General features: G+C 27.4%; 5 protein-coding genes across 8 annotated transcripts; 3 read left to right on the top strand and 2 right to left on the bottom strand.

Annotated features, from left to right (window-relative positions):
• The first annotated feature begins 20929 nt into the window (after positions 1-20929).
• On the top strand, positions 20930-24886 carry LOC113558536 (zinc transporter ZIP1-like). The gene is made up of 2 exons (XM_026964022.1): positions 20930-21806; positions 24794-24886. Exons 1-2 carry the CDS (start codon positions 20930-20932, stop codon positions 24808-24810), a joined length of 894 nt encoding a protein of 297 aa, XP_026819823.1. The 3' UTR covers positions 24811-24886.
• A 2231-nt stretch (positions 24887-27117) lies between these two features.
• On the bottom strand, positions 27118-27648 carry LOC113557853 (receptor expression-enhancing protein 5-like). Its single transcript, XM_026963394.1, has one exon. The coding sequence runs from the start codon at positions 27646-27648 to the stop codon at positions 27118-27120; it is 531 nt and encodes a 176-aa protein (XP_026819195.1).
• Positions 27649-53361: 25713 nt separating this feature from the next.
• Positions 53362-69583, top strand: LOC113558419 (E3 ubiquitin-protein ligase XIAP-like). 3 transcript variants are annotated; one of them, XM_026963875.1, is made up of 8 exons: positions 53362-53533; positions 63130-63246; positions 67013-67163; positions 67343-67439; positions 67560-67790; positions 68314-68507; positions 68593-68675; positions 68987-69583. In XM_026963875.1, the coding sequence occupies exons 2-8, from the start codon at positions 63161-63163 to the stop codon at positions 69486-69488; spliced, it is 1344 nt and encodes a 447-aa protein (XP_026819676.1). In that variant the 5' UTR covers positions 53362-53533; positions 63130-63160; the 3' UTR covers positions 69489-69583. The 3 variants fall into 3 exon arrangements, with proteins under 3 accessions (XP_026819676.1, XP_026819673.1, XP_026819674.1); XM_026963872.1 differs by having other exon boundaries at positions 66611-67163; XM_026963873.1 differs by lacking the exon at positions 53362-53533 and adding an exon at positions 60677-60782 and having other exon boundaries at positions 66611-67163.
• A 16364-nt stretch (positions 69584-85947) lies between these two features.
• On the top strand, positions 85948-107453 carry LOC113557299. Of its 2 annotated transcripts, none has more exons than XM_026962750.1 (19): positions 85948-86371; positions 93010-93095; positions 94865-95126; positions 100033-100314; positions 100417-100549; positions 100630-100772; positions 100882-101181; positions 101381-101488; positions 101553-102007; positions 102080-102204; positions 102424-102584; positions 102685-102863; positions 103309-103448; positions 103534-103770; positions 103886-104036; positions 104106-104264; positions 104348-104514; positions 105067-105228; positions 105799-107453. In XM_026962750.1, exons 1-19 carry the CDS (start codon positions 86296-86298, stop codon positions 106028-106030), a joined length of 3558 nt encoding a protein of 1185 aa, XP_026818551.1. In that variant the 5' UTR covers positions 85948-86295; the 3' UTR covers positions 106031-107453. The 2 variants fall into 2 exon arrangements, with proteins under 2 accessions (XP_026818551.1, XP_026818550.1); XM_026962749.1 differs by having other exon boundaries at positions 86296-86371; positions 100864-101181; positions 105799-107452.
• Positions 107454-109315: 1862 nt separating this feature from the next.
• Positions 109316-115120, bottom strand: LOC113557852. Its single transcript, XM_026963393.1, has 5 exons — positions 115079-115120; positions 112973-113101; positions 112732-112859; positions 110488-110775; positions 109316-109748 (listed from the first exon to the last, which is right to left on the bottom strand). Exons 1-5 carry the CDS (start codon positions 115118-115120, stop codon positions 109517-109519), a joined length of 819 nt encoding a protein of 272 aa, XP_026819194.1. The 3' UTR covers positions 109316-109516.
• Between the last annotated feature and the right edge of the window lie 6630 nt (positions 115121-121750).

The following is a 121750-nucleotide window of genomic DNA, read 5'->3' as shown; positions in this document are numbered from 1 at the left end:
AATTGACATAAATAAAGGTGTGAAGTATTTAAGGAAATATGACAGGTGTCTGAGTTAGTTATGACATAATCGAATAAAATATTATTTTTATTTAAAACATTATTCATTTGATTAAAATTTAAAAAGGATAAATTGTTAAAAAAAAAAGATTTTGCATTAGAAAAATTAAGTTAATTAGTAAATTAAAATCACCAAATAATAAAAATTCAGCATTCTGGTAATTATTTAACATATCACCTATGATATCAAAATAAGAAGTATACAAATCTACTGATGAGCTAATAGGAAAATATACGGAATTAATAATACATATTCTATCATCTAATTTTATTAAAACAATAACAATTTCTAATGTATAAGATGATGTATTTAATAATTATGAATAAAATATATTATCAATAGCAATAAGAACACCACCTTCTCTAGAGAGGCCACTAGTATTTATATTACGGGCACATCAACATGGTAATTATTAAAACTTAATTCAGAGGAACTAATATTTTTAGAAAGCAAAGTTTCAGTAAACGCAAATACATTGAAATTAGAATGAGGGATTTGAGCATTTAGGTAATATAATTTAGTATTTAAACCTCGGACACTTTAGTAGTAAATATCTAGCGTATTATATGCTGAAACAGTAAATATGGATATAGAACAGTTTTTTTATTGAATAAATGATTAAAAATGGTTAATACACTTTTAAAAAATAAAAAATTTAATTTATCTGATTCAAATTTACTTAGATTATTGATCATTAGTTAAACCTCTTATTCAATTTGAATAATCTTAAAATATCTTAGCATGTTAAAATTAAGTTACCTACACATATTGGGTAAAATTTTAAAGAGAATATAATGTTATTATATGTTATCGAAACTTTTTGTAGTTGATATACATCTTTGGATACAAATTTCATAGTTGCTATGTTACAGAACATAATTTTTTCATATGCTAAATTTAATTTGAAATTTTTTGTTTTGGCAATATTAAAGAAAAATAATTTATGGCTATAAATTATACTTTTATATTTTTGCATATTACCAACCAACTTTGTACTATTTTGTGTAAGACTTAAAAGACTACCCCAAATAAATATATCCCAGTTTCAATCAATAAAAATTAAAACTAAAAACATTAAAAATGTTCAGAAGTAGAAGACATTTAATGGCTTAAATAAGTTAATTTGAATTTGAATTCAGTGTATGAGCTATTAACTTTTTTTATGTATGTGTTTTTATTTTTGTCAAAACTAGCTTTTAATAATATAAGTTCATCATTACTTAGGAACATGGTCGAGTTCTTATACAACACTTCAAATGAATATTTAATAGCACGACTACACTTATTAGGCATTTAATATTGAAAAATATCATCTATGTATTAGGGTGTGAAAAGTCGTTTATAATAACAATTCATTGTTATAATTATAACATATTGTGTATATCATAGACAATTAGAAACAAATGAATTTATGATTTGTTTACATTACTTTCATTACAGCTTCCGGCGATCAATGACGGTGCTATCAATTGACGGTGTTATATAATTATTTACAAACTGGTTACCACGACACACATTTTTTGTATATGACCGCAAAGAAAAAGCAATTTTTGAAATACTCAAAATACCCGATTCGAATTACACACCGATCGGTGGCTACGGTCATTACATTTGCTCAACTGAAAACATAATACAAGAGACAGGAATAAAAGTTGAAAATAAATGCATCGCAAATTTGACATCGGTCGTCATAGAATTACAGACATGGCGTTGAGTGCGTGTACGTATCGACAGATACGAGAATAATATTGGGCGCGAAGACCGGTAGTAGACATCAAAATAGTGCCGAACCGAATGTTATCACTAGGGCTAGGAATTTGCAGTATTTGCATTTTTTTTCATAGCATTCCAGAATATAGCTCATCAAATACAAAATCCAATTCATACGTCATAGAGTGCAAATATACAATTTTTTTTTGCATTTTCTTGTGATATTCGTAAATAATTGCATTTTTTGTTCTTTTGCGCCAGTTTTTAAGCATTTTTATTTAATTTTTGTTAATTTAAAGCATATTCGACATTTTTGGTACATTTACGTAAAAATTACTACAAATATTTATGGTGTTTACGTATCTAGTGAAATGTTTTCGTCTTATCGGCAAATATTTCTTAAAATAGATTCTTAGAATTTGTCAAAGTACTGCGCAGGAAGTAGTGGTTACGTTGACTGTTTGGACATCAGTCTATAAATAATTATAATTCAAATATAATATTATGGAACGATATTTGTTGACTTGTTATGATAAGAATTTCGGTGGTAGGTTCAAATATAATATTGGAGTGTTACCGAAAGGCCCGTATTTTCACTACTCAATAATCGTTATAAAGTCGTGTTGACAAGTGTATTGCGTATATTAAATTGTTTTATTTTAATCCCGTGTTGTGTTGGAATTTCATTTAAAATGGCTAAACATAAAAAGTCATTGGCTTGCCGTTTACGCACATATGTGTCCGAATTTGGCGATAATATTTTTACCACTGACGGTACAGTACTTTATTGCACAATTTGCAATATAAAAGTTTCGGCTGAGAAAAAATTTACTGTTAATCAACAAAAAATATTTACAACTCAGACTCTATTAACCACTTCTTCGACAGCATCAACTTTCAATTACGATCTTTGTAAGGCTCTATTATGCTCAAATATACCACTTTTTAAATTATCACAACCGTCTTTTCGATCATTTTTGGAGAAGTATACAAATAAAATCATACCAGATCAATCAACATTGCGCAAAAAATACGTTAACGAATGCTACGAAGAAACAATAAATAACATAAGAGCATATGCTTCAGAAAAGAAAATATGGGTGTCTATCGATGAGACGACAGATGTAGCTGGTCGTTATGTGGCAAACGTAATAATAGGCACCTTAGAAATCGATAACCCGGGTAAAATATTTCTTTTAAACTAGGAAGTTTTAGATAAAGCTAACTACGCTACAATAAGTCGATTATTTGATAAGTCACTATTAATTTTATGGCCTGAAGGAATTAGGCGTGAAAATATTTTGTTATTTTTATCTGATGCAGCGCCACATATGGTAAAAGCTGGTAAATCTCTTAAAATATTTAATCCCAAAATGGAACACATTACTTGTTTAGCTCACGCATTACATTGAGTATGTGAAGAAATTAGATTACAGTTTCCAAAAGTTGATAAGTTGATTTCAAATAAGAAAAAAATATTTTTAAAAGCCCCTTCCCGAATACAAATTTTTCGAAATATTGCACCAAATATTCCTTTACCTCCGGAGCCCATACTTACAAGGTGGGGTACATGGATTAACGCGGCGATTTATTATTGTGAACATTTTTCATTAATTAAACGTGTTGTCATGGAGTTAGATGAAGATGATGCTATTTCAATAAAAAAAAGTCCGTGATTTGATAAAAGATACTAATCTGGAGTGTAATTTAACGTTTATAAAATCAAATTTCAGTGGATTAACTAATGCTATTTTGCGTCTTGAAAAATCAGGTTGTCCTCTGTCTGAGTCAATAAAAATTGTTTTGGACGTACAAAATAAAATAGAAGAAGCGCAAAACAAAATTGGTAAGGCCGTACAACTGAAGATGAAAACAGTTTTAGAAAAAAATATTGGATTTAAATCAATATGTACAATCTCAAAAATTTTGAACGGTGAAGAAGTGTCAAAATTGGAACTGCCAGAAGATTTAAATCTCGATGATATGACTTATTTAAAATTTGCTCCTATAACATCGGTTGACGTCGAGAGATCATTTTCTACATACAAAACATTATTAGCTGATAATCGCAGATCATTTCTGTATGAAAACTTGAGAGAGACCTTAATAGTGCAGTGCAACAATAGAGATGCTAGTGAATGGTATGTATCTAATTAAATAATTATTAAATGTTTAAGTTTTTCTAATTAAAAATTGATTTTTGTTTTAGAATTATTCTGTTTAATACAAAAAATATAACTGCAAAATGAAAGAACACATACAAACTACACATTGTGCATAATATATTATTTAAGTATTTATATTAATTTTAAATTTGTATAATAAACAAGTACCTACATAAAATTTAATAAAATCGTTTTTAATTTAATGTTTTATATAGATATTAAATTGTATTTAGGTGTTCTAAGAATTAATTTATTAGAACATATAAAAATGTGTTCATGGATAAATTATTTTTCTATTCAAAAAATTATTATCAGTTAATCTTTTACATTTAAAAGTCATTTTTTAGTAGTATTTTTATGGTTAAAATGCATTTTTTTGTAGCATTATTGGTAATTTTTTAATGACTATACTACAGATTTTTAATGCATCATTTTCCTATCCCTAGTTATCACTTAATATACTTATCAGCGGTCGATTTTAATAAACCGACTAGTTGAATTCAAATCGTATTCGCGATAGAGGTTGTTCGCCGTAGCTCGTCGTGGCGAGGTAAACTACGATTTAAGCTATTATAATGTGAATATATACACCAGTAGCGGTGCGTGAATAAAATTTACGGGGAGACTTAACTTTTGTTTAACTATTAGCTATTTATATACATTTTTACTTAAAATATTAGTATTTTAGTCAATGCTGTAACTGATTAAATTTGTTAAATAATTCCGAATATAGTTATCTATATTTTTGATAGATAATTTATTCAACTTCGTTATAAATTATTAATTTGAACTACTGAAAAAATATAGATAAATTGCATTGTTTGTTGCGTTTATCACAGCCAATAAGCCATGTAAATTTATTATACTAACTGGTTTGAAATGTACGGGTAAATGTTTCGTATTTATAATCAATGGCTAAATATGGAGTATACTTTTTGTTTTTTAATTTACATTTTTCATCATAAGTCAATAAATGAAAATCTTTGTCCAATAACTCATCTAAAGGACAATGTTTTAATTCCATATTTTTAAATTTATTAAAAACGCGGTAAGCTTACGACGCACTTACAAATATACACACCGATTACGTATATACTAATGGGCAATGGCAAATATTACTAATGAGACTTGACTCACGGACTCTATACAAAAACCATTATCGCTGTGATTCCCCCTCCGAACTTTTATATGCCATCTACAATATTAGACTGGTGACTGTTGATCGACTGTCTCATTCGTATTACGACCTCATTGCCCGTCGTTAATCATTATCGTTAATTCCAAGGAATTGTGTACCTAGTGCTATTTTCTTTGAACGTAGCGTATACCGTATACACACACACACACACACACACACACACACATATATATAGTGAATATAGTTGACTAAAGTGGTATTATACGTACACGGATTACACACATACCTATAAGAAAATATTTAAAAATAAATTCAAAATTAGTTTTATCGCAATGTTATAATTATTGGGGAGACGCAGTCTCAAAGTCTCCCCTGACGCGCCGCCCCTGATATACACAATGTCTTAGTCCGTGATATTAATATATAGTATGCATCATAATACATTACGAGATATATAGCTCATGTATAGATATTATACCTCAAATCCCGGTTCGTCAGACATCGAATAACTCAATTATTTTATATAACAATACGTGTACGTGTACAGCCGGTTACGCACCACACGCGCAAAAACGTTTTCTACCGTGTTCGACGTTGCGCGCGCCGCGCGGGTGAACGTTTGATGCGGACCCGCCGCGCGGCTAATATGAATTTAATTAGCGGGCGGGCGTGCGTCGGACGTCTTTCGGTTACTACACAGCCAGCCGCACTCGCCTATCAATGACTGCGACCTCGGACCACAGCGCGCGTACTGTTGACTCGATGTCGGCCCCGTCGGTGCACCGTGACTGCGCGTGCATCGTGGCCGTATTACAACGCATCACCTAAACTCCGCATAAAAGGATTCTACCGGAAACAGCGTACCTATTAATCCACAAACGATGTGTCACTAACATTTATACATCAATTATTTTAAATCTAATAAAAATAATAACAACCAATACATACAACAAACATCGTTGTCGGTATAAAATTAAATGTAACCTAAATAGATAAAATGTACATTAAAATTAAATATTGTTAAATGAAGCTAAACTTATTACAAAATTATATCTATATCAATTCGGTTGTCGTTTTTTTTTTTTTTTTTTTGTTGTTTATAAATTGCATATTAGTTTTTGTTGAGTTCTAATAATCTTACTTTCGTTATTATTAGCTGAATTCATTCGTATGTAAAAATCCGTCTGCGAAGCCAATACATTTTTAATAAAAACTGCATTATTTGGATTGGCTGAAGTAAATAAATCGTAAATAGCAATATCTTAATTTATTTTATGGCATGCGAACATTTGATTTTTATAATGCGGAGCTACGGTGCGCCCCGCGTGTAGGCTAGTAGGACAGTAGGTACCCCATTTCAACGAATGACGAACTAAACAGTACCTATGTATGATCGTATAATTGATATTTGAATTTCAGAAATAGTAGTTAACAGAAAAAAATAATAGGATTCACAAAGGTTATACATTAATAACGTCAGATGATATTAAGGAATGTAATGATTAATACTATATAATACATCATTATTAATTTATTAATTAGATTTGATTAATATTAACATTTAGCAATTTAAGTGTAGGTGCACATATTATATATAATTTAATATAACTTATTTATAATTAATTTTAACAGTAATATTAACTTATTATCAAATGTCATATTCACAACATATTCTATAAAGGCACAAGAAATACTCAGTAGCGCTCAGTCGCTCCGCCATTCAGGGGCCTATAGCTGCTCAGTCGCAGACCTGATCAATATCCTGCCACTGCTCATGTATCATGTTATTACTTATTAGTTTTCAAAAAAAAAGTTTCGAAAGAGTTAAAGTAATATACCTATATTCGACAAATACCTGACGCATTGTCATATATACACATTTTTTACATAAAAGGAAAACTCTTACTTAAAAACCGAATTAAGATTAAGAATAAATATATATATAAGGAAATGAGCTAGGAATATCAATTTAAATATTATTTATTAATTTTTATACTAATATTAAATCAGAACATTACACCAAATTTTTAACTCATTACGGGTACAAAAAAAGTTTATACAATACATTTATTGCAACATTGAAATAACTACGAAAACTTTATAGTTTAATTACTTGAAAAAGTTAAAAAAAATTGATATGTGCTGGCGTGCTACATCATTAAAATCAGATAAAATCATTAAAATTAATATAAAAAATATGAAGATTAAAATGTGAAGTTACACGACTTGTTTCCAAATGAACAATACCTATAGAGTTTCGTCGTTCATATAAATCTAGTGTTATACAGCAGTAGTTTAAAATATCAATTTAATATGATATTATAATGAAAGTCATTTTGAGTGACCGTAGCAAAAAACTAATTTTATATAAAAATTATTTAATAGTAAAAATATATGTAATTGGTGGTGCATAGAAAACAATTGTAACGCTAAATTCTATGCCGACGAGGGTAATACTACTAATATTATAATATAAAAAAAAAGAAACTGAACACAATAATTAGAGAGTGAATCTAAAAACTGTAAACGAAAAATATTATCATAACAAGTAAAAACAAAAGCGGATAATCATTATTAGTAAGTTAAAAAAATCATAAGCAATCATTTGAAAACAACAATGTTACAAGATCGACTTTCTGATCTAATAACCGTGGTTTATGTAACAATTTAAACTATAACTATTATTTAAAAGTTTTGAGAAATAAAACCACAAAAAATTAATTGTTGATGAATGAGATGCAATTTTACAGTATGTTTAATTCAATATATTACAATTATTTTATTTATAAAGCACCAATTTAAAGTTATTTTTAAATTATTTAACCAATAATCAGAATTCAGTGGTTCTATCTATTTGTTCTTATTTTATTAAATTTAAACAAATTCGTAGGTATATAAATTATTGATATATAATGGTTGATAAATATATAAGTAAATAAAAAACCTTAATTTTAAATTTGAATTAATTACGTACCTACCTAATTCTTTGTGTGACAAGAATTATTGATGTCCTTATATGGTAAATATAATAGCAAAAAGGTATAACCGGTATTTTGGCACTGACTCTCGCATATCCTATGGATGACTAGGGTAGCCTCACACATAAATTTGGTTTTAATTAACGAAAACCGAATATTTTTTTATTTATTTAAATAGTTGATACTAATTTATTGTAATTATGTTTTTATTATATATTTTAATTAAAACAAAACGGAAAACGAAAGAAAGATATATTAATTTAAACCGAGGTTAGGCGTCCAGTAATATAACTAGTAGTTTATAATGTAGGTACCTAATGATCTAAAAAATATACCTAAGATTTTGGGTTTTTATTTATTTTAATGTACCTAAAACTAACTACATGTTTATGACTTAGTTTGTAAATTAATTGACCAATTTCTTATTTAACTAAGTAACTAAATTTCGTAAACTTTTAAGTACCTAACTTAAAAATAATATACCTAACTAATTCAATATTCTAAGTTAAACATTCTCACTAACCTCACTAGTTTAATAATATTTACAAATTATAAAGGACCTAACAAACTTTTACACATATAAATTAAGTGACTCATTATGACGTAAAATTTTTAACTGGTATCTTTAATACCATAAATATTATTAATTGTGTAAAAAATGTGGGTAAATCTGGGTATGCACCTAACAAGTTAAGGTATATCTTACCACACCGCTAATTTATTTTATTTTATTTTACAAAAATATAGCTATTATTTTTAAAACTGTACCTGTGTATAGGTCATATATAACCTTTAGAACACACGAACTCAGGTGCAAATTACATTTGTGATTTTTTGTTTACCTGTACGTTGGGCGCAATTTACACTTGCCAAAATCTACATTTAAAAGCTACCTACCTATACAGTAGGGGAATGAATATCTGGACAAAAGTAAATTCCTATATGAAACAAGATTAACCCTTTTACCTTACAAATAAAAGATAGTCACTGTAATTTCCTATACAGTTATTTTTACCTGAAAAAAATCGGGTAATATTCTACACTCCAATATTTTTATTTCAGTACATGATAAAGCTGAAAATATATTTTTTAGAAGTGCGCTAGGAACATAATTAAATATAAATAGCTCACTCAATAATTATATACAATTATGTATGTAGAGTATTTAGATAATTATATCATCATTAATATTTAAAAAATCAATTTCCATATCAACTATCCAGTATTATCTGTCTTTATGTTTAAACAATACAAGGTTTATTATAAGTTATACTTATCGAAGTAAAAAAAAAAAAAATCGTTCGTCACAAGTTTTGTTGATAATCATTTAAAGTTCAAATATTTACAAAATAAATTAAATCACGAAAATTTGCAAGGAAATTTGAAGTTGAAAATTAATAAAATTTTTGTGATTTATATCTAAGGTTAAACCCTTAATACAAGGTTCTTCATAAGTTTTCCTTCAAGTAACTATAAAAAAAAATTCTATCCTCAATATAGAAATTATTTTTATGAGCGTATGAAATTTAATTTTTTACGAAATCGCGTAAAATAACTATATATTACAATTTAAATATAGGTTATAGTATAATATATCCTACCTACTTATTGGGTGTTCAGGTATTTAGGTTATGTAAAAATAACACATAGTTTATAATATATGTAAAAATACTCAATGTTATTCTGGTAAATAGTAAAGTAAATTTATTTTTAACTTAATTTTTGTTCTTTAATTATTTTTTTAACACGAGATTAATGTATTTTACTAGGTAACAAAGTAAGAAATTACTTAAAAAATTTTCAAAAAACAGTAGTCTCAAAAATCAAATATTAAAATTATTTCAAATGTTATATTTTTATATTAGTTGTATACAATATTTAAATCAAATAATAGACAATAAAGAACATTTGGCACAAGATACAACGCACTTTAAAAACTAAATTAATGTCATATTAATAAGAAAAAAATCACATTAAATAAGATTTGTTAGAACAAATAATTCATCTTCATACCTAGTTATAATTAAAATTATATTTCAATTGTCCATTCATAAGAAAAAAATAATCATATAAGCAAAATACAAATACAAAAATCCAATAATACAATACAAAACAATAGTTAAGGGTACATTGAAGCACAGGCGAGGATCAACTGAGATGCTACAGCATCCCTTGTTCTAAAATATGTTTACTGTTATCGGAATAAATATGCCTTAATAATTACCCTACTTGTAAATTCATTTTTTAAAGTTTTTTTTATCAATTAAATTAGTTATTAATTTTTTTTCTAACAATTTTAACAATATCTTTCAACATTAATATGGTCCAACGACCAACGGGAATGCCTCTAGTTGTTATTTAAACGAAAGCCCCTTAATAGCTACAATCCCCTGAGAAAAGTCCCGTTATCCTGCCGGCATGATGGTCCGCCACTGTGCTTACCACCCACGCGGAGGTACAATTTTAACGACAACCCGAATACATTCATTTCGTATTCCCTATGTGAAGGTAATGTGAACCAGTGAGTCTGTGTGTTCGGTACTATCACCGCGGTCCGCATTTAACATCTAGCCGATGTCAACGCTCATAGCCTTTATAACACATGCACTCTAATTTTCGCTTTTCGCTACGCCATCGCGTCGGTCGTCTTCCTTTTTCATTATATCGTAATTATTTTTTCTCTAATTAAAATGTTAACAACGCAGACTAAAATATAATAGACTGGAAATAAATAAGTAGGTGGGAGACTAGGGTCTGGCCGTTTAAGGCTTGTGCAGGAGGATCAACAACGCGTATCAGAGTTAATACTCTATACCGGCTATACCACGTATCCCGAGAGAACGCATATGGCGGCCGTAAACAGTCTCAAACCGAAACAAGTTCGCTATCGGAACTAGTCGGTTAGATCCGTTCTCTCGTGGTGGGTGGGAGAAATGTGGCCTCGAAACAACGGAGCGCGATCATTCGGTTGAGTTTTTTCGTGGTTATGGTAAAAAGCATAAAAAATATCACAGAATATAATAATCAGAATGGAAACTGATAAAAATGTATACAGGCAACATATTAGGACGACGACTAACTTTCTAACTTTTTATAAATTAATAATTTCGTAATACGCCAGGCAGATGACAAAGATACAACTACAACCCTTTTCCATCTATATTACTTTATAGTATAAGCTGGTGTAGTGTGGCGGGTTATTACTCCATCTCCCGGTTATCCCCATTGGAATAAACATTGCATTCAAAATGCCTGTACTAAATTCGCATGCTAAATATTTTATTTAGATTTGTAATGATTTTAAAGTTTTGTATACCTAGTACTTTAAAGTTAAAAAAATAAAATATTTTTCTAAGCAATACAAAACCATTTATTCATTTTAAATAAGATGTATAAACATTTTTTTCAATTCTAAATAATTATTTAACCACAGTATATTTAATAAATATTATGTTTTTAACTCCATTAATATTTTTGATATAAGTTGAAAATCAAACATCGAATTTATTCATAGTAGTATGAACTCCAGAAAGAAAGATCAAACAATTTCACTAAATCAACTCTAGCAATACAATTGAAACTGGCTTGATGCTAAAAGGTACATAACTAATAATAAAAAATTAAAAAGTATTAAAGCCTAGTTCAATTCTTTAAAAAAATGTTAGAAAGTTAGTAAATTTATTTAGTTTTTAAAATAAGTGATTATATTGTTTTCTGTTAATTATTTATTATTACCAACAATGTCTTATAAAAAATGTTCAAAAAGTAGGTAAAGTTTTTACTAAAACATATTTGACAAATTGGAAATCTTTATTCAACAATATTAACAATTTAACAATATTATTTGATCCAAACATCTATAATATTATAATATAATAAAATAAAATTCTATCATAGGTTGTTTCAACCTAATTTGTCAATTCAATCTGAAATTTGACAATCCACTATCATCAAAAATATTCCAAAACAAAGAGCCACTTGATGAATATGAACAAAACAAATACTTTTATAATTATAATTTTAAATATATATATCTAAAAAACATTTTTTGAATTATTAATTAACACAGTTAAAATCTTAAAAATGATACAATGATATTATAAATTGTCGAATTTGTCTGTATTGCACTGTTGATACGTATACCTTTGTATACAGTTTTCTCAGTTGAGGCATTTCTGACACCATCAACTTTTTATGTCACTAATAAAACTTGAACTGATAACACAATATAGCTGTATCAACAAGCTTACAGTAGTATTTGTATTCGTCTGTACATTATCTTGTCGACAAATATGCAACGGAAAAATTAAAATTAATTAAAACAGAAAAAATAAAAAGATTTGAAATTGAATCGATAAATTAGAAATATTGTAGCTTTTGTTCTGAAACTACCTCAATAAAAATAAAAAAATCAATAAAAGTCACACCAATGATTTTAAAGTATTGGAACTTGAAGAAAAGATATAAGGTTTATGTTAAATAAATTATGAACTGTATATTGAATATAATAGATATTAGGAACTTATACAGGAATTAAACATGGACTAGAATTATATTATTATTGTTGCAGCAGCATTAAATATTTCAGTATTCTTTGATTATCTGCAGAATCTTTCGATATAGAAGCACAACAGTTCTATGATAAAATATAATTAATTACATTTTTTTAATTGTCAGAGCAAAATTCAAAATCTGTTTGGATGCTTGTTATTAACATTATTTCCAAGACATGCATTGAGAAAAGAATGATTTCACTCATATCATATCAATATGAGTAATTAAAATGAAAAATTTCTAAAAGTATATAAAAATTATAAGTTAAAAATATTCTTACTGGATAGAAATGTACTAAGAACGTCAATCATTAGCTGTACCAATTTATGAATTTAGATAGTCTTTGAATGTGTTTGCAACTTAGAATTAAGTTACACAGATTAAAATATAATAAAAATTTAAAAAAAAAAAAAAAAAAACAATTATATCATAAGTTATCAATTCTGTGTATATTTTATTGTTCATACACACATCTTTGTATATAATTTTATCAGTTGAGACATTTCTGACACCATAAACTATTTATCTGTCCGATATAACTTGAATTTATAACACTATATAGCTGTGTCAACAAAATTACAGTAGTATTTGTATTCATCTGTATATTATCTTGTCGTCAGAAATATTAAAGGAAAATATTAAATTTCTTAAAACAAAGAAATAAAGAATTTTTAAATTTGAATCGATAAATAAGAATTTATGTAGCTTTTGTTCAGAAACCATTTCCACAAGAAACAAAAAAATCAATAAAAAAAAATATGGAAACATGATTATTTTAAATTTTGTTTTTGAAGTGGAGAATCTAAATATAAGTTATTATTGTGATTTAAAAGTATTGGAACATGGATCTCCATGTTGTTGTTATCTAACAACTTAATGATAAATTAATTAATTGCATATTGAACATAATAGATTCTTAAGCACCTAAATGTACACTGGAGTTAAACATAGACTGCATGTTATTATTTTACCAGCAGTATTAAATAATTCAGTGTTCTCAGACTACAAGCTGAATCATTAGATATGGATGCAGTTCAATTCTATGATAAAATATAATTACATATTTTTTTTATAGACTAAGCAAAACTTAAAATTTGTTTGGAAGTTTGGCATTAACATTACTTTCAAGTTATGCATTGAGAAAAGAATGATTTCTTTCATATTTATAAAGTAATAAAAAAAGATTAATTAAAATGAAAAATTTCTAAAAGTATATACAAAATATATGTTAAAAATATTCTTATTGGATAGAAATGTACTTAGAACATCGATCATTGGCCATACTAATTAATAAATTTAATTTAAATAGTCTGAATGTGTTTACAACTTGGAATTAATTTACACAAATCAAAATATAGTTATAATCTATTAATTTACTTTTTGTTTGATTTTGCAAAAATATAGTTATTATTTTTTAAATTTTACCTGGTACAGGTCATATACTCATGTATAACCTTTTTAGATTTGATATGAACTCAGCACGAGTATACGAAATATGTTAAATCACGAAAATTTGCAAGGAAATTTAAAGTTGAAAATTCATAAACATTTTTGTGATTTATATCTAAGGTTAACACCCCTAATACAAGGTTCTTAATTAATTACAATTATCTTAATTAAATATTATCTGCACCCGAAGACAACAATTTGATGAATCGATTTTTTTTTTAAATGATAAAATTATCGAATATAAATAAAATTACAATTATTTATCAAATAAGAGTTTTTATTTCAAATGCAAAGAAAATTGTTTAATATCAAGGTTATCCAAATTATTATTAATTTAAAATATCATGTCATATATATATACAATATATACATTATGTATACAAATTATAATAGTATAGTGTTCATATACTGAAATGAACATTTTAACCCAACCGTACAATAAGATATGTTTATTGTAGTGTACACCAGGTCTGTTTAGTACACAGGTAATATACTCGCCAGAATGTCAAAAATTATACTATTAGGTAAGTATTGTTTACTTATTATATACCTATTACTATAAAACTATATTAATAGGTAATATATTAGTAATTCATCACTAATATTATAAAATGGTGAAATACAAAGTTAACAATTGAATTTGGGAAAAATTCAAGTGCAACCAAATTACAATAAATTAAATGATTAGTGTTTATATTAGTATTCAAGAATATCAATGCATACGATAGCGCTAGTTACTTTACGTCTAAAGTAACAATATTAGAGTGACCTAATCACACTTTCCCGCGTAACCATTATCATTTATCAGTATCTATATCATCACGGTATATAGGTAAACGCAATAATATTAAATAGTATCTGAACCACCGTCTGCGGAAGAATATTGTTACATCAATCAGAATTAATCAAATTCAAACTTTATGTAAGTTTTACACACTAGTATATATTTTGGTTTTACGATTTCTAAGATAATATAAAATATTATAACTTTAGATATCTAGTAACTATTAGTAAGTAGAAGGTACTTGCCAGACTTTAAAGTAATAAATATTCAATTATATTATAATTATTATGTACATAAATTGCTGCTATAATTTTTACTACACATGACTATATTATTATGGTATCATATTTATTATTTTAACACATTACCTACAAAATATTTTGTAATTTTTTTATAGATAATCTTGATTAAATATTATATTTCTAGATGGTACAATGGTACGTAATTAACAATTTTTATTGCATTTTCTAAAAATAATGTACTGGTGTACATAAATTATAAGAACAATATGCTTCGTTGAGCTAAGAACCTAAAATATTAGGTATATCCAAATTAAATATTTAGATAGAGACCTACGTGTATTAGTACCAAATTGTAATTTGTTCTTAAATTTAATTCATAATTTTATATTATTACAAGCAAGGGGGACAGGGGGTCAATCCCCCTAGCTTTCCTGCTAGTCAAAATAATTATATCCAAATTAAATATTCTAAAATCACAAAAATCATTATTGGTTCCAAAGTGTATTGATATTTGATATAATAATATAGTCGGTAGATATACTTCGTGATAATACAATTCCGCTAATTTATTATCACAAAATACGACGATCTATGCCCTATGATTTGAAGTTAGTGCCAACTACTACAGTCGATCATTTTTATGGACTTCGGTTATCTAATCATAGTATTGGGTAGTGTGAATGTGTGATACTGTGAGTCGATGATAAAAATTCAAAATAAACAGATTCGGTAATCGAAAATCGTAATAGCATTAATAGCAATTAGTATTTAGTAATCGTAACAGAACTTTATCCAACTTTGAAGAGACGTATTATTATTTATATGACTATTCTACCAACATCTTATAGTATAGAAAGGACATTCAGTACATTATGCCGCGTTAAAACATGGCTACGTTCAACAATGTGTGAGAACCGTTCATCTGGATTATGTATGTTAAGTTTACATAATCGATGAACTTAATTCATCTGAAAAAGTTATTGAGGAATTCGGAAAAAATAAAACAACATTACAATTTGTGTTCAATTAGTTAATAGTTACCGTAAAGGTAAAATATAATAGGCATCCATTATTATATTACCATTAAACATTTTTTTTTTAATAAACATAATACTTTTTTAAATAAACATAATACATTATACATTAATGTAAAAAAATACAACCAAAAATTAAGGCTGTATCCTTTAAATTTCACCTGCCTCGATTACAAGTACTTTATAGACGGTAATTTAAGCAATAAAAGCATACAATTTATTTTTATATTTGTGTAAATAGGCTTCGCGCGCAGCCCGTGTTCATTATTTAAAATTAAATTAAAACATTCAATATACTAACAAAAATATCCATGTTCATTAGCTATTAATCATATTATAATCAAATGATAGAAAATGAATCGATTATTAACATTAAATGGGTATATATTTTATTGTACCTACCTAGTTTATCACTTGACCTTATTTTTAGTATAAATTTATACATCCGATTTTTTATTTATTAATTATTATATTTTATCGAATGTTGTTATGATTTTTTTAAATACTCGAATAATATTTCGATTATTTTATTTGAATTTTTTCTAAGATTTAAAATATAGCTATATACTATAATATAAAATATAATAAATCTATGTAATAGAGTTTATAATACCAATACATTAAGCCACACATTTTGTATATTTTTAAAAATTATACTTAGAAAATGTAAATTACCCTTTAAAAATTATTGTTTTATATTACAATAAAAATATCTTTAACTATGTAAAATACAAAATTAAATAATTTTAATTTAAAATCTAATATTTAATAAAAGCAATTTAATTTTAGGTTCTATACTTCAAACAAAAATATCAAATTTGTTATTAAAAATATTTCAAGTGACAATAAGAATCCGTTTTAAAATCAAACGTCTTGAAATACCAACTACTAAAACGTAATGATTTTTTTTGTGTGTATGTAATTTTGAAGTTAAATCATAACAAATATTATACCACTCATTCTCCTTTTTCACACCGTTATTACCACGAGACACATATAATTAATCCTTATATAAAGGAAGTAGCGAAGTGCTTAATCCTTAATCCCTATCCAATATTATTTTTTACTCTCTTCAGCTCATGCTCGAAATGTAAAATTTATGATCTAACTATGGCCTATACATTTTAATAATATTTTATGTAATTATACCGATTGATTCATCTATCATAAAATATTCATTATTTCAAAAATATTAAAGTTTTAAAATACATATTTGTTATCTTTTTTAATGATGAAGTTCATTTTCAATTCCTTATTCTAGTAGAATTTTTTTAAGAAGAATATTTTTTGAAATACTCCGATGTAATAAAATATTGGACGAATATAATTTATGAGATATAAGTAATTAAAAGCTAGATGAACGGAATGAAGTGCAACTAGGAATATCTTGCAAAATGTTGGACTAAAACGCCCATCTAAACTTATTCAAGTTTTTAATACATTACCGAAGTATTCTAAAAAAAAATTCTGTTTATTTATTTGAAATTTTAATATTAAATATTAATATTCATTAGAAGAATATTAATTATTAATAATTTAAATATAAATATTTGTTACTCATAAAGTTGTCTAAGTGTTTTTGCGTGAAGGCGGTGTTGCAAAAAATCATATGTTTACCCCTCCCCTATTATTACATGGAAAAAAGCCCCCGTATCCCACCCTGTTTTGGTATTACTATTACAGGTACAAACTATTTTACATAATATAATCAAATGCTACTGCAAGATATTAAATAGGTTTTTTTTTCAGTTATCATTGTTATTATGGCTGCACAAAAAATGTGGACCTTTATGATGGCGGGACTCTTAATGATGACGTGTGTGACAGAAGCAGGCCCTTTCAATCGTCTCATATCCAATGTTTGTTATTTAGGATGTTTGGCTGAAAGGGTTGCTTGTTTTTCATCAAGTGGAGCCATTTTCGGCACAGTGCCTTATGGAATTATCGCTGTAACGCCTGCATTAAATACGTGCAACGCTATATTTAAAATTTGCAAAGTCGGTTGCATTGCAATTTTAATATCACCCCGCACAGAATAGAGAAACGCTTAATAACTAAACAATTTCATTTATTTGTATATCATAAAGACGACCTTAAATCATGTTGGTTATGATGTTTTGTATTACTTATTGTAGTCTTGTAGGAATAAAAAGTAGGTACGATTTATGTTAACAACTAAATTAGATTATAACATTCAATAGTTCATGATGTATAACCTTTATTATACATGTAATACATTTATAAATATTAGTTATTAGTAAATAAACTCGGCTCTTTGAATTTATATTATTTAAAATGTGTTATGAATATTACCTATATAATGTTATATTTTAAAACAGAGCAGTATAATCGATTTCCAGGCATCTAAGTAGTCAATAGTTTACCCTTAAAAGTTATATTATTAAATTGGTTTCCAAATTGTGACTACCTATCTAATAAGCTTAAATAAATGTATTAAAAAGTACACTTAAACCAGGTATACAGAATTAAGAGTAATACAGTGATAAAAATTATCCATCAGCATATTAAATTAAATCTCATTTTTGTTTTAGGATAATAATTTAAAATTTTGATTTTTATGATTTTGAATAGATGGAAAATAAAAAAATAATGTATTTTAATCGTAAAAAAAATAAAAACAATACCTATTCTTTATTATTATTTATGTTTTTACAACAATAAATTATGTGTGTGTGTGTGTGTGTGTGTGTGTGTGTGTGTGTGTGTGTGTGCGCGTGCGTGTGTGTATGCGTGTGTATAAAACTTAAATTGCTTTAAATAAATAAAGGTAGAAGTAATTTGTAAAGGTTTTTTTAGTTTAAATTAATAAAGATTATTAAAAATAAAATAAATTACGTTATAATAATTTAATGACACCTTATTTTAGAATATAATAAAAAAAAAAAAACAGCAACAAATAATTATTTTACAAATTCATTATTACGTAAAAGGTACTTTTAAATTATTTAATAATTTATTTTTATTCTTTATCACATAACATAATTGTTATTAATTTGTGAATGAAAAAAAGTTTACCGAGTTTACCGATAGTTTTTAAGTCCAAAACTTTTGTAGACAGTGGCGTATTTATGGGGGATGCTAGGGGTTTCCCCTTAGAGATTAATGATTAAGCAAATAAAGACAGAAAGCTTGATTTCAATTTATAATTTTACTACATTTATACATATAAATATTTAATGCAATAAACTTTTCAAAATAAAAAACTCGTAATATTGAAGTAAAATGGTTTACACGTATGATTTCTTATTTCTTATTAAATACATTGATTGCATTTTAAATTACAACTTCAATATATATTAAATTTATACATAATAATGCATCAATTTAATATTTTTTAGTCATAACTTGTGATGATAATAATAATAATAATAATAATAATTAATAATATTATAACAACGTAATATTTTAAAATCATGTAAATCCGAAGACGGAGTAGAGCAGTGTTACCAATAAAATATAAATTGCCGATTGCAATTGCATTAGTATATCTACGACACCGTATATAATATTTTCGACGCTTTATTGTAAGCATTTGGATCCGGCAACATTGAGTGTGCGGCATTATCGTTCGAAAAAAGCTATTCGTGCGCGCGTCTACACTAGTGGCATCAGTCACGGCAGTGACACTATAGTTTCGTAACTAGACCTGGACACGTTCGCGTTCTACACGACAACTGAGAGACGCCGAGTCTAGACTTCCGTTTCGCATAAAGTTTCATTCGTAAACGCATAGGTAAGTATTGACAACCTTATAAGTTATTGCATTTTTATATCAATTGTTCTCATTATGATCGTAGAAATATCAATACAAAACTTTATAATGTTTACTGTTTATACGGTATTCCTATATTGCAAAGGTAGCCGCTAACTCTAAATTTGCAATATTGGTTGTAGCCACCAACTTATGTATCTAATTCAAAGCGAGCCACATTGTTAAGAGATTTTTATAAAAATTGTACTCCGAGTTTTATGTCGAGACTGACATAAAAACGAGACTGACTCGCGAGCCACATTAAAAAAAAAAATTATATAATTTCACGAAATATTTATAAAAATAAAATTTAAAGCGGCTGAAATGTAATAAAATTGAAAATAAATTTAATTAACTAAATAGTCATCTTAAGATGACTATTTAATTCGTGCATTTCGCATCAATTGAAAAACAAAGTCCAGCTCGTATTGTAATATTATGGTATCTACCCAAAATGTTACTTCCCATAAAATAACATATACCAAAACCACTGTATCCTATCTACTAATTAATTATAATATTTATTTAATTTTATACTAAGACTTACTTAATGTATCTCTCGTGAATATCCTGTTCAAGTATGTTATAATTGTATATATTGTTATACGTCATAATATATTGTTTTTACGTCATTCTAGAATAAAGTAATTATCATCGTCTGTGCGGATGTTTATTAGTTATCACAATAGGTACCTAAATGTATTAAAGTATTGCATTAATTTTGTTTATTTTCGTAACTCAAGTCACGGGTACTTTCAAGTAACAAAATAAAATAATAATACACCTAACACGTCAAGTAAGAATATGACAGCCGACAGATACTTTGGTCACATTTTCTGGTACGTGGCACAGGTACTGCGCACGAGTGCCGACAAATAACTATTCGAATAAAAGATTTTAAAATTAAATCGACTATTGAACATAGCTTTTGCCAATGTCTACTACTATGTCTTTGCATTATAATAACCAAGCACGCGTAATATAATGCCATTTATATTTAATCGATTTAAATCGTGTCGCAGCGCTTCTATTTCGTCCCCGACATGGACAGCAACGTAGCGATGAGTCTCTCGGGCCGCATAGTGGCGGCCAAGGCGTGCGTCGCGCTCGTTCTGGGCATGTGCTCGTTCGCCATCGCGCTGTTGCCGCTGAAGTTCACCGACCGCTGGCGTTCGTCCGCCGAGTACACTACCAATCGCATCTCCCGGAAACCGACGGCCACGTCGCTGCTGCTGTGCTTCGGCGGCGGTGTGCTGCTGTTCACCGCGCTGCTCCACCTGCAGCCGGACGTCCGGCAGTCGTTGCGCGCGCTCCAGGCGGCCGGCCGGCTGCCCGACACCGAACACCTCGGCGATCTGATATTCTGCATCGGGTTCTTCGCGGTGTTCGGCGTCCACGAGGCCACGAGCCGGGCGCGCGTCGTCTTCGAGCGCAGAACGGGCGCCGTTCGCCCGCCGCAGAAATCGTTCCACTGCCTGTACGTGACGGTGGTGGCGCTGTCGTTACACGAGACGTTCCTGGGCCTGTCCGCCGGGCTGCAGTCGGTGGCCACCGCCGGCGGCGTGTGGGGCGCGTACGCCGCGGCGGCCGCGAACAAGCTGATCGTCGCGTACTGCCTGGGCCAAGAACTGGCCTGGTCCCAAGTCCGGAAGCCCGCGATCGTCACGTGCGCAGCGATGTTCGCCGCGGTCACGCCCGTCGGAGTGGCGGTCGGCATGGCGCTGGCCCAGTGCTGTATCGGCGGCGCCGCCGCCGCCAAGACACCCGGCGTCGCGGAGGTGGTCACGCAAGGGCTGGCCGCCGGCTCGCTGGCGTTCGTCGTGTTCTCCGAAGTGTTGATCAGGCAGAAGCGGTCCGGGTTAACGCACGTGTTGGCCACCGCCATCGGGTTCGGTGTCATGCTACTGCTACAGACTTTCAGTGAGTATCCCACACATATACAACGTATGTATTATAGGCGTCTGACGATATTTTTTTCACGGTCTGAGCAATAACCGTTCGTGTAAAGTTTTTGTTGCGTAGTCGTATCTCGAACGAACGAACGATTCTAAATAGTATTATTAACTATATTCAATTTACAATACAAAGACCAAGCGTTTGCTGCAATTCTATTCAAATCATTAGGTTTACTACCCACTTCACATTATCATTAGACGTTTAAATGGTTCTAGAGCCGATCGTTACATTTCTTTTTAATAATAAAAAGGGAAAAAAGAAAAGGTAAACAGAGTTTACTGTTTAAAATACGAAACGTGGACATTTTCTTATACGATCTGGAATATTGATTGGTAGTTAATATTAATATTAAGTAATATTTACCTAGTGCAGTATCAAAATTAATCAATTTCAAATGCTTGTGAAACGCAATGTAAAATACATTGTTCAAATTAATTTACTAGAATGGATACAATTTTCATTTTTATCCGTTCATCTGTACTCCGTACGAGTGTCAACATTATACAATCAAAAGAGTTTTACGCGTGTTTACTTGAACGAAAAAAAATCACCAATAGAATTTTAAAGAATATAATATGTATCTAATGGCTATTCTATAATAATTTATTACTTTATTAGTAAAATTATTTGTTAAGATTAGTATGGCTTATTAAATCAAATAATTACTATTACTATAATATCAGTATATTAATGATAACATAATTCAATTTAGAATAACGACGCACTAATTCTTGAATAATATATATATTAGCCACGGACTGCCTCAACTCTTCATTCTCACGCCTCAAGTCAATAATATTTGCTGTACACTGTGCAGAATATAACATGGTTTCCCTGAAAAGAGTACTTATATGAGCAACTAATTAATTTTGTACAGGTTTCTATATTTATTATTAAATGTTTTTAAATAATAAGTTAGTAAAACACTAGTGTAAGTGGGAAAATTAACTATCATCTATAATATACAAATATAGATACTATATTACATTATAATATCAAATAGATTTTTTTGAATGTTATTTATGTGGCGTATTTAAGGGAAAGGTTCTATGTTTTGATTGTTAAACCCGCATCACCGTTTTTTTAATACTTTTATTTTCAGAAGCATGTTATACCTACTCTTGATGATTAATGAAAAATGTATTTTTATCGTATATCAGTTAATAAGAATTAGTCAATCAATATAAAATTTAGTTAAACTTCCAGTAAACGACAAACCACGGAATTCTTAGAATAGTTCCTATCGTTTCCTCGTAGATTAAGTAAAATAAGATAGTGCTCTTTTGAAAATCGTAAAACTATGTATAAATGTTTATACTTTTCGAATTAATATGGCTATAAGAAAAAAATCAAATTCATTATGTACCAAAATAAAATTATAGTATATTAAAAATCACTTATTGACTTATCTTTTCGTCGAATACAGCAATTATTATTATTGTCGACAGCAAACATTTAATAATATGTATAGTAAATTCTTATTGGTATTATTATTGTTATTAATGCTATTATAGATAAAACTATTTTAGCTTGGACCATAATGGTCCACAGTTTTACGTCTAATGATTTAATTTAATTTTTAACTGCTCTCGACTGTTGTGACTCGTTAAGATATCAAAATTACGCAAATAATTAAAACATTAGAGTAATGGTTAATTCATTTTTCTAGTCTTATATGACTCGTACGAATTATAGCATTATAAAAGATAATTCGAATTTGTCTATTTTATATTTTTATAAATATAACTATACAAGTAACGCACCAAATAAAAACAAATATAACTAATGTAAATAATATATTATAAAAGATATTGGAAACATACGTCTTATTACAATTTCCCATACCAAATTTAATAATGCTAATGTGGCACCATCACATCATTATTACTCTGCTAAGAATTAACTGTATTTTAAAACTAACACGATTAAATTTATGTGTTATTTATGTATACCTATTCCTTTAAAAATATACTATTTACTGTCCTTAGTTTGTTTTAGTCTGAATTTATCTTGATTTGGTAGTAGGTACTAGATACACCAATTAACTACTTCATAATATTTCAATAATCTAATAAAAAGACTTGACGACATTAAATATTGTTACTTGTTTGTAAATGATATAACATACCATAATATACCATACTTTCCACACAGAAAAATAATTGTACAAAATTATTAAAAAAATATATTTTAATAAAATGCCAGTTTTTCATAACGTCGAGACATTCTACACAAAAACGTAGAAATATTAAAGGAACCAAAAAAAAAAAAAAATTAAGTTTGACAGCTAAACTTACAACATCTGTGAACCTTGTCTGTTAGATAAAACAAATTACATATTATATTAATCGCAGTTCAAATACCGAAACGGAAACTATCATTATTAATATCCCTATTAAATTGAGCTTATCTAAAAGCAATTAATTATTTAACAAATATGGTACATTGGCGTTGCTCATATAGGATAACTACTATAATTTACAATATACATTATTATTATTATGGTAGGAAAATATTAACTCGACTCAACAACGACTGCTGATAAAATACATGTATAATACGTGTATAATACGCTTGACATGATTTAATTTTATAGAACTATAAATAATGTACCCATATCTTATTTTGTATTTAATGTGTATTTACGGGCGAGCCGCCTTTTTTACAAATAAGAAATAATCAAATATACATATTGTGTTAACTATGCCTAATGTGGGTACTGGGTAGATAGTAGTTTAAGTCCATCGTTTACTAATCATGAAAAAATGAACCTTGCCCGCATAAACGAAAATAACATGTTTGCAATCGCTTTTCCGAATATTAAAAAATAATTATTAATTATTATATTATTGTAATATTATTATTTCTAAACTCTTTATTATTAGTCATTACATTTTGTATATACTTTTGTAATTGTTTTAATACATAAAAAATGTCAACATATTTTTCAGCTCATCGCCAACAATAGACCCAAGCATGAAAGATTTTTATGACAATCTACATGCTGATGTATCTCGGAAATACGTTTTTTTTTAGAATTCTTCAAATCTATATGATATAATATAATGTTATATGAATATTATGTAAAACGTTTATTGAATACTATATCGAATTAAATATTTTATTATGCACTATTTATTTATCCAGTTATAAAATATTATTATTTATTATCATTTTTACGAATTTTATAAACATTTTTTTGTTATAATTAAATAAAATACATAATTAAGAAATATACTTGATAACTATAACAGTAATACTCATAGACAACAGCATGTTCATAATTATTTTGTCATACTTTACAAAAATGTCTATTTTTTAATTAATTATATAAATAGATATTATACTCTACTTTTTATACAAATTACTAATTATTTTAAAATGTATTGCCTATTATATTTGTAAGATTAATATCGTCTATTGTAATTTTAATTTAAAAATATGTTTAAAAGCGTTATTAATATTTTCCTGATCTAAATCTGGTATTTTTTAAAAGTTAATATATATATATGTAAACAATGTTTTATACTTCTGCAGTGTATGGGTCTAATAATCTATTATTATTGTTGTTTATTTTTTTTTTTATGGGTTTTTAGATAATTAATTTGTTTTGTTTTAAGTTAATGTATTGTGGTGTTTACTTTTTTCTCTCAAAATAAACTTACTTAAAAGGGTACAATAAAATTTTATTTTCAAAAAACAGATAAAAGAGACTCATTCAAATTCAAATTATTGTTGAAAATTAAATCTGGACTGCGAAATACCTATTATATTATATAGTATTACATGTTTATTTCGGCGATTGTTAACTTCTCCCAAAATACAGGTTACCACAAAATCACACATGTTAACTGTGTCCGAATTTTTATCAAGTGTAAAAAGGTGACATGTTAACTACGCAAGGGTAAAATTTTAAAAATCAATAGCTAAATTATTTTTGTAAAATTATCTTTAATGTATAATTAATTCGTTACAGCCATATAATATGAACAATTAAAATTAAAATTAAATTAAGAATTTAAAAAAATATATGATTTTACAAGTAATAACATAATAAAGTTGATAAATATTCATAAACTAGAGTTAGGCCACTGTTATATTTATAACTTTTCGCGGTTTTTTTTTTTTTTGTTTTAGAATACTACTTTTCTACTTTTCTATGAACATGAAAATATTTGGATGAGTTGTATAAAAGCTAGAATTAAAAGACTTTCATGCAATAGTGGTTTAAGTTGGTTCTGCTAATACTTGAGCCCATACTTCAGGTGGATATTGAGCTTCAAGTTGTCGAGCGCAGTCTACATTATACCTTTTTAACACGGATACAATTTCGGGTGCAATTAACGTATATTAACCATTTATTTTTCGTTCACTGATGATCATCAAAGTGCATTAAAAAACAAATGGCTTACAAAAACACTTTGAAGTGGTCCATGGTCCCGTACGCCGTGAAATCAAACGGTAAGAAACTGAGAAATGATAACTGTTTCATCAGTTCACATTCACATTCTCCATAATATATACTCGCTCGCTACACGTAGCAACGTCGGGTGATGGGTAGTGGTAGAGAAGCACTAAAAGCAACTCATCTACTACTCAGACCCTGATCATCGGAAATCATATTATACGCTATTTTTTGTCAAACGTAAAGAAAATTACACGATTTTGCAAACTGTCTCCGCCTTGTGATCACATTTTAAGGTCAAGAAAAGGCAAAAACGTGTGGCGTCTGTACCAGGGTCCCATGCACTATACGTGATGCTACCCTTGTCGGACACCCCAGTGCCGCCGTGTCTTATTAGGTGGTTAAAAGCGAAGGTTTTCGGTATTTAATTAATATGATTAATATTATACCTGTATCAAACACGTAATACTTAGGCGTTTTATTCCAACGATGATAAGTATGATAAATAAATCAGAATTTTGAAAATAATTATGAATTTTTCGTCATGTCTATTTGAGATCGTCTCTCCATATATTATTAAACTGCATTTTTTTTTTTTTGAACTGTGATATCAAAATTTAATAAATTTATCTCAACTAGACATAACTCATTAAATAAATTACTACGTTGGAAGTATAAGTTTATAACACACCTAAATGTCTATAATTTATACATGCACCTCCAACGAACATGTTTTTTTTTTAAATGTATTACTTTTTTGTGGATAAATAAAACACTTGTTAGCAAGTACACCGTGTATATAAATCATAATTCGTGTACACTTATGATTATATGATTAAAAAATGCTTTAGACCTCGTCCGTCGGGCGGGTCAGTCGAAAAATCGCTTTAAATGATCGCACACGACGTATCTGTACACGAACGCAGCGCCGTTGGCATCCATTGGTAACGCGCACCACGCGAAAAACACGATTTTGGTGAGGAAATAAAACGGTATGAACTGCAACACGTCGCCGCACAACTGCTGCACCATGAGCATAACCGCGAACGTTATCCAATACGTGAGCCACCGCGTGGCCGGCGAGACGGGCGCGTGGCGTCCGGTCTGGCCGTCGACGGGAACAGCCGGCGGCGGCGGCGGCGACGTCTCGCGTTGCACGGCGTCCTTTACCATCCACTCGACGCTGGCGTACGCGGGGTACGCGAACCCCAAAAGGTTACTGAAGAGCATCACCATTCGGCCGGACGCGACGGTGAACACCATCGCGGCCAACAGACAGCCCACGGTGAGTTTCGTGTGGTCGATGCCGGTCTTGCTCTCCAGCCAGACGAACGGCACCGCCCACGGCCGGGTCCTGTCCCGTAACGCCGAGTCCATAGCGTTGAAGACATGTACGTACATGATGCCGCCGCGTACCTCGCCTCTCTAAATCCGTTTGGTGCCGACAACGGTAGAAAATGCTTTATCGTATAACGCAGTAAATAATATTGTGTGGGACGTGTCTGCGGCGTTTACTTACCGCCCGAACGGTGTACAGCAGTACGTACCCTTTAACGCAGTTGTCCGACCGAATATGAAATGTTTTCGATATTAACGATATTATAATAATATAACGATCTACCGTGTAATATATTGTTTGCAATAACACCGATCGTGAGCAAGTGTTGACTGTATACCGTTTCCATAGTGAAATTGCGTCGAATAAAAATAATGCGCCAAATCGTCTGGCCGTGGCCGCCGGACCGTGGGCATATTATTTAGGAACCTACCTAGTAAAGACCTGCATGGGCTGGGCTAAGCCCGGACCGGTCCAGAATTGGCCTGGCGCGGGTAGCTTTAGGGCCAGGTCTGACCAGACTTCTATGAAAAATAGAGAATTGTTCTTTAAATTTAGTTATAATATATATTATTTAATTTTTTATTCAAAGGATTTACTGTATGAATAATAAAATGATATTTGATATTGAAGAATTTTTATATATCAATTATATTAAATGTTTTTACTATAAATATGTTGTTATAACTTATAAGTAAATTATAGTTATTGTTTATGAATACAATATAAAAAAAAAAAAAAAACCATAAAAAATTGATTTATCCGGGCCGGGCTTACTTAAAAATTATCGGACCGTGCAGACTCTCTATCTACTGACTTGTTGGTATTTTATTTTATCCACATAGGAGCCATATAGTTATTAATTCTCGAGATTACATTTTATGTTATTATATATTTTAATTTCAGTAATAATTTAAAATAATTTAATAACTATGCATAATAAATACTAATTTATTGTCCATATCATTTTATATTACAAAATTATGATCCTCCATTCTCTTTTTAATCAAAATTCAGATACGTCACTGCACAGATATACATATACTACGTTGCAAACTATGATAATGAAATGAGACGTATAATATTGTAAGAACTACAACCTAACATAGTCACGTCGAGCTTTTTCTAATGATAAAAACTCAACATACATATTACGTCATACTTTTTCAGCAGAGTTGACACGTATACAATAACAAAACCAAACTAAAGAACGTAACCTCAAGTAAGAACAAATATACCATAGTAATAATAATAATATCACAATATAAATATTAAATATATAATAACATGACATCTCATTCTGTTTTCTATGTTGTAACTCTGTAAGTGTTACATAGCTGTCCTTTTTAAAAATGGCGGTCCCCGGCATCAAATTTCTCTATTTAATTAGGTATATTACTAATAAAAACAATTAGTAATTTATTTTATAATCACTGATATATGCATCTAATAAGTAATTTTGTTTAGTGGTATTCATAGATAATTTTTAATAATATGTGAAATATACATTTTGTTACATCATTTTATTATATTTATTTAGATTTATACCAAAAATTAATCAGTTGAATAAAATACTATATGGTTAGGTATATAGGTAATGAAAAAATCATAAAATACAAATTATTTGACTGTAGTCGATTTGCACCAAAATTGACCCAAAATATTTACATGTGTAATTTACACCCAAATAAGGATATGTAATTTGCACCATCCTCAGGTAGTAAGAAATAGGAATTGTAATTTGCACCAAAATTAAAATCAATTATTTTTTTGATAATATCTCGATAGTACCAACTTACAAGTTTCTATATTCTAATATAAATGTAGGTTAGTTAGTTTTTATTTATAAAATAGCTGAGCTTATACATATTGTTGCAAGTTAATATACAATCGTATAATAAATTATGAATATAAAAAAAGTTTGCTAATTAAAAAAATTATACGTAAAATTAAAAAAAAACAAATGTAAAAGTATACAATATAGATTTCGATAAAGACGTCTATAATCCTAATATATATATATAAAACTTTAGCTTAGTTTTTATTTATAAAATAGCTGAGCTTATACACCTAATGTTGTAACTTTTTACAAAATCGTTTAATAATTATGAATATAAAAAAAAAATCATTCGTGTGCATCTAGTCTTGACGTCAACGAGGACATCGAGGAATAATCGAATATTTCAAAATTGAATATTCAATAATTGAACAAATAAATAGTCATTTTGGTGCAAATTACAAATTCTATTTTTCACTACCTGTAGGTGGTGTAAATTACATATCCTTTTTTTGGTGCAAATTACATACACTACTTACAACTACCTGCAGTGGTGCATATTACATATATTTAATTTGGTGAAATTACAAACTCCCAATTATTTATTTACATAGGTTCTAATTATTTTTATGATTATAATTATTATTATTATTATTTGCGTATTAATAGTCCATTGTGTTTGCGTATTATTACCATGTTAAATTTATGTTTTTATCTCTTTGTATTTTTTCATGCGACCAACGCTTTTATTATTGCCACTGTATTTTTTTTATCATAAAAATGTTTTTCATTCATATTCAAAAATCTCGGCTTTGCAACGATATTAATTATTTTTATATTATAGGATGTTTGTTATAATTGTGAACTTTTTTTCAGTAATTATTCTAAATATTGCATATTAGTTACTAAACAACGTTGGTTATCAGCAAAAACTCCGTAAATTTTTATTTTATTTATAATCTGTATGTATATTAATTCAAACATGTAAACAACTCTGTGTGTCACCGATGAAGGTTGACCTTCTGTTACCTGACTTTGGGATAAGGGCTATACGGGGAATTGCCTAAATCTGTTTTAAAGTTAACTACATTTAACTTTTTTGTCGTGTCGTATACTTTCGATATGATATTATCTATATAATTTATTTTATTATTATTTATTTATTTAAATGTATATTTATTTATAAAATGTCGTTTTTTTCCTAGATTCGTATGTAATTTACTAATAAGTATGTTTGAATGCCTACCCACCACATTTCGGGTTCCGGCATATATTTTACTAAATCACATTAAGGTACTCGAATTGAATTCCGAATGGTACTTTATTCTTCTTATGCGCAAATAACAGTATAATAATTGTTTACAAAGTATAAGTTTAGTCAAGTTGTAGACAACAAAATATAGAATATAACAACCATTTGTCGAATGAATATTTGAATAATACTCAGACGACAAAATTAATAAATAAGTCTATATCAGCTATAGGGTCTACTCGAGATCCAAGACAATATACATCAATATAATAATTAACCTAACAAAACTGTAGTCTTTAAACACTGTATATAATATATAAACACGTGTAATTAGCATAAAATAATTATTAAATAATTTACAATTTTGATTTCCTATTAATTATTATAATGGATGATACGACATCATAACAATATTGTTTTTGATAAAAACAAAATGATAACGACGGTGGTGGTCTAATCGACCGCGTATTGACCACGGGCTACGATATACAGAACTGGTCACGACACTGTTGGAGGGTGTGGGGGGTTGACCGTTTCGTGGTCAGGTTGTCCAGTCCTGTATATCTTGGTCCATGGTATAGACAGACCGCCAAGGACCAATGATATTGCTATGTATCAATAATCTTTATCATAATCTAAAAGATCCATGTTTACAGCACTGTAATGGTCCATATACACATGAACACTGTGAACAATCGATTTTGAAAATCAATAACAATATTGTCAGGTTACCTTAGTAAGGTTATTTTATTTGATACATTTGAATCAAAGGCATGATATATTAGCGGTACACACGACTATTTCACGTGGTCTGCATTCAAGCGAATACATGGTTTAAATTCAATTATTAATTATTTCTCCGATATTTATATTTTGAAGTCATTATAAGTGACAAACAAACCCATTTAACTACCAACATCGAGACATCGAGAGTAAACATGGAGAATAACTGTCAATTTGGTGAGTATTCTGCTGATTCAACTATAATATTATTTTAATTTTAATAACCAAAAAAAGATTTATTATTTTATTATAATTCTATTGATCATTCGTTATAATATAAATTGATCAGCACAGATCACAAAATGTATATTCTATTTAGCTGTTCCGAATGTGTTTGGAAAAACTCGCGTAACCGCGCTCGATCGGAGCGCTGTGATTAGTCAGCATGTATCGTTATCGTTATGAATCGCGCGCGTAACCACATTTACTCTAACTAGACGCGTTTTCGTCTTTAATGTTTATTTGGAATAGGTACGACGTACAGACAATTAGTGTGACGTCACATACGTTATTAATCCTTATCAACATTTCATTTAGGATCCAAACAAAACAAAATACTAATTTAAAATGTATATAAAATAAAATATGTTCGTAAGTTATAGTCTTTTAAAACAGCGAAATCTATTAAATACGATTATATTCACAAAATAAAAATGCAAAATAAAAAAATCCTCTAAACTGTTTTAAATTGTTATTACAAACAAAATTATTTTAATAATTTATTTTGTATACATTTTAAATGGGCATCTTAATTTGTTTGGATCCAAATGATCCAATTGAAACAATTTAAAAGATTTGATAAAGAGTATGATGCAGGCACTAATCAAGCGTATAGAGTATAGTAATTGACATTTTTAATTTTTAAAACCGGTACAACATGGGTAGCTAAAGCTAAACAAGAAAGATTTATTTAGTTACTTCTTGGACATTTGGAAAAAATTATCTATATTTTATAACTTTTTTACAAGGTTATTTAAGAAAAATACCTAATGTTTTAAAACTATATGTACATTAAAATAATTATCACTTTCAATAAATAATGTGTCCTTAGGTCTTATAACTCATAAATTATACTATTATACTATGCAGTATATTTGTGTACACTGTGTCACTGTGTATAGTATATTATTATTTAAACTCATCGAGAAATTGGGCTACTATTATTATTTATATTTAGTAATTTATATCAAAACTATGAGAGTACCTCATTTGATAGCAGAAATATTTTGTAACAGAGATAATAATTCAATATTTTAATTATAAGAGATGATGATTTTATGACTGATCCTGAGAAGTATTATCGAGTATCTATGTGTCTTTTATATATTAATTTTGTTATAAATCAATAGGAAAAAAAATTTTTGGCTCAATATAATATTTAAGGAGGTTTATTTCATATTTAAACTTATAATAGTTGAATATTTGAATAATACTATTTAAAAATCAGAAAATTAAATAAAAATACATTATTTAATTTTATGTTATTTCTAAATTAAAATATTTATTGTAATTTTAGTTTAATATTATACTTAACAATAACTTTTCAAGGCTTTTAATGTTTATTTCAAATAATTATGAATCATAACTAGGGCTCAGATTTATATGTATTTATGAAACCAAAATATGTATTTACGTTAGCAAAATATGTACATAAATATATGCTAAAAAATCAAAATATGTATTTTACTAATATGATTTATTTATTAATTTTTAATTATATAATATATCCATATGAATTTTCTAATGAAACAAATTATATTTTAAATAGTAAAATTATTTTTTAAAAAAAAGTGTTACAAATTATTAAATATAAATAAAAAAGCTGAAAAAATTAACAGCCATTTTTAAATTTTTAAATTCAAAAGATCTTTGATTTGATCGTAATATTGCCTTATACCGACTAAATGATCTTTCGGCTTCCACTGATGTTATTGGATAGTATTGCATTTTGACTATATGTTTGAAGGAGTAAGTTATATCTACCATAGATTAAGTTCAATAATTGGTATTATTTTGTTACTATTTTTTACTTTTGGAAATATGAGAAATTGTCTGTATTGAAAAATACAATTGTATATAATTAATAATTATTAAAAAATCGTTAATGAACAAATTGCCAAAATATGTAGGAAAAAATGGAGTAATTGAGAAATACGTAAAAACATGTATTTATGGCAAAATATGTAAAAATATGTAAGATAAAATATAGTTAATTTCATTGGAAATCCCTTAAAACAAATTTATCACTCACCTAAATTAATTTATCAAGTCACAGTAAAAATAAGTATTTACATATAAATCTGAGCCCTAATCATAACATTTTGATGAGCTAGTAAATTTTTATCTTTCTACTGTTATTCTAACTATAAAAATGAAATTTAATTTATGGAAAACAAAACTTTCACATGTAAGAAAATACAGAACTTGATGCTATAAAGTTATGTAATTTTGAAATTATTTCCTAATGTGTATACTATATCACAAATATTTTATACACTTCCGATATCAACGACAACACCAGAAAGAATGTTTCTATGCTGAACAGCTGAAAACATATTATATATAATACTATGGTAGAAGTAAACATGCTATACATATAATTATTACAGATGCTTTAGGCTGAAAGAAAATATTTGTATAATTATTATAAGTATTAAATTAACAGTTCAAAAATATTATAATACTATATTTGAAACTAACTTTTATGTTTTGTTTGTTGTTTTATGGTTAAATTTTAAGTATGATTAAAATTTCAATGCAATGCTTATAATATGTTAATATTATATATTTTGTAAATTGTAATTATATTATTATAGAGTAGTCTCAATGCCCAATGGCAAAAAACTAGATTTAATAATATAATAATAATATTGATAATATTATATTTTTAAATGCAGTTTATGATTATATAGTGCTGTTAAAAAAATCAAAAACCCCTCCCCCAACCCATGACAAAATTATTTGACTGCCACTGTAAGTAGTATAACTATCTATTGAAACTTAGGTATATTTATAATGTTTTGATTATTGTAAATCTTTCATATTTTTAATTACATGAAATATACATATATTATATTATATATATAATGTAAAATATTTGACGGTAGTACAAATATAAATGATAATAAAAAATAGTCGTTAATAGTAAGCTATATTTTACATCTTTGCAAAACTTAAATTATTATACATACATTGATTTACAGTTGTATACTTCAATAATATTATTTTTTATGATCATATTCAGAATAAAATTGGATATGCTTTACTATACTTCAATAACAATTTTGATGTCTATGATTATCTGCATTAGTATACATCTTGTAATTTATAACTTTATATGATAGGTACATTAGACATGATTATACAAAGAATATTCCGATTAAGAACCTAACTAATTATTTTACGAAAATAGTCATGCATTATTTTACTTCTGTGTATTTATTTATTCATTTATTTATAAATGCCTGGTAGGTATAAAGTATAAATTTTTAAAGTTGTTTAAGAATACATATTAAAAAACAGACAACAAAAACATTTTTGATAATATTTAGAGCTAAAAACTATATAACTTATAAGATACAATTATTTTTTTTACAATATTTAAGTTCAAGAGAGAATGAAAAAAAAAATTAAAATTATTAAAATAATACTAATAATAATAATAATAAAATCTTACATGAATCGTTAAATGATCATAAATGACTTAGATTTTTTTTAAAACATACTTTTTTTTCTAAATGTTTATGGATATATTTATAAGATAGTGAGTTAAAATTAATGAAGTAGATTTTTTGGTTAAGGAAGTCAAATATATAGCGATTACTAATTAACAATACATCAATTTGTACGACGTAATGGATTAGAAATAGGACTTTTACTACCTGCTTGTACATTCAGCTAATTTGATATCCCTTCCCACCTTTCCAATGATCTAATAATAGGAGAAAATTGTCTTAGTTTCCATAGACTGTATTCTGAAATAGTGGATTGAGCATCAATGGTACTTACACTTTGTACTTGAAAGTAGTAATATTATAAACCACATGGTCCAATAATACATTTTAAAAATAACCCAATTGTTTTCTTCTAAGTTTTAATCAAAGTACTTAATATGTTGGAATTATAATGAACGTTGTACAATTAAAAACAAAAACCAATAAAATAATTTAAAAATATAAGACATTATTAATAATTTGTTTATTGTTTTCAGGATTACTAAATATTGTTTGCGAGGACAATGACGGACCCATGCAAAATGAGGTTGTAGTAGTCAAAGAAATCCATTGTAGAGACTATAGTACACTTTGGAAATGTTGTTATTGTCAAACATATATACTCAAAAACGACCATATTGAAACTCATCTTAAAAATTGTACTAAAAGACAAAACTATTTAGCTTATCTAGCTTCAAATAATTAAAATATTTAGATCACATTTTTAATGATAATCGCTTATATAAAATTGTTTTTGTATTTTTATAAGTAATTTGTCCATTTTTTTTACTTAAGAAATAAACATGAAATGTTGAGATATTTTAAACATTTTTAAGAGGTGTTTTTTTTAAACAAGTTTAAAATATTGAATTATTTTGAATTTATATTACTGGGACATATAATTTACCATAATAATCTACAGTGAAGAAATAATACCACAGAATACTTTAAGTCATTCAGTAATAATTATCAATACTCCGATATTAATGCTGAATAGAAGAGTATATGATATACTTAATTGATCTATAATTTTAAATTAAAAAATAGTCTTAAAACAGTTATTTAATTATGAATATCTGATACCACAAACAATGGTAAGAGTGAAAAAAAATTTAAAAATATTTTTTCTTTTCCTTCTTGAATATTCTTAACATATTTAATGTAAAAACTGTACTACAAAATATGTTGGTACAATTATAATAAATATACTGTTTAACAATTAGAAAATTATAGATCTATTCACACATTTATAGTAAGTTTCCAATAAAATAAATCCTTGATATACTTTTAAACGCTTAATAATTATTAGTTTAAGACTCTATATTTAAACAATTGAATTATTAAGCACATTTTATTATAATCGTAATGACTTTATCCCAAATTAGGAAATATGATTTCTATGATCTGAAGAATGCTAACCGCATGGCTTAAAATAGTGTGCAGTACAACACTGTTAGTGTAAAACGAAATCGGAATAGTGCAGTACAAAATCAAAACGTGTGTTGATTAATTTAGTATTATATTTAGACTTCGATAATGCCGTCAACTTACAATTAAGTTATCTTTTATTATTCTTTTGCTATAAGCCATAAAGGTTTATAATATTGTAATTTTATTCATTATTGTTGTATGGTACCATGAACTAAGATATGATACTCACTGGTGTATTAGGAGGGTAACAGGGGTATACAGCGTATACTTCTCTAGTTTTTTGTTTAGTGTATACTCTCTAAATAAACGACGATACGCGGGTATAGCACTGTATACCTGATAGGATTTTCAAAAATAAAATAAAATGCACTAAAAATACAAAATAAAAACTGTACCATTAAATTCTATATTTCATGAATTAAATTTCTGTAAAGACGAGCCTCGAATGTAATCGTTAGAAAAAAAGATGCAAATGAATCAAGTTCCGGGCCCTAGCAATCGTGATTAGTGCACTAATCACTAAGTTATTGGTAGTTAGTAACCATTCTTATTTCTTAGACTGTACTATTTTTTAAAAGTTAATCTTTGGTTAAAGTGATAATTATAATTATAATAAAGGTTGTTAGTGAATTTGAGCGAAGCAAGAAAAAATTTTTTTTGATTCAATGTTATAAGTATATCATTGACACCTAAGATACCCACAAATATTTTTAGCAATGCACCACTGATTATACTAATGTATCTCATAGATACACTTAGTAAAACTTCTTTTGTGATTAATGATAATAACTAAAGACGAGATTATACAAAAAATGCATGCTGCTATTTTCAACATCATATACATGCAGTCAATGACTGTCCATAAATTATTAATTGATTAAATATCAAAATTTTATACCGCATATTTTTGCACATACTGATGTACTGCATATTCTGAATATTTTTGCATATTTATCCAAAAAGGTGTTGAGCCAAAAAAAAACAGATTATAGGTATGTTTATATAATAATAAATGTTGTACATCTCAAAGAATATTTGGGTGCCAAAAATAAGTTACTAAACTTCCATACAAGTTGGTTGTACGAGTTTTATAGCGAAGACGTGGCTTTACCTATTTTATCTAATCTTGTTGATAAAATACTCAAAATAACATACATAGATACATTATTACAACCACTGCTATACATTAATACAAGACCATTTTTGTTAGTAAGAATTACGTTGTAGCCAAGTTAAGTGTAGTTTGAGTGCACATGTTCTTTTGCTAAAAATTATGTTTATATTTACCAATTCATTTTTAAACAATTAAAACTGTTTACCTAACTATTTAACTTTTTTTAGTGCATGTTTGCATGCATATTTTACAATTTAAAATGCATATAAATCTAGTCTTTAATGGTAACTAATAAGCTAGACAAAACTCTGATAACAGTTGCATTATCAGAAAAATAAAAACTTGAAGTTAACTAATGATTTCTGATTTTGATCCACTCGGCTATTATAGGTACTAGGTATCTTATATTATTTTAATTTTTAAGTTTATTGTAACTTCACGTCTTTACCTTTGTAGTTTGTCTTTTAACTCTTTGGCTATTAAACAAGAAAACTATAGGTACTATAACCGAAAAATATAATATATTGTTTAGTATAATAGTACTATTAGTACTGCACTACTACGGTACTAAGGATCTTTTAGTTGTTAGAAAAATAATTGTTTTCATTTATAAAGAGGTGACTCGAAGGTAGTGAGAATACCTATGGAAATGAATGTTGAAGGAAAGAGTGAAGAGGAAGGCCGATGAATAGACAAATAGACAAAATAGAGAATGATATGAAAATAGCTGGTGTGAAAAAGAAGAAGTACAAGACAGTTAGACTGAGAGGAGACAAGGGTAGCCGATCTATTAGTACGGAGTAAATGTGAGATGAAAGAAGAAGATTAATTAATTTGTACATTTTTTCATAGGCACGCATTTGCTAAACCACATTCCGTAGATATTTAAAAATTAATTTCATACTACAACTTATAAAAAACTGTAACAAGATTTTTTCTATCTCCTATAGTGACAAAAGATTTTCAGTATATGAAAATAAACATGTTGGCATTAGACAATTTTTATCATCAACCAGCTGTCTTTAATTAGTTGATCAAAAAAAAAAGACATTCTAAAATTCACCCACATCTACTTTAGTAAAACCATCTTTTTTTAATGCTAAATGAATATGACATATGTTATTTTAATGATTGATGTATTTGTATACTCCTGGATACATTTTTAAATCATAATACCTGACAATATTCCAAACAGATTTAATTTGACCTTCTATCAAACACGGTCAACAAAACAATTTTTGTATAATAAAGATTGATTTACACATAATCTAGAGTATTGTTGATATAAATTTGACTTGGGTAAATTAACTATAGAATAGGTACCTACCTTAGTTTTTTAGTCAGGAACCAAAACTAACAAAATCGGAATAGGTCTACCTTCTTTTAGTAAACCATTTTTACTTCCAGATTTCCAACGTTGAAACGGCGTTTCCAACTACATGACAGCCATGTCTGTTACTGGATTCATAAATCTGATTTTTGACAAATAACATTTATCAGTGACCAGTGTAAATGTTGAACAAAAAGCACGGCGGCACGCGTGAACGAATTTAAACGAACCAACAAGGGCGACGATTCGAAGTTCGTAAAAACAGAAATATAAATTAATTAATTAACTTATTACAACATATTATTAATATAAACAAAACGGTTCCACTAAGCGCTGTAAAAATAATTAATTAACAACTTAACTGATTACACTCGACGGCAACGAAGACAGACGACAGACTGGATAATCCATATTATATAGTACGTCTTGTTATTGAACGTGCTATACCTAGCTGTGGTTGCGGGCTGGCCCATAATCCAAATCTATTTTTAGTTGACATTGGCGATGAAAAACGACGAACCTTTTATTAGTTATTACGATAATCGATTCCACTTATTCGACAGTCGCATACATACGTATCTATGTGTGTGTATGTGTGTGTGTGTGTGTGTGTGTGTGTGTGTGTGTGTGTGTGTGTGTACTGTGTGTACTGTGTATTTCTTTTGTACAAAAGTACAAACACGGTGGCGAAGTCGAACGAAGGTGCCTCTAACGTCTTCGGAACATCGTCGCCGGCTGAACGCTAAAATACTATTATTTGTTTACGTATAAGTATAATAATAAATTATATTTTACATTTCGGTTTATCGCTATTTTTATTTTGTTAATACGCACGGAATGATTTACAATGTTCAGATAATTCATATTATTAAGCTTTGTAAAGAAGAATTTTTTCTCGAATAAAATTATAAACAAGTACATTAAAAATTATTAGCGAAAGAATTTAATACAATTTAATTAAGCTAACAAGCATTTCAGTAGTATAGTTTGAAAAACTAATAAACAACTTCATACTAAATTTTTAAATCTTGAGTATAAAAATAAAGTTTTTATAATTTTCCAATTACAAAATAATTTAATAATTTTTGCGATTTTAATGAATTTTTTCAACATTTTAACTTTAAACACTTAAAAAATGTATTGAGTTGTGACATTTTCGGTATATTTTATTTGAGAAACTAACAACTTATGAAGAGTTTTGTATTAAATTATCAAGCATTTTTACTCAACGAATAATTTTTAATCGATATTTAGTGAAAAAAAACTAAACAAGTTTAAAATTGGTTATGCCTATATTAATAGCTAAAAAATAGTCGAAATATTTTGAAAAATTTATCGTAAATAAAAAAACAATATAAACATTTGGTGAAAATTTCAAGTATGTGTCAAAGGATTTTTGTTTTTGAATAAAAAAAAATAAAACCAACTGTTGAAAATTGGATTTGCGTAAAAATTCCAATACCGGATTTTGGACAAAACCACACGTAAGCACATTTTACATAGAATCCCTTCTACCGGAAACAATCGATTCAAGATTCAATAGAGGATTATCCATAAGGCATAAGGAATAGTAATTCGTAAAAAGCAACTTGTAAATGATTTAAATGTTGATCTGTTTTCCTGTGTTTCAAATTATTACCTAAATAAACTTTTGGCTGTATAAATATTATGTATTTTATTGTTATTATTATATTTTTTATTATTATTTAATATTATTTCGTCAATAGTTTAAATATAGCTAATTTGAAATTGCCATCTAAGAACCAAATATCGGCGTCAACAAGTAATTTTAATTCATTCTCTGAACTAAAAACTAAAATTCTTTCTTCTGCGTCATTACCATTATCATGTAATAATAAATTTTCATTTTAAAACATTGCCCATTCACCATGGGCGTAGGTTTTGGGTGTTCAAACACCCCCAGAAATTAAATAAAACAATTGTATTATTTAATACATACAAATAAATTTTTCACAATTTTATAATATTAATATAAATTTAGACAAAAACCTCCTCTGAAAATATTTCTTATCTACACCCATGCCATTCACCAATTAATATAAATATATTATATTATATTTTGTTTATTAATTTGTTAAAATATTAAAATGTTTATTTATTAAATAAAAATATAAGTAAGTATACCTATGCCTAATATATTTATTTAAACCTATTTAATTTATAAATTGTATAACTCATCTTCAACTTTAAGGGTTTCCAAATCATTAGTTTCCGTCGTTTGGATGATTTTGTCGATTTTGACGTATATAAGGTATAAACTGTAAATCTATAAATGTATAATATTAAGTGAATAGTAAAGATTTTATCATTTTATTTTTGGTGTTTCACACATAACTAACATATTATACAGAGTGATTATATAAGTTTATATCATAAAAGATCATACAGAGTGTTTATATAAGTTTTATTTAAAATATTCTAATTTATACTTTTTTTTCGCCCGAGAGTTTTTTCCTACCATTTTATACTATAGGTATATAGAGTTTTAAAAAATAGATTACCCAGTAATTCGATACAAGTCATAATAGTGTACATAACAGTATAATATAACGATATTATAAAAATATATTGATGTACGTAAATGTACATGATGTCATCGTATAAATAATGGTTTTTATGCAACAGACAAAAAGTTGTCCGGGACAAGCTGGAACCGCACGTGAACAACAACTCATTTAAAATAATTATTATGACATACTCGTACGACGCAAATTAAACCGAAAATAATTTAATGCCTTTGAACCGTCGTCACCGAGCTCGTGAAATCCAATTTTGAGATAATTCCGACTGATAATCATCTACGGTGATCATCATCATAGGCGTAATTATGGGGGGTAGCTTGGGTGGGCTTCAGCCACCCAGAATTTTTGGGTAAATGTATGTACATATAAACATATAAGTATTAATTTTATTTATGCCTACAATAAAAGAAAATTTAATAATGTTTCATTTAAACGAATAATTATTCAAATCAGTTGTTAACATTACCAATAGAAACAATAAATAATAATCAAATTAAAAAAAAAATTGCTATAAAACATTTTTAGAAATTAAGCCCCCCCTAACTTAAAGGACTAGTTACGCCTATGATCATCGTACTATAATTACAGGTTTATTATATTCGACCAAGAATGATATTATCATTATCGATTATTGTCGTCGGATTACTCGGAGAACCCTCTTTTCACTTATAACCCGTTAATACATAACTGTTGTAGTTATCTCTAACCTTTAGTGGCGAGCGTATTTAGCCAGACCAGTGACCATCACATAATAATATTATAGTTGTACATTTGATTTACATCTTCAAATTATCTTATCTCAGCTTAGACTACTCGACACTATTGTCCTAAACAAAAATCATATAATATATTTTCCAAATAACTGCAATTACGTACGATTCTTAATGACACCGCCCGACTTCAAAATCTACATTATGTTAAATTGATTTTAGTTTTATGTTTTAAATTAAATGTCATATAATTTGTTATTTTTTTTTGTAAATATATTTTATTATAACAATACGATACAATATAATATGAACTGTGCAGATAATCAATGGACGAGTTAATGATAAAATAATTATGTAGACATAACAGCACATTAATTATTATTATAATAATGTATTAATTGGTTATCATGTCTTTCAACCCATTATAATATTGATATTGTTGCTTTACAATTTTTGGAAATAATGATTGTAATAATGTGGTGATTGATTATTTTCTAATTGGGTATATCTCTGAATGTTGTCAATAACGTAAAATTTAAGTTGAGCGCACCAAACGATGATTATGCGTATATTATAATATTAAAAAGAATAAATTTAAATTTTTAGTTAGTGGTCTTCAATTTTATAAGACTCAATACTGAGGTCCATTTTAGTTATACTAATTATTTGTAGTAATCTATATAGGTACAAATTTGTATATATAAAAACTTAAAAAAAATCGATTAATTTAGTATAATATTATGTTGATTTTATTTGCTTGGTAAAATTGAATATAATGCATGTTTACTTCATAATATATTTTTACATTCTATACGGAGGGCTGATCAGTATAAGTATGTGTATTATTATTATTATTTTTTTTTTTTTGTGACGACTGCTCTAAAAACACCAAAAATGTATTTATTAACTTAGAGGATAGTTTCTGATAGAAAAATAAATGAAGAAAAAAAACAACTAGGGAATTTAATTATGTCAATTTTGTTTTATTTTTAGTAATTAAAAAAATGACAACTTGTAGAAACTTGAATGTTTCAACAAACATTTATACCAATGAAATAATTTTGAAAACTGTTTAGACTATTTATAAACATGTTTTACTTTTTAATGCAGTTGATTAGCGTATGAAAAAATTTTTGTTCGTAAAAAATGTTGAAAATTGAATTCAAGGTTCTTCGTCATAAGTTGTTATCACAGAAACCTAAAAATTTCAAAATTATAAGCACCAAATTAAAGTCATTACTCGTTACATACATTTAAATTTAAAAATTCGATATTAAAACAAAAAAGAATCATTTTTATTATTTTGAATTGACGCCAAAATTATTATTCTCAGAGATTTGAAGCATTTTGTTACTGGATATTATTAATATTTATATTTACGTCCATATTATGTTTAAATTAATTTAAAGTGATTATATTATACCAGGAACATATTAACGTCGTTCTAAATGGTACGCCGAAATTAACTTATAAGTTAATAATAACAGCTATATGAGTATATAGTATAACATTCTACGAAATAAATATCTGCATCGTTTCACACAACTTTTTACGTATAGTCCAAACTCAAAATGATTCATTGTACCTACTTTTAGGTAAAGTTCAATCAATTCCTATACTTGAGATGGCGTATTGAATTATTATTATTATTATATTGATGCTGAACAATGTTTATTTTGATTTTTCGGCGGACACATCTTTTTGACAGTGAAAAAGGTCCGTACGTGCTTCTATACATAAAAGCCACGCTGCATAGTGTACAATGTCTATTGATTGAACGTCAAACCTTACGTATCGTATAGTCTGTGCGTCGGAATAACTTTGTTTTTCGATATATTATATAGTCACGCAAGAGAGTATAAACAGACAAACAAACTACCTACACATAATTTGCGAAAAATATTGTAGTTAACAATAAAAAAAAAAATGTTCATTCTAGTGAACTCGATTCAAGAATCGTTTTTTGTATTCGACAGTATTATCATCGTAGTAGCAATATAAGAAAAAAATACGATATGTATAAATAGTGACGATAATAATAATATTACACTTTCATTCTGACTCGCGTGGCGGGTGGAACTCTTTTCACCCAACGAATTTTTTGTCAGTTACAAATTTAAATAGTTATAATGAAAAAGACGTGCGAGTGGTTACTGTTCTGTTGTATTTAGGTTTAAAATAATATCAAATATAGAAAGTTATAATTAAATACTTGGTAAAAATGTAAAATTTCTATGATTATTCATTTTAATTTATAACAAAATAACAAAAATCACTTTAGGATAAATACATAGTTATTTTACGAATATATGTAATGTACAGTCAGTTCATTTTTTTACGGTCGTCTGTTTGTATCGTGTGGGTTTTCGTCTTACATTAATATAGTCAGTACAATATTCTAGTCTCTAGACTAGGTAGAGTTTTGTTTTTATGAAAATTCAATTTAAAAAGTCTAAACAAAAATACAAGGTATTTAATAGTTAATAAATTTGTATTTTTTAGTTTTGAGAAATAAAACAATTTTAAGAGCATATTTTAGCATTTTTACATGTATGATAATTTATAAGGGTATAAATGTATGCATATTTTAAGGGTTTTAGAGCTTGAAATCCCTAGCCCTAATAATAAATTACCACAAAAAAAAATATTATAAGCATATTATATATACTTAATATTATAATATTTATAAACTGTTCACACACGCCATATAGTTATAGCAATGTATTTATAATCAATGGTTATAGCTAAGGCCTAAAAACTACCAAAACCTCTAAAATTTCTTTTCAATGCAAAACTGTCCATGGAAAATTAGTAACAATTTTATTTGTTAGAAATGCAATTATGCAAGCAATAAGTTGATTTCGACGGTTTAATTTTCGGCATTATAATCACTTATTTATCTTAACTAAACAATACATTTTACAAAAACAAAATACCAAACTTAAGCACGCACAATGAATAAATAATGCCTATACTCAAAATAATTGCAATCTCGATGACGCGATATAACCTTAACTGACCAAATAGTTGTTATTAGTTTAAAGTAATACATTTTATACATTCATAATAAATTTGAACGATTGACATTTAGTACGGATAAAAAGTACCTAAACACTATTAATTCAAATATTATGAAACAATATTTCTTAATATAATATTTTGAATTTCCTAATTAATACTTAAAGCTTGTACAATGTATTAATAGATGTACTAAAAATGAATACAAAGACCTAAAAATACTAAAAAAAATAAAAACAATCGATGAATGCAAAACAGTAAGTTTCACCTTTGAAATATCTGTTGCATTATGCAACGAATTATGTAAGAATTCGAAATACATTGTCCTAGAGAACTCGAAAAATAATGCACTTTGCATTGAAATTCTGGCCTTAGTTATATGGCTTTTATGCATTTATGCATATTATGTAATCTCATTTGCAAACATTATTTATATGCATTTGTTTCATTTTATATATTTTATGCATTTGTGTCAATTATCTTCATCAATCAAACATACAATCCGTGTTTATGGCAATATACGCATATTGATAATATCTAGACCGAGGTTTTTATGACATAATAAAAATAATTATTAGACAATTCCACAGCATAACATATAATACTACATAAACCACAGAATTTAATCATTTCTACAATAACGACAAATATCTTAAAACATATAGTATATGCCTAGTATTACAGAATATTATGTTAAAACAAACTTAGGATAAAATATTTCGTTTTATTTTACGACCGAAAAACGGTTTAAAACCAAATTGGTTTCTAATCTTATAATGTTGTTTTAATTATATAATTATACTATATTTTTTATGATAAATAAATGTTAGTTTTATTAATTTAATTTAAATGATTTAGCTAATGAGAAACTGAAAAAAATATTAAACATAATTACCAATTATATATCATTCTCGAGCATTATTATGACAAAGATATCTTGCTGTTTTATATCATGCTATTTATGTGCGCAGACGACCAATAAAATATGCAATATTTATTTTTAATTCGATGTATATATTTTTTTTATCACTCACCACCGCTGTGTTAAGTATTCAATTTCCTATTTAAATGTATAAAATAGGAGGGCAAGTGGGTACCACACTGCTGTACAGTAGATTTTGAGTGGGTCACTGTTAATAGATATGTTAAATTTGAATTCAATTATATAATATATAATTGTACACAAAAAAAACGATACTGAACGGAGACGGTCTGCCAACTTATAACCATTAAGACGTATATTTAAAAATATGTTTTTTATAATGCTTAAATACTGTTTAATATGTATTTTTTTTAATATATTTATTTATTTTATTATAAGTATTTAATACTATGGTAGGTTTATTTAATTTTTGACGAAAACGTTGTATTTATAAATATTATAAATTTTTAGTTATTTTAATGATGTATATTTATATTACATTATATTATTGTTAATAATTGATGAGTCAATCGCACTACAAAACAGTGTGAAAATTTCCATGGTAGAAGTAAGTATTATCTAACAATTAATTTATATATTTGGAGAATTGTATCGCTTATAATAAAATTCATAATATACATATAAAGTTGTATAAGTCCCGGTGAATATTATTGTTAAATTATAAAAATATAATTGTCATTGTTACCTATTCATCATTTAAATGTGTAATTTCATTCAAATTAGTTATTCAAATACCTATAAAAAAAAAAATCATGCATGTATATTTTTAAATTTTTTGGTTTCAGTTTATAAATTAGTTAAGAATAATCTTTATTAAATTTACAAGTATTTTGACTCGGTGAAAAAAAATGTTAACATTTAGAGAAATAAAACTAAAAAAAAAGATTGATTAAATAAAATATTTTAACATATATAAAGATAAAAAGATCATAATTTAAAAATTTGGTGAAAATTGCAAATATCTACGATTATTCGTTTTCGAATAACAATAAATTAACAAAATATCAAAAATCATTTGAATATAGAAATTATTATTTTATATAAGTGAGTATCCAATGTCGTAAAAATGTGAACTTCATTCTATTTTACTTCAGAATATTAAATTAAAAACGTATATAAAAATTCGTTCATAAAAATGTAAAAACTTAAAAATGATAATTATACAAAATACTAGGATTAATTTTTTTTCATTAAATATATGTAAAATGGTTTCAAATTATCTGAAAAAAAGTATTTCTAAGAAAATTCAAACTTTTTGAATTAAAAACAACAACGAATTTTACTGTTAAAAAAAACAACCACGTACGGTTTCTATATTAGGTTATCTAATACTGGCGTATTTTCAAAAGATTTCAGCGATTGTCTCGTGGGACCGAGCCAGTGAGTATAATATCGTTACAGCTAACATCGGCGTGACACTCTCCATTCTCAGTTAAAAGCCTTTTTGCCTACGTGTATTGCGGCATTGCAGTATTTACCTATATAAAGTGACTGTGACTGGTGTGTTGGTAGAACGCCGAACACGTTATTATTCTACTCGAATATGGACGGAATCGACACGGAATCCTACCGTAACGAAGACACATATATATGTAGTACACCTAATAGGTAATAGTGTAATACCGAACTGAAAAGTATAATAATAAAATAATCGTCACATGGTAATAAATTCGTCGATCGCACAATTTCGATCATTTGTACATAATATTATATGGGTGTTCAAAGTACAAATATTGACATTTATGTACATTTCACAGATCACTGATTATGTGAAGCAAATACAGAAGAAAACGATTTATCTTTCAGTAGATTATGAAACGTCATTCAACAAAGTCCAACACATTCGAGATACAATTCAATCAAAATAAAATAATCGTTTACCCGTGTTCGATGCATAAATAAAACACATAAAATAAAGTAATATACAAATACGACGAATTTAGAGCACTGTTATTGATATAATGATAATATTACGACCAGTAACTAACGCGATAGATTACACGGAGAGAAATGGATTTAGGTTTTTGGAAAAAAACCTGATTTTTTACCTATGTACGAAAAAAAGAGTATATAAACGAATCTCTCAAAGGTTAGGTAAGATATTCGAGGAAACGCCTTCCCCACTGTAGTTATGCCTACGACTGCTTGTTAAGATTCATATAAAAATAAGTATTAAAAACTTTTGTACACTGAATCATGGTGTTAAATTATAAAACCTTAATAAATATATAATATATAACATGTATTTAATACATATCATTTCAAAATATTTATAGTACAAGTATACATAGATATATAGTTTTACAATATAAAATTAAATTTCTTTTTCTTTTTGGAAAATCCGTCTGTAATTTTCTTAAATAGAAATACCTATACTTATTTTATGTACTACTATTAAGGATTAAATTATTGCTATTAGTAAATTAAACGCGTATAAATGAATTTTAATTTTTAGTCGCTTGTGATAGAAAATAAATCGGACAGTGTTTATCTGTACAAGAGTGCTCGGTGGATCAATATAGATAGTACGCATAGCTCATAGTCAAGAGGTGCACCTTGGTCTACATCCATAATAGTTGTAATTTTATGAATAAAATATTCAAAGTATTTACTTATATACTGACACGATTGAAGACAGACGATAGATGATAGTATACTATACGCATGAAAGATACTTACTGAGATTACTGATAAACGTGTTTTTTATAGTTCCGTAAAAAAAAAAAGGCCATAGCCCCCCCTCGTATACGCCCTTGTCTGTATATAATATATCGTAGACGAGGTGCGTATGTCAAACAAAATGGTCATCGATCATGACCGAGCGATGATTGCAATCGTTATTGTCGTTATTATAATAATAATTAAAATTATTATTAGTATCATTGTTTTGTTACAAAATTCAATAATATTATGTACATCACGTAATATTATACACAGCAATACAGCATATGTTTATGTATAATTATATGTCGTTTATACAACGAGTTCTAATAATTATTATGCCCGACCATCGGCAAACTAGATAATAAATTGAACAATAAATTGTGCGATGTACAATAAACTGACTACTGAGAGATGGTTGTGGAGGAGTATACGCATACACTTGTACGACTCGCACATACAAACTTAATATAACCTATACTGAACTCCCTAAAAATTGTTCGTTTGCAATCCCCTTAATTCTTCATGATTTAAAAATAAGAAGTGGAGACTTTTTATGTTTGACTTCTTCCAAGTATGAACAAGACCAACAAACCCGTCCCCATTTTTGAAAAATAATACATTACATCGACAACTAAAGGTGTACTCTTCTAAAAAAAAAAAACACATCTTTATAATTATGAAATCAAAACATTTATTGCTCCAATCAGAATCTAAAATTATGAAAAAATTAGATTTTTACGCAAATTGATTATCTTTTATTGGTTTTAATTCAAAAACAAATTATTGTAATTACATGATTAATAATTTTAATTATTTTGTTATTGTTTTTAAAATATGGTTTGTAGATACATAAGTAAGTACATAATACTATTTTGAAGTATTTTGTCATATTTTGTAGACACAATGACACTTTCAAAATATTTAGATTTATTTTAAGCTATAACTTATTTATACTAGTACGATAAAGGTAAGGCAGTATTGATTTATAAGCTTATTGCAATAATAAATAATATAAATATAAAGATGCTAGTGTACTACTGGGTATTATAATTAAATAATAATATAATAAATTCAATGTTTTCGGTAAAAATAATTATAATAAAAATATTATAAAATGTCAAGGTTTTTCATGAAACGTGAATTTATTAAATAATCACTTTGATGTATCGATATCAGTATGTAGGTATTTATATAATATGTTCAATGTCTACGATTGAGATTATGGTCATAATCACATTATTAGAAAAACAGAAAAATATTGATATTGACAAAGTACCTAAACCCTAATGTATCCGATTAATATTATAATTTATGCTATGATTTTGTTTATTTTTATTGTTTTTTTTTTTATATTTACAAATATTTGATAAATACTATACAAATAAAACAGCATATTATTATGATAAAAATGTTAGTACTTATTTATTTCTAAATTAAAAAGAAATTTTATAATATTTAATTTATTTTCTTAAGTTTAAATGTCAACTAATAAATGTGTACAATAAAATATAATTTATACTTAATGATATATCATGTATATGGTATATCATATTATCATTACAGTAGATACATTATACAGAATATAAAATGTACCTATTAATTATTTTCATGATCTTGAAAAAAATGTCCTATTTTATTGTCTACCATAAATGGTAACCCTAGTCTTTGCTCAGAATATTTTTTGAATGCAATGACTAACTCTTCAGACAAGATACAGACAGCCGAGTCTGTAATCAATAATCAATACAAAACAAATTTAATATTTTAATTATGATGACTATTATAATAAATATTGTCTCCAAGCGATAAACACGCATTGAGTCATATACTCATAATAATTATGCACAAAGTATAATCTATAGCGGAAGTGGTTGTCGAAATCGAAGATAACAATAATTGGGGCTGGGATTGATATGTAATAAAAAACAAAAAATATGAATATATATATATGTAGTTAAAATGGTCAAAATATGTAGTATAAAATAGAAAATATGTAATAAGAAAAATTTTAAATTATGTTGACGTGTAAAATTAAATAATTTTTGAATAATATCCAATTAATTGTTTTTAATTTCTAATCAATTAATTTAAAAAATATAAAATATTAAGATATTTTCACAACCATGCGAACGCAAGTATTGACATTGACACTGTTGAAAATTCGTAAATATATTTTGTCTAATAATTGTTGACTATAAAGTATAATCTAAGATCATTAATATATGATTATCGAACAGAAACAAATAAGATAAACAATAATCAAGTTATTAATATTTAACTAATACTTATTTCACATATGCATACACTTACAATTTTTACGAGTACTATAAAAATATTTAAAATAAAATATGTTTTATTTTATTGCAAATCACGTGAAATGAATTTATCATTTACAATACTTAATTTTTGATGTTTTAGTAAAAATATGTATTTACATATAAATCTCAGCCCTAATAATAATAATTTAAAACTTAGCATATAAATCATTTTTTTAAACTATTGTTAAATACCTAGGTATTGTAATTTTTTTTTGCCAACAGTTTAGAAAAGAATATTATTCTAATTACTTTTGGTTTCTATTCGTACAATTGTAAAACTTATTTCAAATACATAAAAAATAACAATGCTGCATAAATCAATCAAAATTGTTTCTTAAAAGTTGTTTATAAACATTTGCAGTATAGTCGTTTTAATTATCTTATATAGTAGGTATCTTACAGCGGATAATATCTACATTTGACGTAACTACGTAAGTCATAAGACAATTATTATTTCAAAAACTATTAAAGATTATGAAAATATATTTCTACATAATTCTAAACCATTAAAAAAATAAATAAATATTTTTACAATGTTTTATAATTAATTTTTTTGAATTTATTCGCTGTTTATTTATTAAGTTAACTACATTCGTCATATTTGCACACCATTTACTACGTTGTTTTTCTAGTTTTGTCAAGCGAACCTAATTACTTCTAGCTAAGCTTATACGTCCTTTAGATAATCGGCGAAGTCACAAAGGTTATATGGTTTGAATAGTATTGATATATAGTTTAGTTCACTTCGAGTCAAGGTTAGTTAGCTACTGCGGGCTTGCCTTCGAATAGATCATCACTTATTTAAACAATTATAGAGAATAATATTTTTGAATGTTAGACATGATTAGGTTATCGAATTTAGAATTAAAAGCATTAACTCTGTTCTAATAATTATTTATTATACATTTAATAATGTAAAAGTTAAAAATTAAAAAATGTTAGTATCTTGTTTATAAAAATTAAAATATCATAAAAAATCTAACGTAAAAACCACTGTAAGGTTTTTTTTATTCGTTGAAAACTATAGGTATTTCAATCACTATATATTATTATACACTGCATTCGTTACTGTCACGTATAAGTAAACTGTAGTGTAGTAAAATCACCAATCTCGGGTTGGAATTCCTTTAGTACACAACAAGATGGACTTCATTTACATTTTATACATAAAGCCATTACGCTTCGGCGAGGGTTGTTTGTAATAAATTATAATGGATGACCGTATGATCTTGAGTATTCTTACTTCTTTGTATCACATGTTTTATAAATAATTGAATATATATGTACTGAATCAGGCACAGGTTATCTTTTCTCATCTGGAATTCAAATGGTTATTTTATGGCTTTTAGGTACCAGCAGCTGCAAGTGACGCCCTTCTCAAAAATCGTTTAGTTTACCGCCGCTTTCAGCTGTAGTCCCGACTGTGTGCGTGCGTCGTACATTATTGTGTCATTGTAACTACGCCGCAGAATACACAACGGACCATGAATATTTTCATGAATTTCTACCCATTCGAATAATAACTAAAAACATTACTATTATTATTTGACCATTATTCTGAAACTTAAAGAATTTTGTTTGAGGTTGTTATAAAAACGTATATATTAGTACCCAGTTCCCCTTTAATATATTGTGTATTTAATACTTTTTTATTCGTTTAAAATAATAAATTATAAAAATAACCTTTATACTTAACATAATTAAATAATCATTATTCGGTATTACAATTTATTGCAATATAATTAAACATTTTAAAGTAAAAATGATTATTATATTATTGGATTTTATTTGTTTTTTTAAAACAAAAATAAAGCGTTTATGTGTAATGTACAAAATTTACATATTGGATTGCTTGGATTGATAATGTTTATTTTTAATTGTTTACTACTTTTACATTTATATTATATACCAATATAGATATTTTATTTTTGCGTGTATGAAACGCATAGCCATATGGTTATGGGGTATGCGGGCATGAACGAGGAACGGCTATAATAATGATTACCACAAACGATCGGGTTTCCCGACTATTTAACTAATAATATGACGGCAGATACCCAACTTTATTTATAATGTCTACACAGAATAGAGATTAAACTAAAGTTTATCTTTATATTAGTATTTAGTACATATACACTATACCTACGTTTCTTGGTAGTCGCCAGTCGGTTTCCGTATTTCATATAGGTAAGACCTATATGAAAGGACCTATATATAGGTCTTACCTATATAAACTATGGAAACCGATTGGCGACTACCAAAAAAAGTACACCCAAGTGTAATTTTTCAGAAATAGTGTTTTTCGATACAGGGCCCAGTGCTGTACTGTTGAACTACGGTGTATCAACTATCAAGTATGTTTTTTTAAATTAAATTTATTACATATTGCAAATAAATTATATACACATAATATGTAAATTAAAGACATTTTTTATCAAACTTATTTTATTTATTTTTAATCTTAATTAAAATCTTAATTTAAAATTTTAAAGTAATAATATTATATCATTGAACTTAAATTTAACACATCCATTACAACGACCTCTTAGTGACACAGTGAACTTGAGATTTTTCAGAAGCTATAGTCTTCATGCAATATTGCAAAATCTATACTTAGAATTTTACGGTATCTACCAAGCTACTTAGTACTTGGCCGTGTTTATTTGTATATGAAATATGAATAACATAAAATATTATAGTATTAAAATATATCTTATACACATCTTATATAGTTACATAAATATTATAATATTGTATCCCTATGCTATATAAATAGGTATAATATTATAATGTTTATATCATCTATAGTATAAAAAACAATATTTAGATATTTCTAAACCACAAAATATTCATGTTGTCGAAATTATATATTTTTTTAATATAGTTGATGCAAGTTAGTAAAAAATAATATTTTCAATCTTATAATTAGATATAAAATGGTATGTTAATATATTTTATGTTATTTATTGTAGCTATGTAAAATCGATGTCTACCCTAATTTCCAGAGAGTCTAAAGATGGAAAAACAGGTTACTGTTGACATCAGTTAAAAATAAAATATATTTAATACCATTAGATTGGAAATTACTTTTAAATTACAAACACACAGAAAAAGATTTTAAAAAAATATGTAGGTACTAGGTAGGTTGGTAGGTAGGAATGTAGGATATATATTTATAGAAACATTTAGATACATTTATAGGTATTTTCTTATTTATGATCGTTCAACAAAAACTTAAATACTAATTAAAAACTATTATATACTACTTATAACTTATTTTATACTGATTTTTTTTAATTTTCGCTTTTTAACTTTTACTTTAATAGTGTTTTCTTTAAGTTGCTTAAATAATCATAAATTTAATTGAAAATTGTTATGTTTAAAAAGTTCGTTATTGGTGGAATGAATAATGATGGACTATCGACTTCCATGGACATCTGTAAAAAATAAAAACGAAGACAAAACAGTTAAAATACATAAAACTATCTCTGCATAAAAATGATATTATTTATGTCATTTCTAGGGACTTGTTAATCGGCTAATTCGGTCGAGATATTTTAGAGGTTTTATCGACTCCGCCGTTTTCATTTCAATTCCGCCAGCTATGGATTCCGCTCGATATTTTTCTGTAATGATTCCGCCTGAATGCCTGATGTTCTATCTAAATTTTGTAGATAAATCTTTTTTTTGTGTTTGGGAAATAAAATGTTTTTTTAGTTAATTTAAAAAAGCGTTATTTTTTGGACACCATGTAATACTATTTAATTAAATCCATGCAATGAGAAATTCTCCAAAATATTAGTCTATTTTAATATATTATACAAAAGATATCAAATGTTTTTATCGTTAATTTGAATTTATCAGTATGCTTCTGAAAACTGAACGTCAACATTTATTATTACTATCCAACATGTATTATTTTTATTCTATTTTATGTATAATGTATACAATACATACATATACATTTTAATAAAAATAAAATATTTTTTCAATTAAATTGAATTATTATTATTATTGTTAATTAAAAGTAAATCCGTTTTTATTCCTTTCTGTATAACAAAAATTAATAAACCAGAACATACATAAATTAAACTACACACGTCTAAGGCCGGGCTATAGACGGCGTATTTCGCGGCGTTTTCTGTCGAATTCAAGATTCATTGTCTTCGGAATAGCTATACACGATGTATGTAATACCTACGTGGCGTTTTCGTCCACGGCGGAAAACGCCGGTCGGCTTGCGTTTTGGCGAACGAACGCGGGAATAATAAAAATGCAAACTCCTAATTTTACATTGTTTTAAATTAGGATGGGCTATACCGGTGACGGAAAACGTCGCGTTTATACCACAATTTATATAGATATATTGTATACTATGCGCGTCGGAATACGCTCGTCGGGCACGCCTTGTATATAGCTAGTCCGTCGGAAAACGACGCGGAATACGCGGCGGAATTGCACCGGCCTAAAACAGTATGCCATTTATATTATTGTATGAATGATATTATTAGAGTATCTAATTAGGAGTAGTATTCGATAGCACATAAATATATGTTAATAGTGCGATTAAGGAAATATTTTTACATTTTTAAATAGTTTACAAATATTTCAGATATTTTGTATTAGTTTAATCTGTACTAACATATTTTGGTATTACTATTAACTACATGGATTTTTGCTTATAAAAATGCAACGATTAATGATAACTCATCGAATTTTAATTAGAGTAATATGAAAAATGACTATTTAGATAATGAAAAAACTGAAACCTCAATTTTAATACTTAAAATAATATTTATAAATTAATTATAATATGATTACCCAAGCGTCGATATAAAAATACTTATAGATAAAACAGACTAAGAAGCATTTAATATATATTATAATGCAAGACATGAATGCGTAATAATAATCTTAAACTCATTAAATAGAATACTATAACTTTATGAAACAGTTTTATTTAAATAAAGGAATTAAATTATTCAATGTTTTACCCAATAATATTATTACAATTAATAAAAACTTTTTACATTTGGAATAAAAACTATATATACATATACTATATACTATATATATATATATTACGCGACGAGTCTCGATTATAACATTATGTATACTAAATATTATAGAATATAGATTTATGATTGTATTCCTACTTTTTAGATTTTAGATAATTAAACAAATAAAGTTTAATTAAATATAATGAATTAATAAATAAACAAACTATTGGACATTTTGTAGACTCCATTTATTCGTGAACCCTATAGATACAGTGGCAACAGTGCTAATTTGACGATTGAGTTATTAAAAATACAATAATAATACAGAAAAATACTCAACTATGAACATAAAATATAACAATAGAGTTTAGGTGTTTAGAGAAATCTACCAGTTGCCAAGTATAAACAAAATTTAATTTAGTATAAAAGTAAAAATTTATAAATATACCTATATTAGTTTATTATTTAATGAATACAAATAAGACATTTTTTATTCTGAATCATCTAAATAAAAACATGTAGAAACAACATGTATACCTAGTTTGGAGTTTTCTAATTTAAAATTACGGCGATTTAATCTTAACTTTGCTTTATATCGACTTTATAATGACCTCTCTACACCAACGGAAGTTAATGATGGTTTCAAACACATTAATTGTGTCTGATTGTATTCGATTTTTAAATTATTTTTTGTGGGTTTGTTTCATAGTAGTTTTATATTCCTTATCGACATTACAGCGTTCAATACTGGATTTTTGATCTTTGAACTCCAATATCTCTTGAAACACGATTCATTTGTTTTGTGGCATTATCAACTATATTTTAGAAAGAATTTAATTGTTAATAATATTATAATATTCAACTAACGAATACAATCAAAACAGACACAACACGAGATTAATGTGGTCGAAAAGCGAACGCGTATAATAAGTAATACTACCAGCAACTCAAAATTGAAATTTGTGTTCAGATAAGATATCGAACCGTAATCGTTTGATGTCAAAAGGACAATTGTTTTTTTTTATCTAATATTTTAAATACTCACACTTCACTTAAAAATTAAAATACTGTAAAAAGTCGACGAGAGAACACAGATGTTTTCACAATTTAAGTATGCCATTGATATAGGTATTTGTACTTTGTACACCTCGTATATCCGGCAGTCGTTGTCTGTCTACTTTTTCGTTAAAAAAATAGGGGAAAACGTTATTCAAATATACTCGTTTTATTTGGTTATAAACTGGTCGGATTTTAATCTATAAAAGCATGGTTTATAAAAAAGTCTCATAAAGATTAGGAACACTGTTATTTATATCGTTTTTACTCCATAGGTGTTAATTATTATTATAGTCACTGGTATCATCACGTATTATAATTTAAACTCGTAACATTCCGATTTATTATACGTGTTTTCTCCATTATTATGTCTACAGCAGGATATGTACAATGTATATTATAACATTAAATATACACGACTCATCCAGTGAATGGACTGGACGGATCCAAAATAATACATCCCTCTATTGAATATAAAGATTATATTTTTAAATTGGCGTTTTTCATAAAAATATATTGTAAGAATTCATACGCTATGTACAAAAGTGTATTATAAACTCGACCCCACCCCACCCCACCCCCACCACCGCTCGTGTATTTAAGCATAATATTAGAAGTATGACGGTATAGGTGAAATGTATATAATACCATATTATTATATAACTTCGCTGTAAGCAAGCACCTATACGGGATAGTTATTTATTGTCGTGTGTAATATAATTATATATATATATCGATATTATACGTGATTACGATTATTATTGTAATTATAGCCATTATAGGTGTATCCATCCTATTAACGTGTAAGCTATGTATGCGTTATAAAACGTATCTTAGTATAACCATATGTCTATATAGTATGCGAGTTACTGAAAACGAAAAAAAAGGCGTACCAACGTTACAGCCACCGCCACGTTACACCGGAGCAGCTGCATAAAGCAGATTATAAAATACCAACTACGACGTTGTTTCTTTATCGGTTTCATCGAATATAAAATGGTTTCACCCGCGGACGGCTTGTGTGTACATCGAACGGCGATGAGTCATGTGCGCCAGACTGACGCCGTACCCCGCCGTCGTATGATCGTGTTTCGGTACACGGTGCACACGAACAAACACACGCCCGTCACGACGTCGCCGCCGCTATCATCCTGACAGCCGGGTGTGAACGCAATAGGGTCGGCGGGGGCGCCGAGGCGTACACGAGGGGTGGGATGTGGACAAGTGATCGATCCCAAAATCTGTGTAATAATATATTATGCGGCGGACAACATGCCGGCCTACGCTGACGCTCTGCGGGTTCGAAATACAAAGACCGCTTTCGATGCCGCCCTAACGACCTTCCTCCATATTATGTTCGAAATGCGATTATAAACACGTTTTTGATATTTTTCGGCCTGTACAGAACGAAATATTAAATACAGATGGTTATCCGCTGCGGCACTCGGGCGCGCGTCTCTGTCACTGTTCATCACGCGCGTACACTATATCGCCTTTTTTCCATCTATTAGGTGCATATTATATTATTAATATAATGTATTATTGACTATAGGATGGCGCGGCTTGACGATGCCTAAAACTGGTTAATTGCGATTTCCTGTAAACCAAGTCAATTGTAACATAAAATAGGGAAACGCCATTTAGGATTCAATATTCCCCGGTAGGAGTTAGTGAAATATAAGTAGGCAGGTACTTAGAACTTAGATCTTTGTATCAGTTTTTATAGTTTATTTCCATTTCTGTCGAACATGGACGTGTCCTTGAGAAAGAAATGGGTTACTGAAATATATGTTGTGCGCCATAATAATAATTGTTCACCGCGCCACTGATTATGTGTGGGGGATTGCAATTCAAACGGTTCTAGGTCACTTTGTACGGTCGTGCATCAAAAGTGCACAACGCGGACACATTGTACTATTATATACATATGTATATATTATATACAATTTTATTAAAATTGTTATTAAGTTTAAATATTATTTGGTAAATCTAAGTATCTTATACATTTTCCGAGTTTTTGGACAGTATTGTGGGCAATACAATTGGACGAATGTGTCAATAGGCTACATAATAAAGAAACAAAAATCTAATTCCGGTGAAAATAATAAGCTTTTATCTTTATGTAACCAGCATCGAAACAGATAAATAATTTTGAATTTTCAAATTCCATATATTATATATGTTGGTTTTAATATTATTTCTCGTTTTTGACATATGTTTATATTGTACACGTTTTTAATAAATTTACTTTTCATATTTAATTTTTACATTTTAATAATTTAAATTATATACACATAACGCTTAGCTATATTACTATATACATTAATATGTACTTTATGTGTATAATAGTACAAAGTGTCCGCGTTCTGTGATCCGAAATTTTATCTGACCGTACAAAGTGTCCGTGTTATGAAATTTAAACAATGGAGTATGGACCGTACAAAGTGACCGCTTATTGTGCGATTTCTTTTGAAAAATATCGACGCTGTAGGTCTGTATTGTTGTGATGTTTGTTAAAAAGATATAATATTGTTGTTGGAAATATTTATACCAGTTATACCGAACACATTATTATCTTTAAGTATTTTTTAAAAACCCAAAAAAATAAATATTGTCTGATAAAAAAGACCACAGAAAAATATAAAGCAAATATGACGCATTTTATTATCCAACTATCGATAAAAAGTTTGACTGGATCGAGCAAAATACATAGTTCATCTTATTTATTATGTTAGGTACATTATATAATTTATACCTATATCTAAACCGTTTTATAAATTATATTTATATATTTATAAGTAAAAGAAACAAAATAAGAACAAATAAGGATAACGTAAAACTTAATGCTTTTATAGTTTATATTTTTGGTCTTATAGAGAATTATTATTATATATATTTATATTATTAGATTATATTTTTAATATTATATATTGTTATTATACAAAATGTAATTTAGTATAAAAGTAAAAATTTATAAATATACCTTTATTTGTTTATTATCTAATAAATACAAATAAGACATTTTTTATTCTGAATCATCTAAATAAAAACAGTTAGAAATAACATGTTTACCTAATTTGAAGTTTTCTAATTTAAAATGACGGCGATTTAATCTTAACATTACTTTATATCGACTTTATAATGACCTATCTACATCAACGGAAATTAATGATGCATATTTCAAACACATTAGTCGTGTCTGATTGTAGTCGATTTCTAAATTATTTTTTGTAGGTTTGTTTAATTATAGTAGTTTTATATTCCTTATCGACATTACAGCATTCAATACCGGATTTTTCAATTATGTTTTTTTTTTAAATTTTAATTGAGTTAAAACTCCAATATCTCTAGAAACACGATTCATTTGTTTTGTGGCATTATCAACTATATTTTGATTTGAAAATTCTTAAAACTAAAGACGAAATTTTGATGTTTTTTTAGAGTGAATTTAATAATTAATAATATTTTATTATTCAACTAACGAATACATTGAACTCAAACAGCCAACACGAAAGTAATGTAGTCGAAAAGCGAACGCGTATAATAGGTAATATTATCGACAACTCAAAATTGAAATTTGTACTTAGATAAGATATCGAACCGTAATTCTTTGATGTCAAAAGGTGTATGTAATAAATATTTTAAATACTCACTCTTCAATTAAAAATTAAAATACCGTAAAAAGTCGACGAGAGAACACAGATGTTTTCAAAATTGAAGTTTGACTATAAGAACATTTCACTCAAATATTTAAGCTTATTTACGTTTGTAAGACGAAGATAACACAATATGGGGGTATGTCATGACGTCTTCTTAAATGTGGTATATTAGTTTTATGAAACTATTTTTGTTTTTAACTTAATTATTCTACCTACTTTATTCACAAACCGTCGTGCTAACAAAGAAAGATACATTTTATTAAAGAAATACAGAATAGGTAAAAAGGTCGTTCATGTAGCCTGGTGTGGCCCCTATGTGTCCTAGATTTATGGTGTATGATACAATCCGAAGCCACTGGATATTACTTTATTAGTTTTTTGAATACATCCTATACCGGAAAAAAATAACATTATGATAATATAATAATTTATTAATATAGGTATTTTAGATAAAGGTGTTTTCCCAATTCGCTGACACTCAATATAATATGAACACGCAATATTTATATATATAAAAAAAAATTACCATTTTATATATACTTTATAATTCAATAATAATATTAGATATAATTATAAAAATTATAAGCGGATATGGTATTTTATTGTATGGACTATACTCAATCAAAATAATTTCGTTTTATCTGAACCTGAAAAATGTATGTACTCATTTTCTTCATTATTTCGGTCTCTCACATGTGTATAATTATTAATTGTTCACTACAAGTACTAATTTTTCTTAATTTTGAACCATTTCATAACGATGGAAAAAATTAAATAAAAAATATAAATGTAATATATATATATATTATATGTATGTTGTATATTTGTATGTTATATAATTATGTATAATGTTGTACTGTATGTTCTTACGCAAGTGTATGTAGTATTGTAATGAAATATTACTACAAACTAAAATCATAATTTTTATTTTAACTATACAGTGGCCAATGGACTTTTACGTTAATTATATTCTGTATATATATACCTATATATTATGTCTAAAATAGGTATTGTTCGATGTCAATAATCGTGTGACAGGCGTGACCTAACCCTAATGATAATATAGTAGAGAGTAAAGACTACTAGATAGTAAATGGTACCTTATGGCTTATATAGCTGGATAAGTATTACTATACTAAAAAGCATGTAGCTAATATTTTCTATCAAAAACCGGATATCAGTGAACTGGGGACAAACCTAAATAATATAATATAATTTCTGTTTAATCAAAGAATAATAGGTTGAATTAATATTTGCCAAAAACGTTTCATTTGAAATTGTCTTTATGTTTATAAAATATGGACGCACCATAGCTCCACAAGAATAAAAATATTTTGTGAATCTGTAGCTCCGTATGCACCATATTTCCGCACGGTTGAAAAAATTAACGTGCCGCATTCTAAAAATATTTTCAACACCAAAAGTCCGCATGCCATAAAATTAATAAAGCGCTGCACATGCCCGTATCTGTGAGGGGTCCAAGCGGTCCAGACTCCCCTCGAAATTTTTAAAAGTATCCACATATTACTGGTAAATATAGTTTATTGACTATAAAATGTCAGTATTTACTATTTATATTAAAAAAAAATGTTGGACTCTCAGTTATGGCCTTGGCGCTATACATTTTATACCGCGACAATGACGATTTTTGTTGTACCTATGCATTAATTATTAATTTATTATTATTATTAATATTAGATAATCAGCTGTATTTAACTTAAATAAAATATATTGTATTTTGTATTTTGTATTTAAACAATAAAAATAAAATATGTGCGGAGACGCGGGGTAACAGCGTTAAAAACAAAAGCTTGTATGCGGAGTTAATATGATAATTTACAAAATGGCCACGATGCATGAGCAGTTACAGCCGGCCTACTGAGAAGATACCCGATTTCCCAATAGAATAACCTGCCTCTCATTAACTACATATTTTCTATACCGAATTAAAATATTAATCAATAAATTTAAAAATAATAATATATTTAATAATCATGATATAATTATAATAAAAAAATATATAATATATATCTGTAATAAATCGTTAGCAGTGTCACACAGGTCTTTATTCATAGTTATTATTTTTTTTGAGGATTTTTCTTTTAGTTTAATTTAGTAATTTGATTATAGGGTAATATTATATAATATAATATAATATTATATTATAGGTACAAATTCTTGTATAAGTCGTTTCTTTTTTTTTATTAGAAACTCATCTTGTGTGTAATTTAATAGGAGTATAATGAATTATCTTGAAGTCACATGAATGTTACACTTACAATATGGTACTGTGAAGGTCAACCAGCAGTGTAGAATACTTGTTCACATGTATATATATATATGGCTATATGGGTAAGTAAAACCACCACTTTATAATATTCTAGCTAGTAGCTTCTGTAATATAGTATATATATATATGATATTTAGATATTCTAAGTATATTATAAAAAGTTTTAAAATCATTTAAACTATAGAAAAATAATATTTATTATAAGAATTTATAAGTACAGTGTATTCATATTTAATATAAATATCTTTAATGTAAACTATAAAGTACATAAACTATGTGTGAAGAAAAAAAATTATACCACGTTTATAAATTAATCAGGTTACCTGCCTCAGGTGGTTACCGATATTTTTCCGAATCAAAATCCCCGAATGAACTTTTTCCCGAACACCTTTTACCCGAATCAATATTAAAATCGATAAATTATAATGCATACATAGCTAACCATTATAATATAGCCCCTACTTATAACATTTTTATTTCGGGAACAATATCGGCATTAAAATTAATTGGCGGTCATAAATTTATTTTTCATATTTCAAAAAAAAAAATGATATTGAATTTTGGTGTTGCATCGTAAAAACGTGTAGGTAGGGGCTTTCCAAAATTAAATAGTCTTAATTCTATAATTAAAAGTACGAAATTTCAAATTTTTAATTAAATACGTAAGGTGGAGTAATGAATTTTGTATGGTGAGATGATTCGAATATGCGATGATGGTTTGATCTATTAATAAATAAATACCAATATTTCTAAAAACTTAATACCGATTGATAATATTATATAACTATAAGTAACTATATAATATGTACTTAGTACCTATTTAGGTAAATATAAATATTCTTTTAATAAGATATTAATTTTATTACCCATGCTACTTACTAGGTATAAATTTATATAGATACTTATATTGATAATATGTTTTCTACCTACCACATAGAACAATTGTGTTTTTACAAAATTTTATATCATTGTAACTTTTAATAGTAGATATTGGTCACAACACTTTGGGACGCGCGCATGTACATTGTCATATGTTTTTCGCTTTTATATATATTAAATGAGTGCAGCTGTATTAATAAAAGAGGAAAACGTGACCTTCAGTTAAATCTGGTATTTGAACAAAATTCTTTGTTAAAGACTACCATTATATATAAAGGGTGCGTTTGCTTTGTATTTTTTCAAATGGAATTGGTTTTATGGGAGGGTAAGTTATTTAAAAGGGACCGCTATACAACTCTAAAACAGAGATCGGTCGCCGCGTTGTTGCGTACCTTAGGTAGTGATCGTTGGAAGATACGTGAATGGATATGAATTATATATAATTATTATGAAGGGATGCCCATCTATCAAATCATAAGGGTTGACAATCATGAAACTACAAAAAACTTTTTTCATTACACATTAATATATTTATATACATCATACATGTATTATGTATATAATATGTAGCTGATTGATCGACTGATCGACATAGTATTACGACGTACAACCATAATCGATTAACAAAGTACGAGTATGAGTATGTACATAATGTAATATTATTATCATTAAAAATAAATAATAATAATTTTCCTTACACTCCTTAAAGGAACCATTATATCTATGTCTTGTACAATAGCATTTGTGACTATTACCAACTTTTTAAATTCTAAGCAGTTATATATAACTTAAAATCAGTTAAATTAAAAGAAGCGATAAGTTATTTTATAATTTATATTTTATATGTTATCTCTTAATACAATCCTATATTTTATCCTAATAGCTAGATATCCATTTAGATTTTATACTGATTATTTTAATAACTACATTTTATTTACTCATTTTTGGATATAAATAACTTAAAAACATAGGTATTTATTTATACTTAGAAGTTGAGTATTAGTGCAATAACTTAAAAAATAAAAAAGTTGTACACACGCGGGGGTTGATTATTAACAATACTAAAATAAAAAAACGCTTATAAATTAATATATTATAAAAAAATCGATGATAGATAACAGATAATTTTCTCGTTTTAAAGTTTGATAATAAGTAAATTTGGTTATGTTGTATGTTCATAAGATACAAACAATACATGCGCGTAAACATGCTCTTATAATTCACAGTGTGTGAATATATCATTGTATCGTCAGCACACAGTAGTTAATCGTATTGTGTCTGTAATGTAGATCACATAACCTTATTTTATATAATATGCAATATACATATATGTTACATAATTGTTATATATATATGTTAAACATATTTTGAACTTATGGTTATGGTATGGTATTACTCTCGTAAGTCAAATACTAAAATACCGTTATAAGTAAAAGTAACCCCAATTTTTTTTCTTTTTAATAAATAAAAAAATTAACTTTGAAATCATTTTCTCGTGGCTATTTTACTTTAATCTAAATATTTCATACTGAAATATATTGTCACTTTAAATTTAGAAAAACCTGTATATCTAATTTATATGAAAATAATAAAATTACTTAAAGTCCAAAATAAAATTTTAAAGTTCGCGGCTGGTGTGAATGTGCTTAGCTCTGATAGGATGTCATGTCTAAATTATTAATTTAAATTAAAATGATTGGGGTCTGGGGTTTTAATGATATAATTATAATAATGAATAGTAAAATCAGGAATATAATGGTTTGATACATTCAAAGCAGTGTAATCGTACAATATTTTAACACTCCTAACTGCTAGCACAGAGTATACGTGTGGCAGCACTTGTTAATATTTATCCACGCTATAGTAAATCAGCCAGCGTGTCGTAAACAACCCGACAACAAAAATCCGGCATTCCAACGTTCCCAGACCCCAGATATTACCACCCCATATAACAGATGCCAGAGGCCGGGTGCATATCATAAATGACTATATAATAATACAGGGTGCTTCACCAAATAACTCAGAAACTATTCGAACGAATTTCAACTTTAAAAATAAAAAACTGCTAAATAATTTAAAGTAAACAATTATAAATTTAAACAACAACAGTCTAAATAGTTTAAAAAAATCTTAAGTATTTGAAAATTAGATCTTTCAGTATATACAAAAATTAAATTTTAAATAACTGCATCAAGACCTATCAAGGAATGAAAATTGAGTGAGCATGTTTAATGAATCACTCTGTATCATGTTGAAAATAATGGTGAACATATAATGGTCACGCGCCTGCGTGTGCGTCCGACATCAGGCTCCGATTCGTGTGACCTCGGTCATATTCGTCCCCTCTCTAGTTTTCACCGCTTGTTGAATCGATCGTTTGCCGTCGTCGGCCCATAGCATCACTCACCGTCCTTAGTTCGTCTGTCCACCACACGCTTGCTTCCACTCCCGTAGTGCCGACTGACATCTCGTTGTTCATACTTTCATTCGCCCGCCGCCGAACGTAATTCAATCATATTTTACTGTTATAGACTCTATTTCTTTTAGATACAGTTTAGTAGCTCGTGTTAGTGATAATACTATGTCGATCCGCCGGAAGATGTTAAAAGTAGGATTAATAAAAAAACCATCAAACTCGGAACAATTGCTCGAATCCGACTTGTTGCCAAATTCCGATCTTTCCTTTGTCCAAAACTCCGATACTCCCTCGGTCCAAAACTCCGATACTCCTTCGGTCCAAAACTCCGATACTTCCTCGGTCCAAAACTCCGATACTCCCTTGGTCCAAAACTCCGATACTTCCTTGGCTCAAAACTCCGATACTCCCTCGGCTCAAAACTCCGATACTCCCTCGACTCAAAACTCCAATCCTCCCTTGGCTCAAAACCTTGATTTTTCTTTGGCTCCGTTCCCGAACATATCGGTCTATCGTAAATATTCGGCATTTAGGTCTTCAAGATTTAAAGCAGTTCCACGTACCGAGAGGAATCAGCGGCCGGTCTTGCCGGTCAAAAAAATAATAGAGGAAAACATAGCGATAAGACGATTGGTATACCTGCACACGGGGCGGTGTACCGAGAGGCTACCAAATCAAGACAGCGTAAGTCGGTTTCTCATTTGTTATCATTTTTATCGACGTCCATGACTTGCAAGATAATATGGTTGAAAGTACCACATGTAGGCTTATAATAGTATTTAAACTATAGCAGTCGAGAAAATAAATTTTTTTTTATGGTAACTCGTACCTAAAATAAATTACTTAAAAATTGTTTTTTACAGCCAATTACGGATTTATGCGTTGTCCCTGCAATTCATGTATCTAAAGACATGTCAGATCCTGATCATCCAGTCAGTAAATTCATTAAATATAACAGAGGTATAGTTTAACAAATATTATAGTATATATAATATAAAACAAAATATTGTTTTTAATTTTTTTATTAAGTATTATTTTTATTTATTATAATTTTAATAATATTAACATATTTAATTACAGTAATTAATGTATGTGGACTTACTAACTGTGGAAGTGATTCTACTAGTAAAGAAAAAAATAAATTTATGAAATTTATACGTTCTACCGGTATTTACCTTCGTGAAACAGAATGGATATATGGCGGCCAAGAATTGAATTCCGTTGAAAAACGTAGAAAAACATTTGAAAGATGTAATGTAATGTCACCAGAAAATATCAATAAGTTGTGTGAAGCTGGATTTTATTATATAGGTATAAGCTTTGTTGTTAGAAATATTTTTTATTTATAATTAAGAGGACATCATATTTGAAAATATTATCTTTGTCTTATTAATAATTTAGGTACCAAAATGTACCTTTAATAATTACAATTCTATGTGATTAGCTTCTCTAATAGAGTAAATTGACAAACTTCAAAAATTAAAGTTGAGAGCATTAAATATGTATGTTCTTTCATTAATTTTTTAATGAATTATGGCTCATAACTTTTAATTATTTATAAATATTAATAATATTTAATTTAAAAATTAAAATTATTATAAAAATCAAACAAAAGAACATAACTAATGCTTTTACATTATTAAGTTTCATATATTAGGCCAAATAAGTCGATTCACTCTAATATTTAAGGTACTAATACAACATTGCAATAGTTGAACGTACATTTTGATATGCTTATTGCTTTGTATTAGTAAGACGTAGATAACACAAGTATGTGTTCGTATAATCTTAAATTAATCTTAATGTTTTTCTTTAAATTATTGTTCCAAATTAGGTGATGGAAAAACAGAGGAAACAATGTGTTTTTGCTGTGGAAAACGTGTATTATACTGGGGAAAATCAGTCAAACCCTGGACTACACATGCAATCATCACAAAGGATTGCTACTATATGGCCTTATGCAAGGGCAAATATTATGTTCACCAAGTGTATAATGATTATCAACATATTCAAAGTTACTGTAAAACGGTAACAATTTATTTTTGGATAAATATTTCTTTAATAACTTTTAAGATGATTTGAAAATTTTCTTGATGTATCTATGATTTTACAGAATTTTTTTGAACAATTGATCAATATTAAGTATGATGAAAATTCGTTCAATGAAATACTTTCTGCACCCAATTATTCAGATAGGTTTGTATTTTTTCTTTAAAATTTAAATAATTAATAAGCTTATACTAAATAGTAAATATTTTACAGATTTTTAATACTTAATTTCATTACATATAAATTTTTAATCAGCCTTATTATTATTATTGCAATTCTTTTGTGAAGGATTTTATTTTTTAGTTCTTCTATTCTTTCTGTTTAGTGTTTACATGTTAAGACTGTAATAATAAACATTTATGATTTTAATATTATATCACACTGGTGTTATAATTTGCCCACTTTTAATGAAAAAAAAATAATTATTTTTCCTTAATACTTTATATTTTATTTTTTAGTGAAGACGAATCTTTTTCTGAAGTTCAATCCTCTAAAAAGATAAGGAGACAACCATTGACTGAGCGATTGTTAACTACAGTAACAATTAACAATACAACTGAGCCAATTTTACTTTGCAAAATTTGTGCTAAAGATATAATTAGTGTGCTTATCATTCCTTGTGGTCACGTAATTGCCTGTATTCAATGTGCTCTAACACTTAAAGATTGCCCCGCATGTACCCTGCTTTTTGATAATGAAACTGTTTTTTTGAGGGTGTTCATAGTAAAAACAGATAAAAATATCAAAAGAGTAAATGATTACCTGAAAACTGACACTAATTATGTTGAAAATCCTGAAATAGATCAATCACTTTGTAAGGTGTGTCAAAAAAATGATTTGGTAGCCTATGTACCATGTAGACATATATACTCTTGTAGTGAATGCACACTCACACTAAACAATTCGTGTCCTATATGTAACGTTGGATTAATAGGTATGATACAAATATCATTAACATAATACTTTTTTTTTTTACATAATTTACAATTTCGAAATATCAACTAGTTTATAATTTCCATGTACAATATATTTGAGTAGAAATCTTATGGCCTAAAATACAGGTACAGGGTTATTTCTTCTTATTATATAATTTTACAATAATAAACAATTATAATATTTTTTTTTACTAGAATAATGATTACAGATTAAGTATTGTATTTTAAGAAAATTTAGGGTTAAAAATATATTTGAATTTTATATAGATTAAGTTTTATAATTTTTATATTACTCTTTACTATATATTTTAATAAAAATCTTTTGGTTTAAAATATACATAACAGAGTAATTTCTTACTTTTATATAATTTCTTAATAATATACAATTGTAATTTTTTTTTTATTATTATTGATTAGAGATTAGGTATTACATTTAAGTAAATTAAATTATACATTATACAAATTTAAAGCTACTTTTAATTTTTCTCTAAAGATGTAAATAAATTTTAAATTTTTTATTTTCTGTTAAAAATAAATATATACTTTAAGTTTGAATGTCAGTAAATTATACAATTTAAATTTAAAAATATTGATTATAATAAAAATTACTTAATTTGTAAGTCACAAATTTAGTTAATTTGTTGTTACATTATATAGGTATCATAAATATTCATAACTAACCTATTCAGTAATTTTCGATCAAACATAATATGCAAATAGTTAACACGTCATGTTAGTGGCCTCAGAAATATTATACAAATATTTAAAAAATGATATACCTTATTAGAACAAGTTGGATCATTTAAATTCAACATGTTGTAGTGGAAAATAGTTAAGTATTGAGATATAACTTGTGCAACAATGTTATATATTTACTAACATAATTATGTTATCTAAGTTATCTAAGTATTTTACAGATCCTAGAAACTTTTTACAGTGGATCATCAATTATTCGTAAGTAATTAATTTGGCTTATCAATTATCCGCATTACATATTATTTGAAAAAAAATATATGTTTGTCTTTTGTTTTATATTTTTAAATTTAAATAATAATAATAATAATAATTTATTTTCAAAATAATATTTTACATACATAAAGATAACAATAAATAAGAATAAAACAATTAATGACGCCGCCCCAAAAGCATAGCTTTGGTGGGTGCAGCAAATTCAATACAATACTAACATATTACAATTTATTATTTATAATATACATACCTATTATATTTATATTATTATTAAGGTATTACATTTTATAAAAAAAAACATATTTCATTTAGATAAATGTAATAGAAGGAAAATACAATTACAAGTTTTTGTTTATAATATAATATGATTTAGATTTAGATGTTTTAAATATTTTTATATGATTTTAAATTAATATTAAGCATAATACAAAAAACGAATACCGACATTAATAACCATTTTTCTACCAAATTCTTTATGGGTTACTGGCATATTCAGATTTACTGATAGCTATGGTAATTATTTTTTGAATCTAAATTAAAAATATAATCAAGGATATTCCATGTATATAAGCCATTGAGGTTTCTTACATTAAATGTACTGTAAAGGTCGTCTAAATGAATATCATACAATTTCAATAGTATAAATTTCAACAGTGAGTTTAATGTAATAGTAAGCAGATTTAAAGTAAACTTTGATGCAGTTCCCCAAACAATAATGGTATAGCTAATAATAGGTTGTATAAGTGTTAAATAGACTGTACGCAAGGTTTTGGAGTTGAGGATATCTTTTAACAATTTAAATTTATAAAACAATTTTTGTACTGTACTAACTACATGATTAATATGTAAAATCCACCTCAAATTTCTATCAAAAATCACCCCAAGGTATTTAATTGATTCAACATGTTCAAGCTTATCACATTCACAAGAATCTAAGGAGTAAGAACCTATTACAATTTGAATTGTGTAACACTAATGGATTGTATATTAAACTTTTATTTTTATAAATTTCAAAAAACATATTATACTTTTATTTTTTAATATTGAGTTCAAGTAAATTATTTACAAACCAGTTATTAATAGTTTCTAACGTGAGTGTAGCTAATATATTATTATATTAACTATATTCTTTGAGGCACCACTGACCAAAATTAAGGTATCATCAGCAAAACTTATTATTTTAGCATTTAAATTTAAGCCAAATAAACCATTTGTATAGATTATAAAAAAATAGAGGTCCTAAATCTGTATCTTGTGAGACTCCATAGTTAATTGATAAAAAATTACTCCAAACATTAACAACTCTAATAACCTGATATCTTCCAACTAAAAACGAAGAGAATAGATCAAGTGCTTTACCACAGACACCAGCGTATTCAATCTTATTGATTAGAATATTATGGTTTACCGAATCAAATACTTTTTTCAGACCAAGAAAGATACCCATTACTTTATTACTATTATCTAAATTTTCTCTTATATATTTATCTTCTCGGACTAAAGCATCAATTGTTGATTTACCTGATTGAAAACCATATTGATGTTTTGGAAAAAAATTATTTTTATTAAAAAGTTATACAAACGTTTTTTTAAAAATTTCTCAAAATTTTCACTACCTAATAGATAATGAAAGTGAAATTGGTCTATAGTTGCCACAATCGTTCTTATCACCTGCTTTTAATAAAGGAATAATAATACATTTTTTAAAATAATCAGGATAAACCCCACATTCGATAGCCTTATTAAATATTAAAGAGGAGAGGTAATGATATTAGTTTGGATGATCTTTTAAAAAAATAATTTGTCATTCTATATTCATAATATTGTTATCAATAATGAAATATGATTGTCATGGTAGAAGGACAGTTAGTCTACATTGTGCGAACGACTCGGGTGGTCTATTGTTTAACACTGTGTCGCTGGTTTTTTTTTTTTTATGAGTAATTAATGTGTTAATAAATATCCATCAAATTAAACCTATGAGTTACTTTTATTATAACAATATGAACATTCATCTTTTAATAAGTTCAAATAGCTGGTTCATTCATGTGACATTTATTAATTAAAAACTCCCAATCTGATTTATGAAAAACATTTTTTTAAATTTTTTTTTACATATTCTCACCAACATTGGTAAAATAATCATTAAGAATATTACAAATTTCAAATTTATCGTCAACTATTTTATGATCTTTACTATAAAGCGAGGCAATAGGAATTTTGGGTTTATTTTTATTTTCAGTAATATCATTAATAATACGCCAAGTAGATTTTGTATTTGAATTTACTCGCAAAATTTTGATATTGTAGAATACATGCTTTTTTGATTATAGTTTGAAGTAGATTTTTGTATTTTGAGAATTTAGTAGCAAAGTTTAAAGTTTAATAAATTTTCAACAATTTTGAATTTTAATATCCGTGGTACAAGTATTTATGGCTGTAATTGTTTATATTATGTATTAACAATACATATAAATTTATTTAATGATATTGTACTTATGTGATATACATATTACATACAGTAATTAAGTTTTAATCATATAAAACATTTAAATTATGTTCATTGTATATTTGTAATCATTATTTGGTTATCTATATAAATCTTTTATCCATACTCCTTCGGTCTCAATTAGTGAGGATAATCAACACCACTGTACCTGCATTTAATGTAATACGATGAAGCAACATATGCACAGGATTCAATAGCTAAAATGGTAATAAAATAATACAGTATTCAATCACCTGAGTAACAATGTTGTTAGGGTGATATTAAAAATCATAGGAGTAGCAGAGTATAAGTTTAACAATTAGAGCTTACTGTTGTAAGTTTTTACTTCACATTTTAAACTACACAACTATTTGTATACTATATACAGTGTGATTAGGATTTAAGGTACCACTAAATATCTCAGCTGGATTACCTTGTATTGAGAAGTAAATATTTTTGAGGACCTAGGGGGTACTTGAATACACATTTATTGTGATTTTCAAATTTTCAACACTTATACACCATAAGTACAATAAGTATAAGTACTTATACACTTATTACAAATAATAATAATTTAATAATATCGTAATTAGAGTTTCATATGATAATGTCCAAAAAAATTCTAAAAAATACAGAATGCACCCATATAAAATCAATTTTGTCTAACATTTGAACACAGGAGATTCTATATGTAGGTTGGAATTTATAGCGTGGTTCAATATTCAATTACACAATAATCCTTTAATTATCTTATCGTTATTGAAACTACTGAAAAATAAAATCAATTTTCACTTTTAAATTAATTAAAATTGTAATTGTATTATAGCAGTCAACTAAACAAAAATTATCACTTATTCAAGATATCCATCTAGACTTACGTACAATATTATTAAATTATTTGTAAACAGATAAGGTCGTAAATTAAACATTTATTTGGCACTTATTTTATTATTTCCAGTAGTTATAAGTGAAAATTTTGTTAAACACAAATTATGCATTAACTCAAATGTTTATTTCTCCAACTTGGTCAGTTTTGTAAATAGAAAATAACTTTATATACAAAACACGTTTAACAAAAATATAACTTATCCGAATATGTAGGTAAAAAGTAATGTTTCCATTTGAAAAAATGTATGTTGTATTGCGCATGTGCACATCAAAAATGTTAAAAATATGAAAATTATAAAAAGAAGTGTTTTTAAGTACTTCCAAGACCTTCTAAAATATTCACTTCAATACAAATTCACTGACATAGTTACTTGACGGTAGATAATTTTTTCCGCTATACTGGTAATTGTTACCTTATTAGAATATTCTTCTTTAATTTTCAAACTAAAAAATAAATTTTAAGTCAATGATAAAATAAAATAATATTTTATTTATAAAAATCAAATTAGTTTTATTTATGAACAATACTAAATCTATAAAAGAAATTGTTTATTTTATTTTATATTGATAATGTTACTTATAATAACCAAATATAATGTATTGTTAAGTATTAAAAATTTACCAACTAAAAATAATAATAATAATAAGAAGAAATTGTATTAATAACTTAAAGATAACACTGTTAAAGGCATGTATTATATGCCTAGATACCTGGTGGAATTATTTTATAACAATGTAATTTATTGTGAGCATTATACTGTTTATACAATTTATTTTAAAGTGATTCATTATATGGTTGTTCAGAAAGGACTAATTTTTACAACTTTTGTAATACTCTGTTTCAAAATTGAATACCCTGACCCTTACCGTGAATCTATTTTTTTTTGGTATTGTACATCCACTACCAGATTTACACATCTGGTGTTGCCCAGCATAAGTAGGTAAAATCGTACAGTTGTCTTTGGAAAGCTTACCTTTATAATTAGAACGAAGTAGGGAAAATTAGACTTTGGTACTCCCCTACAGCAGTTACAATGTTGTTAAATAGGAGATTCTCTTTACAGAGTATAATTAATTTAAAAAACTAGTGTGATAAATAGTTTCAGTTAAGAAATAAAAATAATTACTTACAACTTAATACAATTAAATAAAACAAACAAAAAAATAATATTTTAAATGAATATTAAGAGAATGTTAAACCCACATTATTTGTCTCTGTCTCACAAATGTATAACTTAGTAAATTGACAAATTGTATGTTTTGAATAATTAATTTAAATCTTTTATGCTTAATATTTCAGTGAATTTACCTATAAACTAATTCAAACATATTAGTATATGACAATTTTATGATGCATATATAATTTAGAATTTTAACATTTAAATTCACTTCAAAATTAGATATAAAAATAACTTATAATAAAAACTCAATAGGGTTCACCAGATAATATTCTTATTTTAAATTTGGTAATAAGTAAATTTACAGTAGTTTTAAATATAAAAGAGTTAAATATATTCTTCAGAACATAATATTTGCTATGTTTTACATTTGTAGGACAGGCAATGCATGCGAGTGTTGCATCCTCTTATATATAATTTATACTTCACTTTAGTTTTAATTTCACTTCAAAGTCTTTTTTTGTTTTTTTAAAATATTTTTAATTAATTTTATTAGTTCCGTCCAAAAAAAAAAAAACAACAAATATGTCATACTTTATTTTATTTGTTCTAACCCAATTTATTAAAGATTCAAAGTAAAGATTTGGAATATATTTTTTTGTTATGTAACACATAACATTTTCATTATTCTGTAAAATGAACTGATGGTAATTTTGGGTACTTAATTCATACAAAAACTTAGCCTAGGAAAATAATTGTTAATTCAAATTTTTAAAATGTAAAGACTGGATAATCAATAGGAATTAATTTAAATGGTTTTCCGGATTCAAGTAACCTCCATAAAGTTTGGTTGTTTTTAATTTTATGCTCTGAGTATATTATTTAATAACGAATGTGATATAAGTGTAATAGTTTCAAATATTGTAATTATTTTGTGATACATATATTTACCATATTTGGTTTTCATAACCTAACCTAACCTTGATTAAAAAGGAAATCATAATACACCTGACAGTTGGTTTTAACATCTAAAAAAATATTATTAATTATAATAGTTCTGTAATTAAGCGCTAAGATTAAAATAAAATATATATATTACGAGTATATCTAAATTTTTTTACAAAAGTTCTTCAGATAATTTTTTTAGTGGCTGAAAGCTTGCATAAATATCTAAAAAATACTTTCTCTTATTTTTAGAAATCGCATTTTCAATAGTTGATTGAAATATATAAATTTCTTTATTTGCCAAAATTTTACAAATACGTATTAGTTATTAATGCAGATAGTAATAAATTCTGCAAGGGATTCTTTTGAGAAGACCCTAAATTTATAAATATAGAGAAGATAGAAACAAAATATGTTTTTATATTGTGCAAGACATTGCTTACTTTTGTACTTTTAAACATTTTCTGAGGTACAACTTTGAATTCCTTTCCCCATGTTTTCAATAGAAATTCATTTTGTAACTAATTTACATCTATTGTATACAGACTATTTAATCATAAATTTATTTTAATTCTATTCTTGTAAAATTATCTAAATTATCATTTTCAGACCAATTATATAAATAAAGAGTTTTAACTTTTATTATACCATGATATAAATTTGATGATCTATTGATTTAAACTTATAAATAATAAAATAACATTATATTTAATAGTATATTTTTATTACTTGAATTATTTGAATGAAGATGAATTAAATTCACAATTTTTTTATGAGTATAACCACCATAAATTATATATGCCTTATAATTTGTTTTGTAGTTTCAATAGGATCACAGTTTTAATACCATTTTTCATAGTTTTTTAAAAACCAGAACCAAAACCTGAGATCTTACGAAATAACCTAAAACCATTAACCAAATCATCATTAAGTATTTTATCAGCTAAATGGTGAAATTTAACAAACATTAAAAATGTTAATACATATATAGTATATATACTAACTAAGAAAACAGCTGCATATGTGACCACAGTAATTTTTTCATATTGCTTTAAATTAAATTGTGTACATACAGCCAATACATAAATAAGATTCTTTTTTTTTTATCTAAAACTAAATGATAATCTTTAAAAAATTCTTATAATTTAGTTTAATTTATGTTAACAATCCTTTAAAATTATAGAGAAAATAGAATAAACATTTTTATTTGCAATTTTTGCAATTATTTGTACGCCTGCAACATCATGATTTATTAATTATTTCTATGCAAAAATCATTTCGGAATAAGATTATAAGAAAGGTATATAAATTATAAAAAATATTATGTCTCAAGTAAATATACTTATTGGCGCAGTATAGATTAGATTAATGAACAATTAGGTAACTTGAAGAAAGAATATTAAGCAGGTGGATAAGCTTAAAAAAACATAAAAAAAACTTTATAATTAAAAATTTATAATTATTATCTAATAAAGTGTCAAATAGATACTATTCAATAATACAGCTAAATATACCATTGTATATTATCATTGATTATAAATACTAGTATTTATAACCAATGATATAACCTATCTATATACATAAAATCATCGAAAGGTCATTTACTAAGAATTTTAAAAATTCTTAAACTATAAAGCTAAAATTTGGCAGTTAGGTATTTTAAAGGTAGAGACGTTAACTAAGAACAGATTTTGCAAAAAGCTATTCCTACGCTTTTGCTGCTAGAGACATAAAGATAAGTTATTCTGATTTAAAATGTAAAATAAATATAATGTGATATGAAACTTAAAAGGAATAGATATGATAGGCATATAGTTTTTTTTTAGTTTAGGTTCATACCCTTTTTACTTCTTAGAATAGTAAGTATTAAGTACCTATATAATATCCAATATTAAAGTGATTGATTTCTTTAAGAATAGAAACATTTCAGATTAAAAATGTAAGTTATTACAGTAGTAACTGGGAAATTTGTTGTAAAATATCTATAACATTACTGTATTTACTCAAAACTAAGTTAAGTTCTATACGAGAAATAATATTATTTTTAACTCGATATTATAAATATATACATAAACGTTAAGATAATTTGAATCCAAAATTTGATGATGATACGTGGACTACATAATGTCTTACAGCTGTTTTACAATGCTATCAAATCAAAAAACTCGTTTTTTCCAAACATGGTTTTTTGAGTTGCAACACGTTCTGATAGTGCGAATTATTCTCCACACATTCAATTCTTTTACATCTTAAATATTTGAAAACAATGGTTTTTTTATCATACACAATTTTTATGTCACTTTTTGTATACTCCAAAATTACTATTTAGTATTTTATACTTAACCAAATATGCTACTGTGGACCAATTTTAGATGCATAGATAGGAAGGATATTTTTTAAATTAAAAAGTAGATTTGACCTTAGTAACTTGTTAATATTTCAAAAGAATTTGTTTCTATATAAGTACCATTTTTAATCCTTTTGTTTATTTTTTTATGCATGTTATAGCTAATCTATTTTATATTAATAACAAAGTACCTATTTGAATGTATTTATTTTTAAATAAATAAGTTTTCTGGATAGTACCATACATTTATTGTTTTCGTCATTTATGTATAATTCTATGTTTTTCTAATTTTCTAAAATTATTTTATCATGTACAAACATTAATACAGTTTACTTACTAGTTACCTCCATTATTTGACTATCATAAAAATATTGTCTAACTTTTTTAATAATTAAACATTATCACACAAAAATCTATACATTTTAGTTATAATGGTAGGTAATAATGTTCCTATTTGATAAATGATTTGTATGGCTATAATAGTGTACTCTGTTAACAAAATTAAATTTGTTTTTTGATTAAAGTTTACAGGTATCTGAATGAAAATATTTGTCGAGGAATACATATTTATCTATCACCTTTAATCATGAAACATACATGAACAAAATGAAATTACAAATAAGACACGTTTGTAAACAACTTAAGACTTCAGACTACAGAAACAGAATACAGATTACAGAACTATATAATGTTTCTGCTTGCCCCGTAAATTTTCCATTTATCGTTTCTGATAAGGCGATAACCCGTAATACTGCATATTCTATTGCCTATACATATATTAAAGGGAGTTTAATAAACATATTATATTATTTTTCTGATATAATATCTTACATCTTACAAATTACAATCTATCAATAATATACTTAATAAAATATTATTTATATATTAGTAATTTAAGAAAAATTTTTTTAAGTTTACAGATATATATATATTTAAAGAGATTTTTAAATGAAGATCGTTATTAATATAATATACAAGACCTCAGACCTCCTCATTAGTATTATTTTTATTTATATATATATATATTATTACATTATTATAACTTTCACTAATAATCCAGGTATGTCATTAATAAATTCATAAATTTAAATCTATAACTTACATAATTGTAAAAAACTATAATAGTTGTAGATTTAGTTTAGATTTTTTGGTTTCAGTATGGACCATTTTTGAGAAATATTGTATTTATATAATATTATTATTTCCCATGCCCTCTCCACTGGGATTGATAACTCAAATATGTTTTTGTATATATATTTATGTACATCATTAAAATATTATATTGTTGAAGATCATTGATGGTTATAATAAAAAAGCCTTTGATGGGTTTTATTTAAAAAAAAGTATGATATTATAATATCTAGACAATACAAATATGAATAAAAGTCTCCATCAATAAGTAGTAATTTGTTTTTAAATTATTTCAACAATAAAACAAACCCAATTTTGTTGAAATCAGGGTTTGCTTGAAAATTTCCGTTTTTCCTTTATTGTTTTTTTGTTTTGTTTTTGATTATTATGAAAATTGAAAAGTGATCGTAATTTTTTAACCTATTCAAATATCAATAAGATTCTATTTACTATAGCAGAACCAAAATCAAAGGTTATTACCGAACTATTTTTTCTGATATAATTATCGTGTTTAGACAAAAAAAAAACAACACATTTTTATAAAACTAATACATTTACCTTTCTGCACAGATTAATAAGTGTAGGTAAAATAGGTACTTAATATTATTATTAATAATATAACAATTTATTATACAAGGTGACCCATTTAAGATTCTTTGCTCATTTTTTCGATTTTGTAAATTTTTGAAATACTTTTTTTTATATAATCTGATATTAATTTTTATACATTAAAGAACGCCAAAAAATATTCTACTTAGAACTATGAAATTAAAATTTGTGTTGTTAATCAAAAAAATTGAATTTTAGAAAATGATCAAAATTTAAAAAAATATTTTCTTTAAACAACGTTATTTTACAATGACGTAAAATAATGAGTGTAGACATAGACATTTAAATGGATTACCTTGTATATAGTACTATAATAATATTCAGTTAAACTATATTGTTTGTGTATTTGTTTCTACATATTTTGTTATTATAGTATTTTAATATTCAGTTATTCATTCTACCTATTATATTGTTCCATTACCTCGCAAGGTTATAGGCACATGTGCAAAATTCCAATGCCGACATATATAATGATTATAGAGTAAAACGAGATTTGTCGGAATGTAACTAATTATTCGGTCATTTAATTGACTTTTGTCTGAAAATATTCATTTTCAAATAGATTTGTATGTCGCAGGGCCTTCAGATTTGGGTCTATAATATCACCAGAATAAATTACTTTGATTGTGCTTTTAATTACATCAAACAAATACCTAAATGAGTTTTAATTAGAGATCATGATTATGTCGTGTTTTTAAAAAATTGACAAGTGACAAAAATTCAATTTAATGAGCTTAATATAATACATAATGTATAATTTATAGGATTTTTTTAAAATATAAAATAAATATTTATGCAAGCTTTGGCTAAATGTTAAAGGATAGTACTAAGCGATATTCGTGAACTAGTATTATTTGGACGAGAAGAATCTATGGCTGCTATGGCCTACGGTTATTGGTGTATCGGTGTAAAAAAACTAACGTAAATTAAATTATTGTATAGGTAGATAGAGTACGTCAATTGGTCATATACAACTGGTCGTTTGGTAAATTGATTAAAGTATATTTTCGTCGCGAAACATACAACGTTATGTATAGGTACAAATGGACAATAATCATTATTATACATTTTGCGATAATAAGTTGAATAATAGTGTGTACAAATTTACAGCCAGTATGGCGGTATTATTGGACAATATTATTAATGGATAGAAACAAGAAAAGAAAAAATCCAAAATATTCGATTAATACAATTTGAAATTGCTATTCTAATAAATAATATAACTTTCCAAAAACCAATAATTCCATAGAAGGATGGCAAAATGGTTTTTTATTTATATTAAACTCTATTATCTTTAACATTTGAAAATTTATAATTCTTACAAAAAGAAAAAAATCTAAACCGTCTAAAAATGGTCCAATATTGACAATATTGTACCGGAGCAGAAATTCCTAGAAAACGGAAGAAATATAATGACACCGCTGAGAAGATAAATACAATATGTAAAACATTTAATAATAGAACATTTTATAAATAGCTTATAACATATTATAATACTTTTTATTCATATTATTTTTTATAATTTAAATTTATTTTCACACATATTATTACATATATTTTAAGAAAAATTTAGACAACATTTTATTTTTATATAATAAACATATTATTTTTAAAACGACTAATTTACCAAACGACCAATTGATTGTAGCCCAGGTAGAGAAGATAAAGGCGCAGAATCCAATAATAATTCACGTGTTATCGGTGCAGTTTGTATGGGGGAGGGGTTGATTACTAGTATCACATTTTTTTTTTTTTATATTAGTTCTACTATTTTTTTTTCCAATTATATTTTTGTGAGTACATAGTATCTAATTAGTAGGGAACGGACTTAAAATGCTCTGTAAAACAAGAATAACGCCTTAAAAATACGATTTAATGCACTCATAACAGAATTTTTTAAAATGCTCTTAAAATTATTTATTTATTCGTATAATTGTATATACTAAAGTATCTAGACGTGTCAATAAAAATTTCGTCTGGTATCACATTTATCTAATCGGTAAAAACATAATACATAATAGAAATAAAAGTATAAAATATTATACGATAAATAATATTTAATTTTATTCTTTTAAAATTAGTGTTAAATAAATCTAACAACTCTTAGTGCTTACATAGAAATACAATTGCATTTCCAACAACACTGAATGTCTGAATATTAATGTTTGCTGTAAATTAATTTATTGTTTAAAGTAAAAAATATACTTAAGGGATCGCTACACCAGTATTTGTTTTCTCTGTCTATCTCCCACATAATTTAGGAACAAAGATACTCCGTTATTCTACGATTACGACTCTCTGGTTCAGTTTAGGGAAAAAGCACCTATTATATATTTTATAAAGAGTATTTTCTGTGCATTGACCGTATTGATTTTTAATATTTACATTTTTTATAAAAATAAACATGTTTCAATTATTTTTAATCATTAATAATTTATTCAAAATTATAAATATTAAAAATCTATCCGGTCAATGCACAGAAAATACTCTTCTTTATAAAGTATATAATAAGTGCTTTTGCTCTAAACTAAACCAGGGAGCCGTAATCGTGGAAATACTGAGTATCTTTGTTCTTATATTATGTGGGAGATAGACAGAGAAGACAAATGCTGGTGTAGCGGCTCTTAATAACAAACAATTGGAAAATATTTTATTGTTCTAATAACTATTTTGAATTGGGTTAATTATTTACCCGCAAAAGATATTGAAGATATGAATACTTATTTTTATACTGATTATTCGAAATATATTATTAGCTTGAGTTTAAATCAGATTTGGAGAATTTTAACTACTTTTGTCATATCCTTGAATTGCAGTGCAGATAATTGCAATTTAATTTATTCAAACCATGTGGCATGTGTAATGATATTTAAAAATGCATTAAAATTGACATTGCCCTATAAAAAAGAAAGCAATTTGCATTAATTAAGGTAGGCTAGGTTAGTATGTATTTAATGAAAATTAAATTAGAAATTATTGCAAACTTTATCGAGTGTAAAAATAATGGTTATTAGTCTGGAACACTATAATAAAATAAATTTGACTTATTTTTATTTATTTTATCAAGGATTAAATAATTAAAAAATATATCTTATCTTTAAAATGATTTATACATTTACAAATGTGAAATGTTTTGCTTTTATTGACAATGTAATTTTCACGAATATTTCCATTGCAATGATCAACGGCCAACGATCATCGTGCAGTCTTTGTTCATTGTTTGCTTAGTCGCATTGCCATATATTTTTTAACATAATTAATTTTAAGATGATTTCATTCAAACCACAATCATATCAGTTCTTAACTGCATTATTTACACTTTTCAAGAGATGCAATAAATATTTTAAACGCGTATAGCAAAACTATAGACATTGATTTAAATATATATTTATTACTCAATAACGTAAAATTAATATTCATTTTCATTGTAATTTAAAAAAATACGATTATTAACTTCCAAAATTAAAGATTTCACATATTGGAATTAGGTATACTATTATAAATTGTTTAAGCATATAATTTTAAGATTAAATAAGAAATACCTTCAAACTACGTATTAAGATTATCTAAATAGGTATAAAAATAAGTGTTGGTTTCAAGCAGTAGGCATTATTTTTGTATAGTTTGCTAATACAGCGGATAAAATTAAACACAAAGTAATAACTAATCATTTTTTTAATATATTTTGTTAGTCAATAGTTCTACTCACAGAAGTAGACACTAGACAGGTTATACACTAACCTAATGGTAATTTATTATTTAAATAAAGAGAGCAATAAAAATTAAGGGAATAATAGTAAAACTTTGGTACTAGTAATACTATAAGTTATAAGAGTAAACATTTAAGTATACGTTATTACTAATTTACTATAGTACACAAAAATCGTTAAAAATTGTCCCCATTAATTTAGTATAATTGTTTATTATTTAAATGGTAAAAGTATTAATATTATCGAATACAATTAATAAAATTAAACATTACATTGTTTTTAAGTTTTGTACTACGTATAAAAAATTGTTTACTTTTGAGCTATTTTCTATAATAATATAAAATTACATAATTTATTGAATTATTATTAACAATAATAAATAAGCGTAACTATATATTATGTTGATGACTTTTATGTATTTCTTTCTTTTTATAAAATTCTAAAAAGTTCTTATAAAGTTATAAATGTATTTTAAATTCTGGGTGTTCCGACATAATTAAATTTGTTGTATAAACGTTTGAAGTTCATATTTTGATAAAATTCGTAAGTTATTTTTCAATAAAAATTGATTAAATGTTCAATCTTTATAGCTCAGATTTTAAAATATAATACAAGGTTCCTTGCCAATACTTCATACTAAACTAAACAATTTAAAAAGTATATATACAATTTTTTTTATAGCCATTTGAAGTTAAAATCGTGTTAGAAATTAGATATTTATATATGAAGAATAATGATTTTAGTTAAGGCAGAACTTGTAACTTTTATGTGTATTATTATATTTTATAATATATTTAATGCTATTTTCAAAACATTTATTTTAATTTAAATAGAATACGTTATACAGTAAGTTCCTATTGACTCAAAAGTTTATAACAACAATATTTGATATAAATATTGTAATTAGTATTAAAATAATTAAATATTAAAAATAAATATAATTAATGCAATGTTTTCGACAAATCTGATTTAACCTATACCACCTACCATTTTACTACCTAATAGTAAAATAAACTATTGTAAGAACTCTTTAAATAGTATTTATAAATACTTTTACATTTTTATAAACAATTTTTTTCACCCATTTTAATGACTCAATAAAATGAACAATTTTTTTTTAGTTTATAATTGTTTGTTGATACTATTTTTTTTAAAAATGTTGTATAGCAGCATACATACATAACTTATGAACGTGATTATACTATATCGTGTTGTCACTTGTTATTATTAATACATCAATACACCGTTCACTGCAGTGCAGAACTACATCAGTATTGACTTACACTAACTTGTTATGGGTACCTATGCAAAAAATACATTATACAAGGATTTGTGCGTAACGTAATTGTGTTATAAGAAACACCGGTTTGGTCGCATCTAGCGCGTATAATACATAAAATGTATTATTTTCTCAACATATATTCGCTAGAATAGATTATTACCAGCAAGTTCATAGGCATATCAGCGTTATGTGATCTTAGGAACCGCCCACATCCGTCCGCCCACGTCACAGCGTCTTGGTCTTGTGAGAACCTCACAAGACATAATAATGTCGATAGACGCTGAGCGTTCTTAGATGCGTAACGGCATGGCGTGACCGTGCTATTTCATTGGTAGATACGTTTGCCGCTCTCGACGCGCAGATAAAACAAAATAAAAACAATCGGTCCACATAACATTATACCTATAAAATAACAATACTTACGTAGTGAAATACCGAAGATTACCGTTGCTGCAGTAGTTTTAATTTTTCAAACATAATTTTTTTCTGTTTCAGTCACCAAAAGAAGATTTTGCATATCGAAAAAATATATATTAAAACACGTTACGATATTTATTTGTATTTTACTTTTAACTAACCATTTCTTAAACCAATTATTAGCCACGCCCCGGCAATAATAACCTAACCCATGCCCTCTCCTCTAAGTACGGCTTACACAGAGTAGTTTTATTACAATGTGTATAATATATATATATATATATATATTTAATATTTAATGTACACATTTATGGACAGCGATGGAAATTCGTGCGGTGACAGCTGAATCGGTTCGACGAACTCACGATATCGGTCCCCTCTGCTATGTTCGTCGTACAAAAAAACCACATACATACACACAAAAACGCGAGTTCACACCTCGCGGAGCCGGCGGCGCTATTTTCCCGGAAGTCGGATCTCCCGGACACAATAGTCGCGCGCATTTCCGGATTCGTGTGTGGACGTTGGCCCAAGGACAGTGGATATTCACCCGTGGAGATCCCGAGCGCTCGCATCACAGTTCATAGCGTCCGCCGATCTTTTAGCTCCGCGCCGTCGATCCGGTCGGTTGTGTTTTTCATTCGTCCGAAATTCGACCCATCCACCATACGCCGCGTGTCTCCCGTTAAAGTCGTCAAGTACATAGTTTTACGTTATTTATTTCCGCGGACATCGACGGGACATCGAACGTTTTTTTTTTCAATTTCGATACTTGATTTTTTTACTATCATATATTTTATTCGATTATACATCAGATCCACGCGCACACAACTCTTACTAGTGTGGACCGCCGTCAAACACTTGTTATTCGTAGTGTCGGACACTCGGAACATGTGCTAGCACTTTTCAATTTGTGATTTACGCGAAAATGACATCAACAAATTGTTTACCAAATATGGTTCAAGCTATCACGGTTCTCACTGTTTTAAAAATGCTAACAAACGGTATGTTGTAATGTTATAATATTTTTATACTTATTTAATTACCTATTTATTATTATATGATTATTATTATTATTTTTTTGTTTAATGACATTTTTTACATTTAATATATAGTATCTCGACAATTGATTATTATTATTATTGATACTATTATATACAGCTACAGCTACGTATATTTATGAATATTGTTGTGTACACGCCATAGGTATTATAAGCTACTGGAAATTAACACGTTTTAAGCCAATGATATATAACTATAAAAACTATACATTATTTTAGGATATAAATTTCATGTGATAAAAATTATATCGGATTTTATAGAATTATAAGTACGAAAATGGATATCATTTTGAGTAAATTGCGCTTATATCGCTCAGCATGTATAATTTAACAACGAATCCTAAGTATAAAATTTGGGTAGTTTTGCAGTGTGTTCGAAAATTCGTTAGTTCGAAATATGTTTTTCAAGTCTGATTTCACTCTCCCCTTCAGCACACCACCGATAGTATCCGTCGCAATTTCGCGGAATATACGAGCCGACTTCGAGGGGCTGTAGCTACTGGTCAACAATAGTAATAATTAGTCCTTCCGGTCGGTGCAGTCACAGTGGTTGCGCACATAATGCAAACTCAGGGTCCAATGGCCCTGTAATTAAATTACCAAACGATCCGTGGAATTCGAATAGAACAAAAAAACGTTCAATATCGTATACCCATAAACTCATTACACAATGTTATGGCTTGTATAGGCATAGACACTGAGATTTTTAATCACTGTAATTATTTATCTGTGATTTTACATTGACGCGTTTGAGTGAAAGATTTGACGGGATGACGCGTACCACCACATCTGTAGATTATTTTTAAATACATATAATTTTCCATTTTTACGCATGCCTATACGATTTTCTACCGGGCTAGCCACGAATACAGGTTTAGTGAACCGATAATAAAAAAAGAAAAAAATATGCAATTAGGGATGTAACTAGGTCCTTGACACAAATACGTATAAATTAATTAATTTTCACTCAGACTTTGGTCGTTATTTTTGTTATAATTGCATGATGTTTATTAAATTGCTATTAGAAATTTTGATTTACGACATTATATGTACCAACAAAACAGTATTTAAATTTAATAAAATAGTATTTTTGGCTGTTAATTTGGTCATAGCAGTAACACTAATTGAAATATTATGAATCTATATTATAATACGTGAATTCGTAATACCTAAGAATATAACATACGATTGTATTGAAAAAATCTTTTTTGTTCAGATTTTAAACTTAGCACATATTTACCAAACTATAATTTAAACCAAAGTCTATTATCATGATTAAAAACGATTTATTTATTCATCTTCTGTTGAAACTATTATTTTGATTTTTGTTGCAAATAATATTATACCTTATTTTGTATCTAGTTTTCATTTTTTATTAAGTTAATATAAAAAACTTTTATTTACATTACACTATCATTGAATTATTAAATTATATTCAAAGTATTTAAAATATACGAGTTTCGTTCTAATCAATAATCTTAATATTGTTTTATATCGTTTTTTTTCTTTAAAAGAGCCTTAGTATTAAAAATAATAATTTTCTTACGCTTTAGTGTAACGTAAGTAGAAATACAATTTGAATCTTATAATTAATAGCTATTATATGATTAAAACCATGAGCTTTGTAAAACTATCGAAGCTATATTATAATAAAATAATACTATAACATTTTTAACTTATATAATCATATGACACCTATGTTCATTATAAAAGATTTATAAAGAATTTTTGTAGTTGGTAAAATTACATTTATGTCCACAGTAAGTTTTATATGTATAACCTATTAAAGTTTATAATTGAGTTTTCTATATAACGTTTAAATACTCTAATGAATTTCACTGCTATACCACATATTTATGTCAAAGAAATAAAAAAAGTTAGATCATCTTTATTTTTAGTCACTCGGATTAGGCGAAAAATTAATCATTATACGATTTGACGGGCAGTGATGTTGTGAAGAATATTGTTTTTTAAGTTCAATTTAATATATTATTGCAATATCCAGTCAGATTTTTGGTCACATATTTGAAACGCAGATACTAAGTGTATTATGATTAAATAAAATATTTTCACCTTCATACCTGCAGATTCTTCCTAGGCTTCATTTAGACCAAAATCTGGCAATCTACTAAATTAAATGATTTCAAAACCAAAATATTATACATAAAATGACATAATGTACACGAACGAAAAATTTGGAATATCACGATAGAAATATATGCATGGAAGAGGGTTTAAAAAGGCTAGACAAAAAAAAAAATACACCTGGCTTAAGTCAAAAAAGTTATAAAAAAAAAAAAAAACCGATTAAGTCGATCTGTTATGTTGTAAGCATCAGGTGAATTTCGTTTTGAGTAAATATTGTTATGAATGAGTTAAATTTTAATTCAATTATAAATTATAATATAGCATATGTAAAATTATTCTGAGTATTCTATCAGTCTATATTACTAAGAATACCAAGGATTTCATTGCATATTAGTTTATACTGTTAAAATAATTTATTTTAAATGAGTATATTATCTATTAAGGTATAGATCGAACAAAATTATTCAAAAAATAAATAGCATATATTTTGTTTTATTAAGTTATAACTTAATAATATATTGGTATTTAATTATACATAATTATTTTATATACATTATTAATTATTAATAAATTATTATTAAGCGTGAATAGGTAACATTATTAATTTTTTTTCAAAATTTCAATGTGTTTAGTTAATGAAAATAAACTTAATGGTTTTAAGTTTTCAAGTTTCAACGAATAATATTATTTGAATTAAATATTTAATTGTTTGTCAAAATTTGAAATTGAAATGTTTATAAAAAATTGTGCATATCTATGTATTTTTGAAGTTTAATGATTATTTTTATTTTCATATGAAGAACTTTGTTAAAATTTTTATTTTTAAATTGAAGCAATTAAAATTTAAAATATTATAAATGTTTATCTACAAAATAATTTTCAAGTTTTCGTGATTTTGACGTATTTTAGAAAAATGTATATAGCTTTACGCTAAACTTTTTTTTTAAATTCCAATAAGAAAAATTTACGACTAACTGTACATTATATTTATAAACCTTTTTACTCACAAACAAAAATGTGATCATATACATAGAGTAAAGAATTTCAAAAGTCTGTAAAAAGACAAAATATTTGGAAAGTCATATCTTGTCTAGAAAAATAGTAAATGACACAATGTAAATATTCGGTGAATATTCACAGCAATTTCTGTCTGCCCATTGTATAGACTATATATTAACTGCGTTAAAAAATTAATATCCGGCGAAATTCATTTATTGTGATTTACGAATAGTAGTTATTCGTTTTCTTATCAACTATAAATTACAATGTCGGCCAATAATATCTAAACTATTTCCCCCGTATTTCCACGTATTACAATATGAGATATATACATAATATTGTAAATCGGTCCCGACTTTGCGAACGTTTCATGGCCGCCGAGAGTGCGTATAGATCGTAACGATAACGTCCCGCGGTTCGTTGCACTCTTTTGTCGGATAGATCCAAACGCCACAAGTTATTGCATGAGTGATTCGCAATAGAGAACAAGTGTTAAAGGACCAAATTATTATAATAAGCTCCACACATATTATAACTGATACAGTTCGTATATTATGTGTGTGTGTGTGTGTGTGTGTGTGTGTGTGTGTGTGTGTGTGTGTGTGTGTAATTGTGTATGTTTACGAATGTATTGTGTCTATGAAATGCGAGTTTTTACATTAAATAAAAATTAAATAATTGTATTCCAAAAATTTGTTAAAACCAACATTGGGTATTAAATTTTTTGAGATATATTTAGTGAATAAAAATCCGTGTTATACTTATGAACTCGTCGAAGGAAATAGAAACGTTCGTAATGCCAATTGCTCATATTGAGTGCAGAAACGCGTCTTACTGATTATCGACAATTTCATAACCTCATATCCGTCACATCGATTCACCGGAAATGAGAACATTATGTACATGCTTATTGTGATATTATATGTACGTATAATGCCATTAGTTTAGATGACAGGCGATTAGTCACTGAAATTTGACACAAGATCAAATAATAATAAAAAAAAATAGTCGTAAGAATTTGTAAAACATATTTTGTCTGAAAGCGCTTGTATTGCGGACGATATTGCAATGCAAAAATATGAAAGTATACTTAAAATTTTACCCAAAAAGTGACGCGATTGATTTCAATATGATATCGTCAAATTTTTATCACTAATTATATTGGAGTGACATTTAAAATTGTATTTTTTTTTAAATATATTATAAAGTATAGCAATTAGCAATAATAACTGAATGATTCGCCGGTAAAGAAGTCGAATAGTTTTATTAATTGAATAAAATTAATAATTGATTAAGTGAAGAATATGTATTAGATAGTAATTTATAAAAAGTACTGTTAAGTAAAAAATATCTTCATATTATTGTGTTTTATATTTTTTCATACATTTGAGATTCCATCATTTATTGTTTTTAGATCATGCATTATAATATTATAAATCGCATTGGTAAAATGTATAACATAATAATGAAATTCGAAAAAAAAAAAAAAGATATATATTTTAAGAAATTAAGAGGGTTGTGGGGGGTCGGTCCTGCTATTTAAGATCAAAAATTGTTCTCGATCGTTTTGTTCTCGTTGTGCTGTTATCGTACCCTCGAAATGTTCACTGCCACGAAAAACACTCGCATTTGTCCTGACATAATCTCAAATTCTGTTCAATTTTCTTTAATGATACGAGTAATTGTTACCAGTCGCGAAATTCGATTTCGGCAAACAATACACCATTAGATTATTATTGGGAGTTGTGACACATTGTGAGTAACCGGATTAACACACGGTTATGGTGGACTTTTGTGCACAATAACGGATTTCGGGTATTGTACTTTTTTACCAACGATAATGGGCCTGCCAAACTGTGTCAAATAACAATCGAACGTTGACTGGTGGTCTGCAGGAAGTCACGGTGAGTTTTCCTTGTTTCCGGTCCTGTTACCGCTGGGTTTACCAACCTCTGCACGCAGACATTTCCCCTCGTCTCCACTATTGACCTAGCCCAAACATTTTATCCAACATAGCAATTATTATTTAATATTAAAAAAGATTATGAATCCTCATTTTCATAAAGTCATAACGATCATTGAACGATGAATTTATTAATGTGTTAATTATAATAATATTATTATAAAATAAATTGTCTTGAACAAAATCAACAACGAAGCCTTACTCTTACGCGTATTACTTTTGCCTATTTGACACGCCGTCTTAAAACCAAAACGGTTGTTAATTTTATTATAATTGTAATACCTAGTCATTATTATTTTTTAAGTTAATAGATTTAATTTTTGGCGTATACAACTTCTTAAGCTATTTATAACTATCAAAAAATATTATTGATAACAATTAAAAAAAAAGGTGTATATATTGTCAGAAAATATATAATATAATAAAAACGTATACTAAAATGTTTAAATTAATTTGTATATTTTTATTTTTGTTGATATGCTTATAAAATGATAAGACAGAGAAAAAAGTTTTGTTAGCTCTCTGTCGTCTTTTGTGTTGCATATTATAGAGCTAATTATTATTTTATCATAATAGAATTATGATATATTGATCGACATTCGTCAATTATCAGTTTGTTGATCATTTAATAATAAACATATTATTAAAATTACACCAAAACTGTTCAAAACGTAAAAGTTTAAATATATTAGTAACAATTCAGATATTCTATAATATTTTTAATGCTACTTCTGATAACTTCAATTAAATGATAATGATAGTTTAAACATATTTCTATTCCAGTGTATTCTATTGCATTATTTACAGTTTCACTAAGTAATAATGACAATCGCGATATCGCATTAGTTTTAAATTACAAATGTATCGATAATTTAATTGATAAATTGTACTTGACACAAATTAATAACCCCCTACTCATTAAAACCCACACCATAACTGACACGTATGATTTGCATTTATTTATTTTTTTCATACTATTGAAATTTTATCGTGGACGGAAAGGACATGTATAAAACCATAACTAGTTCGTGTCACACTATGACGACGAAAACATTATTTACTGTTTTTCGATTTCATATATGATTATAGTATACCTATCGCCTCTGCGCGCATATCTACATATTACCTATATAGTCTCCTATATCACTAATTCTCGTACAGTTTCAGTATTTCGTCGAGTGATGTAATTTTTCATCGATACAAACAATTATCCATCAAATTTTTATAAGTTTTAAAAATTTAATTTAATTTCAACACAGAACTGCATTCGTGCAGATCTGATTTAATATTCTTACATTGTGCAATCATGATAACAAAAATGAAACAAACTCATTACGTGTCGTACGTAATGAGTCTTATGCTGTTTTCGGCTGCATACTCCACCGGTAAATACAACTGCCGTATAAACGCGCGGTTTAATTTTTTTTATTATTCAATATTAAGGCACATACAAATTATATTTTTATAAAATAAAACGGTTATATTACGTAGCTGAAAATATTGTAATATACTTGATAATTCATTTTTTCAGCACAAACAACGTGCAATCAAGGCGTCGGCCGAATCGTTTACGAAAGACTACCAGACCAACAGTTACAAGGATTCGACGACGACGTGGTGAGTATATATTATTAGTCTATAAACTACATTAATTGAGTAGGAATGATGTAAAAAGGTTCCACTTTGATTTTTTACTTATAGTCACTTTTTGGATAATTCAGTTTTCACGATATACTTCAATATACAAATTTTTAAAACTTCCAATAGTGTTGATCAACTAGCAAATAATACATGCCAGTCGTTTTTAAAACTCACGTATAATATTATGCATTAATAGTTGACTAGATTCAAAATTCCATTAATATAATGTAACATGTAAATTAATTAAGATTATATTACTATTGTTGACCTACAACTCTTCTATCAAATTATTGAATGCGTCAAAATTTACATAATATACAATTATAAATTATAAATTATTATAAGCGCACATTTTATTTTTAATTCATAATTTTTCAAAAATAATATTATACAAAGATATATATATAAATAATAAAAAAAAAATTATTCAGAAGATTGGTAATTATTACAATATTTTATTTTGAAGCTTCTTCATATTAGAAGCTACTGTTCATACTACATACCTATCGATTCCGTAGAGCCTTAAACTTATAAAAATTAAGTTAAACTTAATTTATAGAAATTATCCATACATTTTTTATTGTATTTATATTTTATTATTAAAATAACTAATTCATAATCTCAACTTCATTAATATATAATTTATACAAAAACCATTATGATATATATGATTTATATTCATTAAACAATACATTTATAATAATATATAATTATAATATCTAATAGCTATAATTTATCAAAAAAACAAAAAAGTGCATACTTAATCCAAAATAATGATTTACTGCAATAAGTATTAATATAAATATTAGTACATTATATCGTTTATAGTTAATAATTTTAAATATTAAATCTACCCAGTGGAATAAATAGCCGACCAAAATGATACAAATTTAGTAAAATTGATTAACAGCTTTTTTTGTATACCGAGACTAACCAAAATGTCGTCTATATTTTCATGTCTCATTTACGGGAAAAAATTCACCATGTAAAATTGATTTTACAAAAATAATTACAGCTAGAAATTCTGAAAATTCACAAACTAACAAATAGTTTGGTGGGCATATGGTTAAATATAATATAATAGGGTTTGCATAACTTATCCAGCATAATGAGAACGACTAAAACCAGAATGAAGATTTAATTATTGTGATTTTAATTTTAATGGGTAGGTAAACAATTAAATTTCAATGGATATATGATGTACATTAACTTTGATCCATATTTTATGAAGTTTATTTAAATGTGAAAAATAATTATGTATAATAACTGAATTTCGACATATTTTAAAATTGTTTGCAGCTATAATTTACATATTCGTTTTTATGATTATTAAACCTGGACATTAGGGCTCTAACTACAGTCTCACATATAGTTCTTGTAATTCTATGAATTACTCGTAGATACCACGGATAAAGACTCTTACAATAAAGGAATATTATTATTAGATATTTTTGATAATTTTGTCATTAAAATTTTTTAAACATTCATGTAATATGAAAATTATTTAAAAAAAATAATAAATACCAAACGAATGAATAGAATGGTACAAGTCGATAATTAATGATTCCATAGGGACTTAAGTAACGATTTGTGCGACTATACTCCCCCTCCTTTGCCTTAATAAAATTACTATGATCTCGACTCAGGCCAGTGTAAGGGCGTGGAAATTCTAATTTCGGCCCCGTAAAACACTGCTGTACGCATTCGCCTTCGACGTCGTAAATTTATACTTAAATATTGCACAGGTACGCGACACGGCCCCGCCATTCCGGGTACTGGAAAAGTGCCAAGAGCTGTGCTTGCGCGACCGCACGGCCACCAACAATCTTGTACGAACATGCACATCATTCGACTTCCAGCCGGGCAGCAGGATCGCGTCGTTTAGTGGCACGGTCGAGTACGAAGAGTCCACGTGCTATTTGACAAGGGAACAGGCGCACCCCGAAGGCATCGGCGTTCTGGTGCTGGTGCCCAACAGCGTGCACTATACCGAAGTCTGTCTGTCGTGTAAGTACTCAAATGCACAGTGTAATATTAAGTTTTTTTTTTTATCACCAAGTCCTGCCTTAAGTATAACTTCAAGCCACAAACGCTGAAGTTTTATTAATACGTATAATCGATCACACGGGAAATAATTTATTAATGTTACGGTTTAACTAAAATTTTTTATTTAGATAACAATGGTGCATGATTTCATAATATTATACCTACAGTATTAAAAAAATAACAAATACAAATAACTACAAGAACAATTGTTTGTCGATTAAAGACAAAATTATGAGTTCTCATAAGCAAGCTTAAGTATGGCGGAAAACGGGATAATTCGACAGATTTTTAGGGGGAGATAGAGAAATATGAATATTAACGTTATTTTTATATGTGACTTGTGAAGGCTCTGAAGCTCTAATTTTAGCTAGTAAACAAGGGAAATAAATAAAATTAGAAAGGAGTCTGGAGAGAGATTTAAATCAAATACTTGACTAATTGATATCTATTATTAAATTACATATTATAAAAATATAATGATAACTCTAACAATTGACTTTGGACGAGATTTTAATATTATAAACAGTTAACACAGATCAGCTTAATCGTTTTGTAGTAGTACACGCCATTGGCATTCGACAACCCGACGATTTGATATTAGAAATAGCTTCTTTTTGTCTATAATTATTCGGTTTTGAGTCATAAAATTTTCACCAGCAATAAAAAAAAAGCGACTTCCCAAAATTTTGAATAATATGTATTTCACTCGTTTTTTGTACTCGTCGTTTATAATTAATTTAGTGATCTGTTTTTTTACTCTACTCGTATATTATGATCAAGGTTTTTATGTCAATAGTGGAGGACGATGTTACGTATAGCTATAAATTTATTATGTATAAATTATTGTAACCTCTCCCGGTTAATTAGACATGCTCATGCGCAGTGGGTAGATTATAAAATAATTGATATATATATATATATATTGTATAACAGTCCACCTATCGCCAATAATCGATTCCTTGTACGTGATGTTTAATACCGGCAATAAGTACATATATTATATTATTATTACATTGTTAGCTTCGTTTTTTAAAAAAAATTTATTCGTAAACAATTTTAGCTATACAATGTTGTTCTATAGTTTTACAATAACCATTAATAAGTTTAAATAACTTACTTATTTTTACAGTTTGATTTGTTTAAAAAACTTAAAAAAATGTCTACATAATTGCATAAAACGATAATATACTTATGATTTCAATACTGTTTATGTTAACATGTTCTAATTATTATTAGTAGTAGAAATTTAAACATTTAAATCATGGTATACATTCATTTTTAAATAATTGTTGACAATTTCTAGTCATTAAGTTCTGTACACATTTTTAAAACAAAATACCGCTATATATTGACATTTTTTTTTTTTTGTTATTGTTAATTTTTCGTTCAAAACTGTATTACTTAATACCTGTACATTTAGTCAACTGAAAATATTAACATTTAATGATATTATAAACTTGATTTCTAAATTTGATATGAAATAAATTATTATATAAAATATTATCAACTGTCGTAAATTTGAAGTCGATATTGTTAGGTTACTGACAATAGTGATAAATTAGCTTCATAGAATGATTTGATTTAGATATTAAAAAATAAATAAATATGGGAAGAGAAATGCTTAAATAGTCCCAAGAAAATGATTTTTTACTAATTCCGTATTTTTTTAAGTGACCTTTTATTTTTCTCGTTATATTTTAGTGCTAAATATAATTTAAAATATTGTTAACTAAAATGTTACAGACTAATAAATTTGTTCAAATATCGGCATTCACTTTCTTATTTTAAATTTATTTCAAAATATATTACTATTACTATTGCCATTATAGAGTATAATATTTCAAAACTAAAATAAATCTAACTCTTGCAAATTATCAGTGTAAATACCACAAATAATAAAAATATTTTACAGTAAATTGTTATATTCCAAAATTATAATGGTACATGGTATTTTTCATAAATAAAATAAATAATTAGGTATACATGGACTTTTTAAACATACGCAAACATTTAAACAAAATATTAAAATACTGTGTACGATTATTTTGTTTAGCCGTTTAGTCTTTTCATAATATTATATTGATATTATTTATAATATAGTTTGCCTATTTTTCCTGATTTTATCAATATACGTACAGTACATTTTTTACCTTTAAACATAAAATAACCAAATCTGATCGCAGAGACGATTTATAATGGGTACTCGTATATCTCTGCAGTCTGCATATTATACTAAAATAAACAATATTACACTTTTTCCACAGAATTATATAAACGTGATTATATCATTATATAAACATAAATAGTTTACGTGATGCTACATATTAAAATATGCATCTGGATCCTCTGATATCCCATTGTATTTCATAAGTTCAATTTTTATTTTTTACTTCGACCTCGATTGACGGATAAATTATCTTTGTTCTGGACAATAATAATCACCCCCGGTCAAACACTCCGTGTGCAACCAACCATAATGTTGCGTTATGTGATCGACATGAGGTTATTGACCTCATATGTGATACCGATCGCGATTTAAATTACTGGGAAGTTCAATTTAGATCATTATTTTCAAATACATATAAAGTTATTTTTTTACTGACATAATAATTATGATTAATAATTAGATAATTTGAATTGAATAAAATTATTGTTTAGAAACACATTTAAAAGGTATGCATCATATAATAATTATAATAAATAAGAATGTAGCTGCATATAAAAAATTTAAAAATACACTAAACATACTACATAATATTATAACCGTTACATATCATTATGGGTTTTTTCGTTCTATAATAAAATAGAATGAATAAAATAGTTTGATGGCATTCAGCAGATATATTACATACTACACATCAATGAAATTTGTTATTTTATAGAGTATGCAAACTAGAATTGACAAAAATGCATGCATATTTTAAATTTACTTTGAACCATTGAATGATAAATTAAATTTGTTTTTATAATATAATCATGTTATTTTTTTTTTCTTAAAAATAGTCTCTTTATTTTTTAATCGTTAAATAGGTGTCTATACTTTGTAGTAGAAAGATTTTTAATTTAAATAACAATTTCAGTCTTTTGGCTATTTATTTATAGTCAAAATTTTACATATTATTTTATTTACTTTTATGTTTTTGAACAAATATATAATATTTTTTAAAAATAGGTATTATACACTTTTATTTGATCAGAGTAAAGCTTAATTTATTTTGTTGATTTTCTATACCGATATGCTATGTAATCATCGCATATTCATGTTCAGTTTGATTTTTTTTCAGCCTGTCATATAATATTATAATTAGATTAATAAGTTATATTTTATTTTTACCATTAAATTTCTGCCCATAACTTATTTATCATATTTTACTTCAGTTTAAATTAACTATCCATCATCTAATTTTTTAAGAAACGTTAGACCAGCACACATTAACACAGTTATTTTTATTATCATTATTATTGCATTTTTGGTAGACATTTACGGGTATTTTCAAATGTTTTATTAAATTTATACATTTTTAGGCCGTAATGTATTTTTATAAAAATATAATACTTAATATTAGTGGAGCTAACATTTTGAATATATAAATAATATAAATAACAAATAATAATTTGTATACCTACACATCAATAATGAAAAACAATCAATTATTATGCTTTGAGTCTAAGATTTATCGTACACAACAAGTCAACAATCACTTAGATTAATAGTTTAAGAGACTGAGATATACTCGTATGAATTAATTAGACACATTGTTTTTTTGTTTCAAGATTAGTTTTCGGCTTTGATTCTACACCCTCCTCCCACCAAATCAAAATTGTAAATACGAAAGCCACAAACCGATTAATTTTTTTATTATTACTTTTATAAAACGTAATATTAATAGATCATATTTATTAGTTATAGCTTTAAAATTATAATTTATTGTGTAACTTTTATAAAAAATTCTGATAGACAAATATAAAACGCGAATACTTTATTGCTTAAATTAATATACACAGGATTGCACATATTTTTATCAGTATTCAACTCTTGAACTACATTTTGTTAAGTACATTATTTAATAAATATTAAGAAATACTTTTAAATTTAAGAACCTATTAGGTTTGTGTTATTTTTGTTAATATAGAGTCAAGGGTCTTTACATTAGTTTTACATACGTTTCTGGAAAGACTCCTTAACACCATTATTAAAATAAATTGTACATAACTGTATCATCAGCACTATGTTCAACAAGATTTTTTTTCACTAACAAGTTGTCTGTTATAAGATATTATTAACTATAATATATAATAATTACAGTCTATACTCTATAGAATAAATATATAAATGTACCTATCGATTTAAATTTTAAATAAATTAAAAGAAGATTTAATTTTTATTATATGAGTTGATATACAAATATATACAATAGAATATAGATACATGCAAATGTTAAAAGCCACAAATCACAACATCGAGTAATAGTAATGCATATTGTATTTATTATTTACATTGTATAATTGTGCATTTATACTATATTTAATAACTGTCAGTGAATTTACCAAAAAGGGTTGTAATATAATTAAGTAAATTAATTGTTTATTCCATTTGAGTTGATTCCAAACATCAAGATAAATATGAAAATACTAATCTAACACTAGATATACCACGAACCTACTTTAAATTTTAAAATATAATCAAAATATTAATAATTAACTAGGTACCTACCTTCTGTTTGTTATTAGGTCAAGTTATATAAAATATATAATAACTAATAGTAGGAATACAATTTAAATATATAAAATTTTACTAACTCAAAATTTCGCTACTTCACACAAATTGTAGTAGCAATTAAGTTGATGTTATGCCTTTTATTTACAGCTAGTAGAATTGAAAGAGAATGTCCGAACAGGCATTATGTTTTCGAAAGACACACCAGGAAGAAACTTAAGTTACCATCTAGTGAATACAAGGAAATGATAGCAGCCAACCGTACAGATTGCGAAGATAAGTGTTTAAATGAATTTACGTTTGTTTGCCGATCGGCTACTTATGACTCAGCTTCCAAGACTTGTTGGTTAAGCCGGTTCACCAGAAGATCACATCCGGAATTACTAGAAGAAGATCCTAGTTCCGATTATTTAGAAAACACGTGTCTCAATGGTAAATAGGGATTTTATTTTTAATAAATATTGTATTTCAACTATAATATTTGTTTAATATAATTTATTATACCATAATAAAACAAAATTTGTATATTTACAGTCGAAAGACGTTGTGATGGTCCGGTTATATTTGTAAAAGAAGAAAATAAACGATTGGGTGGACCATTTGAAGTGGACATATTCGCCAATCTATCGTTGATCGAATGTCAAGCGCAATGTTTACGAGCTGAAAAGTGAAAAAAATATTAAAATTTTTAATTATTTATTAAAATCAAAATTAAATAACAATCGCATTTTTTTATTGTTCGTTTAGATATTTTTGTCGGTCAGTGGAGTACGACGAACAAATTCGTCGATGCATTATATTTGAAGAGGATTCGATGTCACAGAAAGATGATTTAAGAGTGAGCAGTAGTCCGACACACGACCTATACGACCTAGTCTGTTTAGACAACCGTAAGTCTTTATGATTTGTTTAACACACCCCCCACTTTTATAATCAATCACCTACCCAATGTGTGTGCGCAAATCTCTAACGAAATATCAGGTGGTGATTTGCTTACAGCCAAGGGAAACGAGTTCTCGGACAACACGTTGACGTCACACCTTTTCGCTGATGGACGACGACCGGATACGGCATTTCAACGGTACAGAAATAGCAGACTCGGCGGTGAATTTCATTCGGAAATTACTGGACGGTCGTTGAGTGAATGTCTGGACGAATGTTTGAGACAAGTGAGCTTTCAATGCCGATCTGCCGTCTACAGCGAACGTTTTAGAATCTGTAGACTCAGTCGTTTCAACCAGAGAGACGGACATCGTGTGATATATGACGCAGATTACGATTACTACGAAAACTTAATGAGTGAGTGCTAACAATTAATAAACTCAATTATTAGTTGTTAAAATATTACTGGATTTGTATATATAATATATATCCTATTGTATAATTATATTTAGTAATATGTACTACACTATAACATGATTAAAATAATTTCATTTTAAAATTAATCAATAATTCTCATCTATGGCATATATTTTTACATAAAAAAATGTATTTCTAGATGGAGGTGCTACGTCACCGCCATTCACAAGGCCTGATCCTTTAGGCCAAGGATCAAATTTCCTAGGCAGTGGTAAACCACCTTATCCAACACCTGGGAAACCAATAGGTGAGTTTTAAACTAACTAACTAAAATAGTAAAACAACGTGCATAATAATTAATATAATAACAGGAGGCGGTTTTGGTGGCGTTTATGGAGGAGGATCGTATCCTGGCTATTCTAGTACTGTAGGAAGTGGAATTGGTGGAGGAGTAGGTGGAGGAGGAGTAGTAAGTTCAAGTATTGGACCCTACCCAAGTGAAGCACCTGGAGGATATTGGGGACATGTTGGAGGTCATGGAGCGGACATACCTCCTTTTCTGGGACAAGGAGGTGGAGGAATAGGTGTCAATAATTATGGATTTGGATCTACACCAGCTGTTATTGGATCTTCAATACCACCCTACACACCTTCGGCTATACCAGGTGGATTACCACCAATCGGAGGATCACCTCTTGGACCTCCTTTAGGTATACCTTCTATACCGGGATATTATGGCGGAGGTGTTGGTGGAATTGGCGGAAATGGGATCGATGCTAATAGACCATTCAACATAAGATGTGATGACACTGATGGATTTAAACAGGTTAAATTCCAAAATATATTGAATTTATATTTAAATTGAATGTGTGTTAATATATTTTTCGATATATAATAGATGGGTGTGCGAATGCGAATGGCAAGAGGATTGATCAAGCGTTTTATTACTGCACCTACATTATCACATTGTGAACGTGAATGCTCGATGGTTAGAGACTTTAACTGCCGATCATTCAATTACAGGTGAGTAATCTGTTTTATATTTTTTTAATAATTTCTAATGATTCGATTAAACCCACTTGTTGAATGATTTAAAAAATAAATAAATAATAGTGACCTAAAATAATATAATTGAGAAACAGACTATTTAAATGAAACCGTTGGACTGGAAAATTCGATATTAGAAATAGTTTATTATTGAATTCTGTAAATAGGTTATAATTATTCTATTGCCATTTATAGAACCGCGCCATATGGGACACAAAGAGAAAATTGTGAGTTGAGCGACCAGGAAACGCGATTTGTTGATATGGGAAATCCGGCATTCTTTGAAAACGCGCCAGAATACGATTTTTACGAAAAATCTGCTATGGGCAGTAGAAGCAGTCAAGAATGTTTGGATGGTACATTTTTTATTCACTTCTACTAAAAAAAATAAATAATTTTCATCGGACCAATTTACGCGATATTTATTCGTTTTCCTACGGTTTTCACTGTTTACAGTGACCCAAGTATGCAGCGAAGACGGAATGGAATTTACGTTGCGTACACCAGAAGGATTCTTAGGGAGAATATATACGCATGGATTTTACGACAGGTGTTTCTACAGAGGAAATGGCGGAACTGCAAATGTTTTACGAATCAGTGGTGCACAGGGATATCCAGATTGTGGAACGCAACGGGTAATATTATCATGATAAATTTATTTACGCTTAGCTAAACGTATAGTTACCTACATATTACACATAAACCGTGTAAGCTGAAGGAACACGAGCACTATAATATTATTATTATTTCGATTTTCTATAGTGTAATCACATATCAGACTTAATTTGTACAATAACAGATTATAACACCGACTCTAAAACAATATTTATAATTATATCGTATAACATTTTAAATTTAAAGTTTTTTAACTTATAACTTATAATTGCTAAAGTTACTTATAAGTAATTCATGCTTATAAGTTAAGCATGATATTAAATACAATACGAATTATTAATATTAGAATAATTTCGAACAAATATAATTTTATGCAATTCTACTATTTACTTCGTTTTTCATTCTTTATGAATCATATTTTCAATAAAAAAAAATTTACCTGTCACTTATAATTGTTCACTTTAGTATGGAGATACAATGACCAATATAGTTGTAGTACAATTCAGTGATTACGTACAGACCAGCCGAGACAAGCGATACAACCTTACTTGTTTATTTCGAGGCCCAGGGGAGGCTGTCGTCACTTCGAGTTACATGACTGCAAAGTGAGTGGCGTAATTTCATACACGGCGAGAATTTATATCGTGTACGTTACATAAACCTAGCTGAATACTTGATTTCCATTTACAGTTCTGGAAGTCCGATTCCAATTGAATACTTACCAGCAGAGAATTCGCTAAGTTCGCGTGTGCGGCTGATGATACTATTCCAGGGCCGACCTACGCAAACCATTGCCGTGGGAGATCCGTTGACATTCCGGTTAGAAGCTCAGGATGGATACAACTACGCTAGTGATATATTTGCCACTAACGTCATCGCTAGGGATCCATACAGTGGTAGAAGTGTGCAGTTGATAGATCGTTACGGGTAAGTCCTATAAACAGTTCTCTCTAGAAACTAGTACTTAAGACATTAGTTTTATTATTATTTTGAAAATAATTCAATAAAGCACGACATAATTGTTTCCGGTTTTTATTCTTAGATGTCCCGTGGATAACTTTGTATTCCCCGGGCTGGATAAGGCTCGGGAAGGTGATGGATTGGAAGCCAGATTTAACGCTTTCAAAATTCCAGAATCGAATTTTTTGGTATTTGAAGCAACTGTCAGAACATGTCGCGACGGCTGTCAACCGGTAATAATATTTTAATCATATTGTTGTCGACGTAATTATCACGGTGACATGTTATCGTAAACTTTACAGGCGTATTGTACATTGCACGCTGGGCGAACGGAACCGTCATTAGGTAGACGTCGTAGGGACGTGGGTGGTACCGATAAAAATAAAACGGCAGTGGAAAAACCAAAAGAATCAGCGGAAACGACACCAGGCGAAGAAGAGAAAGTGCGACAAGTCATTGAGGTGCGTTTTGGTGCAAACATAAATTGTGTTAAGTTTGTAACTTTTACCTATAACACTTTTTACGCAATGGGTCTTTTTTTCAGGTATACGAAAGTCGATACGACATGCCTTTGGAACAACTTCTGACGTCGGAACCAGCACCCCAGAGCGTTTGTTTGACGAGCAGAGAATATTATAGTATGGTATTTTCGCTGTTCATGTTTTTCGTACTTTTGATCACGGTATCTATGTCGGCCGGAATATACTACAAGTAAGCAAATCACACTAGTCGCGATTATAATTTTATTATCAATTATTAATGAACTTAATTTATTCTAAAAAATTAAGACAAAATATTCTTAGTCTTTTCTCATGGTTTCTCGTCAAAATCTATATACGTAATTATCACAGAATCTTCAAAACTTACAAACATGTTTTAAACAGATTTTATTAAAAATTAAAATAAAACATAAACTTTGTAATTTAATTAAAAAATTAAATAAGATACCATCCAAATGCGTCTTAATTAAAAAAAAAGTAGGATACCTAGTTTAAATATCTAAAAACTTAGTTAAGGTACTCCGTCCTCTTGTGCCTCCCCTCCCATCCAAGTCAAGCCCCAATCGCTGAATTTGACTAATGATTTCTCATTAAGTTGAAGTGTAGAAGTACAACTGATTAACACATACAATGGTTATTTTTATCACACACGTATGCCGAAAAACTCGAATTGCAATTAATAGCCGTTTCAACTGTACATAATGTGTACTATGTTATATTATTATTATATTATTATAATTATAATAATTGCCATTTATCACAGGCGCTATTGGCTGTTGACGACAAAAAATGAATTAGCGAACAATAGTTGCCTAGGAAGCACGGCCAACTGTAGCAACGAGTCAACGGGAAGAATGTCATTTTCGGGCCGTAGTTTCTTCTCGAACATGTCATTTGGAAAACGCAAACCGTTCCTAAACATAAGGTTGGTACTTATTATATAGTAAAGTTTTTACTAATAACTTGTTAGTATCGTTCATTGGTCAAAAATCAACCATAAAAACCGTTGTAGTTGTAAAATAAATACGCTCTAAAAATCTAAGATATTGCATTTCTTATCGAATACAAACGCAATTTGTTTGTCACGTAATAACATTAAATGCATTATTTGATATACACTCTCGGCAACTAACTTTTTTATTTGAATATGAAATGTTTATATATTTTAGAATCGAAGGCAGTGTTTAGTATAAAATACATATTTATTAAAATGTTTGAATGAGTTAATGTAATATTCGACATGTTTTAAGATGTGACATATTAGGATTATGACCCTAAATTATTTTTTTTATCTGCAGTTGTTATGATATAATTCATATCTATCAACGTGCTTATACCTTTTCTTATTTTTTTTACAAAAGAAAGTCTGTAAAAATTAGGGAAGTAAAATATGTATATTTTAGAAAAATAGCCATTATTGCTACTATCAAATCGTTTTAAATATTGTTATTTTTTAATTTATTAAATTGCATTTGTTATTATTTTCGCTCCACAGAGCTCCGGTAGAATCGATGGAAACGGGATCGACCAATCCGACCGCGATGATAGTGGGTGGCGGAATCAGTAGCGGTGGCGGCGGTGGCAACGGCAGCAGAAAAGGATTTGAAGACCCAAGCGAACCGATTTACACGGATCCGTCGCTTTTCGAGCGATCTCGGAGCTTGCGCAGCATCGCGTACTCGTCGGCCGGTCAAAACGTATTCAAAAACGAAGCCTTCTGTCACTGATGTCGATTACATCCATTTGATTTATATAGATTTATACCTACAAATTATTTATATATTTTTATAATATGTAATTTTTTTATTCAATGCGTCCAAATCAGATCGTCCACGTCATAAACGCTATACCGGTAATGTGACGAGTTACTTCCTATTCGAGTTTCGCCGAACCTATCACAACAGTGTAACACGCGTACTATAATATACCAAATATTATGATCATAATAATATTGTTTCGTCCTTCCTCGCCTATCTAATTGTAATCGAATGTAATTTTTTTTTTGTGTGTGTGTGTGTTTTTATCTGTCGATATTATTTTTATCTCTTAGGTTTAAAAATTAATCGCACACGTCGTTTAGCTACTATTAATTAAGTTTATTCGCGCAACTTTTATTTTTATTTTAATTCTTAGATTTTTTGTTGGTAGTAGGTTAGATATATATTTATGTATAGATACACAGTTTGAATTCAACTTACGCATGTTTGTTATCACGTATTTTAGTCATCATCTCTATTAAAATTGAAGCTTTCATAGTAATTTAATACATAAAGCTTAGTTTTAATATCACACGTTGAATACAAAATACTCTTAACACAATATTAGATTTAAACGATGGTAGATTTAACGTCGTGTATCCGTTATAATAATAGTAAAATAACTTTTTTTTTTTACTTATTCAATAATTTTCACAATCAATTATTTTTCGTATGATTTTAGTTTTGTTAAGGTGGACGTCAGGGGTGTCTCAGTAAAAAGCACATCGTGTGGATATAATACACTTCAATTTGCCGATTAAAAATACATATATCTATATGCAACAGCTTTAACTATATATTTTCATTGATCCATCGAATATTTTCTTAATATATCTAATACCAAATTTTTTTTCTTTGTCCGGGTAAACAAAATATGCCTGTAAACATTTATGAAGGTTTATGAATATATTATATATTATTAACTAAACATCATGTGCTACACGACTGCTTTTCACTGAGGTACTTATGGATGTTATTATTTATTATAATATTGTTTTTTACATAAATATTACCATAATTTATAACTATTATTATTTATTATTATTAATACAACTAAATTATAATTGTTTATTCATCGTAGGTTATTTATTTTATGAATAATTTAGTTAGGTAACCGTCACAGGTATTAAAGCCAATACAATATCTCTTTAAAAAAATATTGATTCGTATTTTTTGTTTATACTTAATAACTCTACATTTTCACATAATAAACTATTTATATTTTGTATACTAAACACTATTAATATCGACAAAGTAGATATTAAGTGGATAATACATCCATAAGTGTATATAAGTATGCTGCTGTGAATAAGGAATTGTAGACAATGTGGTAAGTATATGGTACATGTTAATAAATTAAAATTTTTTTAACGTTTTTGTTGAATGTTAACATATTAGCACAATGTGATGACACACTTTTAAAAAATGTAGTCATAATATGAATATATTATATATAAAAATATAACTGTCCTTGCTTGTCCATTTATTTTTACTTGGTTCATTTAATACTCAAAAACTATAGTAAACCATTTTTAATAAAAAATTATATCAATAGATTCCTCGAGACTAGCGTGACTTATAGCTTATTTAATTGACTCCTCTAAGTTGCTTTAAGGGGAATCAAACAAGAATTTGGTTATGACGAACGAAAATCGAATATTTTTTTGTTGATTTAAATTGTTGCCGTTGGTTATATATTTTATTAATATTAATATATTCATTGAAAATATTATGACATTTTACAAATTTGTTAAAAATAAAAACCATTCTTAAAACAAAATACTTATAAACAAAATCACAATGATAACCTTTTATCATTTACTTTCTCAATTCTGGACGTATTTAAAATGTAAACGTAAAGATGAATACCAATCTTAACAATATTATATTTTCGTTGGTAATCAAACATTTGTTGAACATGTTTCCAGTTTAATGTTTAAATAAAAAATAGGTGCAGAATTAAGAAATAGAAAATATTGTATTTATTATTATATTGTTGTTAATAATTTATTAGTATTTAATTATTATAATATATAATATTTAATATTTATACCATATTTCATCAATTTATATAACTCGAAATTTAATTTAATTCAATTTAATGGCAACGTTGCAAATTATGCGGAATTGTGTATGTAACTACAATAATATTTATTAGGAACTTCACGATTTAATAAATTTCCAGAATAGTTCAATGGTTCAATGCCGTCTATAATCACTAATTAGATAACGTATTCGAATATTTTTAGAAGATATATATATATATATATTTTTAACTGCTGATTTATCCCAGTTTTATAATGGTTAGAAACTAACTTTATAATTAAGAGGGCGTCACACCCGCATGTGTTGTCTCTGTCTTACAAGTACGTAATATAGCAAATTTACGCTCAGCAAATCACGTTTAGCTCTCTCAGTTTAAAAATAAGTGTGAATCGACCTATTATGAAACTTGATGGTAAGAAAGTTATCTGTATTTGTATGTTGGTTTCTTACGATAGTTCAATTTTTTAGCAAGTTATGCTTATATAACATAGTGAAAATTAAAAATGATCATAACTCACTTAAAAACTTAATAATAGATAATCATAAAAAACCAACATACAAACACAGATAATGTTCTTACCATCGAGTTTCAATATAGGTCGATTCACTCTAATTTTTAAACTAACGGAGCTAAACGTGATCTGCTGAGCATAAATTTGCTATGTTACGTACTAGTAAGACGGAGACAACACATGCGGGTGTTTCGGCTTCTTAATGAATCATAGCCTATAGTTAAATATAGAAATAAATATTGAATTCAATATTTATGAAGTACCTATAATAAATAATAGTGATAGTAACAATTACATAAATAGATTGGGAAAATTTGTTTTGTCACAATTTTAATAAGTTTTTTTTTAGTTTGTAAAGATAAAAAAAATATATTAAAAAAATATATTCAGAATTTGTATTTGAATACTTCTTTATAAAATAATTTATAAGCTATTGAATATTTTATTTAAAATAATTCTCTACAAGACTGTAACAGATCGTATATTGCTTATCAAAAAAATATTGAAGATATGTATTTACAAATCGTTTATTGATTTCTTTATAGTTTTTCTAAATTTTTTACTTAAACGTTTCACAAATAATCAATGTTTAATGTATATAGTAAACAACATCAATAAGTACATATAACATTATAATACGTCAGTCTGTTTACATTATCATTAATATCGTTATTATTATTACCATCGTCGTGTTTGTCATTCGTAGTAAATCCTACCCATGTATCTGCATATGTGTGTTACACGTTTATAATATGACATAGCACCCCTGCAAGGTGCCTAGTGAATTGGAGTGTAACAGTGCATATGCATAACGGTAGGTACATGTATGTTTGTGCAATTAATAATATTATCACGAGACGACGGGCGGCGCTTGCGGCCTGCACACCGTAGTGGACCGTCAGAAAAACGACACCTCGTCGCACTCGTTGAAACCGGTGTGATAGCCGCCGTACCGCACCATGAACTTGTTGCGCACCTCATAATGAATGCGACTGCTGTTCTTTTTCACGAAGAAATGGTGATTGATGCCGTGCGACGCCGTGCAGTCCACTGTGTCCGAGTACAGATTTATCGTGCCGACGGACGCCGAAGACCGGATCTCGAACTTCTCGCGCCCGTCCTTGATCACTCTGCGTTAAATAAATAATATATTTATATTTCGAATTTTCCAAATATTTGATAGCATTTAAATTTTTTTTTTTATTAGAGCATTAATTAGCCACCCGCCCATTACTAGTAAAAGTGATAATTTTTTTTTTTTATCTTAATCGTAATTCATTATTTTTATTATAAATAAAATAACGCATTCAATTTATTTTTTATTTTTGCCAATATTAGTCTTATTTCTAAAACGGCAATGTCAATAATCGGTGAAACTCATAAAAGTGAATACTTGTAAAGAAATATGATATTATTTTATAACTGTTGAGCCCAGATTAAGGAATAAGGATGTTAAGTTGATTATATTATATTAAGGATTAAAAATTTAGTTAATTTTTTATTATGTTATGGCATATAGGTACATAATAAGTCATAAAATGGTATAAAAAATAAAATGAAACCATTTCAACAATCAAAACCAAATTACAGGAAAAATAATCACAGCTAGTTGAATCATTAGATTTTGATTTTGATCTTGATCATAATATTTTTATTTGAAAGGGAAAATTTTATTTGGTCATACACTCACATTGAAATAAAATTTTTATGACCCCCACCTTACACTCGAGAACATGTATCTCACTCGCTTACACTTTTATCTGGGCTAATTCATCGTCGAAATATTATTAAACCGAATATTAAAGTACCGACATTTTGATTAAAAACCAAAACGTAAAGTGAAAAAAGATTATTATGTTTTCTACATACCTGACAAAACCGTGAACGTTCTCTTGTACAACCGATACGTCGTACAATTTCCATTCCGTACCGGTCTCGAGCACTGTGCACTTGATGTCCGACAGCAAATCATTGCACACGTTCACGTACATGGCCCCGTGACGGCAGTCTTTGTACAGCACATCCAACGTGATGTCTCGGTCCATACGCATAAAGTTCTCTGAGAAGTTCGTCCTCACACCCGCTTCGTCTACCAAATACACCAGCGGGCTTTTGACGGCCTTGAAGTGGATGCACGTAGGCCTTATTTTCGCCAACCTCAATGGAAGGTAATACAACATGCGTTAATCGCAAAAGTGTACGTTGGGTAGATAATATTATAATTATTATGTATAGGTAAATTAGTTAGGTACTACATTTTACGATTTTATTTTTCATGTCAGGTCTACCGACTAACCTATAACTATTGTATAATGGTGTATTGCAGTGTTTGGAAAAAACGCGTTCGTATTCAGTGAACGACACGTGGACGTCACTTATTTAGATTAAATAAAATGTGAACACTAATTATTTTTTTTTTTTTATGAATTTTCAATATTATTATTTATTATTTTGTTATTATATACGACATTTTATCTAGACTTTGGTATTAAAAAAATGCATGTTTCTATTAAACAAAAAAGTTTCAACCAAAGGTATTATTAAGTAATTATCATATAAACTAAAATTAGTTATTCTTTATATTTTAAGATGAATAAAAATAGGCCTCAAATAATAGATAAAAAGAGTGCGTTATAAATAAGCGAATAAAATAACACTATCAAATACTAAAAAAAAACTAATGGATAAAATAATAAATGAAAACTCGAAAAAGATCACGTCAAATAATAATAGGAACAAAAATTATAGAAAAAACAAATAGGTAAACTTCAATACTTATACCTAGCTGCTTTCCACCAAATATATTAATAAAAATGGAAGAGTCAAATTGTAAAAAAAAAAAAAGGTCATACATAAATATAAATATACATAAATTAATATTATATATATAATATAATAATAATATTATTATTATTATTATTATTATTATTATATTATATATATTTATATATGTTTTTTGTAAAAATGTTACGATAATATGCGAGCCACAAAAGTCTATGACGCGAGCCGCGATTTGGCCACCCCTGTAATATATAGTATAATATTAGTATAATAAAATATGGTATTATATTCTACACAATAGAAATCACTACAACGAGCATTTTTTTGAATGAGTTAAAGGCTACAGTGAGTATAATACATCGAATTGTAGAACAAATTTCAGGTTATTACGAGCAGATCGTTGTCTTTTCCTATTATATACAATATACATACATATTTAGGTACACCTGCTCATTATATTTTATCCATAATTGTATTAATATGCATTATTTACATATTATGTTTTGTACTTTTGTGTTGTATAGGTAAACGTAATTTTTACTAGTTTTATCGTTTTCAAGTGTATAATAATCATTAATCAGTTACTACGAATAGCGTCAAGTTGTGTGTCGTACGACAGGGTAAAATAAAATCATATGTTTTTTGTGTTTATCGCTTACTATTTACAACGAGCACTCGTTTTAAATGTATATACCAGCCTATCAGTTAGAACAAAGAAAATTCGTTGGTCCTTGAAACTCATTGTGACCGATTTTTAGTGTATTGTGTTTATTTAATTAATTAAAAACCTATCAACTCAGAAATTATAATTAAATACTTATTTGGTAAATTCAATGCATGTTATAACTAATGTATAATTTATACATTTTAATGGTAATTTATTAAAATGTATAATGATTAAATATAGGTACTAATAAGCAATAACTATAGAATGGAGACAATTTTTATTTACGATATGTATAATATAGGTACACTAATATCTTGTCTATTCACTATAAAACAGATAAGTGATGCGGATCAAATTTCTGAAAACATCTAATATGATTTTTAATAGATTTAATAATAGATTTGAAATCGACTTTTCCACTATTTTAAATTATACTAATTATACTATAACCTCTGCTAAATCTGATTTCAATATCTTAAATTAAAACATGCACCTATTAGTGGAATTTATATGAAATTATTGCAAAAAAAAAGTCGTTTTAAAAGTAAAATTAGTAATGTATTCATTGCCATTTTCGGAAGTCTTGTTAAATAAACCATAAAATCAATATGGCGTGGTTATAGTTGAAATATTTTCATCACAATTTAAGAAATTTGAATTCTTACTTGTGATTCCCCGAGTGCATGTCGTTCGCCTGTACGTGTACGATTTCGTCTTTTTTGTACATAAAACCGACAGGGTGCATAACGGCCGATATATTGCCGGATGCATTTACGGCTGCCACAGCGTTCGCCTGCAACCGTCGTAATAAGAACGGGTAAGTATAATATTGTTTGTTTGATTTTATTTATACACCGTTGTAAGTACGAAAATTATTTAGTCATTTATTTATTGTATAGGTATTACCGTTTTATTGGTCACTCTGATCGATCCATCAAGAGTAATGTCTACGGAAATCCCGTTTTTGAATTGAAACGATATTGTACCCTGTGCGGTATTCTTAACAATATCACCGTTATTACTGTTTTTCAATTTCTAAAACGAAACATAAAAAAATTATGCTTTGCCAATGGCGACCAATAGATATTTTGCCGCGATGCGCTTACTATGACTGTCGTCATCACATACAATTACTTGATAAATTTAATAACAAAAAATATTAAGACGAATATAGAACAATTTCGAAACGATTTTTTGTGTGACCTTTGTCACTAATTATCGATACAACACGTAACCATAACGATTGGTGATATTAAATTAAATTTAATGCGCTAAAAATGTTTATAGCAATGTTTGTATTATATAGTGGATCCAAAAATAATCTGTATTTTATGTAAAGCCCATCGCTATAAATACTTTTAAATGTCAATTTAGTTAAGAATTGTTGGGATTTTCTCATATAAATTGTTATGAATTCAAATGTCAAACGAAAAATTAAAAAATTATAGACTTGTAACATATATTACATCATAAAAATACGATGGTTAAGTTTAAATATAAAAATAATATTATATCGATATTATTTGTATTTTTATCATAGGTAGTATTGTATATGTGCCAACAAATAATAATAAAATACGAATATTGTCAAATAAAATAATATTCATATTTAATTTAGGTCAATAAAACAGATGAGTTGGGATAGCAAAATTTAATTAAAGGCTGACACGAACTAGGAGTTCTCTGAATTGTAGTACACACTATTTAATTATATTCTATGAATCGAATCTGAAATCGATTAATTCGTGGTGGTCGATGATTAAAAATGTAAACGGTGAAGGTAGTCTTATTGACTCTTGAGAGCTAAACTTTACAGTAACTATACCCAGTAGTTTATGGTTTTTAAGTCAATCAAGTATAAATATAAGTATATCATTAAAACAATATTAGTAGTAGTAGTATTTAGCAGTAACTAGTTAGAATTTTATAAACTCTCAATTACTTATATTACGAACAATCATGGTCATAAGTAATAACGAAAAATATTTTTTCACTCCGTTAAATAATTAATATATCCCAGTAAGTTGTAATCGATACCAATTACTAACCGTAAAAAAAACATTCAATATTTTTTGAAAATGATCTCATTTGTTTTTAATACTAAATCAAATAATAATTGGTGATCAATTTCTAAGGCTGCATTAAATTATTATTTTATTGCGACTACAAGATGTATAATATCATATTTTATGAATTTGTTTTGTGGTTTTCTGATACAGTTACGCGCGAGTACCTAATATGCTGAAAACATCTAATATTGAATTTTGAGTTAATAAATTGCCCAATATATTGGTACTTACACCGATTTGAAAAAGCCGTGTCTATAAAAACTTCACTTAAAATCAATTCGCTGTTAATGTGAAATATTTTTCATTTTGTCAAATCTGACCAGAGAAAGTATTTTTTACCTTTAAGAGGACGCTATACCCGCATGTGTTGTCTCTGTCTTATACACGCGTAACATAGTTAAAAACTGTTTTGCGCGGGGCAACTTTACTCCCTCGATATTTTAATCAAAATTACCAAAATTATAAATCCCATTTGGAAGAACTTTTCCTGTGACGTAGCGTTTTAATTTTTTTGATAGTGGTAACCAATAATTTTTAATAATTAAATGAAAAAAACCTAAAGTTCTTAAACCGATATTTTTAATTGCATTCATGTTATCAAAAAAATTAAAACGCTACGTCACAGGTGAAGTTCTTCCCAATGGGATTTATAATTTTGGTTGTTTTGATTAAAATATCGAGGGAGTAAAGTTGTCCCGCGCAAAACAGGTTTTAGCTATGTTACGCGTGTATAAGACAGAGACAACACATACGGGTGTAGCGTCTTCTTAATAATAATTTTTTTAAGTATCATAATATCATCCTCGAACGCCGTGCGGTACAGCTAGAGTTCCTTCCCCAGTGGCTTGGTGAGAAAACACCAGTGTAAGACTAGTTGCCTGCACTAAGACATTTCAGGCGTATGTAGTTGTAATAATGGTTATATGGAACGACCTCCTCTCACCGCCAAAATGAACGTGCCTTCGATGAAAGGTATAAACACCATGGTACAATGGTACATATTATAGTATTTAATTTAGGAGCCAAATAACATTAAAAATAATATTATGGTTTACAAAAACCTTCTATTATACCTACCGGTTACCATATTATCAACTATAACAATATTATAAATTTGACAAGTTAGTAATTCTTTTCAACTATATAATTAAAGTTAATTGATAATGTTTAATAAAAACAAAGTGTTAGTTCGTAAAAATAGATTTTATTTAAGTTAGTACTTAGTGTTTTTTATAGCTTAAAATATAAATGTTTAAAAACTATTTATTTAAATAATTGATTTTTGTTCACACGAATCAGTTTTCAACAAGAAATTTTTGGACGTAAAATATCCTACGTTGTACGTATTTATGCTACGAAAAAAACAAAAATTAGAAAAAAAATTTAAATTTCAGTACAATTTTATAAGGAAATCAAAAATAAGATTAATTTATAATATATAAGTATTTTTAATTAATTTTCGAATTTTCCTATCTAATATCATCGCTTTTAAGCACAATAGAGCTAAATTTTTGTAAATAAAATGGTTAGTATCAAATATTTTTAAAATTAATCCATACACTATCGATTGCAATATATTTATTTACGTATGTGGCTGCAACAATTACGTTTCTAAATCTCTGTTCAGCGAGGTTAAAATTGTTTTATCAGTCATTGGTTCCACATTAATCTACTTCCTTTCTATATCGCCTCTTTTCAGTAAAATCTGAAAATGTTAGTTAAGGATATTATGTTTTTGATGCATCACGCCTCTTAGGTTCGTACCTATAACCTAGCTATAGATTTTAATCTTTCCTAAAATACTACAACACAAACATTTGAATCGTGATTTTTGGATTTTTCATCTCTACACTTACTACATGAAATTAATTTTGTTTTAGGAATGCACAATTTGATCTCTATACCCACTTTAAACAATCGACTATAATTTACCTATATTTGTAAATTGTTAGAAATTAGTTGTAAAACATTTACACTGCAGATTTCTAACTCAAAGTATATAGGGGTGCTAACGTCACGAATGTCGCAGCATCGCATTACGTATCGTATCGAATTCCTATTTACGCGGAAAGTTTCTGTTTTTCAATCCAATTTATGTCGTAAACAAGATATTTTACTTGACATATGCGTTTACGTTAATTTCGACGGAATGATGACACAATGTTGTCTCACAAGCAGACAGCTAACCGCCAAACTAGCAAGTCGTAATATAATATATTGTATAATGGTTGGTGGATGGAATTGCGAACGTTTTGAGGCCAACGCACCATACACGGACCCTATACATTTCGACGTGGGCATTCCAACGCAGAGGAAGGGGGGTCGGGCTAAGAACAAAAACAAAAACTCGAATACTTAGATTTAAATTACGTAATAACTCACGGGATCAATGCACAATACATTCAGCATAATATTACAATAACCACTGCGCAGTGCAGTGTACGTATATTGTTAATAAATGGTTTGGTGGTTTATTGATGCAAGAAGGGTCAACGAAAATAAAGAATATTGTTAGGCAATTTAATTTTAAATAAGACCAATTAAAAACCATAATCAAAATAGTTATGGACTTCATGTTTTGGATTTTCAAAGACTAAATTTAATATTATTTTGACAAACTAGAAAAGGGTGTTAATTTTATTTGGATTTTTATGAATAATAAATATTATTAATACTTCACGTTAGCCAAACAAATGCGTTAGAATAAACAAAAAACAGATTTTTAATAATTAAGCAACCAAACTTTTTTTTATTACAACCCAATAATAATATCAAATCGCACATGATTTTAGTAACTTATTCTGATAAACTCTTATTAAATATATCCAAATAGTGAAATTCTTTTTTTTTTAACATAACTGTACGCTTGTTGCGTTACTAAATTTTATAAAAGCTTAACTTTTTTGCCAAATCTTGAATTTTTTAACAATTTTTTTTAAATTTTTAAATGAAATTTATAATCTGTACCTATTGGTACAATGGACAAATTTAATACAGGAATACATACATATCAGATAATAAAACAATTAGAAAAAAAAGTTTACGATTATTACTCGTACGCAACACATGAATCATTTATCATTTGTGGAAAGCAGCCACCCATTAGCGACACTTTCGGATAACAGATAACTTTCTAACAAATTAAAATACGAATAAATAAAAAAATATACGATTATAGAAAAAATATTTTTTTTTAATTATGTCACATTCAAGTTTGTGGATAGTGACTGCGATGTATTTAGTCATGACGCCTTTACAACTTTCATCAAATCAGTCAAACACACTCAGCCGTGCAATATATAATTGAATGGGCTATACATACTTGTTACAAAGATAACTACAAAAAAAGGTAAAACTCTAATAGCAGTCCGGATTCATGCATGTTAATATATCCTAGTTGCAGCCCGATAAATATATTTTACCAATTTAGAATATATCTACGCTATTACACATATAATATTATCGTAGGCCGTCTAGTAATGACGATCATCATGAGAACTAATAATAGCTGCGTGGCTTTGTGCAATGACTTGTTCTACAGTGCACGAGCAAATATTTTTATGATAACCAATGTTTTGAAAAATATATAATAAGATACTTATTTATTCGCAAAACCAAGAATCATTCACTTAAATTATTACAGAACAAAGTATGTAATAGATGAAATATTCAAAAGAAACTCTATGTCACAATATTAAAAGAAAAGAAAATTTATAAATTTGAATTTAAAAAAAAAAATGTTATTATTAAGTTTTTATCAGTATCATAATATGCCACAATATGACATAATCAAAAATAAAATGAATATAAAAATATGACATACATTTAAATAAAAATATAACATTTTTATCTTACTTGTAGTAATTACATTAGTATTATGTTACATATACAATCCTAATTATATGTAAAAATAGAAAGAAAAATTAAGTTTTGAATAATATTAAATTTATATATTTATGTATACTAATTTATAATTTTTATATTATATTTTTAATATAAAATTTTTTTATTTTTTTATGTTGTTATTTTTCCACAACCATCTTAAAATATAAATATTTAATAAATAATAATAGATTAATTTAATTTAATTTATTTCATTCATTGTACCAACAATAATTAAACAATTTTAATAAAAATAATTTATAATCATTGAATAAAAATTTAATCAATTGTGTCTCATGTGCAATATAATAAATGATATTTTTTTATTTATGTAAGATGAAGAAATATACATCATACTGATGTAAAACTTATGTTTATTACTCTAATTTAAAATGTTATAAAAGTATATGACACCTTATCAATAATAATTAGTTTCAAATAATTATCATCTGTCTAGGACTTTATTAATTTATTATCTTCAATATTTGATTGTATTATATAGTTAATTGTAATATATTATATATTATATAAACACATATGTTTTCTGTTTTATTAAAAAAATTATCAATTATAATTATTACAGTCGTTTTGATATAATCATACCTTATATTTCACCAAATATTTCGAATCCTAGATATTGTTTAATTTAAAAAGCAATTTCATATTAATGATTTACTTAATTTTAGGTGTTAAAGTTTGTTCATGAGCAAAACCCATGGCTTTATAGAGTGTTTTTGGAAGTAATAAATGTGTAATAAGGTAGTGGTATTTATTTAGAATACATACCTATATAAATAAAAAGGAAAACTTATTTTCTCGCAAATTTATAAGTAAAATGCAATTTTTATTAACATGATTCATTTAACGAATTCATCAAATTTGAATTCGTAAACAATAAAGACCTCCATTACACCGCAGTATCTGCAGTTAAACTATTAAACATACGAGTTCAGATTTTTTTTAAAGATAATTTTTAAAAGAATCATTTTGCAATCTATTTTGATTATAATATACGAGCGATATTAAGCTAATTTATTTCGATTGAGATATTTTAAATTAATTTAATTAGTATACAATACTTAACAGGGTTATTTTTATTAAACACAAAATACTAACTATTTCAGAAAACATAACGGTTTTAGAAATATTTCTTTTACATAGTTATATATCGATACAAAAGAATATTTTGGAATAAATTATATATTTAGTATTATACCAGGGATTTTTAAGTTTTTACCCTTTTAAATGACAACGTAGGTATATTTTTAATTTCATATTTATAAGCAGAATATTATTTTGAGTATAAATCTACACAAATCAAATGTTGGACAAGTATAATTTATTAGTCATAAAAAAAGCTTAGATGAGCTGAGTAGTGGACCAATATGTTGTAGATAACCCTGTTACCTCTCTTCTCCTCACAGCTCGTTATCATTACTTTAAAGACTTATAATTTATAAGCTCTTCATTCGAAATTTGATTTCATATCTATCGAAGTATGCCAACAAATATTTTCCTATGGAAATCAAAAATTAATATTAGCATTGTAAAAATAAACAGTTTTAAAAATGGTAACGATAAAAAAATGTTGTTTTTTACCAACTTAGAATAATGTAAAAAAATATTTTTAAAATGATAATAATTTTGGTTAAATAATAAATGTCTTACGTTTAATGGATTATTCGATAATTATATCTTTTTTATATTAAACGTTTTTTTTTTAGAGAGCAGTACGTACATTAATCGCAGCCCCGCGTACGCTCGTCATCGTGACAATCGACATCAATGACAGTATAGGCTGCCGACCTTAATCATATGTCGTATAAAGTATACTATAGTATAATAATAATATTAATATATATGTGCATATTATAGGTACCTTCACACACACACACATACACACACACACACACACACACCACACACATTTATATAAATTATAGGCCTATTTTGAAACGGTCCGGCAGGCAGGTCGCTGAAGTATATTTCGAGACCATATTTGGCCGTGTAGGATTTGTAACTGTTTGCCCGGACCTGGTGCAGTGTTCAGCATAATATTATAATATACATTATACACATTCACATTGGTACAACTTACACGTGTATTATACTATTAAACATTTTGTAATGACGTAGGAAAGTGGGTGTCGTTGTAGCACGTGCGCAGCATTATAAGCAAGGTATATAATAGTCAATTGAATAAAAGTGCAGTTTAAATATAGTACTTATATTATTATTCATTGGAGTTATAGGTACTTTTATAGTGATTGTTGACCACAAAAAAGTATTTTCTCGAGATTTAATTAATTTTTTTTTTTATCATTTCGATCAAGTGTCCACTACCTACTATATTATATATTTTATTGTAAATAATTACAAGTAAAAACTTTTACCTTAATAATATTTTATACTTACGAGATATCTATTTCCAAAAAAAAAAGAAAAATTACATTAGATTATGAAATATAAGTTTTACAAAAACACTTGGTAAATTATGAATAATAGGTACATAAACTTAAGTTGTTCGAGAACCTTTTTTCTTCCAAGATATACGAAATTTAACTTGGAAAAATAGCGTTGGTACGCGGTAGCCAATCAATAGGATCTTCTCAGATACTATAAGAAACAGAAAAATGCTATACTAGTATTTTCAATATTGTTTTATAGATAATAAAAATATCAAAAATCACTAGGACATTATGAGAAATTACTACGAATCTCAAAGATTAAAGCGTCACGCCGTGGTGGAGTATTATTCGCCAAAACCAATTTACAGTAAAATTTGTGTATCTATTTGAAAATTGGACGCTTTGCTCTACCCTACTTTCAGTCCATACTATGCAAACTATAATATTTATATATACATATATACATAATTGTTATTTTATTGTAAACATTAGGATGTGACGGTGGTCGTCCGTGGAATTGCGTTGAAAATTACACACTCGAGTGAGTGTGTCTAAGTACGTTTCTTGGTGTGAGTCCGCCGTGTGTGCGTGCGCGTCCCGTGAGAGTCACAGCTACAGCCGCCGCCGCCGCCGTGAAGGATTTATTTTTAAATCTCCCGCCGCCTCCGTCTCGCAGCGGCCATCAAAACATCCCAAAGCCACGCGACTTTGGCGGGTCGACGACAACCGTACACGGCCGCTCCTCCTCAGTGTCGCACCAGCAGTAGCTACAGCAACAACAAAAACAACGACGGCGACTGCAGCATCGACTCACTGTTCTCGTCCAAAGACAATCGAAATACTAAAGAAAATTTAAATTGGCGTCGCGTTTTTCGCGCTAACTTATAACATCTTTTGAACGGTACGCGCGCGCCGTCAACGCATCTCAGAATAAAACAAAACCGTATCGATTTCGTATATTTTATTTGCTTATCGTTTTTTTTTTATTTTTAGTAAACTTTCTTTCAAAACTACAACGGTCGCGATTGACTTCGTACGATATAAGTAGACGTTTAATAAATTATTGCGTCGGCACTTTCGACAGGGTTTTAATAGCACTGTCGGCACTCGGCAGAGATCCGGCCGGAGCCGAACACAGACCGTTTCACGGGTCTTACCGGTACGTATATGTGATTGAATGAAATCATATATTATTATAATATAGTTTTGTAACCGAAACTGTAGACTAGTCGATAACAAAAAAAAAAAAAAAACCGATTGCGACAGTGAATATTGATTGGTGTACGAATTATTGGCTTTAATTAAATCGGTAAAAACAATTATCA

The sequence above is a fragment of the Rhopalosiphum maidis genome, chromosome 3, assembly GCF_003676215.2.
Source record: "Rhopalosiphum maidis isolate BTI-1 chromosome 3, ASM367621v3, whole genome shotgun sequence".
NCBI classification, from domain to species: Eukaryota; Metazoa; Arthropoda; class Insecta; order Hemiptera; family Aphididae; genus Rhopalosiphum; species Rhopalosiphum maidis.
Note: the sequence above shows the minus strand (reverse complement) of the source record. Positions and strands in the feature narration are given on the sequence as shown.

Coding starts and splice junctions, on each gene's coding strand:
- LOC113557852 (XM_026963393.1), bottom strand. CDS start 115,120: ATGGTGTTTATACCTTTCATCGAAGGCACGTTCATTTTGGCG. Junction 113,102..115,078: donor AAGGCACGTTCATTTTGGCG/GTGAGAGGAGGT, acceptor GTTTCGTTTTAG/AAATTGAAAAACAGTAATAA. Junction 110,776..112,731: donor ATGCACTCGGGGAATCACAA/GTAAGAATTCAA, acceptor CCTTCCATTGAG/GTTGGCGAAAATAAGGCCTA.
- LOC113558536 (XM_026964022.1), top strand. CDS start 20,930: ATGGACAGCAACGTAGCGATGAGTCTCTCGGGCCGCATAGTGGCGGCC.
- LOC113558419 (XM_026963872.1), top strand. CDS start 63,161: ATGTTACACTTACAATATGGTACTGTGAAGGTCAACCAGCAGTGTAGA. Junction 67,164..67,342: donor GGCTACCAAATCAAGACAGC/GTAAGTCGGTTT, acceptor TGTTTTTTACAG/CCAATTACGGATTTATGCGT. Junction 68,676..68,986: donor GCACCCAATTATTCAGATAG/GTTTGTATTTTT, acceptor TTTATTTTTTAG/TGAAGACGAATCTTTTTCTG.
- LOC113557853 (XM_026963394.1), bottom strand. CDS start 27,648: ATGTACGTACATGTCTTCAACGCTATGGACTCGGCGTTACGGGACAGG.
- LOC113557299 (XM_026962749.1), top strand. CDS start 86,296: ATGACATCAACAAATTGTTTACCAAATATGGTTCAAGCTATCACGGTT. Junction 101,182..101,380: donor TTACTACGAAAACTTAATGA/GTGAGTGCTAAC, acceptor ATGTATTTCTAG/ATGGAGGTGCTACGTCACCG. Junction 102,864..103,308: donor CAGATTGTGGAACGCAACGG/GTAATATTATCA, acceptor TGTTCACTTTAG/TATGGAGATACAATGACCAA.